At 55.7% G+C, this 142,362-nt stretch overlaps 2 pseudogenes; both read right to left on the bottom strand.

The window, feature by feature from the left end:
- Window positions 1-22,269: 22,269 nt before the first annotated feature.
- LOC135894781 (voltage-dependent L-type calcium channel subunit alpha-1S-like) lies at window positions 22,270-122,260 on the bottom strand (annotated as a pseudogene).
- An 8,934-nt stretch (window positions 122,261-131,194) lies between these two features.
- On the bottom strand, window positions 131,195-136,962 carry LOC135894783 (alpha-1,6-mannosyl-glycoprotein 4-beta-N-acetylglucosaminyltransferase-like; annotated as a pseudogene).
- Between the last annotated feature and the right edge of the window lie 5,400 nt (window positions 136,963-142,362).

Below are 142,362 nucleotides of genomic sequence, written 5' to 3'. Positions count from 1 at the left end.
CGGCCCCCCACCAGAGCTAGGAGGCCCGACTGTTTGCTGCCTAGCCTGAGTGCAGGCCTGAGCCAGAGACTCTTTGCTGCCCCACCCCGACCAGGGGCTGGGGCTCCGTAACTGTTTGTTGTTCAGCCCTGATCACAGGCCCGAGCTCACGTCTCCCGTCACCCCGCTTATTCCCCATGTCAGGCGGCCCCCGGAGACGTAGTGGGGCGGATTGGTCGCCCACAGACCCAGAGGGGGAGGAGCCACTCCCCCCAATGGACTGCAGCAAGATAACTCATGTAAGGTTGTCACGGAGTCCCCGGGCGATGCTCTGGAACTGCTCCCCACAAAGCCAGTCAGGACTTTGGGGAGCCTCCTCTCCCTTGGAGCAGACTGTCTTCAGGGCAAGAAGCTCACACGGCTTCACCATCCTGTGTCTGACCTTGGAGCATGCAGCATATGCCCCTCCGTGTGCTTCCCACAGCGAGTCCCCCCAGGTGGGGTCCTGGGGAAGCCAGAGGGTCCTGCACCCCCACTTTGCAGTCAGACGTGACTCTTAGCCAGCCAGTAAAACAGAGGTTTATTCGATGACAGGAACACGGTCTAAAACAGAGCTTGTAGGTACAGAGAACGGGACTCCTCAGCCAGGTCCATTCTGGGGCCCAGCGAGCCAGACAAACCCATCTGCACTCACTACTCGTCCCCAGCCAGACCCAAACTGAAACCCCCTCCAGCCCCTCCTTTCTGGCCTTTGTCTCTTTCCCGGGCCAGGAGGTCACCTGATCTCTTTGTTCACCTTTAGCTATTCCCTTGCAGGGGGGAAGGGCCCTGGCCATTTGTTGCCAGGATACAGAGTGTCGGCCATTTATGCACACTGGAGACTTAAGAAATGCATAGGGGAAACTGAGGCACCCACACAGTATTCAGAGGAACCATTAAGAACAGTCCCACTTTGTCACAAAGGTTTCATTGGAAAGATTATGTTTTACTGAATATGGTTATCCTATTTGTATGCATATAACAGCCTCACACCTGAAGTTAAGAATATTAATTATTTATCTGTATTTCAAACTTTGCTACCTTGGGTGACACTCCCTGCTAACACTTCAGGTATAACAATGGAGAAGCCAGCCAGTGCTGATGGCCCATCAACAAGGACAATAGCTGGTGAAAAGGTCTAGCCTTCCTGTGGACTTGCCTGGGCTCAGGGACTCTGTGATGCTATAGGGTCAGGTGGTCTGGTCACCTGATACTGGACTCCATCTTGGAATACCAAACTTTTCCACTGTGAGGTGGGGGGAACCAAACAAAGAGTTCCCACTTTATGTCAACTCTATTTAAGGCGGGGAAGAAAAGCAATCAGGGTCTTCAGTTCTTCCTCCCCTGACTCCAGCACAAAGAGACACTGGAAAACACCTGAGAACAAAAGACTGGACTGAGGGAGGAAACAGCTGCTGATCCAGGCTGGAAAGATCTTTCTGGCCTGTGAAAGAATCTGCCTGGAACAATATTTAGGGTGAGAAATATTAGTTGTAGCCAATTTCTGTAGTGTACTAAGGATAGCAAGCCTGTTTTGTTTATTTACTGAAGTGATTCTGCTTGTTACCACTTATAACCACTTAAAATGTACCTTCTTTTAGTTAATACACTTTTCTTGTTTATGCTATAAGCCAGTTTGTGCAGTTAATATCTGGGCAGGGGCAGGGAGCTGTGCACATCTCTCTCCACACTGAGGGAGGGGGCAACTTTCATAAACCCTTTGGGTCTGCACCCCTTAAAGGGGGAGTCCCTGGGTGCTGTAATAAGCCCTAAAGCTGGTCTCTGTCTGTGCAGCTGGGCGTGGCCCTGCCTATGTGCTTGGCTGGGAGAGGCTAGTGAGCCTGACCCAGGAAGATCAGGTAATAGGGAGCCTAGGCTGGCAGAAAATGGGGGAACTCAGTGATTTCCAGGCACATCAGGTGACTCCCCAAAGGGTGCAGCTCGTCACAGTGGTGACCTTGGGCCCTGAACACAGAACACCCTGGGGATACCATGTCCCTGGGCACCATGGGCCGCGATCCTGGCCTCAGGTTAGGGGCAGACATCTGGGCTTAGGAGCAGTGTCAGCGGGGCTCAGTGCACCAGCCAGTCACCCCAAGGGCTGCAGTGCTGGGTCCTGCTTTCACCCATCCTTGGGCCTGATCATCTACCCCGGGGACCTGCCCCAGCAGCTGCTGTAGTGCAAAGCCCTAGCGCAGACGGACTAAGCTGCTCGGGGTTTGTGCCAGGGCAGCTGCCCCCGGTGCCAGTCCTGCCTGTGGCCCTTCACCCTGTCTATGCTGGGGGCCACCCTTCTGTTCCCCCTCCACCGGGATTCTGGCTCTGGGGTCCCTCCTAAGAGCCTTGGCGCTGAGGCCAATAGTCCCAGGCCAAATCCATCCCTGCCTCAATAACACAGCTTCCAGCCAGGAGGGAGCAGGCCCCAGCCCAGCACAGAACGGCTGCTCCCTCTGCCTACGCAGCACTCGTCTCCCTCCCCACAAGAGCTGCCCTCACCTGGGGGCCCAAGCTAGCCCCGTCCGGGCCCTGGCGGTGCCGCCACGACCTGTTGAGCTCCCAGATGTAGACGGGGTGAGGGATTGTGCTCCAGTGGCCGGGCCCAGGGAAGATGTCCTGGGCTGGATGGGGTCTGGATCTCAGCTCTCTGGACTGGCGGCATGGCAGGGAAGAGCATTCCAATGCCCTGCTCCAGAGCTGTGCAGGGGCTGGGCCGTGCCAGTTGCACCAGCCGTAGGCTCTTAGAGGCTCACATCGGCGTCAACGAACCTGCTGCACTAGGACTTTGGAGACACGCTCCTTCCTGGTGCTTTCAATTAACTCCTTGCGGTGGAGCCTCTCCTGACTTGACTGGGAGTTGGGTGGAGGGGAAAGGATGCAGGAGCTAAAAGCGTTTCCCGGGGAGAGGTAGGGCGCCGGAGCTCAGCCCGCATGCAGGGAAGAAGGGACTACAAGGAGCTCCTTCAGCCTCACACTCTTCCTCCATTCCTAACTAGGACGGGTGTCTTGGGGAGCAGCTTGGAGAGTGCCCCTGGACTGAGCCTTGGGAGGGTTTGTCTCTGTCCCTTTCTGCAGCTTCCCCTTGTCTCCTCTCTGCTGCTTCTGGCTTGTGTGGGGTTATTGTCATGCCTGTCTGCTGCCTAGCTGCAGGGAAGTTGTGCAGCCATGAGGTCTAGTGGTTGAAGCTCAGGAGCAGGGAGCTGAGGTTCTGTTCCTAGCTCTGGTGTTGTGTGACCTGGGGGAGTCCCTGGCCTCCTTTGTTTCCCTGCTAGTTAGTTGGTGATAATGATCCAGACCTGCTTTTGAACTCTGTGGATGAAAGACCTTTTATAGGGATCAATATCACCGGAGCTTCAGCCTCCAGGTGCCTGGGATTTCTTCTCCTTCCTCTTCCTCACACTGTGGTTCCTCAACCCCTGCCAGCTCTATGGCCAGAAAGAGCCCCTGCCCCTCCCTCCCATGCATAGCACCTGCTGCCTCTGCCAAGCTCTCTCACGCCATCACTGTCAGCCAGGACTCTGGGGGAGGACAAGGCTGTGGTGCTGGCCAGGGGGATTGGCCATATGGGGTGGGCCAGGGCACCCCCTGTGACGTTGCCCTCCATATATTTATGGAAATATGCTTATGAGTGTAAATATAATGTAACTGGAATATGCTTTATGCAAAAGGTCTCTTGTAAGGTATCATTACAAAGCTTATAATCTACTGAATGTGTTCATCCTGTCATTCTTGTATCTGAAGCTAGAAATATGAAGTATTATTCTGAAGTCCTATTGTAACTATGCAAAATGTGGGCTATTAATGGTGGCTTGGAATCTTGATGGTTTCCATTAACTAGGACAATTGGTTGTAAATGGCTCTGTTTACTTGTAAGCCTCCCTGTGTGCCAGCCAGTGGGTAATGAAGGCTCACAGGACATGTGAACATATCACATGATACTGGAATCCATCTTAAACCTGGTGCTTTTCCATTTAGAAGGAAAGGTGGGAACCCAGAGAGAGACAAAGGATTCCTGCCTTGTGCCAAAGCTATAAAAGGGGGTGGAACAGAATAAAGGGGGCTGCAGTCATGAGAAAAGCCCTAGTTACTACCAAAACTGGAACTAACAAGAACTATACCAAGGGAAAGGATTGGGCCCAGACTAGGAAGGAGTCTAGTCTGTGAAAGATGCTTATTGGAACATCTCTGAGGGTGAGATTTACCTGTATTCAGTTTCTTAAATGTATCAGGCTTAGACATGCGTGTTTTCTTTTCTTTTGCTTGGTAACTTACTTTGTTCTGGCTGTTATTACTTGAAACCACTTAAATCCTGATTTTTATACTTAATAAAATCCCTTTAGTTTATTAATTAACCCAGACTAAGTGATTAATACTTGGGGGAGCAAACAGCTGTGCATATCTCTCTATCAGTGTTATAGAGGGTGGACAATTTATGAGTTTACCCTGTATAAGCTTTATACAGAGTAAAATGGATTTATTTGGGATTTGGATCCCATTGGGAGCTAAGTGTCTGGGTGCTGGAGACAGGAGCACTTGCTGAGCAGCTTTGGGGACATGGACCAGACCTGGGTCTGTGTTGCAGCAGACTAGCATGTCTGGCTCAACAAGGCAGGGTTCTGGAGTCCCAAGCTGGCAGGGAAAACGGGCTCAGAGGTAATTCCAGCACGTCAGGTGACAGCCTCAAGGTGGTCTCTGTGACTGAACCCGTCACACCCCCTATTCTCCCGTCCCTTAACGGACAAAGAAGACTTAACACCTATCCTGGTACCCCCCATCCCCCCCACTCCTTTATCTAGGCTCCAACAAGCACCTCTGTAGGTGCTGCCCATAGACAGAATATCTAATTCCCCACCTGGGTACAATTGTCTGTGTGCGCTCCCCTTCCATCTGTGCAAAAATGCACCTTCATGGGGGGGAAATAAGAATACAGATAAGAATCTGTTTCATAAGCCTGGAATTCCAGAAGTTAGCTGTTTTGAAAGGTACAGTCCAGTTGTGTACACTGCTTTTCACTGCATTTGTATGCAAGAAAAACTACCTTTGTGTTTAAATATAAATCAAAGGGATACAGTGTACTATTTATTGTTTGAAAACAGTATTTTCTATGCTCAGTTTTAAAAGGTTTTTTGGGGGAAAAAACAGAGGAATACTGCATTGACGCTGATTTAACAAATATTAGAAGGGATAGGCTAATATGCATGTGTTATCACTGCCCTCTCCTGGAATAAACCAGAACTGCTGAGTTGTAAACCGTAGGTCCTGCAAACCCACTAGCTAACTTTTGCTCAAGTGGTGGGGCCTGTGCTTTTGGAGCAAGAGGATCAGGATTTATTCTTGCTGTCCTTGTCAATGCTAAGTGACCACACCTAGTACAGCGTAATGACAACCATCCGGAGCTCAGATACTGCAGCAAAGGTGCTCAGCGGGCGTTATCTGCTAGTACCTAGACAGACAGAACCCTAAAGTCTTAAGGGACCAGCATTTTGTTATAACAGATTAAAAACTCGAATGCAGTTGGTCAGAAAAATAAAGATATTTAAGAGATCTGGGTGAGGGAAGGAACTAAGAATTAAAATTCCAATAAGCTCCCCTCACAAAACCCTCTTACTGAATTCCCCTGCTCTGTTATCACACACTCATTTGCTTGGGCAGGTTGATCTGCTGCACATCTCTCCAAACCTGCACAGGAAGCAATAGTGGCTGGTCAGGGTTTCCCAGCTGCTTATGCGGCCAGTGCATGTAATGACTGCAGTGTGCATGCCAAGTAATTGGGACATCTCCCAGGAGACTGACTGCATCTAGCGACTGTGAAGGGGAACAACGGCTGCTCAGGTGAAATAGACTGCGGGGGGGATAAAACCCATTAATCAGAATGCCTTTGGCTAGCTCCAGGGGGTTAACCAGGTGTGAAATCCAAAGCTCTGCCCTTTTAATACTGAAGCTGCCACAGAAAAATTAAAAGAAGAAATGACAGTGGAAGGGAGTGAAGACCATGTTCTTATCATTTATTATCTGTATTGTAGTGACACCCAGGAGCGCCAGAGATGGACCAGGCCCCATCGCGCAGACGCCGAGAGTTTCCAATCTAAGTACAGGAGTTTAAATCGCTTCAGACTCTTCTAGCCAATAGTCTAATAGATGAACATTGGCTCTTACTGACGTGGTATCCAGTGAAGAATAGTCTCCTGTAAAAATAGCCTTTAGCGGTTGCCACACCACTGATGGTAGTTCACGTTTATAGGACGCTTTTTGTCCTGAACATTACACACTTACACGTGCAAGACTAATTCCCTGCACTCCTGAAATGCAGCCCGCTATGGGTGGAACTCAGCAGCTGTTTAACAATGGACAGTAACACCAACACAGAAGCTAAAAGGCAGCGAAGAACACCCTGGCTAGTTGAACTAGCAGGGGACTCTAGATAGGAAGAATACAATTATCCACAATGGACTCTTACCCAGAGACCATTTCAGCTGGGCACAGGCAGGTCTGGATCAAAGCCATACGGGGAAACATCCCCCACAGCAACCACCCCAGCAGAAGGAGACCCACCCCCTCCCAAAGCAGAGTGGGGGCCTAGGCTTTTCTGAGGCTGGGTCTCCGGCCACCTGGCTTCCTCCTTGGCGCGAGCGGTTGCTGCTCCCCCTCCACTGCAGGCTGGCTGCAGACTCAGGCAGATATCACGGTTACCCTCAGCAGCACGGCTAGCAGGAAGACTAGAAACGACAATGAAAGCTGAGATACTGGCATCGCCACATGGACAGGGGTGGGGAGAGGCAGCACCTCGTCCTGGGCCTCTCTGCCTTAACCCGGCCAGGGGACAGGCACTTGTCTGTCCGTCTATTGCTGTTTGTGGGGCACCCTTCGCTGTAGCCTCTCAGCCCCAGCTGGGCACAGAAAGCCACCTGCTGCCGACCGTTCTCCCAGGGGGTGGCTCTGCAGACCCCACCCCAGGGCAAGCAAAGGAATCCAGGCCACGATCTCCTCCCCCAGTTCCACGGGCAGCCCAAGGACGACATGTGCTGTCAGACAGGAGACAATCCCAGAGGGGACTTTGTTGGTGGGGGGGATCCAGAGCCCACAGCTTGTTTCTCACAGGATGTAAAGCCTCCTGCTTCATGGTTTAAGCCATTCTAACTCGTAGGGAGAGGGCTGTGTAGGCTCTGTAGACTCTGGGCCTGGCCCAATCTGGCAGCGTCTACGTTCCTAACAGTGGCTCATGCACTGTCCCAGTGGCAGGCATGTCTACAGGCTTCTCATGAATGGGAGCTGCTCCCCACCTCCTGTCCGGCCCCAGCCATGCCTGTGTGGTTTCAAAGCTCCTTCCACATGCACAGCTCCGTCGCCGCCTGGGCGATCCCGTTCACACGGCAGCACGATGGTCCCGGCCAGCTGGTGAAACTCGACCATGAGAGACCGCCAGGCTCGGAACAAAAAATAAACCAATAAATCAGATGTTACGGAGAATCTGGAGGCGAAAACAGGAGAAAGAGCGACAGCTGGAGAGATCAAAGCACCCTGCCCGACTCCACTGCAGAGGCACTGCCCTGCTCCTGACCCGTTCTCTCGCTCCAGTGCACGAGAGAGAGAAGCCGAGTGAATGAGGATAAGGGGTGTCTGCAGGGGAGTAGCCCCCTGTGGCGTGTGCGTGGTGCTCACACACCCCAGAGGTGGCTGCATTTCACAGGTGCCGGCTGTACACAGGGTAGTTGGAAAGCGTTGTGTGAGCCTGCTTTTATAGAGCACCCAAAGAGCTGCTGTGTGTAGAGCCAGCACCCCTGAGAGCAGCCCAGAGGACAGCAGAGGAGGGGGATTTTTGGTTAGGACAGTGGGGCAAGCCCCTGGCTTAGGGAAGTCCCCTGGGAGCTGCATGCCATCACTGCTGAATCGGTCTCGTCACTAAGGCGCGGCAAGGAACTCGGCAACGCACGGGGCGGGGTGCTGGGGGGGAGGGGGAGAACTGAAGCAGCCCCACTGGAATTGGAACCTGCTGTCCCAGAGCGTTTATTAAAGCAGGACTCAGAGACTGTGGCACCCGGCACCCCCTGTCATGAGCCAGCTGGAGAGGGCCCGATCCCGGGCTGCTTGCACGCTCTCAACTCCCATTGGCTTCAAGGCGAGCTGGCTTCGAACATCAGCCTTCCTTGTGCTCTGTCTTAAGTGCCCAGGGCCGTTGCTGGCCATTCCCCTAGCCTGGCAAGGGAAGCCATTTGCAGGGCACAAGAACCAGGGGATTTTGTCAGCCCAGCTACAGTGCTGCTCCTTGTCCAGCCCCGTCCTCTATTAACCCTTTACACACACAGACGTAGCTTGCACAGAGGCTTAGATCGTACAGCGGGAAGGCCCATTGTGATCGCTAGCCTGAGCTCCTGCGTAGCACGGGCCAGGGGACCGAGCTGAATTAATTCCTGCCTCAGTAGAGCAGATCTTTCGGGAAACCAGCCAGTCTCGACTGAAAAATTGCCACTGCTGGCTGGGTAACCCGGATGCAGACGAGCCAGCCCCAGCTGTGCCGAGGACTTGAAAACCGGCCCCGGAGCCCCTTCCTATTCTTACATATCTCAACTGATTCCAGTCCTGTCCAGAGTCGGACGCCCTGTAGAGTGGCAGCCCCTCTGCACTGCTGTGCTAACGTAGGAAGGGCGCCTGCGGTAGCAGCCAGAACTCCTGGGTCCTCAGCACACGTGCTGCCTTGCGAGGTAAAGGTGGGGAGCAGACCTAGGGCCAGACTCAGACTCGAGGGCTGCACGCCTGCATCACCCAGACGTCAGTGGGAATTCTGGGTGCTCAGCCCCTCTGAGAACCAAGCACCTGGTGTTTCAAGTCACCGAACCCCAGGTCTGTGCGGTGACATACGCTCCCAGACAGCCCTTTGTAATGAGAGGTGCTGGGTGAAGCCCAGACACCAGGCAAAGCAAGCATGCCTCATTGTTCAATATTACAGCAGCTGGAGAGCCCAACCAAGAGTGGGGCCTCCCTGTGCCAAGCACTGCACAGCCACACAGCGCGAGACAGGCCCTGCCCCAAAGAGCTCACAGGCTAAACAGACAAAGGGTGGGAGAGGAAACTGAGGCACAGAGCAGGGAAGTGACATGCCCAAGGTCACCCAGCAGGCCAGTGGCAGAGTCTCCTGTGTCCCCGTCCAATGCTGTGACCACTAGACATCCCTGCCTCCCATCACCCCATGTATTTGCTCTGGTTAAGCAGCTCCCCCTTCCTCTCCTCAGCGTTAGCTTTGCAGATGGGCATATTCCGGGGTATCTCTCGTCATACCAGGGTTAATTACAGCCCAGACTCACCCCCTCAAATTCCTGAATAATTTCTCCCACCTCTGAAATGCAGCCAGCTCTGGGGTGCAACATGACAGGCAGGTGAAACAGCATGCTGCCCCTATAGGAGGGGAAATGTTGCCTGATGACACAGAGCCAACTCTCTTACACTTGAGAGAGGTGCATTATTCTCGTCTGTGTTACCGGAGTGCCTCCATTGTGCGGGGGGCTGTACAAACACACACCAAAGAGCTGGTCTGTGGGCCCAAGCGCCAACAGGCGGGTACAGAGAGAGCCAGGAAGCAATGAGACAATCCTGATCAGCGCCATGGCAGCTGGTGTGCTGCACCTAGGGACCAAAGAGCAAGTGTGAAAAATGGGGATGGGGGGCGGGGGTTAATAGGCGCCTCTATAAGACAAAGCCCCAACGATCAGGACTCACTGTAAAATCAGGACATCTGGTCACCCTGGCTGAGCTCAGAGCCGGAATCATTGTCAAGTGTGTTATCAGCATCACAGCAAAGGAGGGATTTGCAGGACAAGGAGCGGGTTTGTGGGGGTTTCCAGGGAGCTGTTAATTTCAAAGGATGAATGGCCCCAGACAGTCAGAGGTGTGAACATGAGCCTGTCACCACCCCAGGTCTGAGGTCCAGAGACCTCGGCCTGCTTAGTCCCATGGCAAATGAGCTCGAAAGTTCACGCCAAAGACTGGGAATTATTGATCAGGGGACACAAGAGAAACAGGTTCAAACCCAAACCCGAAAGCCTTCTGCGATTGACGCGGAGTGGTTCTGCAGGAGAAACGATCCAATGTATCACAGGGCATTGGCTAGAGTCGCTTATTCTGTCCCTCTTAGCAGACAGGAAAGGGTTCGTTCTGTAGCTGGATTGCTGTGAATGGGGATCACTTTCCTGGCTTTTGACCCAAGAGACCGATGCAGAAGGAGAAGAGACAGGGTAGTAAAGGTGGGGCAGTACGGCTTTCCACCACCTTCTCAGGATACAAGTCACTGGCTGATACCTGGGCTGGCAGGTCGGCCTCCCCCCAGCTCACTTCCCCAGGCTGGGGTGTCATCTGGCTGGTCTGGTCCCTCTCCTTCGCTGGCAGGGCAGAGCCGGGGGGGACTGTCTCCTCCTGTCATGCTGGTGTTGGGCCGTGCTGATGGTCTCACATCAGGTGAAAAGCGGAGAGAGAGAGAGAGAGAGAGAGAGGACAGGAGGAAGACGGTGGGGGGTAGAAAGGAACACACGGGGAAGGGGAAAGCAGAGCAGGTTCTCACCTGTATTAGGTGTGGTCCTCGCTGTCCAGCGGCGACGGGCCGGTGTCCTCACTGGCGGGCTGCTGCGGATGTCCCGATGATCGAGGCTCGCCAACCAAGGGCAGAGCGTCTGCGGTGTCTCTGTTAGCACAAGAGAGCTCCTGCCACGCCGGCTCGGGCCATGCTACAAAGCACAAGGGCCCACGCAGCAGAGCTTTTAATGCCCCTGCAGTGCAGACATGGTTTGGCCTCATTTGCAGGATCCCTTGCCTGGAAAACGTTAGCTGGGAGTCAGTTTCTCCATCACGTTTCTGGGAGGGGAGTCCAACCTGCGCTTGTGTAGCGCGTTTCACACGGCCCCAGCCGTCGCCTCCTGCTGGGCTTGGGGTGGGTTTGATTTCTGGGCCCATTTCCAACCCAGGCCCCTCACAATGACCCAATCTCCGGAGACCCCCTCAGAGCTCTCCCCCTTTGCCTCCCTGACAGGGCTGGAGTCGTTTAGCCAGCAGCAGCCTGCCGTCGCTGCTGCATCCAGGCCAGGACGCAGGGAGACACCAGAGAGAACCACTGGGTCTGGCTGTGTCCAGCAGCCTCAGTGGAGGGTCTCCTGTGTATCCATGACAGGCCAGGCCGGTCTCTCCCCTGCCCCGAGGGACACAGCAGTGCTTGGGCGGTTGGCACTGATAGGTGAGTGTCGGCTTAGACTTGAGCCGGGCCTGAACCAAGAGCTGATCCCAGGCACGTAGAGAGTGGGAAGCTTTTTCCTCCCTGCTGACCAGCTCAGTGGGGAACGCACTAGACCGGGCTGGAGGCCAGCGACCCCCTGAGCCACCCATCGTCCACCTCCCCCACTGAACCACAGCCAGTCCCCAGGGCACGGGACACCTAGGCGCAGAGCCAGCGCTTTGATGTCCCTGGGTGGAGGCTGATCCCCTTGGTCACATGAGCCCAGTGAGGCGCTGGGAGGCCCTGACAAAGCCCCATTGTGGGGCAGGAAGTGGGAACAGCCTGTCCGGCGGGGGGAGGAGGGGATCTGGCTGCACAGAGAGAGCTGTTCCTGGGAGTCAGCTGGAATGAGATCAGCAGGTCGCGGGTGTCCTGCAAAGCTCGTGCTACGGGGCGAGCCAAGGGGAGACTCGGTAGCTGGAAGCTGAAGCTGGAGACGTTCAGGCTAAACATAAGAGGCCCTTTTTCACCGATAAAAGGCCCTTAGCCAGTGGAACAACGCACCAGGGCGGGGTGCGTTCACCATCACTTGGAATCTTGCACGGGGATCAGCTGGGACGGGCTCAGAAGCAGGCGCCAACTCTGCCAGGAGTCATGGGCTGGATGCAGGAATCACTGGGGGACAGTCTCCATCCGGGGCGATGCAGGAGGCCAGGCAGGCTGGTCACTGCGGTCCCTTCTGGCCTGAAGCTCTTGGAACTGGTTTCCTGCCCCGTGGGACCTGCCTCTCCCCAATTTCTGAGTTAACTCCTGAGCAAAAGGGAGGGGTAAGACTTGGAGTTGGACAACCGGCCCCCTTTAATGAGGATACGTCTGAATTACATCCCAGATGCCCCATCCACAAACATGGGCTAGTTTACCTCACTCCCCCTGGGTAGGTCAGGTGGGGAAACCGAGGCACAAAGCGATTGAAGCCATTAGTATTTGTATTTCACCTAGGGGTACATCCACACTGAACCCCCCTCCCCCCATGACAGTAAGTCTCAGAGCCTGGGACAATGGGCTCAGGCTTGTGGGGTCATGCTCTGGGGTTAACAACAGCAGTGTGGACGTTCCCACTTGGGCTGGAGCCCTCCCCTCTCGCCGGGTCTCAGATCCCGGGCTCCCGCCCAAGCGGGAACGTCTGCCCTGCTATTAGCCCCAGCCTGAGCCAGTTGACACGGGCTCTGAGATTTGTGGCGCGTGGTTTTCATTGCGGTGCTGACATACCCCTGGAGACCCCAGCCGAGAGCGGGGCCCTGCCGGGCTGGTCGCACAGGTCCTGCCTGGACGAGCTAACAGCCCGCCTCGACGAGTCCACCCTCGGTTTGGGAGCCCAGCCTGAGGCACCTCAGGCGGGACGTTCCAGGGGTGCTGAGCCCCTGCAATGCCCATTGATTGCAGCTTGAGCAGAGGGCATTTGGCACTTCCTATCAGGCCTCAAGTGTCTCCAACTGGGGCTCCCCAGAACGAAGGCTCTGGCAGTCAGCCGAGAGTGGCTGGCCTGAGGTCACGCAATGAGGCAGAAGTGGAACCCAGGCATCCTGGCTCAGTCCAATAGACCCCAACTCCCGCTTCTGCGGCACGAGGGAGATCCTGGCACCACCTGTGTATCATAGACTCAGAGAATCATAGAAGATTAGGGTTGGAAGAGACCTCAGGAGATCATCTAGTCCCACCCCCTGCTCAAAGCAGGACCAACACCAACTAAATCATCCCAGCCAGGGCTTTGTCAAGCCAGACCTTAAAAACCTCTAAGGATGGAGATTCCACCACCTCCCTAGGTAACCAGGGCCGGCTCCAGGCACCAGCTAAAGAAGCAGGTGCTTGGGGCGGCCAATACCAAGGGGCGGCACTCCGTCCGCTATTGGGGCAGCGTGTCCGGGTCTTCGGCGGCAATTCGGCGGCAGGTCCCTCAGTCCCTCTCGGAGCGAAGGACCTGCCGCCAAATTGCCGCCGAAGAGTGGAGCGGCGCGATCGCGCTGCCATGGCTTTTTTTTTTTTTTTTGCCGCTTGGGGCGGCAGAAAACCTGGAGCCGGCCCTGTAGGTAACCCATTCCAGTGCTTCACCACCCCCCTAGTGAAATAGTGTTTCCTAATATCCAGCCTAGACCTCCCCCACTGCAACTTGAGACCACCGTAGAGTGCACCAGGCTGCAGCCTCTCGGCCAGATCCTCCAGGGCCTCTCACTGCACTTTGCCCCTCACTAGCTCAGTCTCGCATGCCCATTCGGAGCCCCAGGAAATCGCGGGACCTCCTGGTCAACCTCCTGCGGGCGCTGGGCAGGACAACCGGCCGTCACAGCAGGAGGAGGACGCTGGGCGGAGGCTGCTCTGCGACTGTTTCCGATCCCTCGTTGTGTCACACCTCCACGCAGCGTCCACCGACTCTCTGCAGGCAGTGGGTGCTGTCTGGGGTTCTCTGCTCGGGCACCCCACCCGCAGCCCTGAGCTTCAACCTTTCAGCCAGGCTCCCGGAGCTGGGTTTTGCCTTTGTTGTTTCCCGAATTCAGCTGTGGCCTGAGTGTATTGGTGCTTCCCCTTGGCAGAGGGTGGTCGACCTGCCCGTCCCAGCACTTGCAACAGGTGTACCCCGAGTCCTTATCCCTTGTGCTGCTGGGACGTCCCGGCCACAGGGAACGCACAAGGGCAGAAAGCAAGACCTTTGCCACAGAGGGCGTGTTTAAAGCAAGCTAAGCTAGGACACCCCAAAGGTACCCCCATTCCCCAGCCCTGCGACCACAGATCCCAGCCTCCCCCCAGCCCAGCCCCAGCTCAAGGGGAGGGGAAGCGGGGCTGAGGTTAACCACTTGTTTCCTTGGCACCAGGCGATGCTCCAGCCCCAGATGAGCTGCAGCGTTTGGGCTCTTTACGGCAGGGAGAGGGCCCCAGTTTGGCCAGCCGGGAGCGTCATAGTCCTGGCCGGCTCTTGCTGCACAGAGCTCCCGCGTTTGCTGGCAACCCAGTGCCCCCCCCACCCCCCATTAAACATACAGCGCAAGCGGATTAAGGGGCCCCCATTGTTTGATGAAGCCTATTTTGCTCAGGTCCCCAGGAATCCCATTCGCTCTGTTCCACCTTCATGTTACTCTTTCTACCCTGCTCCAATGGCCCCAGCCTCCCTAGGTCCCCTTGCCTGGGCGCGGGTCAGCACACATACTTTAAGGCCAGAAGGGACCATCATCATTCAGCTAGTCTGACCACCTCTGGCTGAGTTACCGACGTCCTCAAATCAGGGTTTAACGACTCCACGTTACAGAGAATCCACCACTGACACTAGTTTAAACCTGCAAGTGACCCGTGCCCCATGCTGCAGAAGGAGGCGAAAACCCCCCAGGGTCTCTGCCAATCTGACCTGGGGGGAAATTCCTTCCTGACCTCCAAATATAGTGACCAGATAGACCCTGAACATGTGGGCAAGACCCAGCAGCCGGACACCTGGGAAAGAATCTGCAGTGTTGTCCTAGCTGTGTTGGTCCCGGGCGATGAGACAGACAAGGTGCGGGAGGGAATATCTTTGATTGGACCAACTTCTGTTGGTGAGAGATACCAGGACCTGTAGAAGAGCTCTGTGTAGCTCGAACGCTCCTCTCTCTCACCCGCAGGAGTTGGGCCAACTAAAGATATTCCCTCCCCTCCCCTCTCTCTAAGAAAGAGGCTCACAGTGTCAGCTGGGACAAGCGCTCACTGATTTAAAGAGCAGCTGAGCCCCCAAGGAGTGTTTGCCGGTGGGGGACTCTGCCCTACTGGTCAAAACATGGGCTCTAGCTTCCCTGTTCTGTGTCCCCAGGCCGTCTTGTATGAAGACAGGAGCCAGCACCCCCAGCTAATCATTCCTAGGCCTGAAGGCCTCTCTCCAGGAGGTCATAATTATCCGGCCAAGTGGCCTTGATCCAAATGGCTCATCCCAAAACTAAGGAGTGAAAAAGCCGCTGGAGCCTCATCCCCATGCAAGCTGTTCTCAGTAGCCTGCAGCCAGGACCAGAGGCAGATTAAGGTTTTGTGGGGCCCTGGGTCAGAGCACCTCTTCTGCCTCTAGTCCCATCCCCCCTGCACTCCTGGTGCTCCTGCCAGGGAAATGGGGTCAGGGCGTGGGGGCTTTCCCCACCCCCAGGCAGGAATGCTGGGTGGGCAGAGCAGGTCACGGGGGTGCCCATTTTTCCAGGGCCCCCCAATTGCCAAGGCCCATGGGCATGGGACCCATTGGCCCAGTAGCTAATCCGCCACTGCCCAGGACTTCAGAGCTACAGAGAGGAGAAAGGAAGGATAAGCATAATGATACACTGGATTATTATAGATCTCATTCCTTATTGACAGTAGCAGTGTGGCTCAGGCACAGAACTGGGGACCAGGAGGCATGGATTCTGTCCCCAGCTCTGACACTGACTCCCTTGTGTGACCCGGGGCAAGTCACTTCCTTTTGCTGTGCCTCAGTTTCCCCCCACCTCAGCCACACACCCTTAAGATCTCTGGCTGGATCATGATTAATGAAGTTTCACAACTCCCCCGTGAGGCAGATGGGTACCATTATCCCCACATTACAGGGAGGGAAACTGAGGCACGGAGCATGGCGAGTGATTTGCCCATGGGCACACAGTGTGCCAGAGCTGGGAACAGACTCCAGGAGGCCTGGCCCACGGTCCCCTGTTCCAACCTCTAGACAATGCTCAGTTCCTACAGCGTGTGTCTGATTAAACACTTCGCGGGGGGGCCAGCCACTCCTTAAACCCCCAGGGATGCCCACTGACTTCTGGGGGAAGAGCCCTGAGTTCCGTCTGAGCACAGGCTTAATTTCCCTGCCAACTCCCCGGCTCTCCACCCCCAGAGACAGGGCCGGCTCTGGCTTTTTTGCCGCCCCAGGCAAAAAAGCCTCCCGCCGCCCCTCCCCGCCCCCCGGCGGGGAGCGCAGCAGGGGAGGGCGCCGAGCCCGGCCACGGCCCCGCTCTCCCCGACCAGCCGGAGCGCCGGGAGGAGGGCGGAGAGCCCGGCCGCGGGCCCGCTCTCCCTGGCGGCAGGAACGCCTGGGGGAGGGCGACGAGCCCGCGGCGGCTCCACTCTCCCCGGCGGCAGGAGCGCCGGGGAGGGGGGAGGGCAGCGAGCCCACCGCAGCCCCACTCTCCCCGGCCGGCCGGAGCGCCGCAGGGAGGGCAGCGAGCCCGGCCGGGGCCCCACTCTCCCCGACTGGCCGGAGCGCTGGGAGGAGGGCGGCGAGCCCGGCCGCGGGCCCGCTCTCCCTGGCGGCAGGAGCGCCTGGGGGAGGGCGGCGAGCCCGCCGCGGCTCCGCACTCCCCGGCGGCAGGAGCGCCGTGGAGGGGGGAGGGCGGCGAGCCCGCCGCGGGCCCTGCTCTCCTGGACCGGCAGGAGCACCGGGAGGAGGGCGGAGAGCCCAGCCGCGGGCCCACTCTCCCCGGCGGCAGGAGCACCTGGGGGAGGGCGGCGAGCCCGCCGTGGCTCCGCTCTCCCCAGCGGCAGGAGCGCCGTGGAGGGGGGAGGGCGGCGAGCCCGCCGCGGGCCCCGCTCTCCTGGACCGGCCGGAGCGCCGGGAGGAGGGCGGCGAGCCCGCCGTGGCGCCGCTCTCCCCGGCGGCAGGAGCGCCGCAAGAGGGCGGAGAGCCCGGCCGGGGCCCCGCTCTCCCCGACCGGCCGGAGCGCCGGGGGGAGGGCGGCGAGCCCGCCGCGGCTCCACTCTCCCTAGCGGCAGGAGAGCCGGGGGGAGGGCGGCGAGCCCGCCGCGGGCCCCGCTCTCCCCGACCGGCCAGAGGGCGGAGAGCCCGGCCGCGGCCCCGCTCTCCCCGGCCGGCCGGAGCGCCGGGGGAGGGCGGCCCCGCTCTCCCCGGCTGGCCGGAGAACCGCGGGTAGGGCGGCGAGCCCAGTCGCGGCCCCGCTCTCGGGCCTGAGCGCCGCCCCCCTCCAGGTGCCGCCCCAAGCACATGCCTGGTAGGCTGGTGCCTGGAGCCGGCCCTGCCCAGAGAGCCGCTGACTGCCTGGCTCCTTTCCCCTCCCCCGCACCCCCCCCAGGGGGACCCCCTGCTGTCACTCGCCAGGGCTTGGCCGCAGATGGTCCCTGCGACAGCCACTTCCCGTTTATTAAGTTAATAAATAAACAACATGGCTGAGAGCAGATGGGCTCTATTGATTCCTTCCTATGTACCCCCATTGTCCTCCTTTCTTTCCTATTCTCTACAGCCTCATTCTGGCTCCTTTCTCTTTTCCCTCTTGTGCCCGCCTCACCTATCTCTTTAGGCAGAGGCCGCATAGCCCTTGGCCCAACGTGCAGTGGGGCTGAAGTGGTGTTGGGACATCTGTGGTCCTTTGATTATAGAGAAGCCTAACTCTGATTTAGTTGGGGATTGGTTGATTTAGTTGGTGTTGGTCCTGCCATGAGCAGGGGGTTGGACTAGATGACCTCCTGAGGTCCCTTCCAACCCTGATATTCTATGATTCAGCACGTCCCACGGGACCCATAATTTCTCTGCATTTTAATCTAGATTAGCCGGGGAGGAGCCAGGGACTGGGCTAGCAATGGGCTTGCACTGCTTCAAACCAGAGCGTGCAGCCCGGGGGGCCAGAGGGGAGGAGAAGCACTGTCCAGCAGGGGGTACCGTGCAGCCACCCCCACCGCACACCATGACAGAAGTGCCGTCCTGGCAGCACTGGCTGGGCAATGCTGTCTTGGCTGGGATGGGGTGTCTCTGGCCTTGTCCCAGATCACGCCACGCTGGCAGGACAGCACGGCCCCCTGGAAGCCACGGCAGGCCAGATTCTCCCAAGAGCCCAGTCCCCAGCATCGGGCTCCTTGGGCAAGTTTGCACAGCGAGGGAGAGGACGAATTCAGCAGATCAGCCGTTCGCTACAAATCCCGACCCCAGCACATCTGCTCCCTCCACGACTTTCAAGCCCTATCGGGTTCCTTTCCTGGTACGAATGAATTTGGCTCCGGTTCAGAAGGAACAGGGCTGGTTTATCAGCTAATCCAGGGGTCGGCAACCCACTGAGTGGCACGCTGCCTGTCCCGTGAGAGGAGGAGGAGGAGGGCCGGAGCGGCCGGAAAGCGCCACGCTGGGGGAAGAAGAGGGAGGGGGGGAGCTTGGCTGCCGCAGGACCAAGCTTCTGCCTCCTGCCCCTGCAGGGGAGAGCGGGGGGGGGGGTCCCGGCCCCCCGCCCCCCTCAGCCCCCCCCCCGCCCACTGCTCTCCCCTGCGGGGGCAGGAGGCAGAAACTTGGTCCTGCGGCAGCCAAGCTCCCCCCCTCCCCCGTTTCTCCCCACAACGTGGTGCATTCCGGCTCCTCCTCCTCCCCCCTCCCCCCCTGCCGGGACGGCCCTTACGAGGGGGAGCGGAGCCCAGCCGAGCAACAGCTTATTCCCTGCTCCGTAGAGGAGGCAGAGAGAGGTAGGGACGGGCCTTGGGGAAGGGGGTGGAACAGGGCATATCCCTCCCAGCCCCCTGCCATGAGCCGCTCAGGGCGGGGGCCTGGGAGCACTCCCACGAGCCGAGCACCCCAGCCCTCTGCCCTGAACCCCCCCACACACATCCTCCAGCCCTCTGCCCTGACCTCCCCCCAACACCCAGCCCTCTGCCCTGCACCTCCACACCCCCCACCCCTCTGCCCTGCACCTCCACACCCCCCTCCGCCCTGCACCCCCAGTCCTCTGCCCTGCACCCCCACACACACCCCAGCCCTCTGCCCTGCACCGCCACACCCCCCTCTGCCCTGCACCGCCACACCCCCCTCTGCCCTGCACCTCTCCCCCCCCAGCCCTCTGCCCTGCACCCCCCCCAGCCCTCTGCTCTGACCTCCCCCCAACACCCAGCCTTCTGCCCTGCATCTCCACACACCCCTCTGCCCTGCACCTCCACACACACCCCAGCCCTCTGCCCTGACCTCCACACACACCCCAGCCCTCTGTCCTGACCTCCACACACACCCCAGTCCTCTGCCCTGCACCTCCCCCCCAGCCCTCTGCCCTCTGCCCTGCACCTCCCCCCTAGCCCTCTGCCCTCTGCCCTGCACCTCCACACACACCCCAGCCCTCTGCCCTGCACCCCCCCAGCCCTCTGCCCTGCACCTCCCCACACACACCCCAGCCCTCTGCCCTGCACCTCCCCACACACACCCCAGCCCTCTGCCCTGCACCTCCCCACACACACCCCAGCCCTCTGCCCTGCACCTCCCCACACACACCCAGCCCTCTGCCCTGCACCTCCCCACACACACCCAGCCCTCTGCCCTGCACCTCCCCACTCACACCCAGCCCTCTGCCCTGATCCTCCCCACTCACACCCAGCCCTCTGCCCTGCACCCCCACACACACCCCAGCCCTCTGCCCTGCACCCCCAGCCCTCTGCCCTGCACCGCCACCCCCCCGTCTGCCCTGCACCCCCAGCCCTCTGCCCTGCACCCCCCCCCAGCCCTCTGCCCTGCACCCCCCCCAGCCCTCTGCTCTGACCTCCCCCCAACACCCAGCCTTCTGCCCTGACCTCCCCCCAACACCCAGCCCTCTGCCCTGACCTCCCCCCAACACCCAGCCTTCTGCCCTGCACCTCCCCACACACACCCAGCCCTCTGCCCTGCACCTCCCCACACACACCCAGCCCTCTGCCCTGCACCTCCCCACTCACACCCAGCCCTCTGCCCTGCACCTCCCCACTCACACCCAGCCCTCTGCCCTGATCCTCCCCACTCACACCCAGCCCTCTGCCCTGCACCCCCACACACACCCCAGCCCTCTGCCCTGCACCCCCAGCCCTCTGCCCTGCACCGCCACCCCCCCGTCTGCCCTGCACCCCCAGCCCTCTGCCCTGCACCTCCCCCCCCAGCCCTCTGCCCTGCACCCCCCCCAGCCCTCTGCCCTGACCTCCCCCCAACACCCAGCCCTCTGCCCTGACCTCCCCCCAACACCCAGCCCTCTGCCCTGACCTCCCCCCAACACCCAGCCTTCTGCCCTGCACCTCCACACACACACCCCAGCCCTCTGCCCTGATTCTCCCCACACACACCCAGCCTTGTGCCCTGCACCTCCCCACTCACACCCAGCCCTCTCCCCTGTACCTCCACACACCTCTGCCCTGCACCCCCCCACCCCTCTGCCCTGCACCTCCACACACACACCAGCCTTCTGCCCTGCACTCCCCCCACACCCAGCCTTCTGCCCTGACCTCGAGTCGCCCCGCTCAGCCCGCTGCAGGCCTAGGTGAACAGAACCCCAGGCTGGAAGCGGGCTGAGCAGGCTGGCGGTGTAAGATCAGCATTTTAATTTAATTTTAAAGGAAGCTTCTTAAACATTTCGAAAACCTTGTTTACTTTACATACAACAATAGTTTAGTTATATAATATAGACTTATAGAGAGAGACCTTCTAAAAAACGTTAACATGTATTACCGGCCCACGAAACCTTACATTAAAGTGAATAACTGAAGACTCGGCCCAGCACTTCTGAAAGGTTGCCGACCCCTGAGCTAATCACAGAGAAGCCACATCCTCAGCTGGCCCAGCTCCATTGACAGCAATGGCACGATGCTGATTTACCCCAGCAGGGACCCCTGCGCTCCCCTCGTCTGACCTTCTGTTTAACCCAGGCTGGAGAATTTCAACCCGTTGTTCCTGCCTCAAGCCCCTGCCTTGTGGTTTTTGGAAGGAGCCATCCAGATGCAGCAGTTGTTCTGATTGTTAATTTCCACCCCCACACACTAAGAAGAGGCGCTGTATCTGAGCTAGATTTCACCTAGAGCACTTATTCCTGCTTTGAAACAGAGCGAGGCAGCCCCACTTTTGAACCCAGCCAGGGAAATTTACCACAAAAGGCACCAAATCTCCTCTTTATTGGGCTGATTAGAACAAAACACACGTGTGATTTTACTCAGCGGACGGAAATGCCACCTGTCCTGGGCGAAGACAATGCGACACGGGAGATTGACCCAGGGCTTACGTGGTGAGCCGGCCCCTTAGGGCACGGACCTTCTTTCTGTCCTGTGCTGGCACAGCCCCGAGCATCACGCTGGGGGCTCCTAGGCACTAGGGTAATAGCAATAATAAATCACCACAGGGCAAGCTGCCCCTCCCAGCTCAGGGTCCAAGCCAAGGGCAGGCTCAGGCCGTGGCTCCTGGGACAGAGGAAGGGAGGCCGTGTCAGAGGAAGGGTGGGCTCGTGGTTAAGGCTCTGGCCGGGACTCAGATGTGGGGTCAGTTCCCACGTTGGCCACAGACTCCCCCTGTGACCTTCGGCCAGTCACGCCGGCGTTGGTTTGCAAAGGCTCACGTGACAATGAGAGGCGAGGCCTCCCGGCACGTCACAGGGAGCGAGATAAATAGTGAGAATCTCCCCCTTCCCCTCGCTGGGCCTCGTCCCCCATCTGTAGCAGGTGCCTTGTCTAGATGGCAAGGGCCGGCTCTGGCTATGTATGTTCAGCCCCACAGTTGGAAAGTGGCTGCTCATTCGGCAGGCCTGACTGGAGACACCTGGGGGGCTGGTGTTCAGAGGGACGGGCACCCACGAGTCCCACTGGCGTTGGCTGGAGCTGCGGGTGCTCAGCACTGCTGGAAAGCAGGCCCCCAAGGGTCTCCGCTGGCCCCCCCCTCTGATCGAAGACCAGAGCACTGAAGGACAGAGCGGAGCAGCGCGATCGCAGTGCCAGGGATTTAATGACCCGTCCGGCGCACACGTTACAGCTCTTGAGAGGGCAGGGGGCGCACCTTGCCCACACAGCACCAGACACCCCTGTAGGAAATGCCCCCGGAGTTCAGGCCCTCACCGCTCCTCCCCAAACAGCCCGGCGAGTCCTCCTCTGGCTCCCATCTGCCTGGCCCGGGGCAGAGAGCAACCAGTCAAGGCTGTGCGTGGGAGGAGATGGCGCTGTGTTTCCATGGTAACCCTCTCAAAGCCCACAAACGGGCAGCACCTCCCGGCTGGCACCGTTGGCGAGGGGGATCCTCGGCAGCGTCTCACAGGCAGGGCTGGAGATGGCCTCTGGGAGCCAGGCGTGCCGGGCCCAGGGGAGCTATGCAGGGACGTGGCCAACGCGTGTCAGTGGGTGGAACCGGCCTCTGCTCCCTCCGGGCTTTCCCTTCCCCTCAGCAGCTCGGCCACGACCTCTTCCATCAGCACCATCTCCAGCTGGCAGGTGGCAGCCACCTCGGCTCTCATGGCCGTCACAAAGGATGGGTCGCGGGCCAGAGCGCCCAGGCCCCTGGAGAGCAGAGCCTGCAGCAGAAGAAAGGGATCAGCATAGCCTGGCTGCTCGGGCTGTGGAGAAACGACCTCTGGGCTCTGTGCAGCTGATGCCTGTGCTTCCCAGCTTAGCACAAACCCGTGGAGCTGGGAATGTTCACACTCGGGAGCGAACCGGGCCTAGAGCAAAGTGTGAGCAGATGCTCGGCAAATTCCCCATATGCAGCTCCGCCGGTGCGCCTCAATCCCGACCCACAGCCCCTGCTATCCCAGCCCTGGGCTCGCCCCAGCTCCACCGGAGCCCCTCAATCCCGACCCACAGCCCCTGCTATCCCAGCCCTGGGCTCCCCCCAGCTCCACCGGTGCCTCGCAATCCCGACCTGTAACCCCCTGCTATCCCAGCCCTGGGACCCTGGACTCCCCCCCCCACCCCCCCCGGCTCCACCAGTGCCCCGCAATTCCGACCCACAGCCCCTGCTATCCCAGCCCTGGGCTCCCTCCAGCTCCACCGGTGCCCCTCAATCCCGACCCACAGCCTCTGCTATCCCAGCCTTGGGCTCCTCACACACACAGCTCCGCTGGTGCTCCTCACTCCCAACCCACAGCCCCCTTCCTGTGTCTATCCCACAGCTGGCTTTCTGCCTGTCTTACCGCTGTGCCAGCACCATTGCTGATCTCTGCTTTCACCCCATTCCGATCCCTCCAAGTCCCCCCATTGCCCCTACTTTACCACCCCATAGATGACCTTCGACCCCTCTAACTGGGGATGAACTCTGCTCCCATCCCATCCGTAGGCTCAGGGCTGGCAACTCCCCACATCCCATCCTGCCTCTGCCCCCGCCCCCTGGCCTCACCCCATCCCACTCCAGGAGCTGTGGCCTCTCTCCTCCTTTCACCGCTCCCCCAGGAACAGTCTCTCCAGTCCCACCCCAGCCAGTCCCCCTGCTGGGTGCTGCCCCACTGCTACCTCCTGGATGAGTAAGGTGGTGGCTGGGGTGGAGGCAGCAGCGTCTCCCTCCCCGTTCATGTCACTGCCGCCATCCAGCTGGCACTCGGAGGTCAGGTCCGCTCCCCGCTCCTGGGCAGCAGCCTCCTCTCTGGGCAGCTGGGCAGAGAAGGAGCCAAGAGTCACATCCTGGGGGGTGAGCAATACTGAACGTGCTGCAACAGCCTCGACAGGTGGGCGAGGTGGGGGCTGGTCCGTGGAATCGCCCAGGGGCCACCCCCCAGGCTTGCAGAGCAGCTCAGATCCCTCTCGCCCGCCGTGGCGTCCGCTAGCCGCCCGGTGGCACCCCTTTGGAGGAAGAGCGCAGCCTCTTCCGGGGAAATGACTCGGCACTTGGACAGCGCTACCTGCGCCTGCCCTGCTCCACGCCGGGCTCCGGGAACAGCCGGGTGCCCCGGTTAGTTTAAGGAGAGGTGGCGATCATTGGCGATGGTACAGAACCCGAGGGCCAGTCCTGCCTGGCTCGGCACTAGAGCAGGGACCAAGCTCTGAGCTCCAGGATACTGCCCAGTCACTTGAACTTGGCTCCTGTAGAGTCAATGGCCAACTCCCCCAGGCTAGCAACAGCCCCGTCCATAGCCCCAGGGGCCTTCTTTCCTCTGGAGCGCAGGGCGGAAGAGGACAGGGGAATGGGCAGAGAAGGGGCAAGGCTACAGAGCCTCATCTCCTTACATAGCGGAGCCGTGATTACCTGGATATAACAAGGCACGACCCCCGCCCCCCAGTGCTCCATTCCCTGGTACGCCCATCCCCACTCCTGGCCACCGGTGGCCCCGGCAGAGGCTCCAGCCCTGTGGGCCGTTCCAGTTCCAGTTGCCATTGGGAAGAGGGCAGGGGTGCCGGAGACGAGGGTCTTTGCGCCTGAGCCATTCGGGGGGCTTGTGGCTGGACACCGGGACACCCCCAGCTTCCTCCAGCCCCATGGCCGCGTCTCTGCTGCGGATAGGCCAGGAGTGCAGGCTCCGTTCTGCTTCCCAGGGGCCAACCAGGCTGGGGCGGACGCAGCGCACGAGGCAGATGCCAAGCTGGGATCTCCTGCTAGCTGGCCCCAGGGGACCCGGTGCCTCTAGTGCACAGTTGTCTTGGCCAGCCCAAAGTGGGAGGGGGACTAGCCTCCCCCTGCCGCAGATGAGCCAAATGATATCCCAGCACCATTTACCTGCAGCTCCAATCCCGGGCATCCGCCGACACTGGCTGCACGCCTCCTGTCCAGCCACCGCTGCCGCTTCTCCAGGCGGAAGGAGCGGTTGTGGCCTGAGGGGAAGGGAACGGGGGCATCACGTGGGGAGCCCACGGGAAGGGCACTGCTGTGGCCCTGAGGCATAGGGGGTGCCAGCTGGGAAGGGGCTGACTAGTGCGGGGGCTGGGGAAGCAGAGCTGGTGCACTTGGAGGTCCTGTGCACATGCCCCAGCCAGCCCTGGGCCAGCCCCCTCCCCGGCAACCCCCCGAGAGAGGCAGAGGGAACCGGATGCGCCCCTTGCTCACAGGGAAAGAGCTGAGCACGGGCCTTCCCTCGGCCTTACACCCAGCCCGCCCCTGCCCCCGGCGAGGCCTGCACGTGGGGATGGGAAAACGGAGACCTGGATGACCCCTCCTGGGAACCACGACCTCCTGTCTCTGCCGGCTGAGGGGGAACTCAGCCTGCAGCACCCCAGGAAATTCAGCCTCCTGCTTCACCTCCCCTTGAGGGCCATGGCGCCCTGGGAAAAGGACCCCCCCCCCCCCAGAACTGGCATCCCTAGGGAAGGAGGTTATCTGCATTCGCTGCTGCAGGGAATTCCAGTGTTGGCTTCTCTTTCTATTGCTTAGTTCATCCTTAGGCCATGAAGAGACAGCCCCTGCTCCCCGATAAAAGGGGGCTCACCAGCTGCCTTGGTGAAAAATGGAGTCCCACCCCCACATAAAATGGGGCCCCTCCCTTCCACGCCTTATGGGGTCCCCCCAATAAAAGGGGGGCCTCCCTCCCAACCCTCTGACAAAAGAGGGTCCATCCTCCAGGCAACTTGGTGAAACATGGGGTCCCACCCTATGCCCATCTGGCAAGCTGGGAGTTTCCCCAGGCCATGACCCTGCCCCCCCAGGACACCCCTCCCAGTAAGGCCAGGAAGTGCCCGGTGTGACGATGCTGCAGGTACTGACCCAGGGCAGAGTGTGGCTGTGGCTGTGGCTGGCAGGATGCCGGCAGCATCCTCTCCCTCCGCAGCTCGTCCTCGTACTGCATCCTGTCAGGGACAGGAAAGAGCGTCAGGCTGGCGCAGGGACCACCACCCAGCCACCCCTCCAAGGGCTTCCATTCACAAGCGTCAGTCACCATGCGAGACCCTAACTTCCTCCTGCCCTCTGTCCACCACAGCTCCCTCCTCTACCCCGCATCCTCTTCTTCAGCACCTCTGGGCTCCTCCCCTCCCTCCTCTACCCTCCCTCCTCTTCTTCAGCACCTCTGGCCTCATCCCCTCCCTCCTCTACCCTCCCTCCTCTTCTTCGGCACCTCTGGTCTCCTCCCCTCCCTCCTCTACCCTCCCTCCTCTTCTTCAGCACCTCTGGTCTCCTCCCCTCCCTCCTCTACCCTCCATCCTCTTCTTCAGCACCTCTGGTCTCCTCCCCTCCCTCCTCTACCCTCCATCCTCTTCTTCAGCACCTCTGGTCTCCTCCCCTCCCTCGTCTACCCCCCCATCCTCTTCTTCAGCACCTCTGGCCTCATCCCCTCCCTCCTCTACCCTCCCTCCTCTTCTTCAGCACCTCTGGCCTCATCCCCTCCCTCCTCTACCCTCCATCCCCTTCTTCAGCACCTCTGGTCTCCTCCCCTCCCTCCTCTACCCTCCCTCCTCTTCTTCAGCACCTCTGGGCTCCTCCCCTCCCTCCTCTACCCTCCCTCCTCTTCTTCAGCACCTCTGGCCTCATCCCCTCCCTCCTCTACCCTCCCTCCTCTTCTTCGGCACCTCTGGTCTCCTCCCCTCCCTCCTCTACCCTCCCTCCTCTTCTTCAGCACCTCTGGCCTCATCCCCTCCCTCCTCTACCCTCCATCCTCTTCTTCAGCACCTCTGGCCTCATCCCCTCCCTCCTCTACCCCCCCTCCCCTTCTTCAGCACCTCTGGCCTCCTCCCCTCCCTCCTCTACCCTCCATGCTCTTCTTCAGCACCTCTGGTGTCCTCCCCTCCCTCTTCTACTCCCCATCCTCTTCTTCAGCACCTCTGGCCACATCCCCTCCCTCCTCTACCCTCCATCCCCTTCTTCAGCACCTCTGGGCTCCTCCCCTCCCTCCTCTACCCTCCATCCTCTTCTTCAGCACCTCTGGCCTCATCCCCTCCCTCCTCTACCCTCCATCCTCTTCTTCAGCACCTCTGGTCTCATCCCCTCCCTCCTCTACCCTCCATCCCCTTCTTCAGCACCTCTGGTCTCCTCCCCTCCCTCCTCTACCCTCCATCCCCTTCTTCAGCACCTCTGGTCTCCTCCCCTCCCTCCTCTACCCTCCATCCTCTTCTTCAGCACCTCTGGTCTCCTCCCCTCCCTCCTCTACCCCCCCATCCTCTTCTTCAGCACCTCTGGGCTCCTCCCCTCCTTCCTCTACCCTCCCTCCTCTTCTTCAGCACCTCTGGCCTCATCCCCTCCCTCCTCTACCCTCCCTCCTCTTCTTCAGCACCTCTGGGCTCCTCCCCTCCCTCCTCTACCCTCCATCCTCTTCTTCAGCACCTCTGGGCTCATCTCCTCCCCGCCATAATCACCCCCCACCCAATCATATTAATAAAAACAGCACAAACACCGCTTGTATTAGAGAGAGAACCAATGACTGGACAGACAGACACTCTAGGTACTGGATGGATGGATGGATGGATGTGTAAGATGGACAGATGGATGGATACATGATGGAAGGGTCTGTCTCGGGATAGATAGATAGATAGATGAGGTGAATGGGGACAGACAGGACAGCATCACTAAGTGTGAAGAAGGAGAGGTGACTTACCCTGGGTTCTTTTGGCACCTTAGAGACTAACAAATTTATTTGGGCATAAGCTTTCGTGGGCTAGAACCCACTTCATCAGATGCATGAAGTGAAAAAATGTAGGCAGGTATAAATATACAGCACATGAAAAGATGGGAGTTGCCTTACCAAGTGGGGGGTCAGTGCTAACGAGGCCAATTCAATTAGGGTGAATGTGGCCCATTCCCAACAGAGGACAAGAAGGGGTGAATATCAACAGGGGTGAACACAGACTAACATGGCTACCCCTCTGAAACCTGGGTTCTTTGAGATGTTCTGGCCCGATGGGTGCTCCACCACAGGATGTGCATGCGGAGACGGCAGTCGTGCTGGCAGGCCTGCACAGAGTCACACCTTGTACTCTGAAGGAGGGAAACGGGGCGACGTATCTGCAGCGGAGGGGAAGGAGGCCGGGAAGGTGGAGCACCCATAGGAACAAAGCATCTCGAAGAACTCAAGTTATGTAAGGTAAGTCACCGTCCCTTCTTCGTCGAGCGTATGTCCCTGTGGCGCCCCACTGCAGGGCACTCCAGAGCAGTAACTCAGAGAGGAGGGGCATGCCACAGAGGTGAGTCAAGGACTGTTCGGAGAACGATATCACCAAAGGCAGCGTCCTCTCTGGAAGCAGGGGACATGGCACATGCTTGGCACAGGGCTGGCAGAAGACCAGTCGCAGTCCTGCAGATTTCTGCTATGGGAACGTACTGGATGTGGACTGAGTTCCAGTGGAATGTGCTGTCACCGTGGGGGGCGGGGGAGACGCACCCCCATTCTGTCATAACAGGTTAAAATACAACCTGCAACACACAGACAACCCCTGTATGGACTAGGAACAGGTTGGCCCTTCATTCATTCTGTTAGCAACACAAGTAGCCTGGGAGAGGCCCTCAAGGACCTAGTCCTGTCCACAGAGAAGGCAAGGGCCCATCAAACATCCAGCGAATGAAGGCTTGAGACCTCTCTGGAGGCCTGAGGATGTGGGTAGAACACTGGCAGGCGAATCTCCTGGTTAATGTGATCTTCCAAGGAGACCTTAGGAAGAAAATAGGGCTGGGGACACAGTAGAACCTTGTCCCTATGAAAGGGTGGGATATGGTGTGTCAGCCAGGAGTGCCCCCCGCTCTCCAATTCGTCTTGCTGAAGTAATGGCGCCCAGGAATGAAATTTTGAAGGCGATATGGAGGAGAGAGCAGGTGATCGTTGGTTCAAAGGAGACTTTCCTTGGAGCATTAAGAAGCAGGTTGAGGTCCCACTGGGTCCCAAACAGGAGGAAACCAATTGTATAGAGCCTGGAGGAATCTGGCTGTGACAGGGTGGGCAAAAACCGAGAAGCCCTGGATGGGTGACTGGAAAACTGTGAGAGCAGCCACCTGCACTCTAACAAAGCTCACGGAGAGACCCTGTATCTTTAATTCCAGCTGGCGGTCAAGTAGTTTGGAAAGGGAAACTTCTAGGGCTTGGGACGAAGAAAGAGAGCATCAAGAGTGAAAGTGTTTCCATTCCGGAGATAAGTCTTGCCGGTACTGGGCCATCTGCCAAACGAACTGACTGAACTGCAGCCAAATGAGTTAACTCCATGGTCGAGAGAACCATTCGGGAGCCAGGCCCTGGGGTTCAGAGAGGACGTATCTGTCATGAGGATCTTTGATGGTGTGCGATGCAAGAATGGGGTTCCCACACCGACCCTCTGTGGGTCTTTCTGTCATGTAAGGGAATCCAACACCTTCTGAGGCACTGTGACCCCTTTGGACAGGTGGTGTCTGTCTGGGATATTTACTGTTCTAAACCACATCCTGGAGACATCTGAGATGGAGTCTCACATAGGAAGTCATGAACGTGCAGGAGGATGTATGTCCCAAGAGTGGAAGACGAGCCCTCATGATTGTTTATGGGCTGAACTGTAGCACCAAGATTAGGCCAGGTAGGGTGGAAGATGTCTCCCAGAATAGATAGGCTCTTGCTGTTGTGGGCTCGAGTGGCTCCTATGCAGTTTATCCTTTACATTGGAGTTAGTATCAATTTTTTGTGATTGATGCGAAGTCCTAGTTAACGCCTTGGCCATGGCTGGTTGGACCTCTTGGAGTGATCAACCCCTGATCAACCAGGTGTCCAAATATGGGAATACCAAGATCCCCCATTGACAGAGACCAGCTACTACTGCCAAGAGGAACTTCGTAAACACCCTCGGCACCGTGGAGAGTCCGGAGGGGAGAACTTGATGTTGATCGTGGTCCAATTACAAAGCAAAGCAAACACTTGTGGTGATGGGCGTCCTGTAGGTCGTGGGCGACGAGCCCGTGTCCTGGATCCAACAATGGGAGAATGGGAGCGAGTGTCACCATGCTGAACTGTTGTGCTAGAACTTAGTTGCTCAAGTTTCTGAGGTCAAGAATCGGCCTCCCGCCTCCGTCTCTCGCGGGAACTAGGAAGTAGTTGGAATAGAATCCTTTCCTGATGGATGCTGTTGGAACCAGCTTGATTGGCCCCAGGAGGAGGAAGGATGGGACCTCCACAACACTGGACTGAAACCGGTCTCTTTGGTCTTGTGGCAGATGTTCAATGAAGTGTGTACGTTCTGAGTATGTGGTAAAGTCCCATTTCACCACCCAGGCCCGAAATTGCCACTACGGAATTGAAGAGCAGCTGGTGAGTTGCTTTCTGCCCCATACGTCCAGTCTCCTGGATTCATTGTCTATTGGAGAGGGTCTAGATCGAGTCTGACGGCTCCTTTCATTGGCTGCTAAGGAATCAGTGCGAGGGTGGGAAAAGAAGTGCTCCCTCCCCTTTGGTGGGATGTAGTACTTCTTATCAGATCTCTCTCAGGTGGGAGGAATTGTGCTGGGGATAGCAATGCCTCATTAACGGGGGGAGCAATCTTTCCTTGGGGATTGATATTCACCAAAGAATGTTATGACTCCTGGACTTCCTCTAGCGGGATTTGGAGAGAGTCTGCCAGCCTCTTCATGAGTTCCTGGAATGTTTCGAACTCATCAGCAGAGGAGGGCTGGGGTGGCGTTACCGCCTCGGCCACAGATGAAGAGGACTCAGCTGAAGGAGGTGAGACCTCCTCAGGTGGAGGCTCTGACTCCTGCTGTGTATTGTCCGGTACCGAAGACGTGCATGGTACTGGGAGAGAGACAGCTGCTTGCCATGGATGGCATGGGACCAGTGGGTGCCTGTAATCTCTTCTTGGCATCCTGTGGAACTGGTCACCAAAATGGCCCCCAGGACTCCTATTGATGGGGGGGAGGAACAGGGAGAGTGTCCCCAATGACAGTTATCGTCTCTGGGTCTGTGAGACCTGGCGGGTTCTCTAGGGTCCTCCTTGGTACAGGGACCCTTGGCAGCCGGATGGTATGGCACCAGGAAGGATTCCTGTACCGAGACCTGAGAGGCTACTTGATGGCTCAGGTAATGTGGCGGATGCTGACTGCTGGAGGCTTGGGTGGGTTTTGGCCTGCAGGTGCCTGGGCTGTACCGGTGAGGAGGCTCTGACGGATCCCATAGCAATGGCGTCAGGCTCATCTGAAATGATGAGATCTTCAGATAACTGAAACCTGGAAGGAGCTGGAGGGCACTGACAGCCGCTGACAGCCAGAGGTGAAAATGTGGACCTTGAGATGGAGACTGCTGCAGTACTGAGGCGGATGCAGGGTCCTGTATCACTTCAGAGCTGGGGTCAGAAGCCGATGCCAAGGGATGTGCGGTAGCCCCATGCGGATCATGGTGCCACGGAGGATCAGGTACATGGTACCGACACCTCGATACCGGACTCAGTCGGAGCCTCTACGGTAACCCTTAATGGACACGAGGGCTCCTGAGAGTGGGTCTTATGAGGTGACCTACCCCTTTTCTCCCTGTCTCTGGATGGGAAGGAGTGCTTTCTCCTCTTCAAAGGCTTTGTCTCCGTGGTCCCAGCTGAGGCTGGGCTGATGCCTGAAGGAGCCAGTGCTAATGCCTGGGGGGAAGCGGACCTCTCCAGAGCTAGAGCATGTCCCATTAACAGGACTGCTAGTCTCGTCTCCCTGTCATTTTGGGGCCTGCCCCCAAACCCCAGACAGATCACACACTTTGAGGGGATGGGGGAGTTCCCCAAACACCGTAGGTAACTCCAATGTCCGTCACTGTGGGGAAAAGACCTGTGGCAAGTCTGGAAGGGCTTAGCCCTTGGGGTGTTAGGCACGACAGATTGATCGGCACAAAGAAAGGTGCAGGAGTAGATGGGGAACCCCCTCTCCCAGAGCACAGAAACGTGCCAGATGAAATACAAATGAAAATAAAATATAGGGCAGGAAAACAAATGAGAAACGAAAATACGCGAGAAAAGTCCCAAGGTGAGAGAAAGGCGGGAAGCAGAACACAGCTACCCGCCGAAAACTCGGTCTCGAGCCACAGGCGGCTGAGAAGGAACTGAATGGCGGTGGGCTCTCGCCTCCCTGTATCCCGTCGCTCGGAGCCGGCGCAGGCCCACCAGCACGACGTCGCAGGCTCCAGTCCAGGGCGCACACATCCTACGGTGGAGCACCCACCAGGATGGATAGCGGAAGGACTCATGAGGGCAACCTAGTTATGTTTGTGGGGTAACCCTTGTCCCCCCATTTCGCCGCCCTCCTGTTTCTGTCCCTCCTGTGTTGTTTTGTCCAGGTGTCCGGGCCCCGGGCTAGCACAACGCTGCAGTCTATCGCCCCCTGCTGGCTGGACCATGCGAAGATATTCCTGGGTCTGCTGCTGCTGAGCTACAGGCCTTAAAGCAGTAGCAGCTGATGCGTTCAGATCCGAGGTTCGCCTCCTCAACCAACCCCTGCTGATGACCCTGCCAGGGGCATGTCATGCTTCAATTACAAGCGCTCTGGGCGGTGGCTGTGTCTTTTCTGCACTCTCTGGAGCTGTCTAACTACATAACATCACCGCCAGGGCCAGAGGGAGCGAAGAAGTGTTTGGGAAACCGAAAGCCACATGCAGATGGGCACAACTGGGTTCAGGCCAAAGGAGTCACGCTGCTTATGCCAGCCCTGGGGCCAGCCCAAGGTCCTTGCAGCGTCCATATGGATAACAGTCACAGGGGCAGCCTTGGAGGGGCAGTCTGCCAGCAGGCGCCATTCATTACACCTACAGCTGTCCGGGGCTTCACAAAAGCTGTACATCTGCGCACAGAACTAGTCTCAGTGACCAGAGCTTTAGCCTGGGCGCCTGAAATCACGCGGCCCGATTCGAAGTGGGGCTGAGCCGCCCCCGGTGTCAGAGCAGCTCTGCTCGCTGCTGCTCTAAATCGCTCTCTGCTCTGTTCGAGACTCTAAAGTGCCCCACCAATAATCTGGGGCCACATCTTCCTCTGGGGTAAAACAGCCTGGCAGCTGCACCGTGCCTGTTGCTGGGATTAGTCTGACATCTGCTGGTGTAAACAGGATCTGCGCCGGCTGTACTGGGATAGTCGCTTTCAAAGGCACTGTGCTCAGGGCCAGCTCCAGGCACCAGCTTACCAAGCAGGTGCTTGGGGCGGCCACTTCGGAGAGGGGCGGCACGTCCAGCTATTCGGCGGCAATTCGGTGGACGGTCCCTCACTCCTGCTCGGAGCCAAGGACCTCCCGCCGAATTGCCACCGCAGATTGCAATCGCGATTGCGATCGCGGCTTTTTTTGTTTTTGTTTTTGTTTGGCTGCTTGGGGCGGCCAAAACCCTGGAGCCGGCCCTGACTGTGCTCCCACTTTTTTTAAGAGGCGCTGTATTCTCCTTAACCCCGCGTGTGCCCTATGGGAAGCACAGTGTAGAACAGCGGTTCTCAACCCGTGGCCCGCGTAGGGTGACCAGATGTCCCGATTTTATAGGGACAGTCCCGATTTTTGGGTCTCTTTCTTATATAGGCTCCTATTACCCCCCACCCTCCGTCCCGATTTTTCACACTTGCTGTCTGGTCATCCTAGGCGGGCCGCATGCGGCCCAATTAGTACACAGCTGCGGCCCGCTCAGCTGTGTGATAGAGGCCGCAAGGCGGGCCCTGGGACCAGGCAACTAGCTACCTCGTGGCAGGGTCCAGGCAGACGGCTGCTGCTGGGCCCTGTACAGTGGGGTCCTGGTAGGGTCTGGAGTCAGGGTCCTGGCTGCCCCCCAGCCCCACACAGTGGGGGTTGGGGTTAGGGGTCCCCGCACAGCAGTGTCCAGGTTGGGGTCCCTGCCCCACACCCCACATCCAATTCTCCGCTTCTGCCCCCACTCTGTGGAGGGGTCTGTGGGCGGAGGGCACTGAGCATAGGGGTTTGTGGGGGGATTAGATGGGGGGCCCTGTGGTTCTTAGCCTGTGGCCCAGGTAACACTTTGTGGGCCACAATGATAAATAGGTTGAGAACCACTGGTGAAGGGGTGAAGCTGCCTGGCCATGGGGAGGCATGTGCCATGCTCTGTAAATGAGACCTGGGCAATGCAGGCATCTGGTTTTGCCTGAGACCTGAAGGCAGAAACTGCACCCTCCCATGGTTAAAGGGGAGTAAGGTGGCCAGTGTCTGGCCCGACCCACACAAGAGTAAACATATGCACGGGTGCACACTCACATGTGCACGCACGCACAAGCACCCACGGCTGCACCCGGGCTCATAGTCCCCGAGCGCCGAGCTTCCCCCTGCTCCCCAAGTCACAGCAGCCGTGCAGTCGGGTTCCTCTCTTATGGAGACTGCGCCGTTTATACAGACTGCACATTGCCTTGTGGCCCCCACTGCCACACGCCCTGGGGGGCTGTCTCCGACCGCCGAGCATTACCGTGTGGCTGTGTTGCTGTTGTTGGTGTTGGTGTTCCTGTCCGGGGGGAAGTCATCGAGGAAGACAGGGGAGTCCAAGTCTTCACTCCCCACTTCGGTGAACTGCAGGGGTCTCTGGCTGGTCACGTGGGGCTGCAGGGGGCTGTTCCGCTCCATGAAGGAGTCAACATGACCGAACAAGCCACCCGTCCTCTGGAACCAAGAGGGGAGAGGTCAGAGCGGGCCTTGACAGTGGTGCTTCTCGAGGCTTCCCTGCCTGTGGCACATGCTGCCCGAGGCACATGCTGCCCGACGGTCCGGATGGGTTTGGACCCATGGTGAGCCAGCAAAGGCCAGTCATGATGGCTGAATTTAAGATCATGCACAGCAGGGCAGCAGTAATAACAGTCCCAGTTCTTACAGAGCTGTTCTCAAAGCACTTTATAAATAGGGGGGTCAGCTCCTCACTTCACAGTGGGGGAAACTGAGGCACAGAGCAGGGAAGTGAGTTGCCTTAGGTTACCCAGTAGGTCCATGGCAGAGCTGGGAATAGAACCCAGGTCTCCTGAGTTGCAGCCCAGTCCCAGCCCATCCACTAGGCAGCACTGCCTCTCCTACCAGATAAACCCTCCCATACTCACAGGCAGCTCTGAATGTGAGGGATTCCCTGAGGAGTGAGACTGGGCAGGACACTGTCACAGACTGCTGGCAACCTGGGTTGCCATGGTTATCATTACACCACAGCCAATTGGAAGCTCCCAGCATAGTGATTGCAGAGGGAATCTCTGTCAGCAGTGTTCGGTCTGTGCACATAGTTGTGCACCTGGCAGAGGTGCCAATACACACTAGCCAGTCCATCCCAGGAACGAGCACTCTTCCATCACGTTAACTGGTTAATATCCCGCTCTGCAGTCCGGGGGGGGGGGGAGGGAGGGGGTCAGTACCATTATCCCCATTGTACAGGGGAGGGGAAGGGACAGCCAGGGAGATAACACCAGTGCTGGGATTAGAACCCAGAGATCCCTGAGCTCAGGTCACCAGCCCACAGCTCCACCTAACACAGGGGTGGGCAGACTATGGCCTGCAGGCCGGATCTGGCCCACCAGCCGCTTTAATCCGGCCCTCAAGTTCCTGCTGGGGAGCGGGGTCTGGGGCTTGCCCCGCTCCAGCCAGGGAGCAGGGTCAGGGGCCGCTCCACGCGGCTCCTGGAAGCAGCAGCATGTCCCCGCTCCTATGCGTAGGGGCAGCCAGGGGACTCCGCTCTGCACACTGCTTCTGCCCCAAGCACTGCCCCTGCAGCTCCCATTGGTCGGGAACCACGGCCAATGGGAGCTGCAGGGGCGGCGCCTGCAGGTGGGGCTGGTCGTGCCTCCACATAGGAGCCAGAGGGGGGACATGTCGCTGCTTCTGGGAGCTGCTTGAGGTAAGTGCCGCCTGGAGCCTGCACCCCTAAGCCCCCCCTCCATGCCCCAACCCACTGCCCCAGCCCTGATACCCCTTCCACGCTCCGAACCCCTCGGTCCCAGCCCAGAGCACCCTCCTACACCCCAAACCCCTCATTCCCAGCCCCACCCCAGAGCCCGCACCCCCAGCCGGAGCTCTCAACACCCCCTGCACCCTACCCCCCCGACCCAGCCCGGAGCCCCCTCCCACATCCTGAACTCCTCATTTCTGGCCCCACCCCAGAGCCCGCACCCCCAGCCAGAGCCCTCACCTCGTCCCGCACCCCAACCCCAATTTCGTGAGCATTCAGGGCCTGCCATACAATTCTATACCCAGATGTGGCCCTCGGGCCAAAAACTTTGCCCACCCTAACGCCTGGGAACAGAGGAGACGGTGACCCAGGACCCACCTAGCCAGTCGGTGACGTGGTTTCCTGTGACTGACACTCTCCTCTGTGATCAGGCCCATCTCCACGGACTGTGGCATCTCCCGTGCTAGTGGCTTTGTGCCCCCCAGCCAACTCACGTGCTCACACAGAGCTGGGTCCTGCCCAAGCGTTAGGCACCAAGCGGCCATGACAATATGACTATGATCTCGGGCATCATCACTCACCCCTGGCACCTGCTGGCTGGCCCCTACCCTGTCTGCAGCAGTCACCTCTCAGTGTGCTAGGCTCTGCATGGGACACAGACAGTGGGGCTGGTATGTGTGGGGTTAGAGGGTGGTACCTCCCACTGTGCTCACCCTGTATATCCCTTCCTCAATCGCTGCCTCCATCATGGCCCTCTCCAGCTCCTCCTCGGCGGTCAGGTCCCCAGAGATCGCTCGGTGTATCTCGGGCACGGCTTCCTCTTCGATGCTTCTCAGACCAGCCTGGTGGGATGGACAGAGATGGGGAGGTCGCTCACGGGGCTGCTGGTGGCAGGGTGAGCTTTTCCTCACCGGGCAAGGGGAGAAGGAGGCTCAGCAAAGTCCGGTGGCCTGGCAGCTCCAGCTTCCTTCCCCGAACCCTCAGCCCTGGCCCCGCAACTGCCTTCACCGAGCCCAGGCTGCCCTGCCTACTTCCCAAAGGGGGCGCTCTGGTGCCTGCTGGTTCAGCAGCCTCTCCCACGGCGCTAGCTCTGTGCACTGGGTGTGGAGGAAAGGGGGACTTCACACAATGGGGCTGGAGGAGGGTAAACGGGCTGAGCCGTGGGGTGGGGGGTGACTCTCTAGGGCAGCGGCATCTCTGCCCCTCTCGCAGGGCCATGGGGGCTGGCACATCTCACCTTGCACATGTTGGAATTGGATTTAATACCCAGGGACAGATGATCCTACACCCCGCAGGGAGGCCATGGGAAGCCCGAGACATGGCTCCATTCCAGGTTGGACAAGAGAAATGCCCCCATCTCCCCAGGGGAGGAGTCCTCTGTGCTTGGGACATGCCCCCCAGGACCTCTGATGCAGGGAGACTGGACTCCAGTTTGAAACTCTTGCGTGGGGCTGTTCGTTCCATCAGCCAGAACGGGGGGCAGGGAGCGACACGAGCCTCAGACCTTCCCCTTGTCCCTGCCTCTTTGTCCCCATTTCATGGGTGGAGAAACCAAGGCAGACAGGAGGGAAGTGACTTGCCCATGGCTACACGAGTCAGTGGCAGAGCGGGAAAAGAACCCAGGAGTCCTGCTGCTCACCACTGTGCTTACTCCTCTAGAGCGCGCTGCCTCAGTAGAGACTGAGCCTGGGCTCTTGTGGAAGGAGCAGGGCTGCAGGAAGGGTGGTGTGAGGGCACCAGCTCTGAGATTCCATCATGGGAAGCCCTTGAAAGCCCAGACCTCAGTCAAGGCCCCAGTCCAAGCTGTGTGCAGCAGAGACCAACTACCAGGCCCCGAGGAGGCAGCCTCCAAGCGCTCCCTTAGGCCGGGCTAGCCTCCTCCGTTTCAGGACTGTTCCTCTTAACATGAGGTCCCCTCACTTACACACTGAGACCTGTTTGGGGTCATCCACGGGCTTGCCCATGCAACGTACCCTTTGTGCAGCCCCATTTCCAGTGTTCTAAGGGACAGAGCTTCCACCCACAGACTGTTCCCCTGTCTCCATTTCCCTTTGTTCAGCTCCGTCCCAGTGCTTCCTCTCCAGCCATCCTCGAGAATTCCTCGGCCAGGTGTCGTACCGACACCTTCAAATACTTAGGCCTGCTTCCCACCTTGCCCAGCATATAACAACACCACCACCTAGCTCTTGTGAAGCACTTTTCACGAGGAGATCCCAATGTGCTTTACCACAGAGGTCAGTGTCCCTATCCCAATTTTACAGCTGGGGGAACTGAGGAACAGAGAGGGGAAATGACTTGCCCAGCGGCGCTGGTGGCCGAGCCCGGGTCTCTATCCACTAGGCAATTCTGCCCCCTGAGCCCTGCCCTGCCCTTGTGCAGGAGGGACAAGCTGGCTGCTTTATCCAGGCAAGAGGAGCGGCTGGGATCCCCAGACCTGTTTGCACTGACCTGGATAGCAATGGCGTTCTTTTTGGGCCGATACCCATAATACTCCTCCTGGCGCTTCATGAACTTCCTAAAGTGATCCTGGATGAGGAAGGTCGCGTAGAACTTGCCCACGGTCACCTCATCCTCTGGAGGGGAGAAAGCCAAGTGAGGCCATTAACACTGCCCAGTGGCTATACCCAGCCCCCGTCCGAGTGGTGTGGGGCAGCGGAGGGGGCAGGCAGAGGGTGCCAGGGAGAAATAAGCCAGGGAGCATGGCAAAGACGCACCTCCAATTGGTGGAATGACCTGGTCCAGGAGTTTCATGCTAGTTCTCTTCCAGATCTTCTTGATAATGGCCCTCAGCTCCTCGTTGGCCTGCTCAAAGTTACCTGTGGGGAAACAAACCACCGATCCATTCGTTCCGCCCCGAGGGAACACCGCACACAGCCAATGGCTAAAGGGAAAGCCAAGATGCAGTGGGTGAAATCCATCCTGTCAGCGGTCACCCGCGTGAAGGCCCATCCGTGTTTTCTAGAGCACTCGGGGTTCCCCTCGCAGCTGCGTCTGTGTTCCCACCACTTGCGTTAGGTTCATTCGGGAAAAAAACCACTGTCTCTTGTCATCCTGACTTTGTGGCTCTGTCCTGGCATGGTGCCTGAAGAGTGGGAGGCGGCAGGATGGGATGACACGCCCTGGCCTTGTTGAAACTGGGACAAGCCTAGAAAAATGGGAGGGGTGAGCCTAGGGAGGGGGCTCACTCAGCATGCTGTGATGGCTATCTTGGGCTGTGAGCTTGGGCTTTAACATGCTAAACAGGGAACAGTCTGGCCTGGCTGTGGATGCTACAGGAAACAGCTTTGGTAACATGGGAAGTAGTCAGTGCCCTAAGAGAGGGCTGTTAGGGGTCACCATGTGGACGAGGCTATTGGTTTTTGAGATACGAAACTGTTGCCTTGGCCATTTATGGCCATTAAAAATGCAAGGGCACCTTTTTACAAGTGCTGACCCTGACGGCCTTCCCAGCTTCCATCTAGGGTTGCCAACCCTCCCGGATTGGCCGGGAGTCTCCTGGAATCGGGCTCGATCTCCCAGAGGCTACTGACGCCAATCCGGGAGATTTTAGGCTACTAAAAGTCTGGCAGCGCAGCGGGGCTAAGGTAGGCTCCCTACCTGCCCTGGCTCTGCGCCGCTCCCAAAGGCAGCTGGTAAGACCCTCTAGCTTCTAGGCAGAGAGGCAGCCAGGGAGGGTCTCTACACGCTTCCCCCCACCCTGAGTGCCGACTCTGCAGCTCCCATTGGCTGGGAATTGCAGCCAATGGGAGCTGCGGGGGAGGTGCCTGCAGGCAGGGGCAGCACGCGGAGCAGTCTAGGAGCCGGACATGCCGGGTACTTTCGGGAGTGGCCCGAGGTAAGTGCCGCCCGGCTGGAGCCTGCATCCCAACCTCCTGCCCCAGCCCTGGGCCCCCTCCCAAATGCAAACTCCCTTCCAGAGCCCGCACCCCCTTCTGCACCCCAACCTCCTGCCCCAGGCTCAGCCCACAGCCCCCTTCCACACTCTGAACCCCTCAGCCCCAGCCCAAAGCCTGCACCACCTCCCACACCCCAACCCCCTGCCCCAGCCCAGTGAAAGTGAGTGAGGGTGGAAGAGAGCGAGCAACGGAGGAAGGGGGGATGGAGTGAGAGGGGGGCACCTCAAAGAAGAGGCGGGGCCTCAGGAAGAGGCAGGGCAAGGGTGTTTGGGTTTGTGGGATTAGACAGTTGGCAACCCTACTTCCATCTCAATCCCACCTCCCGAATTTCCCTCTGCCATTTGAAATAGATGGAATTGCGGTTCACCTTCCTGTCTTTACCTGCTGGGTGGTGTCGCTTCCTGCGCTCCGACGGCTGCTGTATCCCCCCCAGAGAAGGAGAGGTTACTCACCTTGTGCAGTAACTGGAGGTCTTCGAGAGGTGTGTCCCTATAGGTGCTCCACTTCAGGTGCGCATGTGCCCCATGCGCCTCTGACTGGATATTTTTGGTAGCCGTTCCCATTCGGCCCATGCATGCCCTCCCAGCAGCCTCCTACCCTGTACCGGGGATAAACAGGGCTGCGCAAGTGAACTGCCCTCAGTTCCTTCTTGACCCTGAAGTCCCGTGAGACAGAACTCCAAAGCAGAGGGGAAGGAGAGTGGGTAGTGGAGCACCCATAACAACACACATCTTGAAGACCTCCAGCTACTGCACAAGGTGAGTAACCGCTCCTTCTTCTACAAGGAGTGTCCCAATGGGTGCTCCACTGCAGTAGCCCCTGAAGGAGGAGGGAACAGTGGAGCTGCCTCTGACCTAGAGGCGTGTACCAGGGCGCAGCGTTCGGGAAAAGTGTGCACCGAGGCCTCGGTTGTCACTCTGCAAATTTCAGCAATGGCTGCATTTTTAAGAGTGCCATGGAGGCAGGCTGGAGAATGGGCTATTCTTCTCGAAGGGGGCTGACCATTAGCAGCCTGGTAACGAGCACGAATGTAACTGGGAACCCACTTTGAAAGTCTCTGGGGGGAGACTGTGGATCCTTTGGATCTGTCCACAACTGAGATAAACAGTCTGGGAGACTGTCTAAATGGCTTGGTTCTGTCCAAATAGAAGCTACCGCCCCTCTAACATCCAAGCTGTGGAGGGCAGCTTCCTCTCTAGTCTGGCGTGGTTCTGGGGGAAACACAGGAAGGTGGATAACTTGGTTAATGAGCAAATCAGAGGATATTTTAGGTATGAACTTGGGATGTGGGCCTAACAAAACGTTATCCTTGAAGAAAACAGGGAAGGGGGGCGGGAAATCAGCCATCAATGCTCCTAATTCCCCAGTGCTAATTCCCCAATGCTCCTAATTCCCCAATGCTGCCTCTAAGAATGCCACTTTCGTAGGTAAGTGCACCAGAGAGCACTTAGTGAGCAGCTCAAAGGGAGATTTCATGAGACAGTTCAAATCCCATACGGGAGCAGGCTCTGCGGGAAAAGGTTAACCAATTCCTTGATGAATTTTGCTGTCATGGGATGAGCAAAGCCTGAATGAATCCCTGCACAGGGGAACGTAAGGCTGTCGTAGCTGATGAATGAACTCTGACGGAACTCACAGAAAGAGCTGAATACTTTAAATCCAATAGATAACCAAAAACAGGGGAGAGGGAAGAAGGAACAAGGTCCATTTCTGAAGGTATTTCTAATAGAGATCTTTCTGATGTTTCTAATAGGACCTGTTGGTTCTCTGTCGAACAGGAAACCTCTATCCCCAAAAACCACTGAGGAACCAAGCTCGGAGTCAGCAGATGGCCAGGTTGGGATGGAGAGTCCGACTGGAGTCCTGGGACAGCACATAGGACATGGCTGGAAGCTGCAATGCTGGACAGGAAGTGAAGTGAGTCATGGAAGGGTACCAGACCTGCCTCAGCTCAGCTGGTGCAACTAGACTGACTCTGGCTTTGTCTCGTTTGATCTTGTTCAACACCCTCTGAATCAACGGTGTCAGAGATGTATGGAGTAGGCCCAAGGAATGAGAAAGGTGTCTCCCAACGACTGATGGCCCAGTCCTCCTCTCAAGGAGAATTTCTTGCACTTTCTGTTGGCGGTAATTGCAAAGATGTCTGCTTCTGTAAACCCCAGGTCAGGAATCTCTGTTTGAGGATCTGAGGGTCCAGTTCCCACTCGTAATCGTGGGAGAAATGTCTGCTCAGATCATTGGCCATGGTGCTCTGCATGCCCGGAAGGTAAGCGGCTGTGAGGATGTGACTGGGGCTTGACACCAATTCCATAGCTTTATTGCTTCAGCACAAAGAGAAGGGGATCTCGCCCCTCCCTGAGATTTACGTGGAACATGCAGGTTACATTGTCTGTCATGACCTTCATGGATTGGCCCTTGCTTAAGGGAGTGAAGTGGATTCAGGCATTCCTGACTGCTCCTAATTCTAGGAGGTTGATGTGCAGGAGAGACTCTTGAGACAACCATTTCCCTTGGACAGTGTGTCCCATTAGCTGCACTCGCCATCCCACAAGTGAGGCATCCAAAGTTATGGCGATGGTAGGAGGCGGCTGGGCGATAGGTACTCCTGCACGGACTTTGGACAGGTCCTTCACTTGAGCGAGTGTAGCACGTGATGAGGGCCAGACACCAGATTGTCTTGACTGTTTGTTTGTTCGGGTGATAGACTATTCTGAGCCAACCCTGGAAGCAGCAAGATGTAACCTGGCATGTTGTGTTATGAAAGTACAAGCTGCCATATGAGCCAGCAGTTGGAGGCAATTTCTTGCTGTTGTCAGGGGGTTATTTGAATCTTGGCACTAAGACTCATCAGTATCAGAAATCTGTCGGAAGGAAGGTAAGCTCTGGATCTTAGGGCATTCAGAGATGCTCCTGTGAAGTTTATCTGTTGAACTGGAGTCAAAGTGGACATTACAGATGGCTTCTGTATTGCAGAGAAGACTTTGACATACAATGGTCCTTGAACAGCCAGTTGTCGTGGTAGGAAAGATGATTATTCCCCACCTGTGCACAGCTACTATTGCCAGGACTTTGGAGAAAACACTTGGGGCAGATATGCTTTGTTCTGTCTGCTACCTCCTTAACTACTTAAAATACACCTGTTCTAGTTAATACATTTATTTCTGGTTTACAATAGAACCCAGTCGATGTGATTTCTAACGGGGGGGGGGGGGGAAGATGTGCACACCCTCCTCCACACTGAGAGAAGAGGCGAATCTCATAATTTCGGGTTTGTACTCCAAGGGAGGGTGGACATCTGGGTGCTGTGGCAAGCTCCTTAAGCTGAGCCTTCCCAGAGCGGATCTCTGTCTCTCTGTGCAGATGGGTGTGGCCCTGCCTGTGTGCTGGGCTGGAAAAGACGGGGGAGCCGAGCCCAGCAAGACCAGGTAAAGGGGGGCCCAGGCTGGCAGAATGGTCTGACTCAGTGAAATCCCAGCACAGCAGGTGACATCCCAGGGGGTCCAGCCCGTCACAAAGGTATCAGGAGAGATGCTGCTATGGTGGTACCTAGGGGATCCCTGCACAGATAGCTGAGAATCTGAAGTGGAGTCCTCAGTACAGTCCAGAGGAGGAGCAGACATTGGAGGCGAGGATGGTTCTCCACCTGGGACAGGTGGTACAGGAGAACCCGGGGGTACCGGAGGAAAGTAAGGTCTCAGAGGCCCTGCAGATTTCACTACCGATACCCATGTGGTACCCATTCTGGCTCATCAGACTCCAACAAGTCTTTGGAGAATCTAAAACTTCTGTGGTACTGGGTGAACCTGGACTGGATGGGGCTCTGACGCGACCAGTGTCAGTACCGAGGATGTGGATTGTTCTGGTGGTATCTGTCTAGTCAATAGCGCTGATACTGAAGATGCTGAGCTCGGAGGAACCGATGTTGCTGTCAGGGTCACATGTTTAGGCACCGGAGGTGGTATTGAAAAGTCTGTTTATGCTACAGACTTTTTAGAGGCAGAGCGTTTAGGGTCGTTTCTATAGCAGGATGGAGCCTCAGCGGTGCCCTTCCCGGTGTCAGGACTGGGGCAGCCCAGCCTACTAGTTGGAGCCAGAGCAAGGAGGGACTGGGAACCAGAACCAAGGATCAGAGCTTTAGTCCGGAGCCAAGGGGCAGAACCGGAGTCAGGAAGAAGGAGTCAGAGTCCAGAGCCAGAGTAAACTGGGTTTAAACAGGAATCAGGCTGGGGCAGGGCTGGGAGTGGGCAGAACAAGGCTGGAGCAAGATAGGTCTGGGGTGACTGCAGCTGTGGGCAAAGCATTGAGCAGCCAGTGACCTGCTGCTGCTGCTGGGCTTACAAGCACACTGGCTGGTTCCCTTCAGCCAGTCAGGCGGTCCTGCTGCAGCCCATCTGGGCTTGCTATGCCTGGAGACTAGCTAGTCCCAGGCTCAGCTGCAGGCCCTCATTCCTGACACCTGGGACAGGAGGTCTCTGAAACGGTCAATCTTGACGGTGACTGAGGGTCGTTTGAAGTGGGCCGTCCAGGAGGAGAGCCGGAACTCCGCTTGGGAATTTTAGCAGTGCGCTCTGTCTTCCTACCCGCAAAGTCCGAGGCGAGCGGGGTACGGCGATTGAGGGGCACTGTGCTCACTTGGCTGCGGCTGTACAGGGGGTCTCTTGGGCCTGGACCCTGAGCTGGTTGGACGGCGAGCTCCATCATGAGGATCCTAAGCTGAATCTCCAGGAGTTTTTAGATCTGCTTTGAAAAGCTGAGCAGATCTTGGAGTTGGCTGGAATTGGAGGCGTGTCCCAGACAGCGGATACACTGGGAATGTCCGTCGCTGACCAGGGTCGATTCCCAGCGGGAAAGGCAGCGCTTGCATCCCAGGAAGCCCGGCACACCAGGTTGATGACAATCCCCAAGGCAAACCCCTCAGAAAGGGGGAGGAGGAAAAAAGGGGCTATTAAGCAGAACCTCCCCAAATTAACCGAAGAGGGACAATTATAAAATAAAGGAGAGAGGCAAGTAAACTAAACTAAACCTTGAACTAGGAACTCGAGGCTAAGCTAGAGCAAAGCGGAAGCGGGCAAGCTTGACGCTCTGTCTCAGGCCAGCGGGTAGTTGAGAAGGAATCGAGGGCAATTTGCCTGGGCAGCTCTATATACCCTCAATACGGAGCCCGGGGATGTCTGGAGTGCATGCATGGGACGAACAGGCACTGCTAGTGAACATCTCCAATCAAAGGTGCTCGGGGTGGAGCACCGCCAGGGACACTCCTCAAAGAAGAAGGCAGCATTCTGTGGATGGGTAAAAGGATCCCTACACAACCCTCACCTACCTCACATGGGCGATGTGAGGCTAAATTATAAGGGGCCAAGTTCCCAGCAGGTGTAAACAGGCGTCTCTCCTTTGAAGTCAAGTCATGCTGATTTGCAGCAGCAAAGGATCTGGCCCTCGGTGCCCAGATGAAATGCACCAGGGTAGCCGATATTACTCACGTCTCACGCTGATGGCTGGGGAGGGACCCCTGCATGGGTGGGGCTAGGGAAGCATTCTGGAGGCGGTCTCTATAGATGCACCAGCCAGCGCTATGCTGGCAGGGCAGGGCACCAAAGCAGACAGAGCGTGTCCCTCACCTTCCGTCTTGATCTTGAGGGCTGTCCGCACCAGAGCGAAGAGAGTGGCGTTGAAGGTGACGGTGCCATCGCTGTTCAGAGGCATGTTCATGCACACCAGGCGCTGCACAACAAATGACAACTGCGTTCACCCCCAGCCCGGAGCACACTTCCCACGCACAGGGCCGGCAGCAGACCCCGGCAGGACCGCTCAGGCCAGGCCTAAGGGAGATGCTGCGCCGTGACAATGGCAGCACAGTCTGAGAGCTAGGGAACCAGAGAGACCCTCCTGGTCCATCTGTGTCCAGCAGCCCCCTTAGAGAGAGTCCCCTTTATATTCATGACAACGGAGATCCGTCTCTATTGCACGGCACTTGTGCAAAGGACGCTCTCCAGAGCACAGCTCACCAGTCAGCAAAGACAGACCACGGAGGCATAGGCTGCATGGGAACAGTCAGGTTCATCATCTGGACCCATGGAAAAGAAGCCCTTGAGGAATTCCACCATGATTTCAATAATTTCCATCCCACCATCAACCTCAGCCTAGATCAATCCACACAAGCGGTCCATTTCCTGGACACTACTGTGCTAATAAGCGATGGTCACATAAATACCACCCTGTACCGGAAACCTACTGACCGCTACACTTACCTACATGCCTCCAGCTTCCATCCAGGACACACCACACGATCCATTGTCTACAGCCAAGCTCTAAGATATAACCGCATTTGCTCCAATCCCTCAGATAGAGACAAGCACCTACAAGATCTCTATCAAGCATTCTTAAAACTACAATACCCACCTGCTGAAGTGAAAAAACAGATTGACAGAGCCAGACGAGTACCCAGAAGTCACCTCCTACAAGACAGGGCCAACAAAGAAAATAACAGAACACCACTAGCTGTCACCTTCAGCCCCCAACTAAAACCTCTCCAGCGCATCATCAGAGATCTACAACCTATCCTGAAAGATGATCCTTTACTCTCACAGATCTTGGGAGACAGACCTGTCCTCGCTTACAGACAACCCCCCAACCTAAAACAAATACTCACCAGCAACCACACATCACTGAACAAAAACACTGACCCAGGAACCTATCCTTGTAACAAAGCCCGATGCCAACTCTGTCCACATATCTATTCAAGTGACACCATCATAGGGCCTAATCACATCAGCTATACCATCAGTGGCTCGTTCACCTGCACATCTACCAATGTGATATATGCCATCATGTGCCAGCAATGCCCCTCTGCCATGTACATTGGCCAAACCGGACAGTCTCTACGCAAAAGAATTAATGGACACAAATCTGACATCAGGAATCATAATACTCAAAAACCAGTGGGAGAACACTTTAACCTGTCTGGCCATTCTTTGACAGACCTGCGGGTGGCTATCTTAAAACAGAAAAACTTCAAAAACAGACTCCAACGAGAGACTGCTGAGCTGGAATTGATATGCAAACTAGACACAATCAACTCAGGGCTAAATAGGGATTGGGAATGGCTGAGCCATTACAAACATTGAATCTATCTCCCCTTGTAAGTATTTTCACACTTGCTTCTTATCAAACTGTCTGTACTGAACCATCTTGATTATCACTTCAAAAGTTTTTTTTCTCTTACTTAATTGGCCTCTCAGAGTTGGTAAGACAACTCCCACCTGTTCATGCTCTCTGTATGTGTGTGTATATATATCTCCTCAATATATGGTTCACTCTATATGCATCCGAAGAAGTGGGTTGTAGCCCACGAAAGCTTATGCTCTAATAAATTTGTTAGTCTCTAAGGTGCCACAAGTACTCCTGTTATTTTTGCGGATACAGACTAACACGGCTGCTACTCTGAAACAGGTTAAAGGTTATAACTCAGACGGGTTGGGTTATTCGGCAGGCTGCATATGGCAGGTGTGGCCTCACCAGTGGAGATGTCGAAGGTGAGGGAATTGGGAAGACATAGAATCATAGAATATCAGGGTTGGAAGGGACCTCAGGAGGCCATCTAGTCCCACCCCCTGCTCAAAGCAGGACCAAGACATCCTTCTATCAGGGATGGGATCAGTGAAATCCATTCAACCACAAAGGCAGCGGGGTGCACTAGAAGATCCACTAGAGAGCCCGTCCAACCCAAAGGATTCTGGGATAAGACCGCATGGCCTTTTGATAACATGCCATTTCACCCAGTGCTCCAGAATCCACAGCTGGTTTAAAATGGCAAAACTGCCTTGAACTCTGACCCAGGAACTGGGTGGCTTCGTTAACGCTTTGATGGCATGAGTCAGAAATGTCTCCCATGCTCTGTGGAGAATGAGCGGGTGCAGGAAGAAGTGCCGCCCACTCTCCCTGCTCCCTCTGCAGCCCCCGGCTTTTGGAGAGCTGCCCCCTGCGGACAACGGGACACGTTCCCCGCTGAGGAGTTTGGACTCCCACCATAAGAGCTTTCATGCAGCTACAATGGGACCCACCGAAGCTGAAGAAAGGCCTGGTCCCCAACCCCAGACCTGAACATGGGGACACTAGAGCTGAGCCGTGCAGCTTGGACCCATCTCTAGCTGAGATTTGTGTCTGACCAAGAGTTTGGGGGTCTTCTCAGAGCTGGGGGCCTCTGCCTTGTATTGGACTGACGGTACCATGGGGGATTATAATTCAGGAAACCTGAAGTGTGTCAGCCTCCGCCCGTTTAAATTGTCTCGCTCCCCCCAAAAGCCTCCTTCTCCATTAAACACTTGATATCAGATCATGAGGATACACAAAACCAACCCTGGATTTCTCCCCAGCCCCTTTCGGTGGGAGCTGGGGAACCCAGAGGCTGCAGGGTGTGCTGGAGGGAGGGGGCCGGGACTGGGATAGAGCCGTCCAGCATGTCAATCATGGAACCTTACCCTTTGCAAAGGGGTTGTTACCTTGCAAGCCACGTGGTGCGGACAGAACTTCCCAAAGCCCAGGGGAGGCTGGATGCTTCTCAGCAGGGTCACCACATCCAGATGTTTGATTCTTCCCCTGCAGGAGTCAAGAGACAGCTGTGCTTTACCCATCTGCTCCAGTGGTAGAATTGCAAACCCTGGCTGGGGATGGGGAGTTAATTGGCTTGGGGGGCAGGAGCTCAAGGTCCGATCTGTGGCTCAGCCACTGACTGCCTGTGTGACCTTGGGGAAGTCACTTAGGCCCAGATTTTAACGGTATCAGACGTTGCTCCGCTGAGTGATGCAACACCGAACTGATTCAGGAGCCAAAGGCTCGTTTCCAAAGGGATATAGATGCTGGCAATGGGATTTTTGGCTCTTTACGGCCTAAATCTCTTTTGAAAATGAACCTTAGGCTCCTAAATCAATTAGGCATTGCAAAACTCAGTGCAGCAATGCCAAAAACCTTGAAAAATCTGGGCTTTAAGTCTGTCTGTACTTCAGTTTCTCCATGTAGCGGGGTGGACACCCGCTCCTGCCCTGAAGGGCTTGAAATCAGCCCTGAAGGAGGGCTGCAGGGGTAAAAGCAGCCCTGGAGAGGGCTGGAGCTCTAAAAGCCGGGCTGATTGGGGAAGTGGCCGTAGCTGAGCCACACCCCAATCAGGCCACAGCTGGCCTGTATAAGAGGCTGGGAGCCAGGAGCTCAGGAGTCTCTTTCTGCATTCAGAGAGAGAAAGGCCTGGCTGCAGGGAGGTTAACAAGATATCTGGAGTGGAGCAGAGCTGGGGAAAGGCCAAGGGAGCCAGGGAGGCTCCGGCCTAGGAAAGCCCCAGGCTGCAGGCCTGGTAAGGCCTATTAGGTACTGGGTTGCAGGGGGCAGCCCGTGGGTAGGCAGAGGCAGCAGGTCCGAACCCCTTTGCCTGTGATGAGTGGCTGATACTGCAGTCTGCCCCAGTGAACGGGGGCTAGACGGAGACTGGGCAGTAGCCAAGACTGAGGCGAAGTGGGGATAGTGGGTGGGGGTTCCCCTGGGAGGGGGAGACCCAGAACTGTGGGGTACTGCCAGGGGGCAGCACCCAGAGAAAGGGGCACTGGGGTCCTGGGAGGGACACGGGGCCAGTGGCAAGGCGGATCACCAGCCTGCAGAGGGCGCTCCAAGGCTGGCAGAGCTAATTCCCAAGGACAACCAGCAGGAGGCGCCGCAGGGGTGAGTCCCTCACTGCTACACTCCATCTTCAACATGGACACTTCTGTGCTGCACAGACTGGTGCGAGGGTAAATTCATTAATGTAGGCAAGGCCCCCAGGCACTACAGAGATGGGGGGCAGAGAAGTATGTAGGTAGACAGATAATTTTGGAACTGATGGGGTTTCATATTGCAGGCCATTGTAGAATGACACTACAGTGCTGACATATTATGTCACTGGGGACTGGATGCTTCAATATTATGTCACTGGGGACTGGAAGCTCCCAAGTCTAGAATCCAGCTGGGGGCAGTTTGGGGGCCTGCGTTAAATGAGTTGGTGTGTCTCAGGCCAGTTCTTAACAGGTCTCAGAAAGCCACTGTTATAACTAGCACCTCGGATGATCATCTCAGCAGGGCTTTAGAGCCATAAGCCAAAAGAGCCTACTGTGCTCATCCAGTCTGACCTCCTTGTAGGATATGTAACATGTAGCATGTATATTTTTGGTGTTGGGACATGGTCTGGCAGGGAGGGAGAACAGCTGGGCGAAAAGATGAGCCAGCAACCTGATCAGCTTAACAACTGGGTCAGCAGTTCAATCAAGTGAACATCTTGGTCAGCAACCTCATCAGGTAAACAACTGACTTAGCCAGCTAATCTCGGCTAGGCAGGAAAGTGTTTATACCGTATATAATGAATAACTTTGTAACAATGTATTCAAGGCGAGTACCTGAACCTGGGGGTGCGCCTGTTTGGCCCTGTTTCGGTGGCCTGATCACTCACTGAAGCAGTGAAGAAATGACATTCTTTTTCAAGCTCAAGGGCCTGTCTGTGACCCTGTGCGTTCTGGGTAGCAGGGAATAGAACCGGTCAACGCTCCTGTATAATACCGGCCAGAGAACTTGCCCCAAATAATTCCTTTTGAACTAATGCACATCTTGAAAAACGTACAGGCTTGATTTAAAAATTGCCAGCACTGGAGAATCTGCCACAGTCCTTGGTATTGACGCTACCCGTGCTATGGCTGAGCTGTGGATAAACAGGGGACTTCAGTCCCACAGGCTGCCAATCCAGCACCTTCCAGCTGTGCTAACTTCTCTCAGCCTTTTAAGGAAATAATCCGCTGGCCTCCCTGGCTGCCACTCAGACCCAGGCCAGCCACAGACCAGTGCTCACTCACTTGGCTTCCGGGTCGTATTCTGCCCAGATTCTTTTGAATTCGTCCAGATGGTGAGGACCCAGGATGGACCAGTCCCGCGTGAGGTAGTCAAAGTTGTCCATGCTGACAGCGACACAGAGGTTGATAATCTGGCAAGAGAGGAGCGTACGTGAAGGGGACCAGATGCGGAGCCAGATCCTCAGCTGGCACAAAGCAGCTCCCATTGAAGTCAGCTGAGCGTCTGTCCCACAATGCACCAGAGAGGGCAGGACATGAGGTCTCCAAATGTGAAGGACGTATATAAAATGACAGCGCACGGCCTGGTGCCCTGCTATCTTCCCTGTGCTCTAAACTGCTACTGGCTGGTCTCCTCTGACAAATTACACACTTTGTACAAAATTCTCCTCTCCAACCTGCCTGCTAGATCTCCGCCCCGATATCCTCGTTCAGACATTCTCTGTCTTCTCCCTGGGGGACCCATCGTGCAGGGACCAGGCCTGCTGTGTGGATTAGGGAGAATTTGGTCCTTACATCGATACGCGATAGGCAGCCAATCCAAGCTGGAGAGCGTTTCACAGCCTGTCTAGTAGAACTACTGCATGAGGAACACACTAGAGGGTCGTTTTTACATGCCTCGCTCTCACCAGAGCAAGACCCAACCCAGGACCCATGTGCCCCACAGGATCCCAGGCTGAAAAAAGAGGGTGAAAAGGGTCAGTGGATGGATCCCCTCATGCAGGGGCTGAGTGAGGGCCAAGCAGAGAGGGTTTCCTGAAGCCAGCAGAGTCTGCAGCTACCGTTGGGCAGGGAACAGACCTTAGCTCCCTGGAAATATTTCATACCCAGCCAGTAAAACCTGTGACAACCACAGGCGAATCCTCCCCTCGCCCCTGCAAGATGGATGCTGACATTTGTCCTCAATCCGCATGGCAGCCCATTCATGTCAACCCCTCCAGCGTGACTGTGGGTAGCTCAGTGGCTTGCCAGGGGGTGGGCTCTGGAGGGTGGAGGACAGCGCCTCCTGGTGACTGAGTTCTGGAGCAGCACTGGTGTTTTTCTTCCCAGCCTTCCTTCTGCCACTGGCGAATGAAGCGTGCTATACCCTCAGCCTCGCAGGAAGGGGGGTGGCAGCTGCACATTGCAGAACACCCTGAACCCTTTGGACCCTGTCTGGACTGCTCTGGACTGCCCCGGACCTGGGGTGCCACGGGAGACCTCATGGGAGAAAGCCTTGGCATTCGCTCTCTGGTTGGTCCCCGGCTGGCACAATCCTATGGCCTCCACTTTCACCCTTCTCCTGTTAAGGACAATGAAGGGACCGGGAGCTAAACACCAGGGGATCCGGAATCAGGAGCCGTACCAGGAAGGCGCAGAGCATGGAGAAGCTGATGAAGTAGAAGTAGGCGAAACCTGTGCCACAGGTGTACTCCTCCCCTGGGGTCCAGTCAGACTCGGGGTCACACTTTTTCCCGTAGCTGCAGGCCAGCAGGATCTCCTGCCAGGCCTCGCCTGTCGCACACCTAGGGAGAAAGGGAGAATGCCAGCTAGGCTCTGCAGGGAAGGGCTACCCTGCCCAGGAAGTATGGGATGAGATTAGCTGGAAGGGAGCAGGAGCTAGTGGTTACAGCAGGGGCCGAGAATCAATATTATTGGGTGCTAGTCCCAGCTGTGGATGGGCAGGGGACTAGGCGTCCGGACTCCTGGGTCCTAGCCCCCGCTCGGGGAGGGGAGTACGATGCAGCAGGTAAAACAGGGGACTGAGTCAGGACTCCTGGATTCAATCCCTGGATCTGGGAGAAGAGTGACGTCTAGCAGTTAGAACAGAGGAGTGGAAGTCAGGGCTCCAGTCAAAAGTATTTCATTTCTGAAACATCGAATGTTAGGGACAATTTGGTCCTTACATCGATACACGATGGGCAGCCAATCCAAGCCGGAGAGCGTTTCACAGCCTGTCTAGTAGAACTACTGCATGGAGAACACACCACTTCATTTCCACAACGTGGAAACAAACCTAACCTAAGCTGACGAGGAATTAAACATTTTTAAAGTTTTGATTCAAATCATTTGGAAACGTTGCCATCAGAACTGGTGTTGAAATCAACACGTTCCCAAGAAACTTTGCAATTTCAGCCCAACAGCGTCTTTGGGTGGTGAAAAACTAAAACTTTCCGACCCGCTCTGCTCCAGCTTGGCCTTGCGTTCAGCACCAAGCCCAGCTGACCTCTGACTTGTGAGTCAGGCACCACTGATGGGCTGGGGCTCTGTGGGCATCCCCAACAGGGCTCATGTGTCTTCTTTGGGCGAGTTCTGGGGAGCCCAGTGTGGGCCCCAAGGCACATTCAGGCCACAACCTGAACCCACAGTGTATTTTCCCTGGAACCTGTTGCAACCGTAACCAGCTGGTCAGCGAGCCATACTTCCCCCTCTGTGCCAGGTCCCCAGCGGCTAGGACGAGCCCGTGCCAGCTGCGGGACTTACGCCCAGATCCTCAAAGGTATTTCGATGCCACCGATTTCAGGGGCCGCGTGTGATGCCGAAATATCTTTGAGGCTCTGGATCGTAGCCCCGCAGCACAAGCTCCATGTTCAGCTCTGGAGGTGCTGGGTCCAGCTCCTGGGGATGGCCAGGATGACAGTGCCAGGATGGTTACACCTCATTGTTGCTTCCGTGTAGGGAGACCCAGGCCCTTGTGTTGCACCACCATGGACTGGTGCATTGTGATCCAGTGCAACCTCATGGCACATATGAGGGGCCCTTTAATGACCCGTGGGAGTGAGGGACTAGCCTGGGGTCTTTGCTCCTCGAGGAAGTCAGGCTGGCTTCCCCCAGCAGTGGCTCTGCATTACAAATGCCCCCAGGCTGGCTGTACCGGGCACCCCCAGGGGATGGAATGGGAAGGGATGAGGTGGGATGAGGAAGGGGTGGAGCCTACACAGACCTGAAGAGCAGCAGGATGGCTTGTGGGAAGGTCTGGAAGTTGTTGTTCCGGTTGATTTGGGTTCCATCCACCAGGGCGATTTTTCCCAAACATCTGTGAATGACATGCTCAGGTCCCAGCTGCCCTGCAGAGGAACGCCCTGCCATAGGCATTCATTGCTACCCTCCACCCCACGTGCTCCCGCTCCTGGCCTCACCACTGCTCCCGCTGGCTCCTTTCCAGCCAATAGCCTGGCACCACAGGGAAAGGGCTGGCCTGGCAGGATGACCTTGTGGACTGGGCACAGCGCTGGGAGTCAGGGGCCCAAGGTGTGTTCCCAGCTCTGCGACTGACTTGCTGTGTGAAGCCGGGGGAGTTTGACAGCTCTGTGCCTCAGTTTCCCCATCAGCGGAATGGGGATAATAACAGTGGCCTCCCCCTGGCAGGGAGGCTGCTGGGGCTTGATTCACTAGTGACTGCAGAGCACTCTGAGACCCCCCTGGTGGAAAGACAGTGGGGTTGTATCTGTCGTGCGGCAGGAGTGCCCGAGGGGTGACCCCTGCTCCCTGGATCCTGGCTCTCCCACGCCCTGCCAGCCGGGGCCCCAGCGCTGTCCCCACCTCCTTACCTGCAGCCCGATCACAGCGTACGTAGATGAAGAACAGCATCACGATCAGCAATGCCACGTAGGGCAGGGCCTGTGAGACAAAGGGTCCAGGGCTCATGTGGGAGTGGAGCTGAGAGGGAGCAGCCTATCCCCGCTGTGGATCCCGCCTGCTTTAGGAGTAGGAGTTCTCCGGGCTGGAGCTACCAAGCTCTGGTGCCAGCCAGGGTTCCAGCGGGGCAGCTGGCCGGAGAGTGAGGCTGTCTGCTGCTGTCTGGGGCTGGAAGTCGCCACTAAAAACACCCGTTCTCCAGCATTCCTGCTGCTGTCACTCACTCCACAGCCTGCACAGGGAGCTCCCTGCCCCTGCAGCTAGGAAAAGCACTGGGGGGGGGGGGCAGGGAGAAAGGGACATGCACAATCTCAGCACAAAGAGGTGCCTACGACTGAGGTGCTGGAGAGCACCCTCAGCGCCCCTCCAGTCCTGGAAGTTCCTGTCCAAGGGAGCTGGCGATCTTACTGATCTGGTCTGGGGAATATGGGGCCAGCTGAGGCTCTGAGACATGCTGACACCAGTATGAATGAGCATCTGGGAAGCCCTTCGTGGCTCCTCCTGAACTCCTAGATGCTTGGGTAACATACATGTCAAGTGCGTGCCAGCTAGTGACCAGTCCATATCGAGGTTAACGGCCTGCTGCTGCTACCGGCTAATGGAGCTCTTGAGCAGTAGAGGCCTGTGCTTTGGGGCTGAAGGTCCCATCTTCAAAGCCAGTTGCCCAGCCACACTGGGGATTGGTCCATACGCACCTGGAAGGACTTGATGAAGGTCCAGAGCAGGGTCCTGACTCCTTCCCCCCGGCTCAACAGCTTCACCAACCTCATCACCCAGAAACGTCGGAAGAAGGTGATGGAGACGCGGGTATTGTCTGCAGAATCCTGCAGGCAAAGCACGCCCCTTAGCTGCTCAGTGGGAACAGAAGCCCCAGGGAGGGGAGGGAGGGAGCAGGCCCAGGAGACCTGCTGAGCTCTTCGGGGCTGCTTGGCCACAGGGAGGAGCCACTGCTGTGTGGAACTGGTGGCATTTCCCCCACTGTTCACCACTACAGCCCAGGGATCTCTCGGATCTGCAGCCCGGCTCAGGGCTCTCCTGCAGTTGGGTGTTATGTGTGTTAGAGTAAGCCCACTCGCTGGGCCGGCTCAGGGGAGCTGCATGCTGTAGTGAGGGTGGAGGAGTGCTACCAAGTCAGTACATTCCAGCGAGGGTGATCCAGAAGAGAGCCTCCCTCCCCCATGCTCAGCTCCACCGGCAAGGGTTACATGATTGAATCCGGTCCCTCCTGCTTCACCTGGGGCTCTGGTTGCCACCACACTGGGCCCGAGAGCCTCCTGGCTGCAGCAGGTCTACGGCAGGGGGCAAAGGGTTTGAGCTGGCTGGGCATGTTTGGTTTGGGGTCATAGAGCGGGGCCGACCAGGGTGGGGTGGGAGGAAGGGAAGGAAGGAATAGGGTAGGTTAGGGTGGGGGAGACCTTCGAAAGACGATATTGCTGCCCTAAGTCCCCGCGAGTCCCTCCCTGTCTGGAGGGAAGTGGGGATCGGAGCCCTCCCGAGGGGGAGGTGCAGCAAAGGAGGCTATCAGGAGAGAAAAGCTCTTGGCAAGAGTGGGAACTCTCCGCTCCGCGACAGGGGCCACAGACACACAACTGACAGCACGACACCCGCTCGAGTAGCCAAACGCTGCTGGGCATGGGACCTGCAGTAATAACACCTCCTAGCTCTTCGTGTCAGCAGATCTCGAAGCAATTCACAGATCCCAGTCTTCGCACCCGCCGGGCGGTAAGGCAGGGCTAGGTTCTGACGGGGATCTGAGGCCCAGCGTGACTTCCCCAGGGAGCCTGGGGCAGGGAATTGAACCTGGACCTTCCGTCTCCTTAGCTAGAGCCCTAACCCCATCTTCCCTGTAGCTCACACGCTGCCTTCCCCACCAGGAGCCCCAGGTGTCTGCGTCGGAGCAAAGGCTCCCAATAACTTTTGGAACAAGCTGAGCAAACACTCCACAGTGCTGATGAGCCAGGATCACAGCTTGTGGGGAAAAGCCCCCGCCACGCCCACGTCAGCGTTGTCTTGTCTCATTGCACCGTCCTGTTCGGTAGCGTTCGCTGGGGAGCAGCCAGGAGCTGCTGTGGCTGGCACATTGACTCACTGGGCGGCGTGGGGCAGACGGGGGAGCAGAGACCTGACCTGCCTGTATGTACAGAGGGGGTGTGCCAGGCACAGGCCATGGGCATGAGATCAGATGATCATAGTACAAGATCCCACTCCCCACAAGGCAGCTGTGGCCTAATGCTCGATGTGGGGAGCCACGAGTCCTGGGTTCTAATCCCGACTCCACCAGCAACTTGCTGGGTGACCTTGGGCAAATCACTGACCCGCTCCGTGCCTCAGTTTCCCCAGCTGCCCAATGGGGATAGTGACATTTGGTCACCAGGCTTTAACACCACAGTGGTGCCAGTGCCAGAGGCAGCAGTCCAGCAAAAACAGCAGGTCATCTCCAGCCGCTCCAGGTTGCCACACTGAAACCCCAGCTGCCCCTCTTGATAGCCATGGGGCTGGCTCGTATGGGGGGAGCTCTGCAAAGGACAGAGTGGGTTTATCCCGAGGGGTTTAGTGAAGTGTCCCAAATTCTGCTCTCCAAAGGGCTCCTGGTCTGAAAAATCAGCCTGTTGTGATCCCTGCCCCAGCTCCATCTCGGCCCCAAATCGCATCCCAGCCTCCATCTCTGGCCTCTCCTCACGTTCCAGCGTGCTGCTGTCCACCCAGAGCAGTATCAGCACCAGCAGCAAAAGCCCTTCCAGGTCTCTGGGTACCGCCTTCTGCTTTAAAACACCCCCACTTGTTCCAGCCAAACTGATGGAGTTTGTTTCTATCTGTTCCCCTCCATCTGTCCACCGCCGACTTCCTTCATGACTGCTGGCGCGAGAGCCTTCTCCTCTGCATCGCCGGCTGTCGGAAATTGCCTCCCTGTGCTATTCCGCTTCACTGAGCTTTGATCGCACGTCACATCTCAGCTGGAAAACGTGCTTCTCGCTTGCCTTCTCCTCCCTTCCTTTCTCTCTCTCGCCTTCTCTTTCCCCTTTTCTTTCTGTCTCAATTCATAAACACTGCCTGCCATCTCCCCTAGGGGTGTGTGCAGCCGCTCGAAACACCTGACTCAGTGACGCACCGCCAGCTCCAAAGAACTCGGCACTGCCCCGAGCCCAAAGAAAACTAGCCAGCACCTGGGCAAATGCCTAATAGCCCTGGACCCCATTGTACCAAAGAGGGGAAGGAAACTGCAGTCAGGGCCCCTGCCCAGCACTAAGGATCCCCAGACTCTTGTCCCCCCGGCATTCAAAGCTGGGGGCTGCCAGGGACTGTCTCAGCTGATCTCGGCTGTTGGGGTGGAGCACGGGGAGAGTGTCTGAGGCGGCTAGGAAAGCGGCTATGTAGAGCTTCACTGTGGGGGGGGGGAGGTGTTAAAGGGCCCACGTGACTTAGGAGCACAGAAAAGTAAAATTAGACAAAACACCCACGCAGATGTCTAGAGACCTTTACCTGAACCAATAGCAATAAAGGGTAAAAAAGGGGGGGTTTGCCCACAATTCTAACAGATACACCACAAATGCGTACATACCTGTCATCCATACGCACATACATACTAGCCTATGGGGTAAGTGTACCCTAACATTTCCGTGGGGGAAGAATGAAATTTGGGCATAAGAGGAAGGATTTCCGACTAATGCCCTATAAAAAGGAGAAGCAGCTCACCATTAGGCAGGCAATCTACCCACCTATCTGCTCCTGTCTACTCTTCATTGCCTCAACTACGTATTGATGCTACCCATCGACCACGGCTATTAACTATTAATAGGCCATATTTCTATTTCTTTTCAAATTGTAAGTTAAATAGGGATTTGAGCTCCCTTATATTTTATTTTAGTACAGCTTAGAGTTAAATTAAAAGAGAGTAAACAGCTCTGCATTAGCTTCCTCTGCCAGAGGTGTGAAAACGGAAATTGCCATAGGCGTGGTATCACATCTCCCAACACCGGGTTATCAAAACAGGGTGTGAGTATTAAATCAACTGTGCAGCTTATAATCTTATATTCATATATCTATATCTATATCTTAAAGAACTGTGATATTTGTAACTCTGTAATTCTAACTGTTTTACCATTTGCTTACTATCTTCATTGATTTTAATAAAAAGGTCTTTATGACTATATCTGTCTCAGTGTAAACTTCCTGTCATACCCCCGAAGTTCCTTTTATAAACTCTGTGAAGCCTGATTCAGGACGAACTTTATCTTCTGATCAAACAACTTGGCGAGCCAAAACCCATACTAATTAATATCCACAATAATAATTAGTAAAATTATTAAACTTATTAATTAATTAAAAATGTATTTAAATAAAATTAAATTAAGTGGATACATTTAATTAACACTACTAACACACCCCAAATCAGGCTACACCCACAGCCCGAACCTTCACCCCCTACACTCAACCCTCTGCCCCAGCCCTAAGCCCCTCATCCCCGGCCCCACCCCAGAGCCCACACTCCCAGCTGGAGCCCGCACACCCCTGCACCCCAACCCTCTGCCCCCTTCCACACTCCGAGCCCCTCAACCCCACCCCCACCACATGAATTTTGTTATGTTCACCAATATGGAGGTGATGTGTCACACGTCACCTCCATATTGGTGCACATAACAAACTTCATTCCGCACATGGGTGGGAAAAATTAGAGGGAACATTGCTTCTGGGACTCCTGACTTTTGTCCATCACCAGGGGATCAATTACCACCGACACCAGCACAGGCTCTGTACCATACACAGCCGAACAGGGACTGAGGGAACCCAGAGCCCAGGGCAATGTCAGGCCAGGAGGGAAACTAACCTTCCGCAGAGAAAGGGAGGTTCGAGAAACGTATCCCTGCAATTGCACCAAATCACATTGTAAGAAGCTGTGCGCATACAGCTGGGGGGAGAGACCTTCTACAAACTAATGTTGCGTTAGATGATACAATGAACAGATAGAGCGACTGTCCTGTCTGTACAACAGCTGGATGGAACCTTAGTTAGATGGTTCTGTCTCTGGTTGAGTTTTGCTGTATTTCATGGACGAAGGATGGATGGATAGAAGAAAAGTGTAATATGGATGGATGGGTCGGGGTGGGATAGGGAGGGGTGGATGGATAGACAGATGGATGGAGATCACATTTCAATGTGAGGTAAGAAGATCTCCTAGAGGTTGGGTGTGTTTGCTCCCAGACCATTGGTGTCTTTAGCTCCTACCCCCGCTCCGCTATGGGAGAGTCACCCTGTGCATTGCAGAGCAGCTCCCTGGATTCACACCATGCAATCCACGCAAACACAGCAGCCGAGTGCAGCAGAGAAACAACTAGAGGAAGAAAAATAAGGAGACCCACTGCAAGCACATGCAGCTGATATTTACAATGCCATTACAGCCTCCGCTTAGGCAGTACAGTCCGCCACTGGAAGCAAGAAACGTCTGTCGAGAGAACAAGAGAGTCAGCAAGAGAAACTGTCAGAGAGGCAGGAAACAAAAGAGAGACAGAGAGAGAAAGAGAAACAGGCGGCTGGGTTCCAGAGAGAGCCAGACAGAGACACAGATCCTTGGAGGGAAGGGAAAGACGGGAAACAGAGAGAGAGAGAGAGAGACAGAAAGAAGACAGGGTAGGATGGCCCAAAATCTAACACACAGAACAAGGCAGATCTGAATCCAGGCCCAACCCCTAGGGCAGTTTGAAGGAAATATCAAGCTGGGTAAGACTGGAAGAGAAATGTTCTGACTTGGGAACCTAAAGATAGGCACTAGGGGAAACATCTGCAAAAGTACCAGAGCAACTTAAAGGCCTAAGCCCCCAGTGACGTTCAATGAGACATAGGCCTTGTCTACACTAGAAAGTTGTTCTGCTTGAACTGTTCCGGGGTAGTTAGAGCAATACAACCTGCCTTGGTGTGGACGCAATTATACTGGTGTAGAAGGTGCTTTATACAGGGATAGCTATTCCCATATGGGAACGGGAATACAAGTACATAGCAGCTTTATATTGGCATTGTTATAGCTACATATTGGTCAAAAATTCATGCCTGTTGCCAACATACACAACAGTTACATTTTCAAGTGCAGAGCAGGTCTTACGCTCCCAGGTGTCTGAGCCACTTTTGAAATGAGACTTCAGCTCCTAAGTCACTTCGGGTTCATCTTCACTATCAAGTTAATGCAGGCTCTTTCTCGGGTGTTGCCCTGACCCCAGCTCGCGTCCACACACAAAACCCTCTCACCCAAGTGTGCTGAATTCGTTAATTCCTAGAGAGTAGCTATTCCTAGAGCCCTGCGCGGATACAAAATTTGTATCCACATTCGATCCGCGGATAGAAAGCAATTCTCCCCTATGCCCGGAATACAGCTACAAGCACCACTTACAGCGTCACACCAGGCCTAAGTGGTGTCTAGCCCTTGTTCTGGCCCTGTGTGCAGGAGTGAATTTCACTCATAAGGCCTTACCCACCGTGCAGTGATGTCAACGAGTGTATTGACTTAGTGGGCTTTGGATCACGGTCACAAGGCATGATCCAGCAACAGTGCTTAACTTTAAGTCCCATTGGGACCACTTGCATGTGCTTCAATGTTTTGCTGGATCGGGACCTGAGTGACTCAGGAAAGGGCTTCAAATAGCAAGGCCTTCTCCTCCCCATCTTGCACGAGTCAGTGAACAGCCGTACACAGAAACAGGAGAGAGAAAGGAAGCAGAGAGAAAGCAAGAGAGGATAGACATAGCAAACCAGCGTTAACATTTTTCTGGGAGAAAACAACTGCCAGGGACGGCTTTGTTACTGGTGAACCCGTCCCAGTGGCGCCGCTGGGACCCAGTTGGCAGAGTTTTGTGAGGGTACTGTTTCCCTAAACCACGGTGCTCCCGGGGTCTGTGCGCTTGGGCAGGAAGCAGCATTCCAGAGCCAGAGGCAGTGCTAGCCCATTGGGCTAAGCAGGAACATTTTGAGGGGCCCCCACACAGCACATACTGAAAAAGCCAGTAGGGAGCCCCCATCAGCTGCTCGGGGCCCTAAGCAATCGCTCAGTCTCCAGAGCAGACAAGGCTACAGACTCCAGGTGAGACAGGTGCAAACACATACCCTGATGGGCAATGACCACTTGCAATGACCCAGAAACCCCAGCTGCCAACGGCGGGCAGAGAGGAGTACTTACCGGGTGGGGTTGATGCTCTCCAGCTACATGCCCGGCTTCACTAAGCCTAGTTCCCCCTAACCAAAACCTCCAGCACGGTCCCTAGAACTCTGGGTCCCTTAGCTCCTGGTGGCCAGGCAGGGTCTCCCCTTACCCCTGGAGCTTTGACAGTGGCCATGAGGGGGGCTGTCAAGGTGCGTGCCTGGGAGCGATGTCAAGGGGGAAATGAGGGGTGGGGGGATCGTGGGGTGGCCGAGTGAACCCTCTGGAAGGAGACCAAAAAACCAGCCCCGAGGTCTCTTGTTGGAGGAGGGGATGTGGGGTGATTTGGGCAGCGTGCCCAACCCGTTAGTGTTTCTCGATACCCACTGAATGCCAAGCTCTTTCCAGTGGGAAGCCAGAGCTCCAGTGGATCCCTTCCCAAGCAACAATGGGATCTGGAGCCCAGGTGCCCTCATGTCTGAGAACTGCTGGGAAGGACACAGCAGCCCAGAACGTGTTTCAAGGCCCCCCGGGCAGACAGAGAGCACTCCGTGGGCACAGAGCCGCTCGATGGCAACTCGGCGCTTGGGGAAAGAGGCTGGTAGCTGCTGCTCTGCCTGGAACTCCTGACAGCAGCTGGCAACTGCCCAAATGAGCAGGCAATTTGGGGACCTCTGCAAGCTCCCTAAGGGGTTTGTCCTTTGTGCTGGCTGGGAATGGTGAAAAAGCAGAGGGGCTGACACAGTGCCGGTCACTAAAGCTGGGGTGGCAGTCCTGCTTAGGAGGGCTTTTGGTTGCTGTTAGCTGGTGGTGACATGGGAATGGAGCCAATGACCCAATACCTGGTGCGGGGGCGGCTCTGAGGAGTCCTGCTCTCTGGAGTTCGGCAGCTCGCTCAGCCAGTGCAGTTGCCCCAGGAGAACGGAGCCAGCCAGAGGGCTCCTCTGGGCTGTAGGGATGGCAATCCACCATGCAGGACTGGTGTGCATTGGGGCTGGGAAGCTGTGCCCGAGAACAGGAGAGGATGACATTTCATCTCCTCCGGGCCGGATCTCCTTGCCGATGGTTCGCTCTCAGATGCGGGGGAACGGATCAATGCTACTCTGGGACAGCACAAAGAGCGGGGACTCTCTGCAGTGACAACTGGATGGGCTTTTTTATTAGCGAGGATGTGCTAACCCCACTGGAGTGCTCACTTCAGAAGCTACTTCTCCGACTACAGCTGGGTCGATTGTACGCACCGCACACCCGATGTGTGTATGGAGCCGGTTTCCATGCCACGTGCTAGCAACGAGGTACACAGCTCCCAGCAATGCACCGTGCACGCCTCTCTGACAATGCTTCTGTATGCAGGCTGCTCAGTACATACACACTGCAGCGTACACGTGTGGTATCATGTAGACGGTATATACCGAATATACTCCGGTGTATATTGGATATACAGGCACACATATACAGAGTAGGCACCGGGTATATGTGGCAATCGTCATACACACTGACACACTCCAAGCACATGCAGCAGATTGAAACGGTGCCTGACCCTCACAGAGCGCAGGGCAGAAACTTCTTATAGGGACCATGAGGCAAGGGGAACCCTTTCAGCCATCTCTATGGTGATCTCAGGCCAATGAGCTGATTACTAGCCATCTGGGCATGAGTTTAAAGAACACGGGCAGGGCACGGCATGGGTGCAGCCTCTGGGGAGTACTGGCATATGTCACTGCGGAGTCAGCTTGAGGTTCTGGTTCTGTCCCAGGACAAGGGCAGTTTCCACAGGGTACCTCTCCAGGCAGATTCAGGAGGAGGGGTGGGGCGAGGGCCACTGAGGCTAGGGGGGGTCCACCATGGCTGTGTAATGGCTGAGGAGAGATCCCGTCAGCGCTGTCTCTTAAACAGCAAGGAGAAGGTTAACCCGTGTGCCCATGCCCCTGCCCCATTCTCCTTCTGCCCGGCCCAGGTTGCTCTGCCAGCCGGACCGGTGTCCCACGCAGTCCTGCAGGAACCCGGGCCTCCCATGTGACAGTGGGATGCTGGCAGCCTGCCAAGGCTGTCACTGCCATGACATCACTGTCCTGCCCGTGCTCTCGGACACGTTCCCTCTGCCCATCGCGGCACTTACATCGATCTCGCTCAGGATGACGTCAATGATGCTACCGATGATGATGAGGAAATCAAAGACGTTCCAGGGGTCGCTGAAATAGCCCTGAGATTGGAGAGAGTAATGAGGTGGGAATGACTGGGGGGGCCGAACAGGGGGAAAGGAAAGGAAGAAGCTGAGGGTCAGACAGGGGGGTTATAAACTCCCTGCGGAGGAGACCTGCCGTTCCTGAGCGCAGCGCGCTTTCTCCCTTGCAAACCGCTGCCCCGCTCACCGCGCCAGAGGGAGGGTCTCCGTTCGCCCACACAGAACACAGCCAGCATGGCCAGCCTGCCCCCCATGCCTCGAGATGGAGAGAGCACTGCAGAGCTTGGATTTAGATTTCCTTCCATGTCTACTCTTATCCGCTGGCACCCAGCACCCACTGAGCTCTTGGGGTCAGACCTTCCCAGCTGATTGGTGCCGATGCTTATTCTGGGCGAGTCCTCGGCACGCCAGGGAACGAACGCTCCTAGCCCCCAACAGGCCCAGCAACAGTGTGATTGTCCATCAAGGGAGCTCGAGTCAGGGCTGGGATGGCGGGGAAGACACGGCTCGCAAGTACAGGGGAGGTGTGTGGCCAAGGAGCTGCACTGGGAAACATTCCCTGCAGTGCACCTGCCCCGGCCCACATCACTGTGTATGGGTCGCAAGCAGCGGCTCTTGCGGCATGCCCCACGCTGGCTGCCTGGGGCTACAGGCGTATAGGGAAGGCAGGGGGAGGCTGGAGGAGGCTGTTCTTGTACTAGGTAAGTGCCCAGTGGGCATGGATCTGTTTGAACCAAGTGGCAGCAAGACAACCTGTGATTATCCCTTACGCTCAGAGGGATGACCTGGAGGGGGCTTGGTTCCCAGAGGACCATCCACATTTGGGGTTCTCTACCCCCGAGGGCTGGCATTGGTGGGGTTCAGGGAAAAGCGACCATTGGATGCCAAGGCAGCCCATGGAGCAGCGGCTCACGTGGCTGAATCGCTCGTGAGGTCGGGCAGGGGAGGGATTCCCCTCCGGGCACATCGACAGGGACCACGGAGGTGATGGCCGTCTCTCAGTGGCATTGGGGACAGGCCTGCGGGGCGGGCCGGGGGGCTCTGCCTCGCCTCTCACGTGGCTCAGTGGCTGTGGTGGGGGGAGGTTCAGGGGCTCTCCCAGGGCCGCTCACACGCAAGCCTGGTTTGATGGGGGGTCCGGAGAGCTCCAGGGAGGACCACTAGCCTCCCACCCCCATTGGAGAGACACCCAGGACAGTGAGAGCAGCGGAGTGGGGGTGGGGGTGTTGGGCGAACAGGTAGCTGGAGGAAGGGCTCCCCCTTGTGGCCTGGATTGGCCCTGCTCTTCCCCTCAGGAGCTGCCAGGTCAGCCTGCAGCCCTTGCCCAGGTGACTTCAGTGGCACTGTCCACATGAGTGACTGGGCGTGGGCAGGTCTCTCCGGGGCCCCAGGCTCCGAGGGGATTGTGTTCCCGGGACGCCGCATGGGGAGAAAATGCCATGCCCACTGCTTGGGGTGAGCCCCTGCCCTCCTCCAGATTCACACCCCCTGGGCCCCCTTCCGGACTCGCACCTGCCAGTCAGGAATAGGGGTCTGCAGCGGAGCCAGTCTCCAGGCAACCCAACGAGCACAGCTGGCCTGCAGCAGGCTGCCTGTGGATACCGCGCTTGAGGGGTGGGGAGAGCCAGCAGACAAGCTCTTAAGCCCAGCAGCGGCAGTAGCAGCAGTCCAGTGGCTACTCAAAGCATTTGTCCATGGCTGGGACAGCTCCTGCCTTGTCTCAGCTCAGGTAACTCGGTTCTGACACTGGGCTCTGACTCCTGCTCCAACCACTGGGCACGGCTGCCCACATCCTGGTCACGTTATGCACCCCCCCAGCACCCCTCTCCAGACTCATGCCCCCCAGACTTTCACCCCACACTCACCTTGGCTTTGAAGGCCATGAGCTTGAGGAACATCTCCAGGGTGAAGAGGATGGTGAAGGCCACGTTCAAGTTGTCCGAGAGGTGGTTCATCTCAGCTGACTGGTTGTAGTGCTGGGGAGCCAGGAAGAGGCACAGGTTAGCCCACTGGGCTATGGGGAGCAGGTATGAGGCTGGGCTCTCAGATTCTGGGCCAGATGTGAGAGTCTGAGACCAACATACAAAGCTAGAGCTCTGGCGGGGTTGGAATGTGAGCAGAAGTTGTGATGCTTTCCCCCATTCCACACACAGCTCTGCCAATAGTCCTGCCACCTAGCCCCCTCCCTGTTCCAGCCCTGGGTCCTGCCCCACAGCTCTGTAGATGTTCCTGACTCCTGATCCGCAGCCCGGGGCATCTCCACACTCACACACAGCTGTGCCACCGTCCCTCCCTCCTCACCTATAGCACCCGCGGCTTTTACATAGGAGGGGCCTCCCTGGAGCAGTGATGCTGAACTGCCTGAAGTATTCCAAGCCAAGATCCAAACCCAGATATCCAGGGGCACCCGACCAGTGGGCCAGCCTGAGTCTCACTTTGATGGCTTGCTAGTCTGCTATCAAGAGCAGGGTGGTCTCGGACACCCCACCCCCAGGTCCCATGGACAGTGATCAAAGGTTGCCACCCAACAGCGAGGTCGTTAGCTTTGCTCCCTCCTCACCTGCATGCCCAGGCAGATGGTGTTCAGCATGATCAGGAAGAACATGAGGTACTCGAAGTAGTAGGAGGTCACCACATACCAGGTCTGGTACTGATAGGGGTTCTTGGGGATGTAGCGTCTCAGAGGGCGGGCTTTCAGCGCGTACTGGACACACTGGCGCTGGGGCAACAGGAGGAAAAAGGTCAAGCGTTGACGCCCGTGGAGCAGAGGTGGCACCGTGGGCAATTATGAAACACTCCCAGCTATAAAACCTCCAGCTCCGCTCCCTGCCCCTCTCCCCTGCAGAGCCAGGCCAGACCCGATTTCTCACTGCGCAGGAAATCCTGTGATTTTGAACATTTTTTTCCCTGTTCTGAAAACATAAAAATTAGAAAGTTCCCATGAAACAAAAGTTGTGTTTGGAGCCGATCTAAATGTTTTGCTCTGAGAAAACGGGAATGTTTCCCGCCGCCTTCGACCTTCGTCAGCTTAAATCTGTGGTTTGGTTCGAAATGAAAAATCAAACCAACCCCCCCCCCAAACATTCCATTCAGAAAATGGCTGAATGGCTGACGCTAGCCAAACGCTTCATTGCGGGAGGGGGTTCCAAATGATATTTCATCAGAAGGGAACGTTTTCAACAGCATCAGCATTTTCCACAGGAGAATTGTTGTGATGAAACATTTCTGCCCCTCTCTGACTCCAGGCTGCCCTGGTGCACGGTTACCAGCAATCGCTTGGGCGTTCTGCTCTCGGCCCCTTCTGGCCCAGGTCGCCTGGGTTAACTCCCTCTGTTCTTGCACATTGGGCACGAGACTCATAACAACCCCAGGTGCTCAGGATCTGAGATCCACCCATCCATCTGTGAAGCTGGACCACAAGTCCATAGGGCCATTTGTGATCACAGAAAAACTTGACCCGGTAACCTTTTGATTGCAGCTGCCAGAATCCCTCAAGGTCCACCCCTTGTTCCACATCTCCTTCCTGAAACCTTTCACCGAGAATCCCTTCCCACCCCATGCTACTCCTCCCCCTCTGCCAATAACTGGGCTGGGCCAAGAGGAACGCATGGGCCAGCGGATTCGGGACTCCCGCCAAGTCCGGGGGCGACTCCAATAGCTGAGTGATGGGGAGGGATGCGGCCCAGAAGAGCATTTGTGGGAATCCCTGGAACACGTCCATGCCCTGGACCTCCTGCAGGCTCCCCAAGAAACCCAGCCCAAGGGCTCCAGGGAGGCAACCCTAAAAGAAGTGGGGTGCTGTCAGGTATCAGACCAGCTAGGCCCAGCTGCTGGCCTAGTCCCTGACTAACTTCGCTGCAAAGCAATCAGTGAGCCTATCTGCACTACCTTGGAACTGACAGAGAGGTCACAGCCCCTGACGGTTCTAAGCCCGGCCCCCACCGCAGATCAGCAGCTGCTTACCGGGTACCTTGCCTGCAGCATCACTTGCCCTTGTTCCAGTCCCTGCTCCCTTCCAGCTTCAAATTTCTGGCTTCGATCCCCAGCTCTGCCCATGGCTTACCACGCCTTCAGCTCTGGCATTTGGCTTCTGACCCTCGGCTCATTCCTGGACTTTGCCCTCCCTGGACCCAGTTCTAACCAGTTATTAGTCTGAGTGGGAAGCCGGAGCCCCTTGCACTCCCAGGCAGGAATGGGCCATATAGGGCCATATTCTAGCTTTCCTTGGGCGGGGGAGAGGGCACGGGGGCAGTATGAATCCTGCATGACAGTCGTGGCGGGGACTAGCACCACTGGGAATGCCGGAGGTCCCTCATGGGGTGTGGCTGGGGCCCAGCTGCGAGGCCAGTGTGCAACGGTGGGAGCATTTTCTGCACCTTCTTAAAGGGAGCAGCAGGTCCCACTCCCGAGGGGGCTCCCCAGCCCACCGCCACCCCTTGTTGGCAGGCCACCGCCAGTCACTGACCTGTAGGGTGACCAGATCTCAAGAGTAAAATATCAGGACACATGGGGGGGCACACCGGAGGCATGGGGGAGGGGAGTGCACAACCCTAGGAAGCTGCGAGGGGGGTGCATGGCCCCAGCTCCGGCCCCCTCTGCAAGCCGCGGGTCGGGGACACATGGCTCCGGTTCCGGCCCCCTCTGCAAGCCGCAGGTCAGGGACGCACGGCCTTGCTCTGGCCCCCGCCGCAAGAGGGGGTCACAGGGCTGGTGCAGGGGGTTGGGGCGCAGGAAGGGGGTTCGGGGTGCTGACTCCGGGAGAGAATTTGGGTGCGGGAGGGGGCTCAGGGCTGGGGCAGAGGTGCGGGCTCCGGGCGGCGCTTACATCAGGCAGCTCCCCAGAAGTGGCAACATCTCCCTCTGGCTTCTAGGCAGAGGGGCGGTTAGGTGGCTCTGTGCACTGCCTCGCCCACAGGTGCCGCCACAGCATCTCCCATTGGCCGCGGTCCCCAGCCAATGGGAGCTGCGGAGCCGGTGCTCATGGCGGGGCAGTGCGCAGAGCCCCCCTGGCCGTCCCTGCACCTAGGACCCAGAGGGAGACTTTACCACTAGCCATCTGGGTAGGGAGCCTACCAGCTCTGCACCAACCGGAGGCCTCGCAGCCCTACAATATTGGGACAAATGGGGTGAGGAGCCCCCTCGGGAGTGGGACCTGCTGCTCCCTTTAAGAAGGTGCAGAAAATGCTCCCACCGTTGCACACTGGCCTCGCAGCTGGGCCCGAGCCACACCACATGAAGGACCTCCGGCATTCCCAGTGGTGCTAGTTCCCGCCACGACTGTCATGCAGGATTCATGTCCATCATACATCGGTCGGGACACAGGACAGAGAGTTAAATATCGGGAAAGTCTGGTCACCCTACTGACTTGGGGCAGGCCCCCACTGCAGCTCAAAGGGTCGATACTGTGCTGCTCCCACATAGCCAATACGCTAGTGTGGTGGGGCGGCTGCCCCACACAGGGAGGAAGGATTAAAGCAGGCCAGAGGGAGCCTGCGCAGAACCCTCCCATTAGAGAGGCGAGCCAATCAGGAGGCTTGTTGCAGCGGCCAATCAGGGCCAGCAGAAGCCATATATAAAGGGCTGCTCAACAGAGCAAAAGGCAGTCTCTCCCTGGCCTGCTAGGGAGAAGGACTGGGTGCCTAGGAGCACCGTGGCTAGAGCAGAGCAGAGCAGAGCAGAGCAGAGCAGTGCTGGGCAGGGTAGCAGAGCAGAAGGAGCTTCTGGCTGACCGCTGCCAGACTGAGGCCCCGGAGGAAGGGCAGACAACATGCTAGGGCTGCCCCCCACTTGCCCTGAGGGAAGTGGCCCACACAGACTGCAGTTTGCCCCTGGAGCAAGGGACTAGACTGGTGACTGCAGCAGGCCACTGAGGCGAGTGGCTGGACTATAGACTGCCAGTCCCCCCGAAAGGGGTGGGAGACAGCGGAGAGAAGAGGACGCCGGGGAGCAACGCGGGTCACAGAGTGTTGGAGACAGCAAAGCGGGAGTAACGGCGAGCGAGACACCACCGGAGGAGGCCGCCCTGTGGAAGGATTTGAGCTAATTCCAGAACGGCCAGCAGGAGGCGCCATGGTGGTGAGTCTCGCTCCGTCACAACTAGTTAGTGTAGGGTTACCATACGTCCAGGTTTCCTCGGACATGTCCGGCTTTTCGCTCTTTAAATAGCCGTCCGGGGGGGATTTCTAATAATCTAAAAATGTCCGGGATTTCCCCCGGTCGGCTATTTAAAGAGTGAAAAGCGGCTGACAGGGCGGCCGAGCGCCGCTCGCATTGGGGCCTCGGCAGTCAAAGCCCCTTCCCAGCTCCCCACATCCCCTGCAGCCTTAGCACGCCGCCCGGCGACGCAGTGGCCAGAGCCCCTCCCCCGCTTCCCCCCTCCTCCATAGCCTCAGCACGCCGCTCGGGCGGGGCGGAGCCAGACACCTGCTCTAAGCCGAGCGGCACGGTAAGGGGGCCGGGGAGTTGGAGAAGGGGGGCAGTCAGGGGGAGGGCTGGATGGGTCGGGGGTTCTGGGGGGGCTGTCAGGGGGGCAGGGGTGTGGAGAGGGGTTAGAACAGTCAGGGACAGGGAGCAGGGGGGTTAGATGGGTTGGGGATTCTGGGGGGCTGTCAGGGGGGCAGGGGTGTGGAGAGGGGTTAGAACAGTCAGGGACAGGGAGCAGGGGGGGTTAGATGGGTTGGGGGTTCTGGGGGGGCTGTCAGGGGGGCAGGGGTGTGGAGAGGGGTCAAGGCAGCCAGGGAGCAGAGGGGGTTGGATGGGTCGGGAGTTCTGGGGGTCCTGTCAGGGGGCGGGGAGCAGTTGGATAGGGCATGGGAGTCCCAGGGGTCTGTCTGGGGGCGGGGGTGTGAATATGGGGTGGGGATGTGGATATGGGTCTGGGCAGTCAGGGGACAGGTAGGGTCCTAGGGGGGCAGTTAGGGTGGGGGGTTCTCAGGAGGGGGCAGTCAGGGGACAAGGACCGGGGGGGGGGTTGGGAGTTCTGAGGGGGGCAGTCAGGGGGTGGGAAGTGGGTTGGAGTGGATGGGGGCAGGGCGGGGCTAGAGCGGGACTCCCCCCCCCCCCCCAGTGTCCTCTTTTTTGATTGTGGAAATATGGTAACCCTAAGTTAGTGGTCTGTGCAGCCTGGCTTATGGGAACCATCCTGGGCTCCCAGTGTGGTGGCCAAGCCTGGATGTGTCGGTGAAGGTGTCAGAGAGCAGACAGAGAGAGGCACAGAAGAACAGGGGGTCTCGTCTTTCAACTCTGCAGCTTGGACACACCCTCGTGCCTGGGCTCCCGGCCTCTCCTGCCTGGGGTCCCCTGCACCTTGGTCTTGCCTAGTTCACACCCAGCTAGGGCACCCCGGCTCTCGTCCGGCTGGCACTCATCCCGCACGCTTAGCCACGTCCAGACCCTGGCACCTAGCTCTGGTACAACTGGCTCCTCGCACCCAGAGCCTGGGCATCCCTGGAACCGGGAGTTACCCACGTCATGGGGGCTGGGGTGGGAGGAGACTGGGGGGTCGGAGGGAGGTCTCTGCAGGGTGGGGGAGGTTCCATGGGGGGGATTCCACGGGGAGTACCTGATTCTTGTCCAGCTCGCAGTTCTTGTATTCGCTCTCGCCCTGCTCCTGGAAGGTGATGATGACAAAGCCGACGAAGATGTTCATCATGAAGAAGGCGATGAGGATGATGTAGATGATGAAGAAGGTGGCGATCTCCACCCGGTAGTTGTAGATGGGGCCCATGTCCTCGGTGTGGGTGTCAATGGCCTTGTACAGCAGCCTGGGGGGGTGGCGAGTAGAGAGCATGCAGTTTACCAGGCTGCATGGGGGGGCGGCTCAGTCCAGCTGAGCTAAGGCAGAGAGGTCAGGACATCCCAGACAGCTGCTTCCCCTTTGACTGCACTGGCACCTCTGTGCCCCTGATCGGGGGTGGGGGGGTCTGACCCCTCTCTCCATCTTCGGGAGAAGTCCCCTCACATGGCATTCCCCAGCCAGGCAGCAGCGTCAGTGGGGTGCTGGGATCTCCCCCCATGCAGCCGGACCCAGTGCCCGGCCCCCATGCTGCGTGCTCCCCCCGGCGGACTCACTGCGGCCAGCCCTCGAAGGTGGAGATGGTGAAGAGCGACATCATGGCTGAGAGGACGTTGTCGAAGTGGAAATCGTTGTGCACCCACTCGCGCGGGTACAGCTCTTGCATGCGTGTGTCTCTTCACCCCCTCCCGCAAGGCTCCCCTGCAAGCAGACTGGGGACAGGAAGAGGACGAGTGGGAGCGGGAGCTCAAGTGGAGTGCGGGCAGGACCACAGCCGGGCTGCCCACCCTTTTGGCAGCGGTGCGCTCCAAAGGCGGCAGGCCGTCTGTTTGGGGAGGCTTAGCCCCCTCTGGCCTCTTATACCCACCACCCATGCCTGGGGGCTGCCATCTTCTGCTCCTGCTTTTAATGATGAGTGAAGAAGGCCTGAAAGAGCTTTTCCAGGTCGTTCCATAAAACACAAGACAGTCCCAGGCTTAGGGTTGCCAACTTTCTACTCACACAAAACTGAACAGCCCTGCCCTGCCTCCCAGGCCCCGCTCCCCGCTCACTCCCTCTGTCATTCGCTCTCCCCACCCTTACTCACTCCCTCATTTCCACCAGGCTGGGGCAGGGGGTTGGGATGCGTGAGGGGGTGAGGGCTCCGGCTGGGGATGCGGGTTCTGGGGTGGGGCCAAAAATGAGGGGTTTGAGGTATAGGAGGGGCTCCGGGCTGGGGGATGGAGCCGAGGGGTTCGGAGTATGGGAGGGGGTTCCGGGCTGAGGCAGGGGACTGGGGGGTGGGAGGGGGTACGGGCTCTGGGCTGGGGGGGTGTGTTCCGGAGTGGGGCCAGAAATGAGGGGTTCAGGGTGCGTGAGAGGGCTCCGGGCTGGGGCAGGGGGTTGGGGGGTGGAGGTACAGACTCTGGGGTGGGGCTGGGGATGAGGGGTTTGGGGTGTGGGAGGGTGCTCCGAGCCAAGGGCGTGAGGGGGATCAGGGCTGGGGTAGGGGGTTGGGGCGTGGGAGGGGGTCAGGGGTGCAGGTTCTGGGCGGCGGTTACCTCAAGCAGCTCCCGGAAGCAGTGGCTTGTCCTCCCTCTGGCTCCTATGCGGAGGCGCCGCCAGGTGGCTCTGCGCGCTGCCCTGTCCGCAGGCACCCCCCCTGCAGCTTCCATTGGCTGTAGTTTCTGGCCAATGGGAGCTGCAGAGCTGGCACTTGGGGCGGGGACAGCGTACGGAGCCCCCTGGCTGCCCCTACACATAGGAGCCAAAGGGGGGACATGCTCCTGCTTCCAGAAGCCGCGGCTGACTTATCCCTGCTGTGCCGCTGACCGGACTTTTAATGGCCTGGTCAGTGGTGCTGACCGGAGCCACCAGGGTCCCTTTTCGACCAGGCGTTCCGGTCAAAACCCGGACACCTGGCCACCCTGCTAGTGCCTTAACCGTTGGCCTGGCCTTCCTTTGGCTTACGAGCCCAACTCCTCCTTGGTCCTGGCCATTCAACACTCCCCTCGGCTCTCTGCCCCCTAGAGCAAACTGCCCTGTGCTGCAGGCTTTGCTCTGCATAGAGACCCACGCCTGGGCTCCTCTGCTCAGCAGACTCCCGGGAACAGGCTGTGAGCACAAGAGACCAGGACTGGTTCCTCGCCTTCCCCACCAGTCCCACCTCAGGCAATGACACCCCCAGTCACTGCGCTCTGGCTGCGATGTACATGCAGTGACGACAGGGGGCGCCTACCTGCATTCCTCTTCTGTCATCTTGGCCGGATCTGTACAGCTGCTAAACTTCCCCTAGGTTTAAGCAGAGAGCAGAAGAATCAGGGATTGTACTGTGAACTGCAGGGGGCCTGACTGATAGACCTGGGGAGCAAGGACAAGGGCGGCTGCTGCAGTACATCCTGACATGACCCCACGGCTTGGCCCTGACCCAGGGGGCAGCGTCTCCACAGCCCATTCCAGCCTGAAAGGGGGCTGGTTAGTGCCGGCCGTGAGCGTCTGGGCCCTACCCCAGCTGGGCCTTTCCTTAGAGGTGGTTAGAGCCCAGCCAGATGTGCCAGCCCTCAACTCTCCCTGCGCAGTCAGCAGCACCAACAACCCCTAGGAGCCCTGCAGGGCCCGAAGGCCAGACCACTGCTGCAGCAACCCATAGCACTTCTAGCCAAAGAGTCACGTCAACCTCATCCATTCGCACAACAGCGCAAGCGCAGACCTGCCTGCAGTGCCACGGGTGGTCAGGAGGAAACACCTGTGATCCTGCAACACGGTGGGGAGCTGGAGCGGGCGGGGGAAACCGAGTCACAGGTGGGGAAGGGACTGGCCCAAGGCTACCTGGCTGGTCAGCACGAAAGCTGTGAAGAGACCCCCAAATTGGCTGACTCCCACTGGGCCATGGGGCTGCCTTGCTTGGGCACAGATTATGCATACACTGCCCTGTTCTGCTTGCAGCGTGCTGGTACCCCAAGGGGATGGCCGGGGATGGTCCTCGGCCTCCCTCTGAATTTCTGACATGGGAGAATCCCCTCTCTTAAAAGAAACGAAGGGGAGCCACTTCCTGGCACTTCCCTGAGCTCAGCTCCACCCCAGCTCTCCCCAGGACAGGGAGGGTTGGGGGATACCAGCACTGGGTTCTGGCCGGGAGGGGCTCTCACCTTGAAGAGCTGCACCCCGATGCAGGCGAACATGAACTGCAGCAGGGTGGTAACAATCACAATGTTGCCGATGGTCTTGATGGCCACGAACACGCACTGGACTACGTGCTAGAGAGAGAGAGAGGCCAATGCAGAGATGGGCCAGGCCTGCAGCACCACGACCTGCTGTGGGTATCGGCCGTGCCCGTGTGCAGGGGAAGGGGCCATCCCAGACACGGACGGGGGACACAGCACCACACTGGTGTGCCGGGGACGCGGCCGTCCCAGACACGGATGGGGGACCCAGCACCACACCAGGGGAAGCGGCCATCCCAGACACGGACGGGGGACCCGGCACCACACTGGTGTGCAGGGGAAACGGCTGTTCCAGATGCAGCCAGGGGACCTAGTACAAAACCAGTGGGTTGCCTCCCAGCTGCCCACAGACACCTAACAAAACACCCGGGTGAGAGTGAAATCAGGTGGCCTGAGCCCTGGGACGTGCAGTCCTGGGATCCTGCTCAGATGGCCCATGATCTGGCAGGCCCTGGATTCCTGTGGCAGATCTGAGGGGGGCCGTGTCCACCCCCTATGGAGGGCCCTTGTCCCCGCCTTGCTCTCACCTTCAGCCCCTTCGCTCTGTTAATGGCCCGCAGTGGCCGCAGGACTCTCAGCACCCTCAGGATTTTCACCACGGAGATGGCGCTGGACCTGGGGAGGGCGGGGGGAGACGGGGTGACTCAGCCAGCTTGGGGTCTGGCCAGACAAATCAGCTCCTCACACGCCGTCAGGAGCCAAACCGGCCTGCAGCGATGCATCGGGGGAGAGCCAACACCTGTGCCCCTCCAACATGGGCAGGGGAGCTGTACCTGCCAGGGACAGGAGGGGACAGACTGGGGGGACAGACAGGGGAGGACGGGGCATGCTGGAGGGGGCAGGCTGGGGGACATGCTTGGAGGGCAGGCCGGGGGTTGCAGAGCAGCAGGGGCAGGAGGGGGCAGGCTGGCGGTGTGCTGCAGGGGACAGGCTGGGGGGTGTGGAGTGGCAGGGGCAGGAGGGGGTAGTCTGTGGGGCATGCTTGGGGGGCAGGCCGGGAGGTACAGAGCAGGAAGGGGCATGCTGGGGGGGCCGGCTGGCGGTGTGCTGCAGGGGGCAGGCTGGGGGGTGCGGAGCGGGAGGGGGCGCGCTGGGGGGCAGGCTGGCGGTGTGCTGCAGGGGGCAGGCCGGGGGGTGCAGAGCGGCAGGGGCAGGAGGACAGGCCGGGAGCATGCTCTGGCGGGGCCAGGCTGTCATGTGTTCTAGGAGGGAATTGCAATCCAGTTTGACAGAGCTCCCCAAGGGCAGCACTTCCAGGCGCTTCCCACCATTCCTGTAAGGGGCAGGCGGCTGCACAGTACATCAGTAGCAGAGTTGGGCCTAGCCCCCAGGATCGCTGACATCCCTGTCCTGAGCCCTAGCCCCTAGGCCACATTCCCACCCACTGTGAGGAACAGAACCCAGGAGTCCTGAAGGAACTTGGGGGAGGAGGAAGGCAATTCCAGATTGAAGTGGGTGCCTGCCCACAAAATCCTTGTGTATCCAATTCATGGCATAGCCTCTCCTCCCCATTCTCAGGGGTTGTTTATTTCCTTACTCCCAACAGCGTGGCTGGATGACTTAGTGGCACTGAATAGTGTATGAATGCTAATGCAAGGGGAATCAACCAACTCACATGCTTCTTGGCACAGGCTGATTGTCACAGGGATCAGGAGGGAATTACTCCCCACCCTTCATCTACAGCCCTGCATCTGCCCAGGTGCATCCTTACCATCTGCAGCATCAGTTACTGGTCATTGCTGGAGGTGAGATACTAGGCTAGACAGACCAATGGCCTATCCCATCCTACGTCTCTATTGCCAACGTAGATGACAGCACAGCAGATGGCCCTATCCTCTGCTGAACAGGCAGACCTGTTGCTACAACGGGTGCTTACTCAATTCCCATGGAGATGAGGGAGACAGCAACCACCAGCAGATCCAGGATGTTGAAGTAGTTCCGGCAGAAGGACCCCTTGTGAAGGAATGCACCGTATGCGGTCATCTGAAGGGGAGCAGAGGGGAGTTAATGGGATCGGGGCAGATCACCTCTGATCCTCTTTCTTTTTAGTGACTGCTGCTCATGAAAGAAGCCAGATTGGAGCCCTGGACACTTAAGTCCTCTCTAGATCCACAGAATAGGCACAGTAAAGGAAGCTTATCATGTACCACCGAGCCAGCGAGCCTCAGCCCCACCCCACAGGAGTCTCTCCAGGGAGTTCATTCTCCACAGCCCGTTCTTGGCCCAGCTGCCAATTGTGACGGTGCTTTTCTCACGCAGACACCTGTGGCCTAGGAACTGGGCTGACAGCCACTAAACAAATGCTTCCCTGGGCGCCCAACCGGCCACAGTAGAGCACGGCCCGCAGGGCCTTCTCTGACTGCTCCGTCTAGGGCAGGACTCAGGAGCGGAGCTGGTCAAAACTCGGCATTTCTGTTTCGGGGGAAATTTCGACACATCATCATTTGGTTTTGGTCCCGATTGGAACAAAAAAACTATTTTCAAAATATCGCATGAAATGGAAGTTTTGAAAAATGTTGGTTCTGGAACACTGAAATTTTGTTTTGTTTTATTTTCTTTTATTTTCTTTCTTTTTATTGTTTGTTTAATATTTTTATTTTTCTATTATTTAATGACATGCCTGTGGCATACACTACTACTACTGGTGTCGTAAAATGACATAATCGTTTAATTATTCTATTGATTTTATTTTAAATATTTAATAACGGGTGCTTCAGTCTAGCAGAGAAAGGCATAATATAGTCCCATGGCTGGAAGTTGAAACTAGACAAATTCAGACTGGAAAGAAGGTGTAAATTGTTTACAGTGAAGGTAATTAATCATTGGAGCAATTTACCCAGGGACGTGGTGGAGACTCCACCACTGACAATTTTTAAATCAAGAGGGGATGTTTTTCTAAAGGCATTCTCTAGGTTCTATGGTCTGTGTCACATAGTAGGTCAAACCAGATGATCGTAATGGTCCCTTCTGGCCTTGGAATGGATTAATCTGTGCATTTTTAAAACAGTTAAGGGCAGCTGCTACTTAGCACTGATTGAAACATCTTCTCTTCTCTTCTAGGTCAAAACATCTGCTGTTTGCATTGTAACTCCAGTGTCAAACTATTTCATTACAACACAAACAGGAGACATTTTGATCTAAAAGAAAAGCGAAGCTGTTTCAATCCATGCTAAGTGGCAGCTGCCCTTAATAAGTTTTAAAATAAACGATATTAAAATAATATTTCTACTAGGGCTGTCAAGCGATTAAAAAAATTAATCGCGATTAAAAAAAATAATATTGATTAATCTTGCTGTTAAACAATAGAATACCATTTGTTTAAATATTTTTGGATGTTTTCTACATTTTCAAATATATTGATTTCAATTACAACACAGAATACAAAGTGTACAGCGCTCACTTTATATTTATTTTTGATTACAAATACTTGCACTGTAAAAAACAAATGAAATAGTATTTTTCAATTCACCCAATACAAGTACTGTAGTGCAATCTCTTTATCATGAAAGTTGAACTTAAAAATGTAGAATTATGTACAAAAAATAACTGCATTCAAACATAAAACAATGTAAAACTTTAGAGCCTACAAGTCCACTCAGTCCTATTTCTTGTTCAGCCAATCGCTCAGACAAACAAGTTTGTTTACATTTGCAGGAGATAATGCTGCCCGCTTCTTATTTACAATATCACCTGAAAGTGAGAACAGGTGTTCTCATGGCACTGTTGTAGCCGGCGTCACTAGTTATTTACATGCCAGATGCGCTAAAGATTCATATGTCCCTTCATGTTTCATCCACCATTCCAGAGGACATGCGTCCGTGCTGATGACGGGTTCTGATTGATAACAATCCAAAGCAGTGCGGACCGATGCATGTTCATTTTCATAATCTGAGTCAGATGCCACTAGCAGAAGGTTGATTTTCTTTTTTGGTGGTTCGGGTTCTGTAGTTTTTGCATCAGAATATTGCACTTTTAAGACTTCCGAAAGCATGTGCCACACCTTGTCCCTCTCAGATTTTGGAAGGCACTTCAGATTCTTAAACCTTGGGTTGAGTGCTGTAGCTATCTTTAGAAATCTCACATGGTACCTTCTTTGCGTTTTGTCAAATCTGCAGCAAAAGTGTTCTTAAAATGAACAACATGTGCTGGGTCATCATCTGAGACTGCTATAACATGATATATGGCAGAATGCGGGTAAAACAGAGCCAGAGACATACAGTTCTCCCCCAAGGAGTTCAGTCACAAATTTTATTAATGCATTATTTTTTTAACGAGCGTCATCAGCATGGAAGCCTGTCCTCTGGAATGGTGGCCGAAGCATGAAGGGGCATACGAATATTTAGCATATCTGGCACATAAATACTTTGTAATGCCAGCTACAAAAGTGCCATGTGAACGCCTGTTCTCACTTTCTGGTGACATTGTAAATAAGAAGCAGGCAGCAGTATCTCCCATCAATGTAAACAAACTTTAGAGACTGGGAATGGTTGGGTCATTACACTAATTGAATTTTTTTCCCCCATGTTAAGTTCTCCTCACACCTTCTATGGGTCATCTCGATTATCACTTCAAAGGTTTTTTTTCTTCTGCTGCTGATAGCTCATCTCAATCGATTGGCCTCTTACAGTTGGTATGCGTACTTCCACCTTTTCATGTTCTCTGTATGTATAAATATCTTCTGTCTGTGTGTTCCATTCTATGCAGCCGAAGAAGTGAGCTGTAGCCCACGAAAGCTTATGCTGAAATAAATTTGTTAGTCTCTAAGGTGCCACAAGTACTCCTGTTCTTTTTGCGGATACAGACTAACACGGCTGCTACTTTGAAACCTTTTTTGTCTTAGTGATTGGCTGAACAAGAAGTAGGATTGAGTGGACTTGTAGGCTCTAAAGCAGGGGTTCTCAAACTGGGGTTTGGGACCTCTCAGGGTTATTACATGGGGGGTTGTGAGCTGTCAACCTCCATCCCAAACCCCGCTTTGCCTCCAGCATTTATAATGGTGTTAAATATATTAAAAAGTGTTCTTAATTTATAATGGGGGTCACACTCAGAAGCTTCCTATGTGAAAGGGGTCACCAGTAAAAAAGGTTTGAGAGCCACTGCTCTAAAGCAAGGGTGGCCAACCTGAGCCTGAGAAGGAGCCAGAATTTACCAATGTACATTGCCAAAGAGCCACAGTAATATGTCAGCAGCCCCCCATCAGCTCCCCCCCCCACCTCCCGCCCACCAGCAGCCCCGCCGATCAGCGCCTCCCCCTCCCTCCCCGCACCTCCCAATCAGCTGTTTTGTGGCGTGCAGGAGGCTCTGGGGGGGGGGGAGGAACGAGGGCACGGCAGGCTCAGGGAAGGGCACGGGAAGGGGTGGAGTGGGACCAGGGCCTGTGGCAGAGCCAGGGGTAGAGCAGTGAGCACCCCCCGGGCACATTGGAAAGTTGGCGCCTGTAGCTCCAGCCCCGGAGTTGGTGCCTATACAAGGAGCCGCATATTAACCTCTGAAGAGCTGCATGTGGCTCCGGAGCCACAGGTTGGCCACCCCTGCTCTAAAGTTTTGCATTGTTTTGTTTTTGAATGCAATTATGGAACCAAAAAAATCTACATTTGTAAGTTGCATTTTCACAATAAAGAGATTGCACTCCAGTACTTGTATGAGGTGAACTCAAAAATACTATTTCTTTTATTTATCATTTTTACAGTGCAAATATCTGTAATCAACAATAATATAAAGTGAGCACTGTACACTTTGTATTCTGTGTTGTAATTGAAATCAATATATTTGAAAATGTAGAAAAACATCCACAAATATTTAACAAATTTCAAGTGGCATTCTATCGATTAACAGTGCAATTAAAACTGCGACTAATCGTGATTTTTTTATTTAATCGCATGAGTTAACTGCGATTAATTGACAGCCCTAATTTCTATTATATTATGACATGTCACAGTAATAGGGCATATTATGGGCGTACATTAATGGCAGTTGCTAGTTCGTATTGATGGAAACCTATTATGCGCTGTTACTCCTGCCATGGTATGAAATAATGTAAACATGAAAAAAGAAAGGACATCAAATTCTAAACAACATTTTGAACATTTCCAAACCTCTTTTTTTTGGCAGGAATTTTTGTCAGAATCAACACAATTTCATGACAAATTTCAGTTTTGGAGAAACTAACGAAAAACGTTTGAGGAAAATGTTCTGACCAGCTGTACGGAGGTGGCCGTCCTAGTGGTAACAGTAAGTGGCACAGGCTGGCCAGCGAAACCCCAGTGTCTGTCTGTGTGCAGCAGCCTCAATCAAAGATTCCCCATTCACTGCAGCCACTGCTGACGCCTGCCTCTGCTCTGCCCCGATCAGCAGCTCCCCTCACGGCATCACCCCATTATGCACCGTCTCCAGAAAGATGGGGTGTGACTCACCTTCAGGACTATTTCAACTGTGAACACGGAGGTGAAGACGATGTCAAAATATCCCAGAACCTGAAGATAAAAATCAGGCAGAGGTTTTGGTAACTCAGGAGACCAGATATTATTTGAACGTCCTACAACCGGGAGCTTTGGCAGACAGACGGCACACTGCCCGCTGAATGGAAACTGCACACCTGGTGCTAATAATAAATACAACAATAATACATACATGCTTTGCACTGTGACTGCTTCTTTCACGCCAGCATCTTTACGACACTAATGAATTAAGCCTCCCAGCCCCCACAGCAGTCAGGAAAGGATTATCCTTGGCAGAGCACAGCAGTCCAAGGGTTAGAGCCCGGGAGCCAGGATTCCTAGCTACTGTTCCCATCTTTGGGAGGGGAGAGTGTTCATAGAATCATAGAAGATTAGGGTTGGAAGGGACCTCAGGAGGTCATCAATTCCAACCCCCTGCTCAGAGCAGGAACAACCCCAACTAAATCATCCCAGACAGGGCTGTGTCGAGCCGGAACTTAAAAACCACTAAGGATGGAGATTCCACCACCTCCCTAGGGAACCCATTCCAGTGCTTCACCACCCTCCTAGTGAAATAGGTTTTCCTAATATCCAACCTAGACCTCTCCCACTGCAACTTGAGACCATTACTCCTTGTTCTGTCATCTGCCACCACTGAGAACAGCCGAGCTTCATCCTCTTTGGAACCCCTGTTCAGGTAGTTGAAGGCTGCTATCAAATCCCCTCTCACTCTTCTCTTCTGCAGACTAAATAAGCCCAGTTCCCTCAGCCTCTCCTCGTAAGTCATGTGCCCCAACCCCCCGATCATTTTCATTGCCCTCCGCTGGACTCTCTCCAATTTGTCCACATCCTTTTTGTAGTGGGGGGCCCAAAACTGGACACAGTACTCCAGATGTGGCCTCGCCAGTCAGTGTTCTAGTGGTTAATGCTGGCGATTTAGGGTCAGGACTCCTGGGTTCAATTCCTGGTTCTGGGAAAGGACCATGGCCTAAGGTGTCAGGATTCCTGGGTTCTTTTCCCAGCTCTGTAAGCATCTAGCTGGGTGACCTTGGGCAAGTAATTTCCCCTCTCTGGGCCTCAGTTTCCCTATGTGTAAAACGAGGTTAGTGACAGTGCTTTGGGGTCCTCAGATGAAAGGCTCTGTACATTCACAGTATTACAATCCAAGACCATTTAAAGGTGGGGAATCTGAGGCACAGAGTGATGTTAAGTGACTTGCCAGTGATCACACAGGCAGTTAGTGGCAGTGGTAGGGGCAGAAGCCAGGAGTCCTGATTCCAGTTTTTTAGAGCAGTCCCATTTTACCTCAGCTGTGTGCCCCACGCTGCTGAGGTTTCCACGGAAACCTGAGCCAGCAGTCCAGTGATCGAGGGGCCCACCAATGGCTCAGGCCCCTGCAATGGCAGGGATTTGTTTTATTGAGACATACCCAGCGGGTCCTTGCAAGTGATCTGTGCCCCAGAGGAAGGCAAAACCAGCCAGCCCCAAGATGCCAGCCAGCCGGTGTGACCTGGGGGGAAACTCCTTCCTGACCCCAAATATGGTGATCGGTTGGACCCTGAGCACGTGAGCAAGAACCAGCCAGCCGAGCGCCTGAGAGCACGAATGCTCGGTGCCACCTCTGCACCCTGCTCAATGGCCCACCTCCAGCCGTGGAGTTCTGATGAATAACTCCATCCACACTTGTGGGGTCTCCGAGTGCTTCACAGGGCAATGGACTGCTCTGCGGGCATCCCTACCGCTCCCTGCACCACAGGGGCCGAGCAGATCCCAGCGGGGAACGAATGTAACCTCACAGGGCAGCTTTATCATCCCTCTGCTACAGACTGGGATGGTGAGGCACAGAGAGGAAGTGACTTGCCCAGGGCCACAAAGTAAAGTTAGTGCCAGGCCAGGAATGAGAACCCAGAATCCCCTGCTGCAGCCCTGGAACAGGTTTCCCTTCCAGAGCCAGGAAAAGAACCAAGGACTCCTGATTCCTCATCCCCTGCACTAAACTCTCCTTGGGCACAAGGCAATAGCCTGGCAAGCAGCTCCCCTGAAGCTGCACGTTTCTGGTGGCTCAAACTGCTTTCCCCAACAGCCCATCCTGGGAACCTTGTTCCTGAAGGACACAGGCCGGATGGGGTCCTCAGCCGCCAGGGAGACGCTGCTGAGCAGGATGAAGTTGGTGAACCAGGTGGCGTTGACGATTCGGTGGCACAGCACTCGGATCCTGGGGAAGGGAGAGAGGGGAGGCAGGCAGTCAAAGCATTGTCAGCTCCAAGGGGCTGAGTGACAGCCCAGGTTAGAGCTTGGGGACTGGTGCAGCTGGGGAGATCCCTGCGTGAATCTCGGGGGTGGCACCCCTCATTCTGTGTGCCCGGCATGCTTCTACCCTGGGACAGCTTGTGGGCACAGCTGGCTCCAGAGGCTGTAACAGCCCATTATAGTTAAAGGTGTTACTTTATAGCTCAGTCGGGAGGTTCCAGGTTCTATCCTCGCTGATCACTGCTGGGTTTCTGACAGATGGGAGGAGAAGCAGCACCTACTTGTTGGTTGGGCTGAAGATGAAGAAGGCACTGGCTTTGGGCATGGGTACTGCTTTCTCCTTGAGCTGCAGCTCTGCCAGGGGGCGTGGCCGAGGGCTCAGGGGGATTTCGGGCTCATCTTCCTCATCGTCACCTGTGGAGCAGCCAGAGGGAGGGAAACATAGTCAGTCACTTTGAGCTCGCAGGTTGGGGTCATTCACTTAGCAGCAGCCAAAAAAAAAAAAAAAAAACTTAGCAGAAGCTGAAACTTAGAGGTAGAGAAGGATCACTTGGCCCCTCTCCATCCTGGGCAGCCAATGAGGGATTGTTTCCTTAACCATCCGGAGTTGGGGATGATGAGACCCCCATGGTCCAGCTGCAGGATGAGTCAGCAGAACAGCTCTGACCCTCCATGCAGGGATCAGGAACCTGACATCTGGCCATGTTTCCTTTTATGCTGGGCAGAGAGATTGTGGCCACCACAGTTAGATGAAGGGCTGTGGCTCCCCTCGCACCCCACAGCCCCTGGGGGTACTCACACTCCCGCTGTGGAGCAAGATGCTGCTTGCCATTAGAGACCCATAGGACAAAACCCTGGGGTATCCCCCGACGTCCTGACTTCAAATCCTCCTGGCCAAACCCAGCTCCCATTGTTCTCAGTGTGTGTGTGGGGATCCCCCATTTTATGTCTCCTAGTGCGCTCCCTAGTGGCCAGCAGGACTCACCCGTCAGTGAGGCAAGTAACACCCCACAAGCAATGGAAGAGGCATGTGCAGAGTCTGGTATCCTCCCCAGAGAGACGTAGAACTCCCTGATCACGCCCCTACCCTCATACACAGACCAAGTGCTGCAGAGAACTGCACAGAGTTTATTCCAGCTCGGCGTCTGCTGGAAACAAACCATGTGGCTTTCTGCATCGTAATAAGCCACTAGCTGAGCTGCACTCTTGGGACCAGAGCCCTCCAATGGGATTTCTCTCTGCAAGCCACTCCAACCCTTTCCATCGCTCCCTCAATCTCTCCGGCTGGAGGCAAGGATCAAGCCAGAGCCTTACCTGGGAAGTCAGCAGAAGGGTAGGGGTTTTTGATCTCATTCACGTTTGATTCAAACTCGTCCACTTTTAACTGAGAAGGAGAGAGAGAGGCGACTAGCTGAGCATCCCAGAAACACCACCCATGGCACTGCCAGGGCTCTGCGTGCCAGCCTTCCCCAGGCCAGCGGGACAATGCTGCAGGCGAGAGGCAGGGAGAGCTCCCCCGATCTCCCATTGGGGCAGGAGCCATCTGTTTGTTCTGTGTTTGTACAGTGCCTGGCACAATGGGGCTCTGACCCACGATGGAGGCTCCTAGGCAGAGGCGGATTAAGGTTCCCTGGGGCCTTGGGCCAGAGCAAGTGGGGGGCCCCTCCCCACCCCTTCCGCCTGTGGCCCCACCCACAGCCCCACCCCTTTCTGCCCCTTCCCCTGGGGCCCGCCCCTGTTCCACCCAGGGTCCTCCTCATTCTGCCCCCCCACTGCAGCCCCACAACCCCTTTTGCTCCTTTCTGCCCCCCCCCACTGCGCCCCAAGACCAAGAAGCTCTGTCCCGTGCCACGGCAGGGTGTGAGAGCTCCTTCAGTCCCAGGATCTGGATGCTGAGGCTTCCCCCGCCACCCCCGTGCTTCTCTGTGGGACCAGGGTCTGGCTGCTGTGGAGGGGGCTTCCCCTGCCCAACACTTCTGCCACGGAACAGGGTCAGTGCGTGGGGGCTTTCCAGCCTCACCCGCCCGGCGGCCGCAGCTCCAGGCTTTCGCTGCCGCCGGCAGATTTTTTCCGGGGGCCCCCCAGTTGGCTGGGGCCCCGGGCCCAGTGACTAATCTGCCACTGCTCCTAGGCGCTACCATAATAGAAATAATTAATAATAAACAACACGAGGCAGGGGAGCCAGGATCACTGGCCAGTTGGACAAGGGCCTCTGATGGGCCCTACATGTGTGTGTGTCTGTGAACACGTGTGTGTAGAAAGATCTTGAGTGGAAACTCCACCGAGACAGTCCTTTGATACAGGACCTTTGATCCTGGGCCTGTACCCACTGAGTCCCACTCCCCGTCCCCCCGCCACGCGTTTTGGGGGGGGGCAGGAAAAGCAGGCTCGCTCGTCAGAGGAATGATCCGGGCCTACAGAATGGATGTCTTGCTACAAGTCTCTGGAGATGCGGCTGCTGAAGCTCAGGATTTTGTCCCCAGTCATTCGGTGGGCCCTGGGGAAATCTCCCTCCCTCCCCCCATGGCCATCCACCTTTCATGCACGACAGGACAAATAATGGGAAGACATTACTGCTCGGTACCGTACTCCTCAACTGCCGGGGAAAGTTCCCCTAGACATTTGTTCAGACGAGCTCAGAGGGGTCGCGGCACTGACCTTGGCTGTGGTGGGGATTCCTTCAGCCTTGGCTTTCTGTCCAGCTTCTTGGCCAGCAGGAGCTGTTCCTCCTCAGATTTCTCTGGGTAACTTCTGGACGGGGGAACCGAAAAGGAGAGGTGAGGAGTGAGGCCATGGCAGAGACGCAATGAATGCTGCTGAGATGATGCCCAAGACCAGCAGCTCACACTGATTTGCAAGCCCTGGGCCCTTGGGGGTTCCCGCTTTTAAGCAGCAGAGAGCAGCACCGACCTGGACATTTTCCTCCGCTTCTTCTCCTCGGCTTTGGCTTTCTGGGCCAACGTCAGGCTCTCGGCCTCGGCCAGATTGTCCACAGCGATGGCCAGGAAGACATTGAGCAGGATATCTGAGAGGGGGTGGGGCTAAGGAGCTTAGGGAGCATGCTCATATGTAAGGAATGAGTCCCTTCCATGGCCCAGGCTTAGCGAGAGCCTGTGTGGTGACACTAAGCAATGTACGCAGGCAGCTGGGGAGAACCCCAGGTTCAGCAACGAGCCCTCTGTGTACCCATGACAGCTGCCTCTTGGCTGTCACCAGTGAATCTCTGTTGGTGTTCAGTGGGATCCAAAGCCATGAGACCAAGAGAGCTACCCAACTGATTTTTTCATCCCTTTTAACCCCCACTCCTGTTTCACCATTTCCCTCACTCCTGGTACTATGATGTCTGAACATACCATACCCAGCCCCATAGCCCTTCCCCGATGTGTACTTGAACCTAGATGTGACTGTGCTGGATAAGACAAGAAAACGCCCAGCTGTTACTCCCCAACTGACTAGAAAGAGGATACAGTTCCCGCAGACAAGGAGGATGATGAAGTAAATGCATACCAGCACACCGGGGAAGGAGGGCCCTTTATAAGCCACGATCCCATTGTACATGATTGAATTCCAGTCTTCTCCGGTCAGGATCTGGGAGACGGGGTGAGTGAAAGAACAGGTCAGGTAGAACCATTCCACTGGACCAGAAAGAACAGAACCCAGGAGTCCTGACTGCTTGTTCCCTGCTCTAACCACTAAGTCACACTGTCCCCCAGAGCCCAGGTATCCTGACTTCAGCCCCTCCTCTATGCGTTAGACCAGCGGGATTGATGCCCTCTGCACCCCATGCCCCGTACCTGGAAGACACTGATGAGCGCCTGGGGGAAGTTATCGAAGGTGCTGCGCCGCACCTCCATGTCTTCAAAGTCGAACTTCCCGCCGAAGAGCTGCATCCCCAGCAGGGAGAAGATGATGATGAAGAGGAAGAGGAGGAGGAGCAGGGAGGCGATGGAGCGGACCGAGTTTAGCAGGGATGCCACCAGGTTGCTCAGAGAGGTCCAGTACCTAGCGTGAGGAGAGGCACACAGGCTGCTTACGTCGAGGGGCGCCGCTGGGGCGCACAAGCAGAAATGGGGGGCAGGGTGATGAGGGGAATGCCCTGCTCAGTTCGAGGGGGACACTCCATCATCTCATCTCCGCTTGGCCAAATGTCTCCCGTGTGGTCATGGGACCAGGTGTTAGACAGGAGATGATAAGAATAATGCCTAGCTCTTCTGTGGAGTTTTTCATCAGTAGATCTCAAAGTGCTTTGCAAAGGAGGCCAGATTCCTTGTCCCCATCTCACAAGTGGGGAAACTGAGGCACTGGGCAGGGACATGACTTGCCCCAGGTCCCCCAGCAGGCCAGTGGCAGAGCTGGGAGTAGAAGCCAGGTCTCCTGATTCCCATTCAAGTGTGCTCTCCATTAGGAAACACATCCTAGTACTCAGTTCCTGGCTTCGCCACAGATGTCTTGTGCAACCATGGGCCTGGCACTTAGCCCCTCCGTGCCTCCGTTCCCCATGCATGAAACAGGAATAAGGATGCTGCCCTGCCGCACAGGGGGCGTGAGGAGGAATCCGTTGCTCTGATGTTATGGTGGTGAGGGCAGATAAGTACCTACCTAAATAGATCTGGGGAGCCAGGTGAACCCCATGCCCAGCTTCCCCCCATTTTCATTATTGCCACCAAATATCCCAACCTAGAGAAGTGAGGTTCATGAATCCGGTGGCATTCTCAGCTCCCAGCTCTGTTGTGTCTCCGGGACCCCTCTGGCAGAGCGGGCTCCTGCTCCTGCTCCGGGTAGCTGGGAGGAGCCTCGCTGGGTCCCAAAGGACAGGCTGAGCTGCTGGTTTGTCTCGTGGCAGGAGGGCTCAGACCCTGCACTCTCCACGACCTCCTTCCAGCAGGGCCGCAGGTAACTACTCAGAGTGTGGTTTGCCCCACCACGCACAGGACAGCCTGATCAGCTGGGGGCTGATAGCGGTGAGTCAGTGTCAGATTACAGCCCCAGAGTTCTGTGTCCCAGCCCCCCACCTCCCCTGCTCTGATCCACTAGACCCCCTCCCCTCCCAGAGCCAGGGAGAGAACCCAGGAGTCCTGGCTCCCCGCCCCCTGCTTTGATCCACTAGACCCCCCTCCCCTCCCCTCCCCTCCCAGAGCCAGGGAGAGAACCCAGGAGTCCTGGCTCCCCGCCCCCTGCTTTGACCCACTAGACCCCACTCCCCTCCCAGAGCTGGAAACAGAACCCAGGAGTCCTGACTCCCAGCCTCCCTGCTCTAACCACTAGACCCCACCCCCCTTCTGTGGCTGGGATAGAACCCAGGAGTCCTGACTCCTAAGCCCTTGCTATAACCACTAGACCCCACTCCCCTCCCAGAGTTGTAAACAGACACTAGGTATCCTGACCCTGGCCACACAGAGGCCAGAGAACTCACCAGTTCCCCTTCCTCAGCCTCTGGCAGCTCATAGTTGTAGTCATGCCTGAGGCCTCAGAAGGGGTAAGGACAGCCCAGCCTCCCAGTGCAAGCCCCCCTGCCTGTACTGCCTGACCCCAGGCCCTGGGGAGAGGTGCCCCCACCTGGTTATCTTGAAGATCCTCAGCAGGCGAATGCACCGCAGGACGGAGATGCCCAGGGGTGACATGACGTTGATCTCCACCAGGATAATCTCCAGGATGCCGACGCACACCACGAAGCAGTCGAAGCGGTTGAAGAGGGACATGAAGTACTGGCGCAGGCCCAGCGTGTACATCTTCAGCAGCATCTCGGCCGCAAAGAGCGCCAGCAGCACCCAGTTGGCGCTGTCTGCAAGCAGCGAACCCAGCCGGTCAGCGCTCTGTACTGAGGCGGCAGATCCCCCGATGGCCACTAGCAGCTGCTCATGAGACCACATCCTCCTCCGCCCTCTCACTACACCCCCTGCTGCCTCCTTCTCCCCCAGCCTACGATCCTGGGGCAGCGCAGCAGGGAGGAAGAGGAGCCTGACTCACATTTACCTGCCCAGCTCCTAGCCCTGAGCAGCAGCAGCAGAACGCTCCCTTCCCCACCCCAGCAAGAGGTGGGTCTGTGCGCAGGAGGGGAAACACAAGACCGGGAGGAAACTACATGTGCACACAGGCACGGGGGTGTGCGTGCACTTTTGCGTGTGTGTGTGGTGCGCAGGCGCATGCACGTATGTGCGTTGGTGTGTGTGGGTGTCTATGTGGGTGTTCACGTGTGGGCAGGCGTGTGCGCACGCACGCCCGTGGATGCACTGAACCGGCAGCGGATCCCCAGCCCCGGGCCGCCCTGCTCACCTTGCACACGGGTCAGCCACTCGGGCTGCCAGTGATGCTCGGAGGCGATTGACAGGGTGTTCAGCGAGATGAGCAGGATCACCAGCCAATAGAAAAACTTGGACTTCACCACCTCGCGGCACTTCCTGCGGAACAGGCGGTTCCATCGCCTCCACTGCCGGCTAGAGAGATGGGCCAAGAGGGGTGACTTCAGGGCTCCCTGCCCCCACAGCACCCAGCCCCAGAGGGCAGAGTCATTGCAAAGCGCCCTGCCCACCAGCTCCTAGGGACCCAAGCAAACGCATAGGAGAGGGGTTCTGCAGGCAGGGATACCGCTTTGCTCCTCTCTACAACCTTTCCTCCATCCCAAACTATTACCAGCACGGGGTCAAAGTCCCCACTCAATCACCACGACGCCAAATGGGGATGCACCAGGGTAACAAAGGAGACGCTGGTGTGTTAATGAACAACTTGTTTCAAAGCCCTGGGGAAGTGTGCTTCATTTATCCCCATTTTACAGATGGTGAAACTAAGGCACTTGCCCAAGGAATAGAACCCAGGTGTCCAGGCTGCTCGCCCAGCGCAGGATCCATGAGATGCCTTCCCTTCCGCATGGCGGCCGGTCCTGTGCATGCTCTGGAGAGGACACTGCCCCTTAAAGAGTGCGCTGGCCTCACCTGTTCATCGGTCGGAATGACCTTGGATTTTCTGACACCACTCATGCAGTTCCCGGAGCCCTGGGGTGTGCTGGGTAGGAGGAGGGATAGTGGAGAGGAGCTTGACGCATGGTCCCCCAAAAGAAGAGGCGGGATACCACCTGAACTAGCCTTTTTCCAGAGCCGGACATAGCAAAATCCACCTTTGCGTGGGCTGCACTGAACATGGTGTATCCCCCCACCCCCCAACAAAACTACCAGCTCTTCCGATAGGGGCTCTTACAACAGGATTGATTCCAAGAGCAGGAGAGTCAGGATCAGGCAGGAGAGAGAGACTCTGTGTGTGTGTGTGTGTGTGTGTGTGTGTGTGTGTGTGTGTGTGTGTGTGTGTGTGTGTGTGTGTGTGTGTGTACTCACAAGAAGAGAATCCATTTGATCATGCCCTCAATTTCATACAGGCTCTCGGTCTCTGAACCCCCTTCCTCTGATGGCAGCATCCCTATGAAAGAGAGAGATCTTCAGTGAGCTGGGGACCCCCTCAACAGACACATGGGGACGTCGGCAATGGATTCCCACCAGGGAGGGAAGGGGAACTCTAAGGGTATGTCCACACTGCAATCGGAGGTGTGATCGCAGCTTGTGCAGATGCACCCGAGCGAACTTTAATCTCGCTAGCTCCGATACTGGAGCGGTGAAATCGGCGCATAATCACTCACGGGGCTATTGCGGCTTCACCCGCTCTGGTGACCGAGCTGGCTAGATGAAAGTGATTGCAGCGTAGCTATACCCTGAGAAGCACATCTGCAAAGGAAGGGTTCTCATCTAATAACTCCCTAAGAGACACAAACCTCCTCAAGAGACACGTCCGCGCTCAAGAGAACAAGTTTGGGAAGGAGGTTTTTTTTGGCATCGTAATGTGCGAAGAAATGGAGTGATACTAGACACCACGGGAGTGTAACCGGTGGCATGCTCTGGAGAGGACACTGCCCCTTAAAGAGTGCGCAGGGGACCAGTGATGGCGTTCAGAATTGTGATCATTACATATAGCTCCACAGCTGTGTAAAATGCCCCACAGAGTAAACAAAGAGCCAAGGGATTATATCCAAGCACATAACAGCATCCCAGGGAGGTAATGGGGAAGGGGGCCAATAACTCTCTTCTATAGCAACTTCCACTTCAGGTTCTCAAAAGCCCTTAGCAAATGTGACTAATTTCAGCCCAAAATGGGCAAGTGTTAGTACATCCCACTACACATGGGGAAACGGAGGCACGGATTGGTGACGTGACTTGCCCGAGGTCACCCAGTAAGTCAGTGGCAGAGCCAGGAACAGCCGACGGGCTTCCCAAGGCCTTGGCCTGTCCTATGCCATAAGACTGTCTTTCCTCTCCAAAAACTCTTCATCTCTGGAGGGTCTGAAGCAGCTTCTAATCCTTGAACCTGGATAATGTCAAGGGAGGGGCAGCCTCTCTCAATGAGTAAACTAGAAGCAAGTGCACACCTTTCCCCGGCCTCCCACCCCGCTCATCCCACAGACAACCCCGCTCCCCACCCCGGTGGAGGATTTAACCATTCTCCAGAAGCGAGAGGGAAGCCAGGCCTGGGCGTGTCCTGCCTGGCTTTGCCCAGGTGAGGATGGTACCTTCTCCCCTGGCCCGGTGGCTGTCCATGACTTCGGCATGGGTGATCCAGTCCATGTAGCCCTTCAGATCCTCCTCCAGCTGCTGCTTCTCCCGCAGCTTCTGGAACGTGCCCCGTGACTTGGCCTTCTCACGCTCCTTGGTGAACTCCCTGGAACAAACCCAGACGGTTGGCATGAGGCCAATGGAGAGGGGGCTCTGCGGGCAGCTTCAATCCAGACCTTGCTCATGGGACACACTCATCAAGTGTGTGCCACGTCCTATTCTAGTGGCTAGTCCCCAGAGAGGACAAGAGCCTACTACTGCTGCCAGCTGGTGGAATTACTCCTTTAACTCAACTGAAGACTGAGAATGGATCAGTCCTGCCTTTTACCTTTGTTATATAATACAAAATTGCGGGGAGAGGGGGAGGAATACAGACCTAATAACAGGAAATGCTTCCTTATTCCTCATTTTTTTATCATCCTGTGGAACTCCTTGCCACAGGACACCACAGAACCAACTACTACAGCTAGATTGTAAAGAGGGCAGGTTAACATTAGAAGCACTAATGACTGTCCCCACTGCTGCTGTTGAGGCACACAGGAGTATCCGATACTGGAAAGCCTTGAGGAAATCATAACAGAGTGTCAGAGCTAAAGGGGAAGCTCACACAGCTGGAGGGTACAGAGAGATTACCAGCTGTGCCCACTTTCCCACACTCTCCATAATAAAGGTGACCTGTCAAGGGGGAAAAACATCGGGCTTGGCCTTTTTTTGCTCCCTTCTGAGGGATAAAGCAGGCCTGGAAAGGACGGCTGGGTTTGTTTTCAGTGGTATTTTACCCGTTTGCTTTAATTCATGTCTTGGCTACGCTGGAAGACTCGAGGATTAGTAAGATTGTGACACTGCAGGGACCAAGGAAGTGACACCTGGTTAACTGAGAAGGGAAGGGAATTTTACAGGGACTATTTAAAACTGCTATTGGGGCAGGGACTGTCTTTTTGTTCTGTGTTTGCCCAGCACCTAGCACCATGGGGTCCTGGGCCAGGATGGGGGCTGCTAGGTGCTACCACAATACAACTGAGTAATTACAATGTGTTCATTGTCTGGTTTTGTTAAGGCTGGGGAGAAAAGCTCTCTGTGTTAAGAATTCTGCCATCCTGTCCCTTCAATTAAGGGCTGAGAGCGCCCCTGCTCCACATTCCTGAGTCATCCAAAGAGTTCTCCAAGAGAAAAGGGAAGACAAGGCTTGATAGACTTGGTAGCCAAGGTACCAAGGAAGAAGGGAAGAAGAAAAGGGAAGAAAAAGGTTAAAAACCCCCTTCAGACTTTCTGTTCATATCCCCAAACTCAATAAGGGCCCGGCCCGGCCCGGCCCCTCCCTCGGGGCAGACCCCTGCTGGGACAGAGAGAAAGGAGAACGGCACCATGCAGCCCACACGCCTTACCCGCTGAGCACGCCCAGCACCAGGTTGAGAACGAAGAAAGAGCCCAGCAGAATGAGGCTGACGAAATAGATCCAGGGCCACTCGTTCCCGATGGCGTCGTTCACCTGAGCAGGACAGAGGCAGATGAAGATCCAGGGGGAGAACCAAATCCACCGGGCTCAGGTAAGCCCATTACTGGAGTAGCTGAGCATCTCACAGTCTTTACGCATGGGGAACTGAGACAGAACGACTAACAGACTTGCCCACGGTCACAATGGGAGTCTGTGGCAGAGCAGGGAATTGAACCTGGGTCTCCCAGGTTTCAGACTTGTCCCTACTCATTGACCAGCCTTCCTCTCAGGAACCCAGTGGTTAGGGCACTAGTTTAAGGCTTTGAAGACCCAACTCACTACTCTGCCACAGACTCCTCGTGTGACCTTGAGCAAGTCACTTAGCCTCTGGGCCTCAGCTCCCCATCTGTGCAATGGGGATAATAGCACTGTCCTGCCTGCCTCCCGGGGGTGTGGGGTGGGTGTGGGGCAGGGGGGGTTAACGACGGTGAAATGCTTTAAGATCTAATGGTGAAAAGCACTGTATAAGAGCTAGGTGGTGTTATTATTAAAAGCCACCAGATACAATATCAGACACTGGCCCAGCAACCTGTGTCTCAAGCTGCCCTCAGCCCACACTCCTGGGAACAAAGGATACCCAGAAGGGTAACACACCAAGCGCTTTCCAGAGGCAGAGGCGGGACTGGAACTCAGCTCTGCAATTCCCAGCCTGTCCCTGAGCCGTCACACCATCCTTCCTCCCCTACCATTCTTCGTGGCTTGGAGGGCAAGTTTATGGTCGCTTATACCTGAGCTCCAGAGCTGAGGAGCCGTCCGAGGACTCGCTCCCACCAGGCTCCTGTCTTTTAAGGCAAGGGTGGGGTTCGTTTGAGAGTCTCAGCGGTACTTGGACAGGGACTCTCTTGGCTAGGCAGGGTTCAAACACTCTGCTGCACTGGCGGGTGCCACCTTCTCCCTGGGAGCTCATTGCTCAGTGGATACATCATCCAGTAGCTGCAGAGTCTGCGGGGCTCGCTGCCCTGGAAGGATTCCCACCCTTTGGGAAGCCTGGCCAGCCCAACCCGCTTAGTACCATGTTCTTGTTCAAAGAGCGTTCCGGCGTCTCCTCCCTCGCAGCCAGCGGGCTCAGGCCTGCACCTACCCAGTAGAGAACTTCCGTCCATCCCTCCATGGTGATGCACTGGTACACGGTCAGCATGGCGAAGCCAAAATTATCAAAATGGGTGATACCGTTGTTGGGCCCTGGCCACCCACTCCTGCACTCAGTGCCGTTGAGGGTGCAGTGATACCCGTGGCCGGTGGTGGTGCACGGGGATGGCTTCTCCATTTCCCCTTTGGCAATGATATCTGAGGGTGAAACCGAAGCACAGAAGTCAGGCTGAGCAGAGGAGAAGGACAACTACACTCCTGCTGCTGCTTGTGCCTTAGCCCCCGGCCCCACCCAGAGGAGGGCGCTGGTGCAGTGCAATATACCTCCTAGCCACACCATATAGCCATATAACGCCCCCAGCCATGCCATAACTCTCTCAGCCATGCCATATAGCCATATAATGCCCCCAGCCATGCCATAACCCTCCCAGCCATGCCATATAGCCATATAACGCCCCCAGCCATGCCATACACCTCCCAGCCATGCCATATAGCCATATAATGCCCCCAGCCATGCCATAACCCTCCCAGCCATACCATATAGCCATATAACGCCCCCAGCCATGCCATAACCCTCCCAGCCACACCATATAGCCTTATAATGCCCCCAACCATGCCATACACTTCCCAGCCATGCCATACAGCCATATAACGCCCCCAGATATGCCATACACCTCTCAGTCATGCCATATAGCCTTATAATGCCCCCAACCATGCCATACACCTCCCAGCCATGCCATACACCTCCCCGCCATGCCATGTAGTCATACAATGCCCTCAGATATGGCATACACCTCCCAGCCACGTCATATGGTTATATGGCGATATGGTGTGGCTGGGAGGGTTATGGCATGGCCCCCCGGCTGGTGGGAGGGTCGCCCACGTTCCAGACCTGTCCCGATGTAGTAGCAGGTCTTGTGCAACTTTCCCTTGAACAGCTCCTGCCCGACGATGGCGTAGATGATGATCATGAAGAGGACCAGCAGGGCGATGTGGAGCAGGGGCACCATGGCCTTGATGATGGAGTTCAGAACCACCTGCAGGCCTGCAGCCGAGAGAGAGAGAGAGAAGGGTAACAGGTCACACCCCCTCCCCTCCTAACTGGCAGCACGGCGTCTCACAGACACATTGAACCGCTTCGCCACCGCAGCACATGGCAGGGAAGAGAGGGAGGGACCTGGGCCCAGCTCTCACTGGTGTCAACCACTAGGCCATCCTTCCTCCCCAGCATGTGTCCCTACATGTCCCAGGAGGGGGGTGTGTGAGAAGGAAAGCCGTGGTGACTGAAATCTCTCAATCCCATTACTGGCAGCAGCAGCTCCAGGCCCCCTCACACTGCCCCAGAGGGATCGGGGAAGGCTGAGTCCCTGCAGTCCATCTCCTTGGGAGATGGTCTCAGGATGGGGGCATCTGGCTCCTAGACACTGGGGTGACCCCCACCAGCTCCTTTCACAACAGGCTATGGTGGGATTGGCGCATGCTGGGTCTTGGTGGGTTATGTCTCCACGAGGGGCACTAGCACTGGGACTATCTAGATCAGGGGTGGCCAACCTGTGGCTCCGGAGCCACATGCGGCTCTTCAGAAGTTAACATGCAGCTCCTTGTATAGGCACCGACTCCGGGGCTGGAGCTACAGGCGCCAACTTTCCAATGTGCCGGGGGGTGCTCACTGCTCAACCCCTGGCTCTGCCATAGGCCCTGCCCCCACTTCACCCCTTCCTGCCCCCTCCCCTGAGCCTGCCGTGCCCTCGCTCTTCCCCCTCCCCCCCAGACAGGGCCAGCTCCAGGCACCAGCTTGTCAAGCAGGTGCTTGGGGCGGCCACTCCGGAGAGGGGCGGCACGTCCAGCTATTCGGCGGCAATTCGGCAGACGATCCCTCACTCCGGCTCGGAGCGAAGGACCTCCCGCCAAATTGCCGCCGCAGATCGCGATCGCGGCTTTTTTTTGTTGTTGTTTGGCTGCTTGGGGCGGCCAAAACCCTGGAGCCGGCCCTGCCCCCAAAACCTCCTGCACGCCACGAAACAGCTGATCGGGAGTTGCGGGGAGGAAGGGGGAGGTGCTGATCGGTGGGGCTGTCGGAGGGTGGGAGGCTCTGGGATGCGGGGGGGGAGGGAGCTGATTGGGGGCTGCTGACGTATTACTGTGGCTCTTTGGCAATGTACACTGGTCACTACTGGCTCCTTCTCAGGCTCAGGTTGGCCACCCCTGATCTAGACTTTGCTGATCGGTTGGAATTCCGCTGAGGCCCAGCTGGGGGCTGGCCACAGACCCGTGCGAAGGGGAAGCCTACTGCAGCTGCTGTGACCCTAGCCTCCCGCCAGCGAGCCGCCTGCCGTCCGGGCAGCTTTCACCCACTTGGCACTCCGGACACCAGGCGCAGGGGTCTCAGCACGCGGAAGGCTCGCAGGGCTTTGACGTCAAAGCCGCCCTTCCCCGACGGCAGTATGCCCTGCATCACGTTGATCTGCTCCACAACCACTGTGACCAGCCTGCCAGAGCGGGTGAGGAAGGGAGTGGGACAGGGAAGAGAGGGGAAAGGGGAGGAGGGGGGCGAGAGAAGGAACATGAAGGGGGAGGGAAAGGGGGGAAGGAGACAGTAAAAAAAAAAAATCCAAGCAAGGAAAGTCAATCTCACCCTGTACAGGCCGGACCAGGGAAGTTCACACCAGAGCCCCTGCCAGCACAGCTAAACCATAACCTCATCTCAGACCGGTTCAGTGCGGCTTTTTTTCTGTTTTTCGGCATGGCCAGTGAATCGAAAGATCGGTTATTCTCCCAGCTCTGATTTAAAGCCAGCCCATGTGCAGAACCTGTAGGTCTCGAAGGAGGACTTAAAAGTGGAGAGGGCGTGCGGGTGAGCTCAGGGGAGTCATCTCAGGCAGAGGGGCGCCGTGTTGGAAAAGGCAAGTGAGCCTCCGCCAAGGGGAGTCACTAGAAACGCTCCCACCAGCTTCAGTGAGCTTTGGCTCCAACTCCAGGTGTCGGGCCTGATCACGCTCTCCCTACCGTGGTCTCACAACCCGCCCCAAGAACAAACAGGACATTTTCTAAGAAACCTTCTGCCCACCCCGCCAAACCAGCTCTCCTTTACCCCAAAGAGACAATGGCGAAGTCCAGCACGTTCCAGCCGTTTCGGAGGTAGGCATCCGTGTGAAGTAGAAACCCATAGGCGATGATCTTGAGTGTGGCTTCAATGGTAAAGATGATCAGGAAGACGTACTCTATCTTCTCCTATGAGAGACAAAGGGCAGGAGAGAACCAGGAGTGAGGTGGGTAACAGACCAGCGATGCCTAGTGAGGGGGAACGACCCAGCAGCCCTGGGACCCCCCACAGCAGTCATGCAGCAAAGTGCAGCTTGTTTATTGCAGTATTGCCAATGCTTCTGATTTTATAGTGGGTGACCGGATTTCAGGGCGGTCTGGAGCCTGTCTGGCATTGACGCAAGAAGCTACAGCCCCCTTGCGAAGTTTGGTCCTGCTGGAAGCTGGCTGAGCCAGCACTGGCTCCGTTCCCTCCTCCCATCCTGTGAAAAACATGGACAGGGCAGGACCTCTGCTCTTTTCCCCTCCAGCACCTGGCCTGGAAAGGGACAGAGGGAGCCATCCCTAACCCCCCAGCCTGGGAAAGGGGAGATGAGAGGGGACCCCACTACAACCCCCAGGCCTGGGAAAGGGGGGTGAGGAAACCTAGGAGGAGCAGAGGTGAGGCTCTGGGGGCTGGATTGAGGAGTTGGGGACTGATGGGGGGCCTGAACTGATGGGGGGATGGGGAGGCTGCGAAAGAGACTATTTAAAATAAAAAATGATTTATTTTTCGTTATTTGGACAATTATTAATTAAAAACCAAATTATTCATTGTAATTACTGGATCATGTACATATGTATGTAGTTATCAAAATTATACAACAACAGAAGACGGTTTAAATTATTGTCGAAATGCTTTGAATGTGACTGAATTGATTATTTTTAAAAAAAAATCATATTCAGGGATTATGACTGTAACTACTGCACTGAGCTAAGGAAAGCTCTGAAAGGGGCTTGCTGTTGTAAAGATCTTCTTACGTGTCAAGATCTTTACAGCTCACCTCATTATTCAAAAATCGTTGGAAAACGTGCTGCACAGAGAGAATGCTTTGTGTTTCTCAGCTGTTCATTGCTCATTTGCCGGCTCCATGTTATAGGCCTTATTCAGTCTATTTCTAAATGTGTGTGAATTAGGTTTTTCTATCATATTGTAACTTTGTCACACGACAGAGCTCTCCACTGAGTACTTAGGGTTATACCTGTGTACAAGAACTTCCCATACATCCTCCCCTTTTTCCAACCAGCGTGGATGCCTTCCCTCTACGGTAGCTCTCCCTTTTGGAATGGATACTTTTGAGGGGCTCCATCCTCATAAGGAGATACCATTACCAGAAGCACGATTATTATATTGAAATGAATCTCTTGGTACTGAGGACTAGCCCAAATACATCTTCTGCATCTTCTCCTTTTGAATTCTCCTGAAGTATGTCTGTCTACTTGCAGCTTCCATTCAAGCAGCCAGAGAGAGGCACGTGTTTATTAAAGGTTGACTTGTCAACCGGACATTATCTCTCTCTCTCTCTCTCTCTCACACACACACACACACACAAGCAGAGGAGAGTTTGAAAGGCAAAAGACAGATTGAAAAACAGAGTTTGATGATTTTTTTAAAAAAATCTCACTGATTGTGGGGCCAATCACATGATTTTAGAGGCTGTGAGTCATGGTCCTGCTTTGAGCAGGGGGTTGGACTAGATGACCTCCTGAGGTCTCCTCCAACCCTGATCTTCTATGATTCTTGATCTCTTGAGGTTGGCAATACTGCTATTGGGTGAGAATCTCTAATTCACATATCCCCTGTTGTTAAGAGGGAAAACGGAGCAAACCAGTTTAATACTCTTTGAGAGAAGCCCCCCACTCTCTCACTAAGTGGCTTGCTGGTCTGCATGTGATTTGCATCCATAGCCTCCCAATAACTCTGTACCCAGCTAGCATTCCTTCCACAGCCAACTCCCAGGTCACCTCCACACCTGCTGCTCCTGCTCACGCACAGCCTCTTACTCCTTGGGGGAATTCTGCGCCGCCACACAATGCAAAATTTTGCAGAATTCCCTGTTGCCACTGCAGAATTTCTAACTGCCACTAGGGGCCGCTGGACTCTGCAGAGTGGAGCACTTTGATGCTCATTCTCCCAGGGACGGAGAGCGCCTTGGAGACGCAGCCAGCTCTGGCTGAGGAAGGACAGGGCTGCACCACACCATGTCCCCCGGTGGGACAGTAAAGAAGCTGGGGGGAGTAAAGGCTCTGGGGGTGCTGGTGTCTGTGCCGGGGGCTGCCCCGCGACTGGGCTCTGGGGGGAGGGGGTGTTGGTCTCTGGGCAGGGAGTGCCCTGCGGCTGGGCTCTGCGGGGAGGCGGTGCTGGTGTCTGGGCCAGGGGGTGCAGTGTGGCTCAGCTCTGGGGGGATGGGAGTCAGGGCCGGCTCTAGGCACCAGCAAAACAAGCTGGTGCTTGGGGAGGCACATTTTTAGGGGCGGCATGGCCGGCGCCAGAATGCCGCCCCTAAAAATGTGCCCCAGCCACCCTAGCTCACCTCCGCTGCTGCTGCCGCTCGTGTGCCGCTTCTCCCCCTCCCTTCCAGGCTCTCAAACCTGGGAGGGAGGGGGAGACTCCGAGTGGCCGCGGCGCGGGCGCCGCTTCTCCCCCTCCCTCCTAGGCTTGAGAGCCTGGGGGGAGGAGGCAGGGAAGGGGCGGGGTTGAGGCGGGGCCGGGGGTGGGGTAATTAAAAAACGGGGTGGGGGTGGCCAAAATTGTTTTTGCCTTGGGCGGCAAAAATCCTAGAGCCGGCCCTGATGGGAGTGCAGGTGTCTGGGCTCTGGGGGGCCCCACACAACTCCTTCCAGCACCCCTCAACTGGAACTGGGTCATCATAGGGGTTTCTTTAATTCTCTACTCCTGGGAGAATCTTTTTTGCTGTTGTCTGTATTTTGTTGACATACTTGTTGACAGGTATTTTGAAATAAATTACCAAAATAATTTAAACTAAAGTGATTATATTGTGTCATTTTGACAAATAAAATATGCAGAATTTTTAAAATTTTGGCACAGAATTTTTAAAATTTCGGTGCAGAATCCCCCCAGAAGTAGCCTCTGTCTTCCTCCTGAGCCCGGCCCCCTCTGATCCATTCCACCGTGATCTTGTCCCTCTTTATTAAGTACAGTTGAATATGACATCTGAGCCCCACACCCCCACTCTGGCCAGTCCCCCCAGCTGGGTCCCTCACCCCCACTGCGGCCAGTCCCCCCAGCTGCCCCCAGCCCCACTGAGGCCAATTCTCCCATCTGGGCCCCTCACCTCCACTCTGGCCAGGCCCCCCAGCAGAGCCCCTTTCCCCCACTTCAGCCAGTTTCCCATCAGTGGGGCCCCTCGCTCCCATCGAAACCCAAACTGAGCCCTGGTTTTGCCCATGGCTGTGCTTGATGGGTTTGAGCTAGGGTGACCAGGTGTCCTGATTTTATAGGGACAGTCCCAATATTTGTGGCTATTACCCCCCACCCCCGTCCTGATTTTTCACACTTGCTGTCTGGTCACCCTAATTCCAGCTCCCTTTGTGTTGTGAGCCCCTCTTGCCACTCGTGGCAGGAAACTGAGGTTTGGCAAACCAGGGGAAGGGGAGAGAACTCTAAACTCCATTTGGGCAGAGAGGATGCTGCCCCCCTCCTCTCCTGCCTTCGTCCAGAGGCTTTGCTGTCTGGCGCTTCAGCTGACTCAGCGCAGCTGCCTGCGGCCATCAGGGCCCAGAATAGTTGCTGCGTTTTGCACCGGGCACAGCAGTGCCGGCCGCCTGTCCATCACCCCAGCTGACGCTAATCACTGCCTGTTGCTGGGGCCTCTTCCAGGTCAGGATTTAAATACTTTAGAACCAGCCAGATATGGGGGGGGGGGGTATTTATATTGATGTTTTTACATTCACACCCCACAATAACAGGGCAGGGAGATTCCCCACTTTCAGTTTGCTCTGGGGGCCGCTGAAATCCTGACCCCACCTGGAATTACACCCTGAATGCTCTTCGGGGCCAGACTCTAAGACAGATGCCCATCTCCTGCTGCCATCAATAGGGGTGCATGCCAGGTTTGGCCCACACATATTTTGCTATGTATTCATTTGACTGGTAGATTAGAAAATGCCAGAACTGAAAGAGCGAATTCACCCTAATAGAGGATGGGACCCAGGATTGAAATCTCCCGCCTCTAGGTGCTGTGCAAGAAATCAGACCAAAGCCCACGTAGCTCCCTTTTCACCCCCACACAGACAGCGAACATGCCAGGTATCACTTTATAGCTAGAAGCCCCATTCCATATTGTGACCCGAGAACCTGTTAATGCCAACCAACAAGGAGGTACAGAGGGGTACAGGTGTACCCTGAGGCCAGTATGCACCTTCTCATTCACCCAAGAATGTCATGAGAGGTCTCCACTGAAAGCCGGTGTCACATTGGTTATTGATATCATTGTGAGATGTATGTACTGATATTATGTAAGGAGTTAGAATCATAGAATCATCGAGTATCAGGGTTGGAAGGGACCTCAGGAGGTCATCTAGTCCAACCCCCTGCTCAAAGCAGGACCAAAGTATATATACTGAAAACATGGTCTTATAGAATGGATTAAGGTGTGGTGGAAATCTATGAAGTCTGGGCTACAAACTTAAAACTGCCTTCACCAAACAAGGGCACTCCACCAGAGAAACAGATCACATCAAGGAACTGGAACCCATATCATTGGACATCATCGAACAGTTACAACCTATACTCGATTGGGACCACATCCTGAAAGAGCTTTCCTGAACTCTCTCTTCTGGCCTTCAAACAACCCCCCATCCTCTCCAAACTCATCATCAGAAGCAAGCTCCCCACAGACCAGGACACACCGACTCAAAGTGGCACCAGAACTGCCAGAACAACAGATGTAAAACCTGCAGACATAGGTCCACTGCTGCGATGACCAACACCCCACACAACACACCTTTCAAGATCCATGGGTCCTACACATGCCTATCACAACAAGTGGTGTACCTCACCCAGTGCACTAAGTGCCCAACAACAACTATGTGGGTGAAACCAAACAATCACTACACTCTCGAATGAACTTGCACAGTAAAATGATAAAAAACAAAAACACCCAATCACCTGCGGGCGAACACTTTTCACCAAACGACCACTCCGTATCTGGCCTCTCAGTTGTTGACCTCAAAGGAAACCTGCACGACGCTTTCAAAAGACGAGCCTGGGGGTACGTTAAGTCTTGTTAAGACGTGATATATCAATCCCCAAACGCGCTCCCCGTCGATTCCGGAACTCCACCGGAGTGAGCGGCGGTAGTGGAGTCGACGGGGGAGCCACGGCCGTCGATCCCGCGCCGTGAGGACGGGGGGTAAGTTGGAATAAGATATGTCGACTTCAGCTACGGTATTCCTGTAGCTGAAGTTGCATATCTTACATCGACACCCCCCCCCCCAGTGTAGACCAGGCCTGGGAGCTTAAATTCATAACGTTGCTAGACACCAAAAATCACCATCTTAATAAGAGGCCCTGGGGTTTTTTTGCCTTCCTCTGCAGCGTGGGGCATGGGTCACTTGCTGGAAGATTGTCTGCATCTTGAAGTCTTTAAACCATGATTTGAGGACTTCAGTGGCTCAGACACAGGTTTGATACAGGAGTGGGTGGGTGAGATTCTGTGGCCTGCGTTGTGCAGGAGGTCAGACTAGATGATCATAATGGTCCCTTCTGACCTTAAAGTCTTTGATTCTATGACACTGGATTTATGGCTTATTACAACAATCTGTAACCCACTAACCCCCTTTGTTTGTCCCATGACTGCAGAGGTGGTAACGGGCCACTTCACCTTGAATGGTCCCTTAGAATATGTGCGAGACTAGGTGGGGTGAATGTGTTAACTACTTATGCTAAACCATCTGTTCCACCTTGTATTTAGTACAGAGCACCTTTCCCAGACCCGAAGAAGAGCTCTGTGTAGCGCCAAAGCTTGTCTCTCTCGCCAACAGATGTTGGTCCAATAAAAGATATTCCCTCACCCGCCTTGTCTCTATAGTCTTTTTAAGCAGAGCAGAGTCCCCTCCCCGGCTCTGCTTTTTACAAGTCTCTTTGGGTCTGTACCACAGCCCATACACTCCATGTAGCAAGGAAGTACTGTCTTATAGACCAACACTGGCTAGCCATGTGGCACATGTTTGTCTCATAGCTGTCCAGTAGGCCACCCCTCCTACTGCCAGTGGACTACTATCCCCTCTGCCACAGCATTCACGCTGGCAACACACAGGGGACAAGGCAGGGAGGTAGGTGACACTGCAGGCATTGGGGTTTCCAGGGTAGGATGTATGCAGGGAATTGCTCAGACATGGGCCATGGCCCAGTTAAATCTGGCAGCCAGAGTGCTGACCTGCAGGATCCAGACATGCATAGATAGGATAGACCCTCACACCTCTGATACCCATTCGTCCTACGTGTCAAGTACACATGTAAGCATCCCTCCTGCCAGGCCAACACGCCCCCTGGGTGTGTGAGTCACACCAACCTGCCAGTCTGTGCCAGGCACCTCAGCTCAAAATGCCCCTCTAGCAGTGACGGCAGTTCAGATATTGGGGAGGGGTGTAAATTCCGGTCCCCGCTCATCCCACCCCCTCCTCCTGCAGGGACCCTGGGTCTCCCTCGGCCGGGAAGTCTCCCCACTTTCTGACCCACACAGTGTATGAGCCAGTGCTGCCAGGGGTCAAGTTCTTGGTGGACTCCCCTGTGTTCCACGGCACAGCAACAGACGCCCTGTGTGCCAGGTCACAACGCCATCTGTCAGTACAGGGGGGCGGCAGGCCACGTCAGTGAATGGCATTGCAACCCCCAGGTTGCCCAAGGGCATCCAGCAGCGCAGTGGCAGAGCTGGGATAGGATAGGAGCGTCTGTGGACAGCATGGTCCTGTGCTCCTTACTCAGCCCACTGTCAATCAGGTGTGACACCAATTTACGCCGGTGTGAATGGGGAGCGAGAGGAGAACCAGGCCCTGGCATCTTTTCCTGGAGCCTCAGCACCCAGAGCTGGGAGGGGTCTCACATGCAAAGCTAAGGCAGGCCCTGGAGGGGAGACCTGCAGGGACTTTACAGAATCAAGATAAAGAGAGGGCCCCTCAGCCCAGCTGTAGGGGGCCAGTGGCCCACAGCGGACAGAGTGGTTGAGAAGATGGGCCACTGCGTTTCCCAGCTATGCCCTCCAGCCCTGCTCACGTCCATGCAGAGTGCTGCTGCAGAGATCACCTCCTAGCCCAGAGGTGGGCAAACTACAGCCCATAGGCCACATCGGCCTGCGGGACCGGCCTGCCCGGCCCCAAGCTCCTGGCCCGGGAGGCTAGCCCCCGGCCCCTCCCCCGCTGTCCCCCCTCTCCCGCAGCCTCAGCGTGCTGCGCTGCCAGCGCTCTGGCCCGCCGCTCCAGCCGGGCAGCACGGTGGCATGGCTGCAAGCTCCTGCCGCTCTGAGCGGCGTGGTAAGGGGGCTGGGGGGAGGGGGAAGTTGGATAGAAGTCGGGGCAGTCAGGGGACAGGGAGCAGGGGGGTTGGATAGGGGTTGGGGTACCGGGGGGGTGGTTAGGATGGGGGGTCCTGGAAGGGGGCAGTCAGTGGACAAGGAGCAGGGGGGCTTGGATGAGTCGGGGGTTCTGAGGACGGCAGTCAGGGGGCAGGAAGTGGGACGGGGCGGATGGGGCAGGGGCCAGGCTGTTTGGGGAGTCACAGCCTTCCCTACCCGGCCCTCCATAAAGTTTCGCAACCCCGATGTTGCCCTCGGGCCAAAAAGTTTGCCCACCCCTGTCCTAGCTCGTCATTTGGGCCATCTTGCCCCTCTCTTTGCCTCCCTCGTCTCTACTGCATCGTAGGTAAGCTAACTGTCTTCATTGGCAACGGCCCCAGGGCCTCTCCCCACCCTCCCTCTCACCCACTCCCGAGATTCCAGACGGCGACTCCTGCCTCCGACTGGACCATGACGGTAGGGTGACCAGACAGCAAATGTGAAAAATCGGGACGGGGTGGGGGTAATAGGAGCCTATATGTAAGGGGACTGTTGCCCCCTTACTAACACTCAGTGGGGGTGTTTTGGTTGGCTAGCTCCCAGCACTAAAAGGGGAAGGGTCGATGGCAAATCAGGAGCCTGAGACTGACAGTCCCCAGGAACAATGGGGAGAGGCCAATGCTCCAGATCAGCCTGATTGACAGGGCGGGCAGGCTAATCAGAGAGTCAGGAGGCCGGGGGGGTCCCGTCCTCCGTGTGAACTGGAATGGCCTGAGTCAGACAGAGTGGGGCCGAGCTAAGGAGAGAGCAGGGGCCCAGGCTAAGCTGCTGGAAGCAGAGCTGCAGCCCAAAAGCCAGAGGGGCCAGAAAGCAGGTCAGAGCTGGGAGCAGAGTCACAGAAGCAGACCTGTCCTGGGGGCAGAGCTGTAGCAACCAGAGCCAGAGAGGCAGCCCAGGGAGCTGAAGGCAGAGCAGCAGCAGCGTGGAGCTGGGTGCGGTGAGCAGGACCCTGGGCAGCAGGCCCAGTGCAGGGAGACCTCAGCCAAGAGGCTCTGCAGGCCAGACTTGCAATGGGTTCTGGGTCATAGAATATGAGGGTTGGAAGGGACCTCAGGAGGTCATCTAGTCCAACCCCCTGCTCAAAGCAGGACCAATCCCCAAACAGATTTTTGCCCTAGTTCCCTAAATGGCCCCCTCAAGGATTGAACTCACAACTCTGTGTTTAGCAGGTCAATGCTCAAACCACTGAGCTATCCCTCCCCTGAAGGGGGATCGTAACCCTGTCAGGGCGGGGGCGACGCTGGGAAAAAGTGTCCTGCCACCTAGAGCCTGAGAGCGTGTGGCCACCGCCAGAGCAAGTGTCCGACCCGCAGCGTCCCTGCAGCACAGCCCGGGCCTGAGAAGGAGACCTGGGACCTACAAGGAACAGACTGTGACCTGCCCTGACGTTCCAGAGACACTGTTTGTGATGTTCCCTGCCACAGAGCAGGGTGATGTGTTTCCTTTAACCTTTCCCATTTTTCCTTATTCTTTTTTAAAATTAATTGTTAATTAAACAACTTGTATTTGCTTTAAATTGTATGAAATGATCAGTGGGTCAGGGAGGTGCCCAGAGCAGAGAGAGTACCCCGGAGTGGGGACACCCTAGCCCCTGGCCTGGGTGACCACAGCAGGGTTGGGGGTCGAGCCCCCCAGGAATCCTGGGCCCAGCCTTGTTGGGGTTTACGAGGACTCTGCCAGACAGGAGAGTGGAAGGGGAGTCCTCAAGGGCAGGGAGGCCTCTGGGTAAAGGAAGTGGGAGCGAGGACTCAGATCCTTTCGCTAGCCCACTTCACCGGGGTAGTGCAGAAGCCAGGAAAGTTCCCCACAATAGCGGGACCATTCCCCCACTTACATATATAAGAAAAGACCCCCAAAAATTGGGACTGTCCCTATAAAATCGGGACATCTGGTCACCCTACATGACGGCAGCCTCCATCGCCCTCCTGTTACGTTTTCTAACAAGCCCCTTTCTGCTTTCCTCTCCCGCTGGGGCGGAGCTCCCTGTAAACACCCGCAAAGCTCCCTCTTCTCCTTCATGTCCCTCCGCAACACTCTCTTTTGCCAGGATGCCTGCGAACAAACCTAACAGCTTAAACTGTCAGCTCTCCGGGGCACGGACTGCAGCTCCTGGTCTGGCATTGCCAAGGGGCCGTGGGCGATGGGAACGGGGACTCCCTCGCCAGCCAGGGCAGAGCTGGCTCACTATACAGGCTCTGCTCCCAGCTCCCCAGGGCCCGGCATGGGGGGGATGTGGAGCATGTCGGGGAGTGACCCAAAAGCACTGCACTACAGCTATTCTCTGCTTCCCTGGGCCCATAGGGAGGCACTAGGAGCAGAATGCAAGTCCACAGAGCCCTGAGATTGCTCTAAGTTCCACTGCGGGCTGGGGTGGCGCCTGAGAACACAGCGGGTTTCAATCCCCCTGCTCCCAGTGCAGGAACGGACGCACCAGGCATTAGGTCCAGAGCACGTGGCGGACGTTTTTCCAACGGTGCCCAGGAGGCAGGAACCCAGGGGGAGTATTTCCAACCCAGACAGCCTCTCGATGCTAGGAGACCCCGGCTGGAAGGCTGCCTGTTCGAACGGCTCCCTACGCAGATCACGGGGGATCTCGGCGAGGAATGCGTACAGGGGAACACATAGGAAAGAGCTGAGGACCAGTTCCTGGCTTGTACACTCAGCTTTCCCCAGAGCTCCGGCCCCCTCATCCACTGCTCCTCTCCTCCCATAAACAAGTGACGGGGCCTTGCTTGATGAATCCCAGGGCTCCTGAGACAGGCTGCAAAGCAGCAATAACTCTCCCTGGGAGCTGAGCGAGTGGAGGTGCCACTTCCGATAAGGAGCCTTTCCCTTTATGGACTCCTTAGCTCCCAGTCATAAACCTTGCCGCTTTTTCTCCGTCAGGGCTGGCCTCTGTAACCCTGTCAGCGGGGCCTTAACTCTGGGACCTACACGGGACCCCCAGCCATAACTTAGCTGCCCGCTCAGATCCCCGAGGTAGGCTGCAGGACTGTCAGCTACCAGTTATTTATTCACTTTAAAAGCAACAATAGCAGCCCCTGCACATGCCCCTGGCTCTGACACTCTATCATCTCCGGGGAGGTCTGAGCAGGCAGAGGAGCGTGTGGATTCCTTTTCTTGTTTCAAGGTTCATGGGACTCTAGCAGCTGGATTGAGATCTCCGGGGATTTCGCTCTTTTGTATCCACACAGCAGGTGCAGCAAGTGTGTGTGTGTGTGTGAGACCACTGCCCTCTACTGGATGCAATCACAACTGCTCAACTGTGTGCCCAAGCCCCTACTCTGCTTACAGCTAATGGAGATTTTCGTTTTGCTCTGAAAGTAGGGGCCTGGGCTTTCTGGAGCAAGATGATCTGAATTAGGAGCCCACCGTCACTATGAAATTCTAAGCGCTCACGGTGTGAAACAGAGGGACAACTATGCAGTTCTTAAGTGGCCAAACTGAGGGGGGCACAGAGGAACATTTGGGGGGGGCACAGCACAGAGCGCAGGGGGGGGGAATGCCACCCCGCCCCGCTCTGCCCCCAGCTCCACTTTGGCTCCAATCCCAGCCCCAGCTGAAGGTCGGGCCCCAGCCATGGCTCTGCTCCCGGCTGCAGCCCCAGCTCCGGCCCCGGCCTCAGCTCCAGTTCTCAGGGGCGGGATGTGGACAGGTTCCACTATGGGTAAGGGGGGGCAGGATGGAAAAAGTTGCGGAACCACTGATCTAAAAGACCGTCAAGCAGGGTTTTCCCCTAGAAAAGGCTCTAGAGCTAAAGCGAATATGGGAAATGGTTCAAATGAAAGCCTTACAAGATGGTTGCTAGAATAGGAGTCGTGACCAGGAACTTGACATGAGCCTCTGGCCCACACAGACTGGTTACAAGCTTCACCACCAGCCTTCATTTAAAATGAATTACTCACAAGCCCCCACCTAAGGGATAGCCCCCCCCCCCATAAATTAGCACCACGGGGGCAGAGGGTTGTACTGGGGGCTGTTTGTCGGGGGGGGGGGAAGAGACAGAGAGGAGCAGAATGAGAGACAAGAAAGAGAGGGATGCTGAGCAAAGAGCCGGCAAACCCCAAACCCCTCATTCCCAGCTCCACCCCAGAGCCCTCACCACCCCCTGCACCCCAACCCCCTGGAAAAAGCCTAGAGAGGGCTTGTGGGGCGCTGGCTGAATGGGTGCTATGAGTGAGGCCACTTTGGTGCCTCCTGTGTTCAGGGACGCAGGACTTTACAAGGAAGGGACAAACACACAAGACTGCATAGATTGAAGATAATCTCAGATTCCATCATCAATTTATGCTCTCAACTGGACAACCCGCAGGGCCCCAGAATTTCAGTAGCTGCTCGGGTCAAAGGGGATAACGGAGTGGTTTAGTGCTGTTAACAGTCAACAGAGATGTTTTATTAACAGAATCATAGAAGATTTGGGTTGGGAGAGACCTCAGGCGGTCATCTAGTCCAACCCGCTGCTCAAAGCAGGACCAACCCCAACTAAATCATCCCAGCCAGGGCTTTGTCAAGCCTGGCCTTAAAAATCTCCAAGGATGGAGATTCCACCACCTCCCTAGGTAACCCATTCCAGTGCTTCACCACCCTCCTTGTGAAACAGTGTTTCCTAATATCCAACCTAGACCTCCCCCACTGCAACGTGAGACCATTGTACCTTGTTTTGTCATCTGCCACCATCAAGAACAACCGAGCTCCATCCTCTTTGGAACCCCCCTTCAGGTAGTTGAAGGCTGCTATCAAATCCCCCCTCACTCTTCTCTTCTGCAGACTAAATAAGCCCAGTTCCCTCAGCCTCTCCTCATAAGTCATGTGCCCCAGCCCCCTAATTATTTCAGCCCCCTAAACAGCTTCTTACTTGTGGGGCCAGCCACTCCCATCCCAACGCAACAGGGAGCAGAGACCTGTATCTTGGTGTTGTGGGTCCCAGCTTCCCTTCCTGCTTATGGACTCAGAGGCTCAGGTGCAAATTTCACGACTACATAACTGGAGATCATGCAGCTCACGTGCTGGTGGCTTGGAGGGTGAAATTTCAGTGCCAGGCAGGCGCTAACATTCGTGGGCGAGGAGCTCAGCCCCTTCATGCTGCCTCGACTTGATGCCCCGGCTATTTTTAAAAGGTTAGTTTGGAACACAAGTGAAAGAAAAAGGTTTGCCTCGGGGGCTTTGCCGTGAGTGAGGCGGCGCCGGGCGGGTTTGTACAACACGAGGACGAGGCTGTCTCTTACCAGGCTGGAGTTGGAAGCGTTGGTATCATCGTTCGGCATGGGCAGGTAGACGGCCAACGCCACGCAGTTGGCAAAGATGGTCATCAGGATAATGATCTCGAAGGGTCTGTGGGTGGGCATTAAGGAGAAGCACAGAGCTGAGGCGCAGTCCCTGCATATGCACCAATTAATGGTAACCACCTCGTCAGCTGGTACAATGCCATGGCACCGGCCATATTTACACAGGAGAGGCCCAGGGATGGACTAGCCAGGGGGGCTGGGGGCACTGGCAGAGCTGGGGGGGACACCCAGGGCTGCAATAACACGGGGTGCGGTTGTCATCAGACCTGCCAACACTCCCACAGTTTCAGAGCCTCTTACAGATCTGGGGCACAGCCCATCAGTCTAAAGGGAAATCAGCCTCCGATTGGCTGCCTTCCCTACTGCCCCACCCCTTGGGGAAGGCTCCCCCTATCCTCTCCTGTGAACGGGGATGGGTTCCTGCCTCCGCTTCTCCCCATCTCCCTCCCACCCTAGGGTTGCCAACTTTCTACTCGCACAAAACCGAACAACCTTGCCCCACCTCCTGCCCCACCCCCTCCAAGGCCCCGCCCCTGCTCACTCCATCCCCCCTCCCTCTGTTGCTTGCTCTCCCCACCCTCACTCACTCGCTCATTTTCACCAGGCTGGGGCAGGGGGCTGGGGTGTGGGAGGGGGTGAGGGCTCCAGCTGGGGGTGCAAGTTCCAGGATGGGGCCAGAAATGAGAGGTTCAGGGTGTGGGAGGGGGCTCTGGGCTGGGGCAGGGGGTTGGGGTGCAGGGGGGGGTGAGGGCTCTGGGGTGGTGCTGGGAATGAGGGGTTTGGGGTTTAGGAGGCTGCTCCGTGCTGGCACTGAGGGGTTTTGAGGGCAGGAGGAGGATCAGGGCTGGAGCAGGGGGTTGGGGACGGGGAGTGGGTCAGGGGTGCAGGCTCCAGGCGGCACTTACCTTAAGCAGCTCCCAGAAGCTGTGGCATGCCCCCCTCCGACTCCTATGCGGAGGCACAACCAAGTGGCTCTGCATGCTGCCCTGTCTGCAGGCAACGCCCCCGCAGCTCCCATTGGCTGTGGTTCCCGGCCAATGGGAGCTGTGGGGGCGGCGCTTGGGGCAGGGGAAGCTTGAGGAGGGGGGATGAAGAACCTCTGCATAAGGAGCAGAGGGGCAAATGTGGGGCTGGGGGAGGGGCTCAGCAGTGAGGGGGAGCTGGGGAAGATTGGGCAGCTAGAGGAGCACAAGACTGATGGGGAGGCACAGAGCTGATGTGGGGAAATGTGGGAGCACATTAGTAAGTGCTGTGGGGCTGCTGTGACCCAGTGACCTCTTGATGCCAACTGGCACAGCAGGTGCAGGGGGTTTTACAGGGCTCTCCTGGGTCAGTTCTATGCACGTTAGTACTCCAGAAGACAGTCTCCAGCAACAGCCAGTAGCCCGCTGGTCATCACAATAATTTTGAAATGTATGCATGGATAATATTTAAGGAATTATGTCTCTATACTTAAAATTATGTTCTTAAAGCCTCGGGAGCTGTGGCAGGTAATCAGGAGGAGTGGCATTGTATGTCAATAATGAGGTAAAATGTAAAGAAATAATAAGTGATGGAATGGATAAGACGGAGTCTGTCTGGGCAATAATTACACTGGGTAAAAGAACTACTAGAGCCTCCCCTGAGATAGTGCTTGGGGTGTGCTATAGACCGCCAGGATCTAGCCTGGATGCGGACACAGAACTATTTAATGTTTTTAGGGAAGTAAAAACTAATAAGAACTGTGTAATCATGGGGGACTTTAACTTCCCAGATATAGATTGGGGAACAAATGCTAGTAACAATAATAGGGCTCAGATGTTCCTAGACGTGCTAGCAGATGAATTCCTCCATCAAGCAGTAACTGAACCGATGAGGGGGGATGCAATTTTAGATTTGGTTTTGGTGAGTAGTGAGGACCTCGTTGAGGAAATGGTTGTAGGGGACAACCTTGGCTCGAGTGACCATGAGCTAATTCAGTTTAAACTAAATGGAAGGATTAACAGAAATAAAACTGTGACTAAGGTTTACGATTTCAAAAAGGCCAACTTTAATAAATTAAGGCAACTACTTAGGGAAGTGCATTGGGCTAACATACCTAGGGATCTAAAGGCAGATGACGCCTGGGATTATTTCAAGTTGAAGTTGCACGAGCTGTCCGAGGCCTGTATCCCGAGAAAGGGAAAACGGTTAGTAGGCAGAAGATTTAGACCTAGCTGGATGAGCGGGCGTCTCAAAGGGGCGATTAAGAAAAAGCAGAAAGCGTACAAAGAATGGAAGAGGGGAGGGATCAGCAAGGAAACCTACCTTATTGAGGTCAGAGCATGTAGGGATACAGTGAGAAAGGCCAAAAGCCGTGTAGAGTTGGACCTTGCGAGGGGAATTAAATCCAATAGTAAGAGGTTTTATAGCCATATAAATAGGAAGAAAACAAAGAAAGAGGAAGTGGGACCGCTGAAGAATGTAGATGGAGTGGAGATTAAGGATAATCTAGGCATGGCACAATATCTAAATGAATATTTTGCATCGGTCTTTAATAAGGCTAATGAAGGGCTTAGAAATAGAGGGAGCAGGACAGAGGGGAATAAAGGAGGGGGGATTGACATTACAGCATCAGAGGTGGAAGCCAAACTTGACCAGCTAAACGGGACTAAATCAGGCGGACCGGATGATCTTCATCCTAGAATATTGAAGGAACTGGCACAAGAAATTGCAAGCCCCTTAGTGATAATTTTTAATGAATCTGTAAACTCGGGGGTGGTACCGTTGGACTGGAAAATAGCTAATGTGGTTCCTATTTTCAAGAAGGGGAAAAAAAGTGACCCGGGTAACTACAGGCCTGTTAGTTTAACATCTGTAGTATGCAAGGTCTTGGAAAAAATTTTGAAGGAGAAAGTAGTTAAGGACCTTGAGGTGAATGGCAATTGGGACAAATTACAACATGGGTTTACGAAAGGCAGATCGTGCCAAACCAACCTGATCTCCTTCTTTGAGAAAGTAACAGACCTTCTAGATAAAGGAAATGCGGTGGATCTAATATACCTTGATTTTAGTAAAGCGTTTGATACTGTACCGCATGAGGAATTATTGGTTAAATTGGAAAAAATGGGGATTGATATGAAAATCCAGAGGTGGATAAAGAACTGGTTAAAGGGTAGACTGCAGCAGGTAGTACTGAAAGGTGAACTGTCAGGTTGGAGGGAGGTCACCAGTGGGGTTCCTCAAGGTTCGGTCTTGGGTCCGATTTTATTTAATCTATTTATTACTGACCTCGGAACCGAATGTAGGACTGGGCTGATAAAGTTTGCGGATGACACAAAGTTGGGAGGTATTGCCAATTCGGAGAAGGATCGGGATATTCTGCAGGGAGACTTGGATGACCTTGTAAATTGGAGTAATAATAATAGGATGAGATTTAATAGTGAGAAGTGTAAGGTGATGCATTTAGGGATGACTAACAAGAATTTTAGTTATAAGCTGGGGACGCATAGGTTGGAAGTGACGGAGGAGGAGAAGGACCTCGGAGTCCTGGTTGATCGCAGGATGACTATGAGTCGGCAATGTGACGTGGCTGTGAAAAAAGCTAATGCGATCTTGGGATGCATTAGGCGAGGTATTTCTAGTAGGGACAAGGAGGTGCTGCTTCCGTTATACAAGGCGCTGGTGAGACCTCATTTGGAGTACTGTGTGCAGTTCTGGTCTCCTATGTTTAAAAAGGATGAACTCAAACTGGAACGGGTACAGAGAAGGGCCACTAGGATGATCCGAGGAATGGAAAACCTTTCCTATGAAAGGAGACTCGAGGAGCTCGGTTTGTTTAGCCTAACCAAAAGAAGGCTGAGGGGGGATATGATTGCTCTCTTTAAATATATCAGAGGGATAAATACCAGGGAGGGAGAGGAATTATTTCAGCTCAGTACTAATGTGGACACGAGAACAAATGGATATAAACTGGCCGTGGGGAAGTTTAGGCTTGAAATTAGACGAAGGTTTCTAACCGTCAGAGGGGTGAAATTTTGGAACAGCCTTCCGAGGGAAACGGTGGGGGCAAAAGACCTCCCTGGCTTCAAGATTAGGCTAGATAAGTTCATGGAGGGAATGGTTTGATGGGATAACGTGATTTTAGTCAATTAGGCAATAACGTGCGATCGCTGGTAAAATGAGGGTTCGGCTGGAGATTCTTGCCTGTATGCTCAGGGTTCTACTGATCGCCATATTTGGGGTCGGGAAGGAATTTTCCTCCAGGGTAGATTGGCAGAGGCCCTGGAGGTTTTTCGCCTTCCTCCGCAGCATGGGGCAGGGGTCGCAAGCTGGAGGATTCTCTGCGACTTGAAGTCTTTAAATCACGATCTGGAGACTTCAACAGCTGAGTTAAGGGAAAGTGGGTGGGTCAGCTTTTGTGGCCTGCATCATGCGGGAGGTCAGACTAGATGACCATAATGGTCCCTTCTGACCTTAAAGTCTATGAGTCTATGAGGGGACATATCTCAGACAGGTTCCTTTCGGGAAGGGGTTACAGACACTTATCTCCCCGTCTGGTCCTTGTCTGTATTGTGTACGGTCCCTTCACAGCAGGAGTCTAGCTTGTGGCTCAGTATGCAACTAATCTAGATTACAAAATTGACAAGAGACTGCAAAATCTACCAGTCCTCGCCTACAGACAGCCCCCCAACCTGAACCAAATACTCACCAGCAACCACACACCACACAACAAAAACACTAACCCAGGAACCAAACCCTGCTGCAAACCCCGGTGCCAACTCTGTCCACATATCTATTCATGGGACACCATCATAGGGACCTAACCACATCAGCCACACCATCCGGGGCTCGTTCACCTGCACATCTACCAATGTGATCTATGCCATCATGTGCCAGCAATGCCCCTCTGCCATGTACATTGGCCAAACTGGACAGTCTCTATGCAAAAGAATAAATGGACACAACTCTGACATCAGGAATTCATAACATTCAAAAACCAGTAGAACACTTCAATCTCTCTAGTCACTCAATAACAGACCTAAAAGTGGCAATTCTTCAACAAAAAAACTTCAAAAACAGACTCCAACGTGAAGCTGCAGAACTGGAATTAATTTGCAAACTGGACACCATCAGATTAGGCCTGAATAAAGACTGGGAGTGGTTGGGTCATTACAAAACCTAAACTTAATTTCCCCAATACTAATTTCTCCCTACTGTTACTCACACCTTCTTGTCAACTGTCTGTAATGGGCCACTCTCTCACCACTTCAAAAGTTATTTTCCCTCCCTTGGTATCCTGCTGTTAATTGATTTATCTCGTTAGACTGACCTCAGACTTGGCAAAGCAACCCCCATCCTTTCATGTATTTATACCTGCTCCTGTATTTTCCACTCCATGCATCCGATGAAGTGGGTTCTAGCCCACGAAAGCTTATGCCCAAATAAATGTGTTAGTCTCTAAGGTGCCCCAAGGACTCCTCATTGTTTTTGCTGATACAGGCTAACACGGCAACTACTCTGAAACCTACCAGGAGGAGCAATTAGCACCAGGGGGTCTGGGTTACGAATAAAGATCAAAGGACTGTTTTGAGATAGCCTGGGCTGCAAAAGAGACACTGGGGGCTCCTTTACTTAGGAGGCAAGCTGCCAGCATGACTTCTCTCATGAAACAAGGATCACAGGCTGTAAAAGGTTGGAAGGATTTTGGGGTGAGCATTGCTCTGTACGACATGAAAGTATCGAGTCTAGGTTCTAGAATGCACGCTCTGATTTTACGTTGTATGTAACCATTGGTTTCCAATACACGCCCCCCACAGCACGTCTCCCATGCTGGGCGACAAGACAGGCTGGATGACACAGCAGTTCAGACAATAGAGCTCCTCTGTTGCCCTGCTGTCAGGGGAGGAAGCGAGCGGAGCAGCGCAGAGACCCCCAGCCAGGACTGAAAGGAGGAGGAGAAAGACAAGCCCTAGCTGCAAGAGAGGTCACCCGGCTGCTGAGTGGCTCCTGCCCGCTAGATTATCCAAATAAAATCCGTGTCCCACCTGCTATTCGGATAACAGGGAGCGTCCTGTACGTGCTACACGATCTGCATCAAATAAACTGCTGCGTGTGTCCCTCTGGACACACCCAGTGTGTGCAAAGCAGGGCAGCGATCGGAGGTGGGACTGGGGAGCTGTGGGGGGTGTGGTGTACAGCTGCTTTGGGTGCAGCGAACCTGGGACCACTCAGTGAGCGATCAGCACACTCCAACCTCCCAGTGTCCTCTTGGCGTGTGCCAATTGCTAACCCTTCAGTGACAGCAGGACCTGCAGAGGCTGGGGTGCCAGTGGAGGTGAGGAGCTGACCCCCGGTGGGGAGAGACGAGGCTCCCACTAGCAAAGGGCAGGTGGTAGCAAGGTGCCTCCCAACCCCGGGTACCCATGTGAAGCGTCACGGCTGGGCACAGAGTTCATTCATTTGAATTTAGGGAGAGGCTGGAAGTGTCCCCACCCCCACGCCAGACAGTATTTCATGCACATTTGTCCAAGTTTGCGCAAATTCAAACTCTGCTGCTTTTTGGCCCCAAGGCGTTGCCAAGTCTGGGGGCTGCAGGTCAGGATTGAGGGGCAGTGGCAGAGCTGTGTTTGGGGGTCTGCCGGCTGGGATAGCAGAGGAGCTGGAGGTCAGGGCTGGGTGTGTGGGGTTTGTCTAGCACCTACCTGCCCCCTGTTTGGCCCAGGACTGCTCTCGGCTCCCTAGTAACAGAGACAGGAAAAGCAAAACAAAAGCAGGGTCTTGCACAAACATCTCCACTTGTTCCTCTGCCGCAGCAGGACCCAGAGCCCCGGGGAGCGGGGAGGGCTGGGAAATGATGCTCGCCGGGCAATTTTGCAAGGCAAACCAATCCAAATGCTCTCCAGCCATTTAACAGATCCAGTCACCCCTCTGCTCGACAGCCTGGGGGGATGGTGCTGGGGATTTGCTCCCCAGCGGCTGCCCATCCTGCGCCTGCTGTGTATGTGGAGGTGGATCGGAGATAGCGGGGGAGGCTGGGGGAAAGGGTGTCACAGGACACACAGCTCGTGTCCCTCTGTCATCCCACCCACGGAGCGTGCTGGGTTTGCTTTCATGGGGCCAAGCTGAGAACAAGGCGGCGAAGATTCAATCCAGGAGAAGCAGCGTGGCCTGGCTAGGGGATGAGGCAAAGGCCTAAGACACGTCAGCTGCTACAGACAGTGACAGCCGGAGAGGCCCAGCCATTGGGCTAAAGATCACATCACACTTGAGGTCACTGCGTGGCTGGAGACCATCCACAGTGATGACAGGCTGGGCCCCGACGGCCGGGAGGCCGCGCTGCTCCTGGGACACTCACACTGCAGGGGACATTAGCTGGTGCCTGATCCTCAGAGTGGGGCTCCCCGGGGCCGGGCTCCCCAACAAGGCATTCCTCCCCTCCCTGGAATAAACCTGGGCCCAACCCGAGTCTCTGCCTGCCAGGGCACCTGCCTGATGAGGGCTGTGGGGAGGGGGAGGGATTGATAGGAGTCAGCTTTCAATTACCGCGTGCTGGCCTGTCCTGCAGCAATTTCACACGCGCTCCTGCACCCGGGGGTAACTGCGTAAAGCATAAGCAACGCTGAGGACAAGGTCTGACACCCCCATCCTTAGTCCCTTCCCTCTGGGCTCCATTTATTATCCCAACAACCACAAACTCACCCCAGGAAAACAAAACTGCCCCAGCTGGGGCTTTCTACCCAGCCACAGCGCCTAGGGCCTCTCTCCAGCGGCTCCTGCAAGCAACTGTCCTTTGCTACAACATCTCTCTGCAGACCCCACCTCCCTGCCCCTCCTTAGAGTGAACTAAGCACCTGTCTCTCCTCAGCTAGGTCTTATTAGTGAACAGGGCCAGCTGGCCACAGGCCTGCAGCCCTTAATGGGGCAAGCTGCCCTGTTACACAGGCCAAATGAACACTTTAGATATCTTTGGTAAAGGAAGCCATGTATATCCGCGACGACGTCTTTCGACGACGAACCAACCCCTTCGCCCCGTGGATAAAATCTCCTGGCCGTTCAGCATCCGCCTGCTGCCTAGACCTGCCGTAATCAGCTGACAAGGAGGCCAATGGCTGCTAAAGATGATCCTCTGCTGCCTTAATTTTAGTCGCGTGCCCGAGGTGGACATGCTGGCAGTCTGTATATTTCACCCCACACTTCACTGTCAATCACCATCATCAGCCTCCCGTAGCCCTTCCATCCCAGGCTCTCGGGCCTTGAAAAACTCAAGTCCCTTCCCCACCATCTCGTTTCCCTCATTTGCTCCCTGGAAATAACGGTGCTGCCCTGCGTGGAGATCTGCAGAGGGAAAGCGCTCATGAGTTGTTACAGAGAACGAAACCCCCCCTTCCCTTGGGTTTTTCTCCCCTTCTCCAGAGGAGTTAAAGGAGGGACACAGGGATCGAGCGACCCGCCTGGAGTCACACCCAAAGTCAGCGGCAGAAATGGAAACTGAACCCAGGAACTCCTAGTCCCCTGCTTCGCCCACTGCATGCGCTGCCTTTTGTCCCGCAAGGATGGAAGGAGCCTGGGACTGTTCTCTGTGCCTCTGCCATTTGGGGATTTACTCTATGTAGTTCCCTCCCAGATACTCCCTAGAGAAGTATTACCTAGTGGTTGGAGCAGGGGCCTGGGAGCCAGGAGCTCTGTCCCTAATTCTGGTCCTAACCTGCTGCATGCTCGGGTCTTAACTCGTCTGTGGCTGAAGTGCCGAGGGGTGCCAGCCTGGCCCCTTTTGCTGGCAGGAAATGCAGCCAAGTTAAACCAATACAGCCGTTTGGGATCCTGTGGGGGCAGGGTTCCCTCCTGGCTTCTCTCCATTTATGACTCCGGTGAAGCCCTTTGAGAGCATCAGCTCAGCCCTGGCGGCAGCAGCAGCAGCATGCATCATAAACCTGTCTCTAGCTGCAGCCTAAATCACACCAGGCCTGGAAATTTGCTGGCTTTTATAGCCAGGTTCTCTGGGGCATGACAGGGAGCAAGCTCCACTGGGCACCGGATAAGCAACCTGCCTTCTGAGCATTGTGAAGCGAGGGTGGAGTCCAGGTGCCATGTATACCAGTAATGGGGCACATGTCCCCCCAGCGCCCCAACACTCCCAAACCCCACTCCGTACACCCCCAGCATGCTCACAAAGCACGCTTACAATTAACCCCCTACCAAGCAACCGGCCTGACCTTTGAGCAAATGCTACCTTGAGTGGCCAGAACTAGGCCACTTCCTCTCATTGCAACCCCAAAGCAGCAAACCAGGGGCACTGTGGGTATAAATAGTGCCCAGAGCATTGTGGGTATAGATAGAATCTGCTGCATTGTGGGTACCAGTGTAACCTGATGCAGAGGAATCTCTCTCTCACACTCATGCTATCCCCTACCCTGTTTGCAGTGACTGCTTCTTTGACCTTCCTGTTGGCACACCTGTCTCTTTCCTCCTTCCAATCTGTGTTCAGTAGCAGGTCCATTCGCTCTCATGGCTACAAGGGGTTCAGTGGTTACGGCAGTGACCTAGGAGTCGTAGGTTCTAGTCCCAGATGTGCCACTGATTTGCAGGCTGACCCTGAGCTAGTCACTTCTGCTTTCTGTGTCTCTTGTCCCATGTGTAGCTTGAGGGCACTACTTGTGTTACAGCTGCGGGGAGCAGTTGTGAGAATTAATTCATTAAATGTTTGTAAGGCAGTGAGAGAGCCTTGGGCAAAAGCAGCCTAGAGCGTTATTATTAAAAGGATACAAAAAACCCACCAGGTCCCAGAGCCCTTTGCATAGAGTAGGACTGGGATTGCTCACTCCCCACTGAAATGCTGCCACTTCTGGGGTAGAACACTGCCTGGCAGGGAGGGAGGGAGGAGGAGTCACTAACAGCTATTATGCAGGAAGGATTTTAGGGAGGCAGAGAGTGCAAAACTGGAGCGTACCCAAGACAAAGGCCCCACACGCCATTTCTTCCAAAAGGTACCACCGAGCCTTCAATGGCCACGCCCCACACTTTAGGTCTGATCCAGCAGCACGGGGCACCTGGCCGAGTGCCAGGCTTCAGGACTGAGTCCATGAGAGAAGCGCCACCTCGAAGAAGTGAGGTTTTTACCCACGAAAGCTTATGCCCAAATAAATCTGTTAGTCTTTAAGGTGCCACCAGACTCCTTGTTGTTTTTGTAGATACAGACTAACACGGCTACCCCCTGATACTTGACGCCACCTCTTGAGTCACTAACACCTCTTCCTGCTGCACCCGGGATGATCTCCCAGCCAAGCCGTGACTAGACCCAACATGCTTCATGTTCCATACCTGCAGCCCACAGTACAGGGACTCTGATGGCCAAACTGCCAGCATGTACCCACAGGACGACCCCCCCCCCCCTTGTTTCATTGATTTCTCCCAGAGTGAGATAGCGCCCTCAAGTCAAGAAAGGACCCAGACGACATGCCTGATGGCCAGAATGCAGCCTAGTACGCCTGGGTTGAATCTGGGCCCTTTGGGATCCTAAAAGCAACAGCCTCTGTCATTTGAGCTAATGAAGTAAGGTCCAGCTTGTTACATATTTAGTAATTGACACAGTTGGAGCCGGAATGCCGTTGACTGCCAATGAGATTTTGGCTCCTAAGTCCCTTTTGAAAATGATATGTAGGGTTCTGAGCACAGCAGTGCCTAAATACCTTCCCAATTCTGGGCCTCGGGCTATGAGCTGGAAGCAGCGGCATCCTCCTAAACACTTGTCACCGGTGTGGCTGCCTGTAGCACTCTCTGCAGGCCACGCCTGGCACTACAGGCACTCCCTGCCTCAGTTTCCTCCGAGGTGGTCCCCAACCCTCAGCCTTCCCCACCCAGGCTGGAGGTGGTGATGGGGCCCAGCCCTCCAGCCAAGTCTCTGACTAAAACTTCACCCCTTCCAAGGTAACAAGAATCCAAACACACAAAAGGTTCTTCCGCTCTCCATGGGCTCCTCTTCAGCCCCCCAGGGTTAGCTCCCAGCCCCTCTGGGCTGCCATTCCGTCATCCCTGCTGCAGGGTCCCGATCTGAGGCCAGAAGGGCCCATTGTGGCCATCTGGTCTGACCCTCTGTATCACACAGGGCCTGAACTCATTCCTCTTTGAGCTAGAGCTGGGCTTTTAGCAAAGCCGGGATCAGAGAGCGGGGAGCCTAGGGCAGTGATGGATGGAGAGGGAGAGGTGGAGGGGAAAGACAGAGAGATGGTGGTGGGGAGAGAGAATGAGGAAGAGATGGGGAGAATGAAGGAGAGAAAAAGGGAGAAGGAAAGAAAGAGGGAGAGAGAAGGGAATGGCGAAGGGAGCCATCCATCTGTGATGTCAGACAGCAGCTGCGGGCAGCCGGCGAGCGGCTGACTCCCTCTCTGAGCTATTCCAAGCAGCTCGCAGTGTCCCTCTCAGTCCCTTCCCCCCCCCACACACACTTTACTTTCCCGGTCTGACATTTTCTCCCCTACGCCCCGCTCCGGGCCACCTCCAGCTTTTTCTCTTTCCTGCCTCCTGATCAAAGTGCATCCTCTCCCCACCACACCCCGATCTCTGCCCCGGCTTCTCCAATCACCCGGCATCTTCCTGCCCCTGGCCCCTGCATTTCGGTTCTCTCCTCCTAGCCCTCTCCCCAAACTGGTTGATCCTCTCGCATTCCTTCCCCAAAATGGTTTCTGCCTTCCTTGGATTCCCGCCAGCACCATGTATATAACTTCCCTCCTGAAGTGAAAGCAACGTCTCTCCCGCTCGCCTGGCTGCACAACGCCCTGGAGAGGGGAACCCTTGGGATTATTTCCCATGGCCCCATCTTCGCTTGGTACCAAAGAGACTGAACAGAAACCGCAGTGTCCAAACTGCCTTGGTTTCTCTCACCCAAACAGCCCCCCTTCCACTGAACACATCAATTACCATCTCCGACCTCGTCCCAAGAAAACACAGGCCAGATCCTGATCTCCCTGACTCCGGCTTCATGCCACTGAGTGCAGCAGGATCACAGAACCGGGCCCCTCAGCTATATTTAGCCTTTCCTCAGCCTTCCCTGCTCTTTCGCATCACCGGCGAGATAGACGGTACAAACAGGCACTTCGTCAGCCGTCAGGAACAGGAAAACCAGATCGATCGCTCACCGAGTTTAAACCTGTCCACACCCACCAAACGGCCCCATTCTCTCCTGTGCCTTGGGCACGCACTTTCCTCTCGCTCGCCGCTGGGTCGAGGCATTCCCTCCACACGCTTTCTAATGCCTCCTTTGTGCTTTGCCGGGTGTCCGTCTCCCATGTTTCTAGACACCCCCACGCAGGTCCCGTCTCCCCTCCCCGCCTAGGTGGAAAGGATACTTCCATTCCACAATGCCGATGCAGGCTTTCCGCAGCGGGTGCTGAAGGGTTAAGCAGAACAGAGCCCTGGCTGGCCGGGGGGCTGCTGGTGGCACCGGTTTCTTTGGCTTTTCTTTCTGTTGCTTTTTCTTCTGATCATCCTGGGCAGAAGCAGGCTCCATGATCTTCCTTCCCTAGCTGCCTCCGCCAGTTCTTCTCCCCCCGTCCTCTCCTCCCACAGCTGAGACCCCCGTCCCCAGCCCGAAGCCCCTTCTGGTTCTCTTCTGCCGAGCCAGTCTCCTCGGTGCAGAGCGGGAGGCGGAGGGTGAGGGGGGGCTGGAAATCGCACTCACACATACACAAATGCACCAGGCATGAGTTTAAAATTAGACTCCGTCCCCGCTCTCTGGTGCTGTCAGAGTTCCTGAGACAGCAAAAGAAGCCCAGCAGCTGTTGCTTATCCCAACACCGGTAACTGCTTCCCAAGCTACGGCTCCAGGTTGGGAGTGGGGGTGAGGGACCCACTTCAAGAGGGAAATACTCGGCGAAAATCCCTCTTCAACCCACTTCAGCTCTCTCCCTGGCCCTCTTCCCCATCTCCCTCTGGCTTCTGAAGCAGCCCAAGGAATCATCAGGCTGTTTAAACAACACAAGCCGCCTGCTTTGTCCGACTGGGCCCAGGGTGCATCTAAAGAATGAAATATCAGTCCTCACTTGGGTTGGGTGACTGCTGCAGATAAATCCTACCTCATTTGCAAATGCATTTGCCTCTCCCTTCTGGTGTTCACTTTCCGGTAATCCTTCCGGCCAGTGCGTTTGTTAGGACAAACATTCCCCGTCAAAGCAAATGTTGTTACTAATCGGAATCAGGGAATGTATGGAAACCGCTCCGTGCTAGGCGCTGCACGTACATGAGCGACAATCCCTGTCCCAACAAGTGTAGAATCTAACCAGACACGAGTGGGAGGAAGTTAGAGTTCTGATCCCCACTTTGCAGAAGGGGAACAGAGCAGTGAGGGCCAGATCCTCAAAGGTATTTGGGCACCGAACTCCCACGGGGCTCAATGAGAATCAGGCACCTAACTGCCTTTGCGGATCTGGGTCAAAGTCCCAGTAGCAGAGCCAGGAATGGAACGCAGCTCTCCTGAGCCCCACGCCAGGGCGGGAACCCCGAGTGTCTCCTTCTGCATTGCAGAGTAGTCACAGAAAGCACGTGCCGAACTCGGAGCGTTTGCCCCTGGATCCTGACTGTAACTAGCAGGCACTTCTCCAAGGCCTGCCCAGCAAAGGGGGGTCAGCAGTGCCGTTAGCCTCATCCAGAGCGAGGAACACAGCCCATGTCTCCTGCTGCCTCCGCTCGGCTGCCAGGGAAATTCAGTGGTTAAGATCTGGAGCAGGCTCCCAAGGGAGGCTGTGGAATCCCTGTCACTGGAGATTTTAAAGAACAGGCTGGACACACACCTGGTCTAGGTTTACTGGTCCTGTCTCAGCACAGGGGGCTGCACTTGATGACTTCCCAAGGTCCCTTCCAGCCCCACATTTCGAGGATTCTACAGGGCTTGTTCTGGATTTCACCCCCTAAAAGGGTCTAGGACTGGCTAGCACCAACACCCAACATCTTGTCTTCCCCCTCTGTCGCATCGCTGCATTTTACACTGACTGATCTGCCTGCATGTCCCCTAGGGAAATGTCTACATACAAACAGTTAAATACTCCAGGAGATGTATTAGACTTTGCCCTGCTACAGGGGCCTTTACCCTGGATGTGTTTTACAAACATTACTAGATAATAATACCGAGCACCTACAGAGGCTTATATCTGCAGATGTCAAAGCTCTTTAGAAAGTTGGGTCAGACGTATTATCCTGTCACGGAGTGTGGGGGGACACAAGGCCCTGCACCCCCGGCTTCCTGCGATTCACCATGACTCTCAGCCAGCCAGTAAAGCAGAAGGTTTATTTAGATGACAGGAATACAGTCCAAGACATGTCTTGCAGGCACAGACAACAGGACCCCTCAGTTAGGTCCATCTTGGGGTCCCAGGGCACCCCAGCCCCCTTGGGAGGTCAGAGCCCCGTCTGCCTCCCAGCCATATCACCAGCCAGCTCTGAACTCTCTCTCTAGCCTTTGTTCAGTTTCCCGGGCAAAGGTGTCACCTGGCCTCTAACCCCTTCCTGGGTTCTCAGGTTACATGCTCAGATATCCTCCCTTGGCAAGTCTCCCATCCCCCAATGCAGACCGTCTTAGCCACACTCCCCTGTCAGCATTCAAAGACCACATTAAGAACAGTCCCAGTTCGTCACATATCCCCATTTCACAGGTGGGGAACCTGAGGCCTGGAGAGGCAACGTGCTCAGAGGCATGCAGCAAACTCACGGCAGAGCTGACAAAACAACCATATCTTGCGCTTTTAAACCCTGCTCTGCGAACACTTGACAAAGAAAGAACGTATCAGTGTCCCTATTTTACAAGCAGAGAAACTACAGGCCCACATGACGGGGGTACTGGCCCCACACCAGACAGCAGGCTAGGGACAGAACCCCCATTCCCTGCCTTGCAGCTGGAGGTGCTAACCACTCTGCCACCACCCTGCTATGGCTCATATAGGGTGACCAGACAGCAAATGTGAAAAATCGGGACAGGGGGTGGGGAGTAATAGGAGCCTATATAAGAAAAAGACCCCAAAATCGGGACTGTCCCTATAAAATCGGGACATCTGGTCACCCTAGGCTCATACCATCTCAGGATCATGTCATCTGCCATGGAACTGCCTGTCTTGGGAGCATCCCAATTTGAGGGCCAGCAACCCCAGTGCGACACAGTCCTGAAGGAGAATCCCTTGGCTACATGCCTGCTAACCAATGGGGGGAGGGGAGACGCTGCAGCTGTTCCTGTCCATTGCTGCATGTTCTGGGAGAATCAGCTCAGCTGTAAAGGGGTAAAATTAGCAACATTAATTCCACACACGCACACACCCCCAATCTTTTCCCACATTTTAGGGTCAAATATTCCTTCTCACACCCCAAATGATGGGGTCCCTGGAGGTATCCTGGGCTGCGTTCACCACATCTGACTGTAGTCCTGAGTGGGTCCCCATTTTGCCCTCCCTCCTTCTCCCACTAATCACTGTCCCCTTTCACTTGGGATTCAACCTATGAGCTCCGCTACTGCTGCAGCCCCAGAGGGGAGTTCTGAGGATCTCAGCCCTGTTCCAGCGCCACTAGCAGCTGCTAGTGCTAGGAAGGGTCTCTGGGGACATCTCGTGGCCAGCTGGGGGTATGGCAAGTTTGGAATTGGTACACGCACCTTGGTAGATGGTTTTCCTCCACCCCAGTCACAGCTGTAAGTAATTGCACACACTGACTGATCACTGACTAGGTGTGTGCTTTTAAAGACAGAGATCCAGCAATGTGTGAATGGAAGGCCTAAGGAAGGTCTGCTCCCTGCCCCGTGCCATCCCCTTGGCCAGGAAGGGTTAGCCGCAGAGGACTGACATGGTGGTGGCTCCTGGGGTTTTCTAAGGCTCTAGGTGAAGAAATATCAGGCCTAGATGGCAAATTCAGAGGCGACGTTTCCATCCGGCTCCAGTTGGACAGACTCTGCCTCTGGCAGGGATACCGCCAGCCCTAGAAGACACAAGATCGTCCTGAATGGTACTATGGGACCATCACGGAGCTGGATTTGCAGGTGCTTTTTTGTGGTTCAAGAGTTTGCAGGCTTTGACTCAGCCCCAAACTGCCAAGGGAGATTCGGCCCAAACTGCCCCGGGTTAGGAGGCAAACTCTGTGCCAGCCCCGAGTAGCACCTGGCTTCCAATCAAATCCACCAATTGGCAGGCTCCTCTTGGAGGCCTGAGAATCCTCAGCAGAGCCCAGTGGGGACTGTGGCATTCAGAGATCACATCCAGACCACAAAGGTGATTCCATTGATTTCAATGGGATTTAGGAGCTGAAATGCCCTGGAGGATCTGGGCCTCAATGCTGAGGGTGCTCACAAGCGCTTCAGCATTCTATGCCTAGTTCCAGCTTGCTGTACAAAACAACAAGAGCTTTGTGGCACCCTGCCCAGACTCTCTGTCTGGGAAGCTCAGCCCTTGAAGGCACAACTCCCAATACCACATCTTCCCTTCCAAGCCAAAACTTAACAACAATAACTCTTAAAACCCCAACATTTATATAATACACAATTACACATATTGATAACCAAGGTAATAACTACACTAACAAGGTTCAATTAGTCTGTGAGATGCCCTGCACTGTCGCTTAGACCTGGGAGGTGTAATGTCATGGCACACGTACACAGAAGTTAGGGGGGGGAAATCCCATCAATGGCTCTTGCTGGATGGTTGTTAACAACCAAACAAAACAACCACGTGCTGTTTACACACATTGCTATGCGCATTGTCTACATTTAGTCGTGGTTGCTCCTTTGAGCTCTAATACCGTTTCCAAGAACTTTTTTGGACTTGTTCAGAACCTGTATACTTTCCTCCACCTAGTAGTTACCACAGCACCATCTTTAAAAAAATACAGAAGGACACCATGGGTATGTCTACACTACGAAATTAGGTCGATTTTATAGAAGTCGATTTTTAGAAATTGATTTTATATTGTCAATTGCATATGTCCACACAAAGCGCATTAAGTTGGCGGAGTGCGTCATCACTACCGTGGCAAGCATCGACTTACGGAGCGGTGCATTGTGGGTAGCTATCCCACCGTTCCCGCAGTCTCCGCCGCCCACTGGAATTCTGGGTTAAGCTCCCAATGCCTGATGGGGCAAAAACATTGTTGCGGGTGGTTTTGGATTCATGTCCTCAGTTGCCTCTCCGTCCATGAAAGCAACAGCAGACAATCATTTCGTGCCAGATACCAGGGCGATTAGAAGAGCACCGCAAGGCGCGCTGCAGATCAGAGAGGCTTTGAAAACCAGTTTCATAATTGGCCAGGCTTCGGTGTGACAGTTGTGTTTCTGCTTGATGCAAACACACCCCCTTTGTTGATTTTAATTCCCTGTAAGCCAACCACCCTCCCCCCTTCGAAATAAAGTAACTATTGTTTTGAAACCATGCATTCTTTCTTTATTAATTTTTTTTTTAAAGAGATAACGGACAAGGTAGCCCGGGTGGGGTGGGGGAGGAGGGAAGGACAAGGCCACATTGCTTATTGTAGCCACACTAAAAATCGAACTGTTTGAATGACAGCCTTCTGTTGCTTGGGTCATCCTCTGCAGTGGAGTGGCTGGGTGCCCGGAGCTCCCCCCCCCCCCCCCCCCCGCCTGCATTCTTGGGCGTCTGGGTGAGGAGGCTATGGAACATGGGGAGGAGGATAGGCGGTTATACAGTGGATGCAGCGGGGGTCTGTGCTCTTGTTGGCTTTCCTGCAGCTCCAACAGATGCTTCATCATGTCTGTTTGCTCCCCCATTAGCCTCAGCATCGCATCCTGCCTCCGCTCTTCACACTCACTTAATTCTTTCCTGGCCTCTGCCACTGAATGCCTCCATGCATTAAGCTGTGCCCTATCAGTGCGAAAGGACTGCATGAGCTCGGAAAACATGTCATCGCGAGTGCGTAGAAACATTCTACGCTCTATGATTCTGGGGGGACCGCATACTCACCTGTGCTGCTGAGTTCGCCACGCTGACCAAACAGGAAATGAAATTCAAAAGTTCCCGGGGCTTTTCCTGTGTACCTGGCTAGTGCATCAGAGATCAAAGTGCTTTCCAGAGCGGTCACAGTGGAGCACTCTGGGATAGCTTCCGGAGGCCAATACCGTTGATTTGTATCAGCACTACCCCAAATTTGACTCAGCAAAGTCGATTTTAGTGCTACTCCCCTCGTCGGGGAGGAGTACAGAAGTCAATTTTAAGAGCCATTTTGGTCGACGGAATGGGGTTGGTTGCGTGGACGCATTCATTTTTAAATCGACCTAATGCGGCTAAATTCGACCTAACCCCGTAGTGTAGACCAGGCCCATGATACAGACAGAAGGGACTTCAAGTGTCAATAGCAATGAATACAGTGGTCAAGAGACACGTCTTCAGGCTCCTCATGAAGTGCACTGGTATTCATACTGCCAAGCTTTGCAGGTCACAGAAGAATAGTTTTCTGTTACTAGAGAAACTTTAATCAATAGTCAGCAGAATGCCAGCAAAGCAAGTGTGTTGGCAGAAGCAAAGGGGCTTATGGTACAGATGGATTTGGAATTCACAATCTGCATCTTGGTATTTTTGGATGTGTGTATTATGTTATCACCTTCTTGCAGCGGGAAAACATTGATTTTGCCTGTGCAGTAAATGCAATAGAGAGTTGCTGAAAAGTTTTGCACAACCTGAGAATGGATGAAAAGTTCCACAGGTATTTCGTCAAAGCTGAACAGCAGGCTACTGAACTGAATCTGCAAATGCCAGCTTACAGGAAGAGGCAACCAGCAAAAACTCTGGATCATTTTTACCCCAGTCACACCGCATCCTACCTTTTGGAATCTTTAAACAATAAATATAAAGTCGATTTCTTTTTCCCTGCACTCAATGCTGCAATAAGTGAAATTGACAGACAATTTAATACTCAAAGCGTGTCCTATCTCACTGCAAAAAGCCTGAAAACTGTTCATATATCAAAAGGAAAAGAAGCACTTGTGAAGCTGAATGAAGAATTTCAGTGCAGAGTTCCTGAAATGCAATATGATTTATTAGTACACCACACTGAACCTATTTTAAACGCTCAGGGACCAGACAGTGGAATATCTTTTCTGGAACTCATGAAGGTCTGTAAAGAACATGACCTGGAACTTTTGTATCCTGATGGATTTGACCTATTGGTGCTTTTGGCAACATTACCTGTTACAGTTGCAACTGCAGAAAAATGTTTTAATGCTAAAAAGTGTAAACTTGGTAGACTTTGCAGCCGCCTGACAGAAGCTCGTCTTCAGCAACTGTTAATTCTTGCAGTAGAGACTGAAGTAACCAACAGCGTTAACACAGAAGAGGCTGTGGATACCTTTATTCAGATGGCTCCCCGGTGCATGGATTTCCGTCGAAATGGTGAGTGTACCACTGTTTATTTCTATGCAGATGATGTAGGTGCGTGTGTTGATATGGTTTAATGTGTATAATATGTATGTGTTTAACTTGCCCTTCCAAAAGTGGTCAAATTGAAATTCCTGCCCACGCCCCTGCCCACCAACGTCTCCGGCATGCTCTACCTGTTTGCTGAAACAGGAGTGAAAGCACAAGCAAGAGAAGCTCTTCAAACGGGGACTCCTCCCTGTTGCTGGCTCTGGTTGCCGGGAGCGTGCAGACCCAAAAGACGGCTTGGCAGGATGCGTTGGGAACCCGATGGGCCGTAACAGCTTCCTGCCATGTGCAGGGCGAACAGTCACGTTTTCCCACACTGAACCAGGAGCTAGAGTGGCCACAGCTGGGGAGGGCGCTAGGAAGCCTGGGATAGGGTGGTTTGACTCCGGTTTGAGTACTGCAGTGTGGATGCTGGAGCCCCGGCTTTGGGGCCTGTGTCCTGAAATGGTAAACCTAGGGCATGGACACTCCCAAATGCAGGGTCCACGCACTCAAGTCCCACTAACCCATGCCTTACATTGCAGTGTAGACATGCCCTCTGAGAGCTGGCTGGGGGTTTGGGTTGCCAGGCTTATTTAGCTTGTAGGCAAGGAGTGGAGGAGCGGGCCAGAAGTGCAGGCTGGCCTCTAGAAGCCAAGGCCCAGAGAGCCAGCTGTGTGCGCTTAGGACTGGCAATGACGGGTGTGCCCTGGGGATACCCAATGTTACCAATTCCCACGATTTTATTGTGTCATGATATTTGCTACTCCTCATAAGGCCTGAAGTCAGGTGAATACAAGAGAATCTCAGCTTGCACTTCAAACAAATATGAAGGATTCTTTTCACCCTCCCGGTGGTGGAGAAAAGTTTAAAAACGTGAGCCAAGTGTGACCCTAAAAGCTCAGACACCAGAAGGCAAGTGAAAAGAACCAAATATTTATGATGTTTGTAAAAATCTCATGACTTTTAAGCCAATCTTGCGATTGTCAAAGGCTTGAGCTAACAGTGGATACACTAGATGAACTGCCACAGAACGGAGGAGTTCTTGCCCCTGTATTTGGCCCCGTGGTGCCAGGGGCCACACAAGGCCCCGCTTCTAGGGGCTCAATGTGGTTTTGGAAGAAGTCAGGAGCGAGGAGGGGGCTGGCGAGCAGCAGCCTTGTCTTGTCTAGTTAGATTGTAAGTGCTTGAGGGCAGGAATTGTCTGCCACTCTGTGTTTGTGCAGCACCTACCACAACCAGGCCCTGATTTTGGTTGGTTCCTAGGCACTGCTGTAATGAATGTGATTAATAACCTGCCCCTCCCACCGTGAATGTAGCCCCCTGGCATTCGGGGTACAGCATTTTAGCCGTCAGGCTGGAGAGGTTGGACGCCCAGTTCTAAACTATTGGGGTAGAGCAGGTCGACTGTGAGCAGTAGGATCCTGAGCCAAGGTTTCCCCCGTGGCTGCCTCTGCCCTGGGAGCAGCCTCACACGCTGGGGCATTGGTTTTGCCCACGTCTGGGCTAGAGTTCCCCAGTAGACAATGCTCTGAACCTGCCCCGAGCTGGGCACTGCTGGCTCTCCTGACCTCTCCAGAGCCCCAGCGGTCTGCTGCAAGCACCATTCCAGGTCTCGCTCCTGGGGTCTGGCCCAGCGGGACGCCTTACCCGGGCCTGGTTCTGACTGCACGGCCCCCACAGGAAGTAGTTCAGAGGAGTCAGTCAGCTCTGTGGGGCCAGGCTCTCCTATCCACCGGCAATTAGTGCCCAAGGACATAGGGTGCCCTGAAAGGCCAGAGTATCAATGTGCTGCATTAGCTCCCATTTCTTGCTCTAATGCATCATCCTGCCATGCTACCAGGATCCTGCTGTGCCACTGCCTTGACCCTCAGTGCCCCATCTTCCTTCCTCACTAGGCCCTCACTGTGCCTCCCCCGCAGGGTGTCATTGCCTGGGAGGGGCAGTGCCACCACCCTCCATTGCCCCTCAGACACCCCCAAACCGCTTGCTTGCCCCTGAGAAGGGAAGCCAGCTCCCTGGTGTGTGGGTCACCAGCCGTGCCTCTGTCCCCTGCAGCCCCCTTAGCTGTTTGGTTTGGTCCAGATGCTGATGCTGCGGATGATCAGCCATTCGCTCTGACTCTCTGTCACTAGGATCCGCACGCACTCCGGGGCGGCAGCCGTGCTGTTCTCCAAGCCGCTCCGTTCAAAGTGTCCCTTCTCAAAGGCTCCGACGTGGGTGTATGTAGAGCAGCCCTTGCCTTTCCCCTGCCGCTGGCTGCCCAGCTCCACGGCCCCTGAGTGGAGATAGTCGGTGTGGCGCTCCTCGGAGCCGGTGTGGACCTGGAGCCGTGAGATACGGGCAGGCTGGTGGAACACGATGGTGAAGTGGCTGCCAGCAGATGGGGCTTTCCCCCAGAAGTACTCCGGCATCGTGCCGTAGGCCTTGCTGGGCAGGTAGTTCTCAAAGGTGTCTATGTCTGTGAACATCACAGCTGGGGGGTTGTCAGGCAAGTCCAAGGAATCTGCCTCGAAGTCGTTGTCTTTCAGCCGATTGACCACCCCCTGGAAGGAGGAGTACAGGCCGATGTGCTGGAAGAGGGACGGCTTGAAGCGAATCACCTCCTTCTGGGTGAGCAGCAGGCGGAAGTGCCCCAGCAGCCAGTCACACGGCATTTCCTGGTAGAACAGCAGCAGGAACTGGGCCAGCTGGGGCAGGTCGCTGGAGTGGTAGAGTTTGCCAATGTAGGCCAGCATGGAGAACTCCAGCGTGACCCAGTAGGAGCCTTCCCGGGATGCCACTGCCTTCCTGATGGCAGTGAAGAAGGACTTGGAGCACTGCACGTCATCCTCAGTCATGAGATAGTAGGAGGAAAGGTTGGCAGCGAAGCTGAGGAGATACGCATAGTCCACGTTTTGCTTGGCTCTGAACTGCACTCGATTCTCGGCATCATTGTAGTTCCTCTTCAGGCCTTCCAGGGGCGGGTAGCACTCCGGAGGGGCATGGATAACCAGCAGCTGGCCCCGGAGGAGGTGGGGAGTGAATCTTGCGGTAATGTCCGTCACCACCTGGGTGTTCCACTCCGAGTCTGGGTCAGCCAGGTGCACCACCACCACCATCTCCTCCAGCTCCTCCTGGATTGACTGCTTGAAGATGGACTTCAGCGTGTCCAGGAGGTAGTTGCCTCGCTTCCGCTTGACAGACGACAGCCCCACAGTGAGGAACTCTGAAACACGGAGGGATGAAAGGACAGACATGAGCACCACTGACACATCAGTAAGGCTCAGACCCTCACGGTATTTCGGGGCCTAACTCCCTTTGAAATCCGGGAGAGTTGGGCACCTAAATACCTGTGAGGGTGCGAGGCTGGCTGATTTCACAAGAAGCCAATAGCAGGTCCTTGTGTTTGAACTCAGGCTGACACCCTCTACTGAAGGTCTCAGAGGATGGCTGGGCCTTTACGGGGAGTTGTGCCCAGCCTTACCTATGACAGATTGGCTACATCCCACCTGAGATGGATAGCTGCCTTCAACGACCTGAAGGGGGGTTCCAAAGAGGATGGAGCTCGGCTGTTCTCAGTGGTGGCAGATGACAGAACAAGGAGCAATGGTCTCAAGTTGCAGCGGGGGAGGTCTAGGTTGGATATTGGGAAACGCTATTTCACTAGGAGGGTGGTGAAGCACTGGAACGGGTTCCCTAAGGAGGTGGTGGAATCTCCTTCCGTAGAGGTTTTTAAGGTCAGGCTTGACAAAGCCCTGGCTGGGATGATTTAGTTGGGGTTGGTCCTGCTTTGCAGGGCTGGCTTTAGGCACTGCGGGGCCCGATTCAAAAGAGCTGCCGCTGAAGACAGCGGCGGGACTTCGGCGGCAGCTCTATTGGCTGCCGGTGCATTCGGAGGAGGGTCCTTAGGGACGTTGCGGGGCCCTCTTAGGGGGAATCGGGTGAATTGCCCTAAAGCCGGCCCTGCTGCTTTGAGTAGGAGATTGGACTAGGTGACCTCCTGAGGTCTCTTCCAACCCTAATATTCTATGATTCTATTCCTTTCCCCAACTTTGTGTCTGTCTTCTGAATTTCAATGGTAGGCTCTAGGAGTCAGGAAGCAAATTGTACTATTTGTTTGTACAGCAGCTAGCCCACTGGTAAATGTGAATTGTTTAATGATGCTAGTAATTTCAGGAGAAATGTGTGTGTACCCGCCCTTGCTTATTTATCACGTTTTCTTGTTAATTTCCCCTTTGCGTCCTACCGAATCTCTCTCAGTGAAAAGCTCCAAGCCCGTGTTGTTTAATCAGAGTGGAATAGCTGCCATCTCTCCTCGCCCCAGATGACTCAACCACTCCCACTGCACCTCCAAACTGACGCAAATGAGAATTTTAGTGCCACCAAAAAAACCCTCCACCAACACACAAGACAGGACAGGATCTCCTCTCTCTTCTGCTGGTCCCCTTCCCCAAGGGAGAGCAGGAGCAGGTAGGAAGAACTGCCTCCCTGTGGCCATGGAGTAGCAAGAGTTGCACAAACAGAGCTAGAAGGAAGCTGTACGTCTTGTGCCAGATCGTTTTGCCCACTGGGCGACAGTGTCACACCAGCTATGCCAAGGGGAAACTCCCTTCCCGGCTGTGATGGGGGACACCAGCCCCACACTGAGCTGGCAAGGGCTATGGGGCTCAGCCCTGCCCCGCTGCACCTGCATTCGCTGCCAGGTAATGAAGAAATTTACCAAGGGAAGTGGACAGGTCTGTGGGTGGCTGTCCCAGGAGGAGAACAGATCTCTTAGCTTTTGCTTCCCGAGGAAAGGATCAGCCCAGAGCCTTTGCAGAGACTGCTAACTGGGTGCCAGAGCTCTAGGGGGAAGGTGGGCCTGGCGCGGGACAGTGGAGATTGGTTTTGGAACCCCTTCTGCAGTAAAGCAAAGCAGTGATTTGCAGGCTGCCTGGGCCAGGCCTGTGGGGCCCAGCGAGACTGCGGCAGGGAACCTGTGTCTGGGAGCAGTGGGGAAATGCCTCACTAAACTCCTGTGGATTTTTGCACCCTACGCGAGTCTGCCCTGTGGTTTGTCTCGGACCCGGGAGCGGGGGGGGGGGGGGGGGGTGTGTCACACACTCCACTTGCAGCAGAGGGAAGGCCACAGCCCACTGTTGTTTCTGTTTTGGGCCCTCTCCCGTGGGCGTGAATAGCTCCTCAATGACAAACGTCTGCAGCCACTATTCCAGGCTCCGGAGAGACTCAGCCGTGTGTTTGCTAGAGCCCTAGTGAGGGTGTGGCAGCTTGTAGCTTTCAGAGGAGTTAACAGGTAGAGGCTACAGGGGAGCCTAGCCTTTAACTTGACCTGCAGACTCATGTGACAGCTACAACCTGCCTTGTCTTCACTAGGATGTTAACTCAAGTAAAGCCCACGCCATTCTTCCAAGTAACGTCAAGGCTGCTCCCAGACCTCTCAAACGGTGGCGAGCCCCGCCATGGGCAAGACAGCCAAGCCCAGCACCCGAACACAGGTATAGACTCAGAACCACAGGGTGAGAAGGGATCGCAGGGTCAGCTCATCCAGACCCCTGCCACAATGCAGGACTTGTTTCTCTAACCCATCTCAGACAGATGGCTCCAGCCTCCTTCTGAAAACCTCCAGCGAAGGAGTTTCCACAAGCTCCCTAGGCGTCTGTCCCATCGTCCTACTCTTCTTACCGTTAGGAAGTTTTTCCTGAGGTTTAATCTACATCTGCTGTGCTCATAGGTGCTGACTCTGTGGGTGCTCTGGGGCTGGAGCACCCATGGGGAAAAATTGGTGGGTGCCCTGCACCCACCGGCAGTTCCTCGCTCTGCCCCCCCGCTCCAGCTTACCTCCGCTCCGCCTCCTCCCCTGAGCGCGCCACCACGTCCTGCTTCTCCCCCCTCCCTCCCGGCACTTGGTGCCACGAAACAGCTGTTTCATGTGGCAAGCCTGGGAGGGAGGGGGGAGAAGGGGGAACGCAGCGTGCTTGGGGGAGGAGACGGGGCCGGGGCAGGGATTTGGGGAGGGATCCAATAGGGGCAGGAAGGGGCAGAGTTTGGGCGGGGACTTTGGGGCAGAGGTGGAGTCGGGGCGGGGCCAGGGTGGGAAGGGGTGGCGGCGCGAGCACCCACCGGCACCAAAAAAAGTTGGTGCCTGTGGCTGTGCTGTAGTTTGACTCCATTGCAATGGGGTCAAACTACAGCAGTGGCAAGAGAGAACAACTTTTCTCCATCTTTTTTATGGCAGCCTTTCAAGTATCTGAAGACAGTTATGTGCCCCCTTAATCTCTTTTCCAAACTAAACATAGCCAGTTCCTTCAGCCTTTGCTCGTATGGCTGCATTCCTTCCCTTTGGTCATCTTTGTCACTCGCCTATGGATCCTTTCCAGTTTCTCCACATCCTTTCTAGATATTGGTGACCAAAAACGGACACCGTCCTCCAGCTGAGGCCTAACCAGCGCTGAGTATGCCTCTGTTAATGCAATCTAAAATTGCATTTGCTTTTTGTGCAACAGGATCGCATTGCTGACTCCTGCTGAGGTTATGAACCACCACAGCTCCCAGATCCTTCTCAGCAGTGCTGCTGCCAAGCCGGTTATCCCCCATTCTGCATTGGTGCCAGAGCAGCAGTTGCAGAAATCCGTCAGCTGGCTTCCCAAAAGCTGCTCCGCTATGGCTGGTGCCTCTAACCCAGCGTTTCTCGCCAGTCCCGGAGATCTCCCGGACACAGTTTAGGAAGGCAGCAAGTCAGTCCCCGTGGTATCAAAAAGGTTGAGAACCACAGCTCTAGACCATCTCTCTCCAGATCCAGCTGCTGGCAGAGAATGCTGAGGCTAAAGCAGGCTGGTCCTGGGATACTCACTCTTCCTAGAGGGGGGGTGGCCGGCAAGGTAGCGATAGGAGATGTTCCTGGAGGCAGAAGCGTTCCACAGCTCCTGGAAGCTGCGCAGGTTCCCGTCGGGTTGGAGTTGCTGCAGCACCATTTCCTGGACCCAGCGCTTCACCTCCTCCTGGGAGCCAGAGCAGAGCCAGCGTTAGCTGCTGTTAGCGCACCCCAAGGCAGGCCTGTGGCAAATACAACTCGTCCGCCAGGGGTGGCAGCTCCAGCCCAGAGCCCCCTTTGCTCAGGAGGGCTAGAGCTGGAGAACAGCATCCCCTAGTAGTGCTGCTCCACCCCCCACCCAGCCAGTCACGCCCTCCTCCTGCTCAGACATCTCCACTGGAGTGGGGCAAGGGAGGAGAGGCCATGAAGCCCCCAATTCAGGGATGGGAGGTGGGGTTAGGAGAGGGGAGCGTGGACCCCAGAGCGAGGGGAGGAGATGCGGGAAAGCCCGTGGGGCAGGGCAAGGGGAAGGACGGGGAGGGGATGCGGGACAGCCCAGGGGCAGGGCCAGGGGAGCACAGACCCCAGAGCAAGGGGAGGGGATGTGGGGCAGGGCAAGGGGAGGGACGGGGAAGAGATGTGGGGCAGCCTTGGGGCAGAGCCAGGGGAGCACAGACCCCAGAGCAAGAGGAGGGGAAGCCACTCAGCCCCTGGGGCAGGGCCAGGGGAACACAGACCCCAGAGCGAGGGGATGTGGGGCAGCCCTGGGGCAGGGGAGGGGAACACAGCAGTTAGGGAGCACGGGGGCAGGCACAGGCGGAGTCTCCGCCCAGCCCAGCCTGGTACTTACCACCAGTGGGTCCTCCGGGCGCTGCAGGCAGAGGCTGAGGAGCAGGAGCAGACCCAGGAGCGTCAGGGCAGTGGCGAGCAAGCGCTTTGGGAAGCATCTCATGGCAGCCGGCTCCGCGGGCAGGGGCTGGCGCCTGGGGGCGTTGCCAGTTTCGGCCGGGCTCCTTCGGGGGAGAGGCAAGAGTGCATGAGGGGCACCGTTCGGAGCAGCGCTGCCCGTCCCGCCTGGGGAGCGCCTGGCCATGCAGAGGCGGCCTGCTCAGGGAGCCAGCCAGCGCCTCGGCTCTCACAGCGCGGAGAGCCAGGGTCCCAAGCAGCTCTCACCAGCTTCCGTGACAAGGGTCCGGCACAGGACACCCATAAGGGTGAGGGGCCCGGCGGGGAGCTGAGGGTGTTTGCTGGCTCTGCAGGGGCCAGGAAGAAACCGCCACAAACAGACTGAACTCCTAGCCAGGGAGCGGCCCTTGACTGAATAAACTTGGGATCTGCCATACTAAATTATGTCACATGACATTGTCATAGAAATTTCTGTCCGTTCCAGCTGAGGAATAAGGAGAGACGGACACAACTAGCTAAGCAAGGAGCCCCAGGAGGGGCGATCAGTTTATTTCAATTGCAATTGGGTTTGAGCTCATAAGTCAGCAAGAACAAAGAAAACACTTACACCAAAGCATTATATGCAGTTGCTTATGATAATTTATCGCTCTATGATTGGCCAAAATTTGCCATTATTACCTTACATAATTAGCAAGTTACATGTATCTGCCCCTCTTATGACCTCTTATTGTTTATTTATTTGCCCCCTCCTTGCTTATTTTGCAAACCAAGCGGTTAGCTATTTACAGGACGCAGGCACAGAAAGTTCCATTGTCTCCAGGTTTGGAGTTTGGCTACATTTCCTCTCGAAGGAACTTCCTGAGTTAAGACATAGCTATAGCTGTGCTGTATAGCTTCCATGTGTACGTGACAAATTTGCCCCCTGGCAGTTAAGTAGAATAATTTTATATCAACATGAGCTCCTTTGACTTATTTGTCACATGGACAGGCGAATACTTGGCTACCTTCTAGGGCTGGGGGAGGAGGGCTGCAAAGCACCTGCGCATATAAACAGCACTCTGGACAGGTGGGTGCACCCCCCCTGGTCTATAGCATATTTGAAGGGAGAGGTGCTGTCTCTCCCCCCCTCCTCCCCCCCCAACTCCAATTGTGAGATGTCCCACAAAACCCAGTACACTGCAGAGCTCTGGGGTGCTGCGACCTCCAGATCCGCTCACTGCACTGAGCGCTGGAAGATCTGCAGGCACAGATCCATTTGTACGGTGCACAGCAGCTCACGGGCCCTGCCAGAAAAATAAAGCTACTAGTCCAGGGGGCTGCACCCGAAGTTCACGAGGAAACATCAGCTACTGCAGAACATGCCTGCCGACACAGGTGAAAGGAGCACACCCTAGCGTGGCTCTGACCTCCTGGCTTCCCAGGTGCAATACACAATGTTTGTTTTGCACTCTAAAGCCTTTGATGATTTGGCTGTTGTAGTACGTTGGCTCTCTTCTCGAGTGATACCTGGAGAGCCGGGGTTGCGACTAGTGCTACCAGCACCCAGCTGTGCAGCACCCTCAGGCGCAGCCTGCTACCTGCAGCAGGAATCTGGCATGAAAAGCAAGGGCAGATTCGGGGCGAGGAGAGGCAGCTGCACAACGTCAGACGTGTCTCAACTCCTCTCGTGTCTCCAGACGTCTCTCAACTCCTCTCCGACCACTTAGAATCCCAGCCCAGGTACGAGCACGCGGATGCACCAGGCACTGGACCCTAGACCCAGTCTTCAGGTGTTAAAGGATATGAATGGCAGGGTCTTGCTCACAGCACTTGATGGTCATCAGTAAATAGGAACCCCAAACTGCTCAGCACATGAATCCAGCCAGCCCAGGCTCCTGGCACCAGCTGCTCCAGAGGAAGGTGCAAGAAATCCCCTAATGAGCAATACGGACAAACCTGCCCACAGAAGTTTCGCCCTGACCCCAGTCAGGTGCTAGTGGGCAGCAGGAGGGGTTATTAGTCCTCTCTAGGACCCTTTTGCCTTGGGAGGATGGGCAGGGCCCGCAATCAACACTTGCTAAGTCACTGATTGTAAACGTTACGGAATTGTTCAGCCAATGATGCAGATGCCCTCGAAACACATTACAGCCCTTCACCCTGCCCTTTCTACTACCTGCTGGCTGCTACCGAGGCGGAGACGTGTGCGATGGGATGAAGGAAACTGCCTCCACGGGCCTTGGGTACCACCCGCATGCGACGTGGGCAAGTGATCTCACTGCAGCATCATTCTATTCGTTTTAAGCGCACTCCTCCCCGTGCCTGGTACAGGAATAGCCCCCCCTTTCTTTTCGATAGCCTCTGTAGGGATGGCTATCCCGCAGCCAGAGGGGCGACTGCGGCTCCTATAGACATCCCCCAGCTAGCTTGGGTCTGGCTAGCTTGAAAGCAATAGCCGTGAAGCCCCGACAGCTTGGGGCTAGCTCGCTTGCTCCAGTATCGCGACCCATGCCACAGTCACACCTCTGCCTGCAGTGGCTACCTCGCCAGCCCAGGAAGGACGGATACCACACCAGAGCCTGTTTGAGGCCCGTCCCTCAAGGCATCATTTATTGATTAACCAGGAACTTAGGCAAAATCCCCAAATAAGGTACTGCCTCTGCCCGGCACCAGCTCCTACAAGCTCTTCCCTCACCCAGTGCACAGAGCCAGGGACTCCCATAGGAACCTTGCTACTTCCTGCAGCTCTCACCCCCAACCTGTGTACCGGGGAGTCACCTGACAGCTGGGTTCTTTCCCTGACCACAGCAATTCCTGCAAGCATCAGGATCCCAGCCACTCTCAACTGAGCTCTTGCTGGCCTTTATAAAGACCAGGTGCTTTTCAAGCTATCACCTGATGCCCTGGCCCCACAGCCTGCGAGGATTAGTCACAGGTGGGCTGGGCCCATCTCCCCTTAAAGGGGCCAGGCATGCTTATGACACCTATCTAAAGAGTTCTGGAGGCGCCAGTCATGGATCCATAGTTAAAGCTGACCGAATTGTGTTCTTAAAGCAAGGATTCAACTTGTTCATTATGTCTAGAGAACACAGCCTATCCCCTCTAAATTACAGCCCTCATTCCAAGCGGAGGCCGAATTCTTCAAGAATTTACAAATCAATCTATTAGTTTAGGAGTGAAAATGGATTTAAAATTGGGCCTTTAGAAAGTTAGCATTTGGCATCAGGTTTTTTGTTGGGGGTTTTTTTTTTTTTTTTGGTCCTTTTTGATCTCAGTTTAGCCATTGTCTATCTAGACTTCTCTGGACAACATGCTTCTAGCCGTGAGCTCAGTTTGTGTTTAGCAGGTCACAGGTCACACCGCTCCGTGCACGTTGCCATCGGATTATTGATCAGCAAATTATGAGTTGTGAACTGACCCACCACAAGGCGTCCCTTGCACGGACATTAGTACAAAGTGAACACAGCCATTGTATTCTGTCACACCTGGTTAAGGCCAAGGACAGGGAGGTGAGCCCTGGGGCACCCACGCAGAGAGCCCAGCATGGCCCCACAGACCCGGGAGCTGGGCTCCGTCTGCCAGGCAAAGGCCACTCTGCTGTGATCGGGTCAGGGGCAATCAGAGCACGCCCTGGGATCCCAGCAGATGGCACCACTGTGTCCTTCCTCCTCACCCTGCCATACCCCCAGCTCCCCGGGCAGGGGAGAAAAGCTGGGAGGGAAGGGGCACGTCCCAGAGCCAAGCCCTCCCCACAGCCAGGGGCCACGGGGTTGGGGAGATGGGCCCAGAGGGGCTCGGGAACAAGTGTCAGGCTGTGCCCGCCAGGGTGCTTTGGTGGCGAATGGGAGCAGCGAACCAGCCAAGGCCACTGCAGCCCAGGCGACTTTGTTCCGACCAAAACAAATAAAACCTGATCGCTTCTTGCACCGGCCCGGGATGGGAGCCTGGAATCTCACAAGAGGCCGAGAGAGACAGGCAGCAGGGTGCTCCCCAGGCAAAGATCTCGCCCCAGGAGCACCTCCCTGCTCCTGCACCAGGGATAGATCCCAGGGGAGTCTTGGAGAGAGCCTCCTGGGAAAGGGAACCAGAGAAGCCAGGGATCAGTCAGCAGCCCCAGTCCCTGCCCCATGTCCCAGGTGTGCAACACGGAGCACGGGACACGCAGCCTCGGCCACAGCCACCACAGGAAGGGGTTAATGACAGTGTGTGGGCTGGGCCTGTTACCAGGGTTATGTGCTTGGCATTCTTCCCCCGCCTGCAGAGCCCCCCCCCCTGCTTGCTACAGCCCCTCAAAGCACAGACCCCCCCCCCGCCTGCTACACCCCAGCTCACTGCACAGCCTCTCCCACCTGCTACACCACCTCACTGCACAGTCCCACCGCCTACTACACCCCATCTCACTGCACAGCCCCTCCCGCCTGCTACACTCCCTCAATGCACAGCCCCCTCTGCCACTGCACAGCCTCTCCTGCCTGCTACACCCCCTCACTGCACAGTCCCCTGCCCATTACACCCCATCTCACTGCACAGCCCCTCCCGCCTGCTACACCCCAGCTCATTGCACAGCCCTCCGCCTGCTACACCCCCTCACTGTACAGCTCCTCCTGCCTCCTACACCCCATCTCACTGCACAGCCCCCTCTACCCTTCCACAGCCCCCTTGTCTGCTACACCCCATCTCACTGCACAGCCCCCCTCTGCCCACTGCACACCCCATCCCGCTGAATTACCCCTTTCCACTGCACACCCCACCCCTGCACAGCAGATCTCCCAGCTATTGGCTAGGCAGCAGCAGCAGATTCCTGGGTGGAGCTTTTGTCTGCACATCATTCCCGGGAACCCCGACCCCTCCCTTCCCCCCTTCTCTGTCCCCCCCACAGCACTCTGCTTGCCTCACCTCCCCGCTCTGCCCTTCCACCCCTCCCTTCATTCGCTCCCTTTCTCTCCCCTTCCTTGTCCCCGCTCCCCTCCCCGCCAGCCCCTAGCACTGTCTGGGTCTCACCAGCCTGCACTGGGCGTGGGAGCTGGCTGAGGGCTTTCATCCTCCCAGGAAATTGAGCTGCTGGCAGAGCAGCAAAGCAAACAGCTTTTCTCTCTCCCAGCTGCCAGCACGTCTCTGCAGGGTTAGCCCTAACGGGAGCTGTGCCGCGGGGGAGCCGGGCACCCTGCCGCGCTGCTGGGGAGAACTTGGCTCCTCAGGCCTCAGCCCGTCCTCTGGATGCCCCTCTGCCGGTCTAGGCCCTTCAGCAGCAGAACGCCACGGAGGAGGTGCAGAGAAAGAGCCAGGTGATGGAGGAGCTGAGTGAGGAAGGAGAATTGTTAGGCGCTAACTACACTGTGTAGGCTTGGCCGAAGGGCCGGGGGGAGGATGGCGACAAACGGGTGATTGGCCCGGAGCAGAGGGCGGATGGAGGGCAGCCCGAGGGGCAGAGCCAGGAGGCCTGGGGTGGAGCACAGGAGAGGCGAACGGCTGCTGAATTCCAGGGCAGTTGCTAAATCTGGAATGTAGGGGAGCCCCAGTGGCGGGTACATTGAGTCATGGAGGCTGGGGCCAGCC

Source organism: Emys orbicularis (genome assembly GCF_028017835.1).
Source record: "Emys orbicularis isolate rEmyOrb1 chromosome 4 unlocalized genomic scaffold, rEmyOrb1.hap1 SUPER_4_unloc_1, whole genome shotgun sequence".
Lineage (NCBI taxonomy): Eukaryota > Metazoa > Chordata > Testudines > Emydidae > Emys > Emys orbicularis.
Note: the sequence above shows the minus strand (reverse complement) of the source record. Positions and strands in the feature narration are given on the sequence as shown.